This window comes from Engystomops pustulosus, chromosome 3, assembly GCF_040894005.1.
Source record: "Engystomops pustulosus chromosome 3, aEngPut4.maternal, whole genome shotgun sequence".
In the NCBI taxonomy this organism is placed as follows: domain Eukaryota; kingdom Metazoa; phylum Chordata; class Amphibia; order Anura; family Leptodactylidae; genus Engystomops; species Engystomops pustulosus.
The window spans coordinates 23,203,171-23,347,349 of NC_092413.1; the positions used below are offsets into that span (position 1 = coordinate 23,203,171).

General features: G+C 42.6%; 2 protein-coding genes across 3 annotated transcripts in view; both read right to left on the reverse strand.

Annotated features, from left to right (window-relative positions):
- Positions 1-1,230: 1,230 nt before the first annotated feature.
- EPAS1 (endothelial PAS domain protein 1) lies at positions 1,231-95,170 on the reverse strand. Of its 2 annotated transcripts, none has more exons than XM_072140292.1 (16): positions 94,724-95,170; positions 42,058-42,248; positions 28,610-28,761; positions 27,554-27,638; positions 25,044-25,162; positions 24,761-24,963; positions 19,373-19,479; positions 16,900-17,047; positions 15,907-16,112; positions 15,431-15,618; positions 12,956-13,069; positions 12,209-12,696; positions 11,459-11,582; positions 10,363-10,480; positions 10,070-10,237; positions 1,231-8,834 (listed from the first exon to the last, which is right to left on the reverse strand). In XM_072140292.1, exons 1-16 carry the CDS (start codon positions 94,747-94,749, stop codon positions 8,683-8,685), a joined length of 2,589 nt encoding a protein of 862 aa, XP_071996393.1. In that variant the 5' UTR covers positions 94,750-95,170; the 3' UTR covers positions 1,231-8,682. The 2 variants fall into 2 exon arrangements, with proteins under 2 accessions (XP_071996393.1, XP_071996392.1); XM_072140291.1 differs by lacking the exon at positions 94,724-95,170 and adding an exon at positions 53,787-53,919.
- A 42,413-nt stretch (positions 95,171-137,583) lies between these two features.
- Positions 137,584-144,179, reverse strand: part of PRKCE (protein kinase C epsilon) — a 279,710-nt gene continuing 273,114 nt past the window's right edge. Inside the window, exon 15 of the mRNA XM_072140293.1 lies at positions 137,584-144,179. This exon is cut by the window's right edge and continues 1,097 nt beyond it. The gene's annotated coding sequence lies outside the window, so the exon portion shown is untranslated.

The window sequence follows — 144,179 nt, forward strand, 5'->3', positions numbered from 1 at the left end:
ATCACTGTGTGTATTATCTCTGTACTGTGACATCACTGTGTGTATTTCCCTGTACTGTGACATCACTGTGTGTATTATCCCCGTATTGTGACATCACTGTGTGCTTTATCTCTGTACTGTGACATCACTGTGTGTATTATCCCTGTGGTGTGACATCACTGTGTGTATTATCCCTGTACTGTGACATCACTGTGTGTATTATCCCTGTAGTGTGACATCACTGTGTGTATTATCCCTGTACTGTGACATCACTGTGTGTATTATACCTGTACTGTGACATCACTGTGTGTATTATCCCTGTACTGTGACATCACTATGTGTATTATCCCTGTACTGTGACATCACTGTGTGTATTATACCTGTACTGTGACATCACTGTGTGTATTATCCCTGTACTGTGACATCACTATGTGTACTATCTCTGTACTGTGACATCACTGTGTGTATTATCCCTGTACTGTGACATCACTGTGTGTATTATCCCTGTACTGTAACATCACTGAGTACATTATATCTTTTTTGTCATGTATAATAACATAATAACTTTTTTATATCATGTATAATAACATTAACAAACTTGTGTTATAACTTGCTTCTTAATAAGGTTAAGTAGTAGTGGGGCCCTAATCCAAGTAGATGGACAGATATGTTTTAGATACATACAGACTTAGGCTGCATTCACACTACCGTAAGGGGGACGTATATACGTCTCCCATAGACGGCAATAGGCGCACGGCGCCCTGCGGAAGCGGTACGGTGCAGCACACGTGCGGCACCGTACAGCTCCGTACCCGGGAAAAAGATAGGACCTATCCTATCTTTTCCCGTAATACGGCGCCGTGCGCCATGTATCTCTATGGAGAGGGGCGGGGGTGAGCTGCGCTCACCTCCTCCTCCTCTCCCCGTGCACTGCCGTTGCCCACTATGGTACGGGCGGGCAATGGCAGTGTGAATGTAGATAGATGTTTGTCGATACGTTTTGTGATAAGATTTATTTATGCAGCTGTTAGGGATATATAAATGGAGCTATTTTCTTGTATCAGTGCACATCGGCCCCATGATGGAATATGGTCATGAATAAGCTGCAATTCCCATCATGGCCTATAGTCAGAGGTGGCGCTGTTCCTGTCCCATTCTTCATGCCTATTTTTGTACGGTTTCTTTGGTTTCATACACACATTTCATTCCAGTTAGTGACTAATATCTAGAAAGGACTCACAACCCACGATGAAAGATCAGTATACTTTAATAATGTATCAGTGTCAAAATACATTTCTGTATCAATCACTTTCCATACAGTGAAAACAGCATCAATTTCAGCCAGATAGTGTTGTATAAGAAGTCTGACGCCTGCCCCCCGATTGTCTGATGTAGCTTAGCAAACTGCTATAGATATCAATGCGCTCAATACTCCACTAGACAGACGGTAAAACAACATTATTCAAGTTTGATTAACCCTTCAAGTGCTTTACACCCATAGCCCCACAGACCTGCCAAGGACACAGAATTCATTTGGTTTAATGTCACATCAATCCTTCTGCTGGAAAGAAAGGCACCAGGACGCTTCAAGGCGCTAAAAGGTTAAAAAAAAAATCCATCACCATTTCTGGACATATGTGACGCCGAAAAACAAAAGATGACTAATTACAATATATAGTACCTGTTTCCTGCCCACAGTGGTGCTACAGTAATATTTATAAATTATTTCCATGAGGGTCAGTACATCTAAAAAAAATCACACTTAAGTCCTGGAGTAGGAAAATTAGAGTATTGGGCCCTTTCTGCTCCGGACAATTCCAAAAATAGGGTGTATCTGGCATATTCAGTGTCCACGCCCCCAATTGGGGTATCAATCATCCATGGTTTAGAGGGCGTGGCTTACGGAAGGTGTGATCAACCCCCATAAAGTGTTGTCACCAAATTTGGGGGGGGGGGGGGAGGGAATCAGTTTTATAAATCTGCTTCACAATTTTTTGTTGTCAATATTAACCAATCACAGTCCAGCTTTCATATTCATTGGGCATAATAATTAATTATTGTAAAATCGGAAATGAAAGCTGTGTTGTGATTGGTGGCTATGGGCAACAAACAAAGTTTTTTATTTATTTTTTTCAAGATGGCTTTAGGAAAATCTCCTCCTCTGTGCTTCAATATGAATTCTAAGGCTATGTTCACACAGCATGTTTTACAGGTTCTAAAATTACAATATGTATACTGTATTTAGACGCCATGTCGGACCAATCTCACCAGATAAAATTCTACGATCCAGACCCTAAATTTTGGGTTTCATTTTCTGGAACTCTGGGGTCCGTTATTATTTTTTTTGAGCTGGGGCCCACTGGAGGATCCTCTGATTCTCTGGTGGGACAGTCCAACACTGTTAAGGTCGCACAGAATATCTGTTGAAGTATCTAGTCTTCCGCAAGTTTTTATTTTTGTGATTTAGTTTGTTAAAAAAGGCTTCACTAATTTTCCCATGGGTCGATTCTGAGTTTGGGTGGCTGCCGCCATGGTGGGCAGGTAACAGGTAAATATAAAAATGAGTTGTATATATAAATCCTGTAGATAATATCGGATTTCAGGAAGTTTATTCTATTCATAGTTACCTGATCTCTGAAGCCTGGCCTGAGGATAGAGATTTAAAGGCTCAAGTCAAAAATGGCAAAGATAGGGACAATGCATTATAACTCATAACAGCCAATCAGAAGACAGCATAGCAGTGACTCAGTGATCATGTGATTGCCTGCTACAGGGAGATGCATCCTGCCTCTGCTCAATCCTTCTAAATTAGCCTTAAATTTCCTCTTGACCAGGTAGTGCATAAAACATATTGCTAGGATACCAATCTCACCGCCATCCCTTCCTCCTATAATCTGAAGGCACAAATTACAAAATTAAAAAAAAAAAAAAAAAATCTATATATAAACTTTAATTAAACATCTTTCATAAAAAATAGGTAGGTTAACGTCAAGACACAAAAAAATGGTCAAAACTTTTTCTCAGGTCTCCACAACTGTCCAAAATACACGTTAAATTGGAGTTATAGGGGTGGGCTCACGAGTTATCGGTTTCTCGATTGCTCCGCCCTAATCTGTGGGTTTGCCCCTTTTTTATTGTGGGTTATGTTCTTAAAACGTCAGCCTCGCCTGTCGGAGGCCTCTTTTTATTAAGTAATTTCCTTGGTGACGTCCGTATGATGTAATAGGAAAAGCGATTTCATTACAGTAGGCTCTTGTCTTACTTGATTTACTCCCCTTTAAAAAGAAACGGTGAAAACGGTAAAGTGAACCCTATTTTATAATAGGGATCCTATAGCATACAATTTTTTAGGGGTTTGAACAATTCTTATTTTGACCGAGGACAGTGGAAGGTAACTGATTCATACGGTCTAGTTGAGGTCAAGAACTTCGACCTATGTGTCGGCCATATTTAGAGGTCTGGACCTAGAACAGCTGAAGTAACCTAACATGCTGTACTAGGTATGGATCAGTAAATCTGGTGGACCAAACTCAACTCAAGTTTTCCAGACCAAGCTCAACCCGTTGCAGCAGTCCCTAAAAATGTGAAACAACATCTCAGGGTGTGTCATGCAGCATGACGGAACGTATTGTTCCACTGCGGTTGTAGGGTGGGAGGTTCACATGACCTGAATTACGGAAAGCAGTAGTACGCAAAAGAGAAAAAACAACAACAGTTCCAATATAAAGCAATTAAGACGTCAAAGTGCAACAATAATATTAACCAACAATCTGCACATAAGGCCATATTTTAGACAAAACTACAGAGAAGGGAAAAAAACCAATCAGGTACCAGCTCTCGTTTTCTAAACGACCTTAGAAAAAACTACTACCGGACTCTGATTGTTTTTCTTTGGGAACCTCCTGTCCTGTCTTCCAATCAGAATCCACGTTACAGTCTTGAGTGCAGTTGACGTAGTAAGAGAATTTTGATTGGTTGCTTTGGGCAACAAGGAGACAATTGCTAAAATAAAAGATTACAGGATCAGACTACACAGTGTTTGTTGTCTGTTACCATGGAGATGTATAGCTCAGAGCTCTGCAATGTAGCTGTAGCCGTATGGTAGATGCATTGATGCCATAAGAAAAAAATAGTTGACAATATGGAGGCCTGCATTGTATAAAACACTATGCAATATACATAATATATAATATAGTAGCCGGATTTACATTATTTTGAAAGTATGTAATTAAAAAAAATTATTGCAATATGTAGCAGTGACCATAATGCAAAACTATCATTGGACAGGGGCAGGAATTTAAAGGGGTTCTCTAAAATTGGGAAATAATCTGCTTATGCTTGGTATAAACCATTGATATCACATTGTTGGGAGTCTAACTTGGCTGGACAGCTCCATACATGGTACAGCCCCATACTATTGGTATTTGCCATACAGTGTATTACCATAGTTGTTAGCCAAGAGTCCTATAGTTAACGCGAACGTCTTGAAATTTACTTAGTCCTATCCAAAAATAGAGGCAAGGGTAATGCAATCTATGCCTTAATTCCACATGGACACGACTGTATTTACGGCTGTTATTCGGCTTCAAAAATGGCCCATGTGACACCTGTGTGCCACCATAAGCAACTACCGGAGCGGACAGTACGGCAAATACGGTCAAAAATAGGACATGCTCTATACTTTGCAGTGCGTTCTCATGGCTCAAATACGGCCTTCCAAATGGATCGGTGGAAAAATACTCCCATCCAAATGGACCACGGTATTTCCCATTAAAGGAGGGCCAAGAAATAAGGTCATGTGCACGGAGCCTATAGTGGGCATTCCCAAGAGTGTTGGGTTAGTTTCAGAGTAGGACATGAATTGCCCAATTTTTAACAGCTTATAGACAGTCATGAATGCCCTAACGAAATTTATTAATTGGGTGGGAATGTTCCCCCCTGGTCTAGGCACAGTCTGTCTACTTCACCCCTGATTGATTAAAAGGGATCATGTGGAACCCTGTACGGTGCCATGGACATTAGTAAATGTGCCCACTTGGCTAGTTTGCCAGTAACTAAGAGTTTTAAGGGAACAAGACAAAGGGATAGGATTTCAACCCATAAACCCACATAAAACCAAAGCCAAAGAGTAAAAAATATTTTTGTTGTCACCCAATCTACGTTAGTTATTGGTTCCCAATATTTTATAATTAAGGAAACAACCACCAATAAGGAGTGATCTCTAACTTGTGGTTCTCCAAAACTACAACCTCACCCATTGACCTGCAGCCATTGTGTTGGAGACCACTACAATAAGGGAACATTCAAGTCTACTACCTTTCAAAAGACCCCTGAGGATGATTTGGTTTTGAAATTTTTATCTTTAAAGAAACCTCTTCGAATAAGGAGTGAACTCCAACTTGTGGTTCTCCAAAAACTACAACTCCACCGAGGTGGAGACCACTAAAATAAGGCAACATTCAGGTCCATTACCCTTCGAAAGACCCCTGAGGATGAACAACCCTGAAATTTTAAACCAGGCATAGTATTGCTCTATACATTGATGCATTGACCCGGTAAGACCAAGTTATGGCCGGTTCCTGAGAATAATGGAAGTCATGATGGCGCCTCGGAACGAGTCCACGATTTGCCACGGCTTTAACGTTATACTATACTGCTAAAAATGCTGAATACAATGCCCTTGCTAAAATATTGCTGTATGACCCAACTAGTTGCACTTGAAGAGCTATCAACTGACACAGGTTAAGCTACAAAACGGTTGTGAGACCCTGAATCACGTAGGCGTATACACGGTATATAGACAGATATAGAAAAAAAACTGAGCTTGATAGCATAATGCAGTCTTTAAAGGTATTCAGTATATAGCATGAAAAAGTAAATCCATCACTTACAACAAAGCTAGTCGGCCGATCCAAGGGCTAGCCAATCACTAGTGGTCACATGGATGGGGCCTAGCCAATGGGCACCCTTGTATCGTTAATGAAGGAAGTGCTAGCGATCGCCACTATAATACAAGATTAGTAAATTCCTTTGGCTACACCGTATAATGCCTCCAATATCAGCCGAAACGATAACCGCCGCAGAAGCTACTGCTGCTACATTTTCAAAAAAAAAAACCCCATCAAAAGTAAAACCAAAAAATCTCACCAAAAATGTTGTAAATGTACAAAAAAATAAAAAAAAATTACTGTACCAATAAAAAGAAGCTTTTACCTAAAAGATTAATGGTTAAATCGCCATATATATGTTATTGTCTACACATACAGATGGTATACGGATAGCGGTGCTAAATTGTGCAATGTTACACGCCCCCTTGTAGTTCAGTGTTTACCCCCGGAAGATTAGTAACATCAATATAGTATATATGTAGTATATATATATAAAAAAAATAATATACACAACTGTAAATGTGATTCATACACAGCAAGGTGATTGGTCTTTTCTCAAATTTTGTTGAAAATAGGTGCGGATTTTGGCAAGTAAGGTCATGGGTGACTATCCTTTTACTCCACTTTGTATCATATACTACACCCCTGCCTTATAGAATTAGGGAGACCTATCAATATTATCCATATCAACCAATCATGAAGCAGCTTTCATCTTCCAAAGAGCAATCTGAAAAATAAGACCTGGAATCTGATTGGTCGCTTTCCTTTGCACTTGTTTTTGGTACATCTCTGCCCCCAACTCTTCCAATATCAGAGACACGGATACGTATATAAATTTTATTTTCCATCTACATATGATTTAGTGTTTTTATATACAGAAAACTTAAAGGTCTACAGCTGAGTTGGTTTTCTTAAAGGGACACTAAAGTTGAAATAGAAAGAAATCTGTCCGTATTGTAAAATAAGGACCAATAATTTGAACATTCGAAACTAAGTCTTTTGGTTAGGCTTTCAGTGTGGGAAACAGGAAGTTTGGGGAAAGAGGTGTGGCTTTGAATGTTCCGCCTCCTTAGTGACCAAGTTCTACCTCTATGGGTAAGCCCCGTCCCTTTAGTTATTCACAACCAAAGATGAAGGAGGCTATAAGTAGACTGGCTCGTGGTTTAGAGGGATATTTTAGACTTTTTTAGGCAAAAAGTTTTTTGACCTTTCACCATCCAAATTTAGTGTCCCTTTAATATCTTGCTCAATGTACTGAGGTAGCTAGTAAATAACCAATCCCTGGTCCCTTACCATACCTTCAGTATAAAGGCACAACCAGACTGTCTTGGATTGGTGACCTTACCTTTCCCGACTTGTCTGTTTTGGTAAATAATTGCATTCCTCTAAATTCAGGAGCATTTTTTCTTAAAACTTTTTGCCAACATTTAAAGAGGTTGTCCACTTTCAGCAAATAATTGATATGGTTTGTGTAAGGAAAAGATAGACAATTTTCCAATATTGTTTCTGCATCAATTCCTCACAGTTTTCTAGATCTCTGCTTGCTGTCCTACTATAGAAAGCTTCCAGTGGATATAAATCCTTCCATGGTCATGTGATGTCACACAGGTGCATTGCCTGTGGTTATCACAGACAGTAATCCGAGTTCTGCTTGCTGTCCTGCTATAGAAAACTTTTATGTTACTTCCAATGAATAGAAATCTGTCCATGGTCATGTGATGTCACACAGGTGCAGGAGCTATTATTATCACAGAGAGTAATCAGAGCTCGGCTTGCTGTCCTGCTATAGAAAGCTTCTATGTTTACTTCCACTGGATAGAAATCTGTCCATGGTCATGTGATGTCACACTGGTGCAAGAGCCGTTATTATCACAGAAAGTAATCATAGCCGTGTGATATACTGAGCCGTGCACCTGTGTGACCATAGTTAGATTTATTTCCACTGGAAGTAAACATAGAAGCTTCCTATAGGATGACAGCAAGCAGAGATCCAGAAAACCGTGAGAAATTGATACAGAAAGAATATTGGAAAATTGTATAACTTTTTCTTACACAAACCATATCAATTATTTGCTGAAAGTGGACAATCCCTCTAAGGACACATTGACAACTGGGTGTTAGCTGTTAGGGCAGTGTCTCGCTATAATGTGACACTGTCCGATCGGTGCTGACTATACAGGGTCACCTCCGTTTGACAAAGATCTAAATGGCCCCACCCAGTTGTCAATTTAGGGAACAAGGGAAAAATGCTGGAGACTTGTTATTTTTTAGGGAAAACCACAAACTTGGTCGCAATTATCATGGGAATGTCAGGTTTTCCATAACGGCTTTATGGCATGTGAAACACAACCACAATAAATGGCGTCGCCAACAACGTATCATAAGAATTTTCCTATATGTGACAGTCAGAAATATCTTCTCCAGCGCGACAAACACGATATATATGTGCACCATAGGGTCAATCGTGGCCACTTAAAAAAATATAAGTTAATCTTACACGGGTATAAGCGTGTGTAAAACATCGTCTATACTATACAATTTGTTATTAAAATAAAGAAAAATACAGCAGGTAAAAACATTCTATGCATGTCTTATCTTTTAATAGGATGCCGTTTTGTTTGTTTTTTTCCGGTAAGGCCACTATTTGGTAAATGTGAACAAAGTCCCATAATTTTTGTCGAGTAGATTCGGTAAAATTCGGTAAAACGGTGGTAGAAACGGTCTACTGGAAAAATAGATTCTTTTTCGCGATTTTTTTTTCCGAAAGCTTTTGTATATGAACAGTTATAAGTCGAAGAAGAAATGTGTCTGTTTTTCAGGTGGTCTGGTCCAGCGCTCGGAGGAGGTCGCTGCCTTGCAGGAGGTTGGTGTTGCCCAGTACTGGCACATTGACCTCACAGTCGTATCTCGTCAGTTCTGGCAACAGGTATGGCTCATAGGATGGCCCGATGAGGCGGTTGGTCAGAGCTGTGAACGGACATGGAAAAGAAATGGTTAATTCCGACTATGGGTTGAGTGAACGATAAGAGTGAAGGAGTACCAGGAGCGGCTTAAAGGATATCTACCATCAAAATCCATCATGATCCACAGTAACTGTGATAATCTTCTTATATTTGTTATCCCTGGCCTACTTCCTTCTAAAATCAAGTTTTACAATTATACTAATGAGCCCATCTGAAGTTGTTACACTGTCTCATCCTATCCCCTGCTCCCCCAGCACTTTCTCCCCTCTGTCTGCTGTAATCTCACTGCGGTCGGGAAGTAAGAGTTGCCAATTACAGCCCCCATTTAGGCGCGTGGAGACTTATAGCCATGACCGCTCTGCTAGAGGATTCTGGGAAAATATGCAAATACGTTTTCAAGGATTGGATAAGGAGAACCACGCGTATTTTAGTTAACTTGTAAGGTAGCTCCCTTGACATCAAGCATGACCTTCAGGAAGCCTAATAACATGATGCGGGATTAAGACCAAACCAGTATATCTATTCCAAAGGGAACAGATTCCCAACTGTAGACAGTGCTGTTTGGACCTGGTTGGGTCTCCTCAGTACAGTGTAGGGAACTGGTTTGGCTGAGTAAGAGGCTTTTTACTAGGGTTTACTAGGGGAAATAAGAGAACTCCCAATTAAGGCCGCCGTGTAGGCGTGTGCAGACTTATAGCCATGCACTCTCCACTAGAGAAATCTGGGAACATATGCAAATAAGTTCTCCGGGATGGGATAAGGAAAACCACCCCTCTTTTAGCCACCTTGTAAGGTTTTAATCCCATATCTAATCACAAGGCCTCTTGTAGGTCATGCTTGATGTCAAGGGAGCTGCCTTACAAGGTATCTAAAAGAGGTGTGGTTTTCCTTATCCCACCCTGGAAAACTTATTTGCATATTTTCCCATAACTCATTGCATGAGAGGAAATTTTGGCACACAGTTGATTGGAAGTGCTCCTGCACAGTGTAACCACCTGTGAAGCGGAGGCACGGAGGAGCTCTGATAATGCCCCCATAACTAACTGTGCATCCATTCCCCATTCATATGTCATCTACTTTTTCCAAATTGTTACCTATTGTTGCTCAGGTTCATTGATTGTACTGAAGTGCAGTACCAAACACAACCTATGGTCAAGTGTGGCGCTGTTTTAATAATCACGGACAACCCCTTTAATAATGATTGAAATTAACCAATGTAATGAAGCCTCTAGATTTTACCTTTTGCTTTCTGGGACTGTGGCATGTTGTATTCGTGGTAGTTGCAGCTGAAGAAGGAGCCCGGGTACGGGGTTTTCCTGTCGTCTCTGGTGTTTGATGCACAGTGTTGTTGTGACTGCTGGGACATATGAGGGCTCACACCCCGGTGCCTATTACAGATGTAATCGTCTGGAATCACAAAAGCATTAATATCAGATTACACATATCATAGGGCACAGCAGGGCCCAATGCGTCCAGACTATTGCGGGGTACACATCTATATTCAGATACATCTCATAGAATCTTCCGCTTACCGGTTAGAACGCTTGTACTCAGCGACTTCTTTTCGGAACCAAGGGGGCACATCCCTGGTTTGAGAGATTTCATACGTTTCCACATAAGTGAATGTATACTGTTATCAGGTAACTCCCCCTAAAAGATACAAGGTAAGATATAAGCACCATTATAGGGACATATAATACACTGGTGGTGTAACACAATATTTTCAACATATTCATACATTTCGAGATAGTGAGAAACCTAATTACCACACACACACACAGTTATTGACATTGATAGTCCTGATTGGTAGTGAGAGTCCTGATTACTCCACCCACACACAGTAATTGACAGTTAGAGTCACGATTACCTCACCCACACACAGTGATTGGCAGTGAGAGTCCTGATTACTCTGCGCACCCACAGCGATTGACAGTAAAGGCCTGATTACTTCACCCCCACACAGTAATTGACAGTGAAAGTCCTGATTACTTCACCCACACACAGTGACTGACAGTGAGAGTCCTGATTACCAAACCCACACACAGTCATTGGCAGTGAGAGTCCTGATTACTCTGCCCACACACAGAGTGATTGAAAGTGAGAGCCCTGATTACTCCGCCCACACACAGTGATTGACAGTAAAGTCCTGATTACTTCACCCACACAAAGTCATTGGCAGTGAGAGTCCTGATTACTCTGCCCACACAAAGTCATTGGCAGTGAGAGTCCTGATTACTCCGCCCACACACAGTGACTGACAGTGAGAGTCCTGGTTACCAAACCCACACACAGTCATTGGCAGTGAGAGTCCTGATTACTCCGCCCAGACACAGTGATTGACAGTGAAAGTCCTGATTACTCCACCCACACACAGTGATTGACAGTGAGAGTCCTGATTATTCCGCCCACACAAAGTGATTGGCAGTGAGAGTCCTGATTACCCCACCCACACACAGTGATTGGCAGTGAGAGTCCTGATTACTCCACCCACACACAGTGATTGACAGTGAGAGTCCTGATTACTCCACCCACACACAGTGATTGGCAGCTCTTGCTATTTTATTTCAAGAGGTTTTTATAATTTCTTTTTAAGGATTTGTTTGCCCTATTCCTTATTTTGTTCCTTACCACATTGAGCTGTGGAAATCCCTGATCTCCGTAGTCCAGCTGTCGCTTTCTCTTCATGCTGTTACAAAACGGGATTTCATTAGGGTGTAAATCTTTGCCCCGTTGACCAAAACTCTCAAGTGATCTGCAAACAAGAGTCCCAGATGTATTTACACTGCGCCTTATTACTATTTATTAACATGTTACAGCGATCAGTTGTTTAACCTTATAAATAATCATTCTGTTATACGTAGTACACAACAGAACATACATGTTATTATTATCTCCCCACAAAACATTAACATTCCCCAAATTCAGACCAAATTGGACCAAAAGTCCAAGATTACAGAGTTTGTATTTTTGGATCTGAAATGCAACCATCACAGGCAACCCCTCTATGTTCTACTTTAATTTATTTAAGAACGTTTGAGATATTGATACATTGAGATATCTCTATGATAGATCCTACATATATTGATAGGAAAAAGTGGCTAGAGAGATAACAAAGATAAATAGATACATAAATGATAGATAGATAGATAGATAGATAGATAGATAGATAGATAGATAGATAGATAGATATGAGATAGATAGATAGATAGATAGATATGAGATAGATAGATAGATAGATATGAGATAGATAGATATATAGATAGATAGAAAACAAATAGATTTAAGAGAGATATAAGAAAATAAATGTGCATACAAATGATAATAGATATATTGATAGATGTGGGATAGACATACAGATAGATATTTCTCTCTTCTTACCTTTGTTTATATAGGGGCATGCCATGTAAATGCATTGGTCGCCCTGAAACTGAATTGGTTGGCGTCTCGTTGTACTGATCCATCAATCTCCACTTTGTGTGCATATAACTGACTGGCGGATCCGGAGGCCATTGTACGTTCGGCCGCCCTCCCATAGAGGACAGGGGTGTACTAGCACCAGTTTGGTATGCGGATATTGGTGGGGATTTCCTCTCACCATTAAACATTGCGTTGGGCAGAGCCTCCTGGCTGGGGTTACTACCTTTAGCTGCCATCGGTGGACAAAAGTTCTGATGAAGGTACTGGCTCTGTGGTGGAGGAGCACTGGAATGGAAGAGGGGGTTCATGCTACTCAGGTTCTGCTGGGGGGGTTGTGCTTTGTCACTGAGGGGACACTCATCTTGACATATGGGATTCAATTGGAAATCTTCCCCGTCCATGGGAATGTATGGAGCAAGAGTTTCAAGATCCAAATCATTGAAGTCATTCTATAGGAGAAAGAATAAAATTTGTGGATATCAAATGTACAGACAGAAGGTCAGATCCCATAAATCCATTGGAAAATGTGAACAACCCCATATAGTGCCCAAATATCTGCAATACACCCACTATAGCTCCACCACTACTCCCTTACCTTTCATATTAAGCAGAACATGGGCACAATCACACATATGCCAACCTCCCTGTATGGGTCATGAGGTTCCCATAATTGCTAGGCCCAAATAATCCTTGGTTTCATGAACATACCTGGGTATTACTGCATTTATTTTGTGCCTCTGTGTCCATAGCAAATAGCTTTTCGATCAGCTCGATCTTAAGGTCCTCTTCTAAAGTAGTGTAGTATTCTCCAGGGCTGCTTGGCTGTTATAATAACGAGACTGTGATTAGTGCATGCTGGGTAACTTTCTATAGGTCCAAAACCTCAGTAGTAAAAATTCAGCAAAAACTTCAAATGTAAGTGATACATAAGTATCTATGAGGTCTTCCTAATTCATAGGGTGAACCTGTCATATACTCCATTTCTTCTCCACACTATAACCTTAATCACAAGACCCTCCTCTACTACAAGGTCGTAGAGAAGGACCTTGTCGGTACCCTTTGAATAAACTGAAGATTGACCCCGATGTTGGAGAGTGTCGTCTTTTTTTTTCGATATTATTGCATGTTCTACCGCTCATCGAGCACCCCGATGGTCAGTCTCTTATTTTTATTGCTGCATGTACCATCGGACTCCGGAGCGATTCCCGTTATCTGTTTCAACTAACGATAGTGCCGGTACTGACTTTGCATATGTGAGATGGGTTGTTCATCAAGGGATATCCCAATTGCCTTGACAATTGGGGAACTTAATGAGATTTCCATGAAAATCGGAAACACCTTGGGGGTCGGCCGTTTTTGGTCCACAAATGTAGCCGATTTCCAGGATCCAGGTTCTTCCATATGACTAGGTTTGTACCCTGCAATGTAGTATTTTATTTCTATATGTCCCTAATGATTTGTAAAGTGCTACGGCGCCATGACTACGACTAAGGACTTTCATTGTCCGAAATGTGTCAGATTCCTTTTTTTTTAAGTCACATCATAATGTTTTATATTTTTTTCTAAATAAATGTGGTTAACAGAATTAATTAGGTTGGATGCTGGAAATTTTCAACATTTTTGGACCACAATTTTACATACATCGACTTCCGTACATCGGTACTCAAAGTGGCAGAATTAGAAAATGAGCTTAAAACCTTTTTGTTCTTTTACTGCACTTCTAGTTTTGGGTCTGTACCCAACTGGAAGTTCTTGGAGGACACAATCTCCCATTCAAGCAATTAGTAGCCTCCCCAGACCAGGGGACATCACTTCCGTTTACACAGAGACTTCACCAACTAGAAATTCTAGGAGGTCACAAGCTCCACTTCAAGCAATTAGTAGCCTTCTCGGACCAGGGGACATCACTTTCGTTTGCATGGGAACTTCACCCAACTGGGGGTACTAGGAGATCACAAGCTCCACTTCAAGCAATTAGTAGCCTTCTCGGACCAGGGAACATCACTTCCGTTTGCATCAGAACTTCACTTGTTGTCTGCTGGTTGGAGGAGGCCACTTTTTGTAGCAGTTCCAATAACCGCTGGAACACCCGGTCACTCTAAAGAAGAGGTGGCGACTTGAAGACAGAATGGGGTAAGTATGTGTTTTTTTCTTACCTTACCCCTGTAATTAGCTAAATGACTAGCCAACATTTTTCGGGATTCACCTGAAACTAACTTCAAAAGCCTCGTATTAGCTGAAACTTTTAAACATTTAGAAAATTGGTTGGTGGAACTTCAGAAATTGATTTGTGGTAAACCAATATCCTCTTCTCTACATACAATACATGATGTGTTCTGTCTAGCACCTTTGTATATCAACAAAGGCCAACAGTGACAGGAAGCGCCCCGCTAGGCCGGAGGTAAATATTGCTCCATCATTACTTTTACAGCACTTTGGGCCCATAAAAAATACAATCTTGGACAACCCCTTTAAGTGTTTTACGTAGATCATTTTGTAATTGAACTATTTAATACACTTTAGACACTTGGGAGTAGTCAATTGCTCATTGTAAAATCTTACGGCCAAGTGATGACACAGATCCTTATACAAATATTGCTAATGGATCTCCATTTTTGAGGAAACAAAGCTGTGAGAAATACTTTAAAATTGTCTCCATAAATAAGTTTATCACTCTATGAAGGACACTGCGTCCATGGAATAGTGACAGGTACGTGTGCAAAGACGCCCTCATTGTCAGTTGTGGTTTTAACCTTGATCTATTTAGTTACAAGTGAAATACCTAAAGACTTTGGAATCAGGTATGCGTTTTGGGCAGCTTTCCCAGAGTGCATCAGTAGTAAAGTTTAATATATATTTGATGTATGTTTACCTCCTGTTTTGGAGACAAAATCACTGACTCACGGCAGAGCGTCCACCAGGTTGTCAGTAGGTAAACACAACCTCTCTTGCATAAGAACTGATCTTCTCGACTGCTCAAGTTACCCTAGACATTCCAAAAACATCCGATATCCATGCACATGTTTTAAAGGGATTGAGTACTGTGGTACTGTTTAGTCGTCAACTTTGTGCGGGCTACCTACAGTTTAACTTTGTGTCTGAATTTTTCACTAAAAAGTTTGGCAGAAGAAAAATGACTAAGCTTTTACAACAAAAAGAAGTTCCCAAGCAGCTATCTCTTACCGTAGAACAATCACTCTGACTGCTTGCACTTGGAGTGCTGTTTCCTGGTACCACCTGAGGTGCTGTGAAGGACGGAAGGTTGATAATATCGGACTGGGAATTGTGGCTCTTGACCTCCAGTGGCCATTTACTTGGGCTGGTTTGATCACCACTGTTATAGCTTGATAGCTCTTCATAGGGTTGAGCACCTGAAGAATACATAAAATATGTAAAATATGATGACATGCTTCTTCTCTTCTCTAAAATGGTGGAAAGGAAAGGTTTCGCATAGGCTAGATGTGTCTGATACACCTGCGGTGGAGGATTTGAGGAAGTATATGGCGGGTTTGGGCTGAAAGTTACTTGTTTTCCCTTGATGAAGACCAGAAGACCAGCCTTCTAAGTAGAAGATCCATGAACACAAAGTTAGCTTTGTGACCAGTGATCAGTGGTGGTCCCACAGAGGTTCACAAATGGACCAGGCCATAACAACTTACCAAAGTCCAAAGAGATAATCTCGTCTCCTGGGGTGGGAGCCAGTTGTGCCAGCTCTTCTGGCTCTTCTTTAAGTTTGGCAAACAAGAAGTCACTTGTCTTATCAGAAACAGCATTGCTAAAGATGGAGTTCATGGTCATATGATGCGGCTTGAACAGAGACTCTGTTTGGTCCATGGAGAAAACAACATTGTTTTTCTCAATCTCACTGCAGAGAAAGAATCAGAAGTCAGTTGAAATAAACTCAAAGACTATATTTTCTTTAAAATGACAGTTTTTACTGGAGGATATTTTTCCTAAAATAACTACTTTATCACTAAAATCAGAAATTCTCGATCGACTGGTGTCTCAGCACCTGAACCGTCACCGATCAGATCTTCCGACATGTCTCTATAACATGTTAAAGGTTTTGGTAGATCATCGGAACTCTCAATGGAGGTTTTACCTCACGTTATAGATCTTTTGACACATCTCTATAACATGTCAAAGGTTTTGGTGGATCATATAAGCCCTCAAAGAAGGTTCTAGTTTGCATTTTGAAATATGCCTAAGACTGATCCATCTCAATCTGAATAAGTTTCACCATCAATGCAGACAAATTTCTTCAAAATGTTAAAGCTGGAGACTCTACTACTCTGAAGTTATCAACTTGACCAAAAATCAAGGTCCAAGAGTAGAGTTTAGCAGTTTCATTCCAATACCCAAAGAATGACTCTATAGTAATGGGTGTATGTTGATCGTCAGAACGGAACGATGAAGACACCCAACTCTGGTTAGCTTGGTTAGGTGCAACCGAACCCTAAAGCAAAAACATGATCCACCCACATTGATGGACTTTACATAATTTCTTGTGACTTGGTTCATCTGCACTAGTAAGTTGACTCTTGTTTTTGATGCAATGGTCGGTCCATTACTGGTTCTTCAGTTGATAATTAACAGAATGACCATACATACTTCATAAGCTCTACAAAAATGATATTTTTTGACCTCCTCACCTCAGGACATAGTTCACACAGACAACGCACTGTGGCTGAGAGTTTCGTGAGTTGTAAATGACTGTGCCGTGACTCTCCACCCAGACGTAGCCACCATGCTTGGCGAGCATCCGGTACTGACCGCTGACCACTTGACCTTTTGTGCACACTAAAACATAAGAAACATTCATTACATCATCTTTTTAATTTTTAAAGAAATTTAACAGCCTCAAAAAACACACACAAAGGACTTAAGTGTGAACCAATAGTAAATCACCAATTTAATATCTGTAAACAAATCTATCTACTACCTATCTAAAGTACTGGAACAATGGGGACACATTGGGGCTCATTTACTAAGGGTCCGAATTGCGCACTTTCGCCAGGGTTCCCGACGATTACCGATTTTCGCCGAATTGCCCTGGGATTTTGACGCACGCAATCGGATTTTGGCGCATTGGCGCCGGCTTTCATGCGACAGAAATTCGGGGGGGGGGGGGGCATGGCCATCGGACAACACGACGGATTCAGAAAAAACGTGGAATTTAAACAAGAATTTGTGTTGCAAGATCAGCACATGCACCGGGACGAAGAAGGTGAACTCCAGGGGACCTCGGCGCAGCAGCGACACCTGGTGGATATCGGGTGCATGGGCCTTAGTGAATCCCGGCAGACTCGAATCAGCGTCGGAGAACGCGCCACTGGATCGCGACTGGACAGGGTAAGTAAATGTGCCCCATTAACTTTGACCCCTACTTTCATTAGAATGGAGATCTTGAGTAGTGGTCATACTTGCGAAACGGTTTTTTTTTTCGAGAAAGTCCCATTTGGTTTACAGTTGCATTGATTCAAGAAATCCTTAAGAAAAATTTTCATAAAATTCCCAAATTTTGGTGCAAAAATCGCCATGCTGAAATCTGGGACTGTTATCATACATTTTAAGCCAAAAACCTTACTATGTACCATTTGTATTACCCTTAATGGATTTTTTTCTATTGTTCTGTTTAATAGACCCTTCTTATTATCACACTTGGTTTGCTACATTTCCACACACTCCCGTCATGTCTGATAAATTCGAGTCTCGCCCATAACCTACAAATCCGATTCTAAGTAACGGCAGAAGACATTACGTGTAAAACCACAAATTAAGCCTTTGTCAGGAATGATTTCCAATCGTTTAGCTAAGTAAATGTTTAGCATTGCGCATACTATACCAATAATAAAAGATAAATTAAACACTGTCTCATGCACACAAGAAACACTATGTACCGCATCCGCTGCCAAATTAAGTACTTAACTTCCAAATGATCTCAGCCCAATTAAGGATTTAGGACGCCAGAAATCTACACTTCAACAACACATTGCCGGGACTCTTCAGGACAATAACCTCACCTCAATGTGAAACATTACAACATTGTGTAAATGAAATCAAGTGTGATGACTTTAGTCTCCATTGACTAATTACCGGGGGCCTATTGATACTCAGATCTGTATACATTACAGTTGTCAGGCCCACGCCCTTCTGAGGGTCAAGGTTGGGCTGCCAATATCTACTTAAAGGAATTGTCTACTTTGTGCAAGCCCCAACACATAATACAGGATGTCCTACTGCTTGGAACGCTGGCGATCATTTATAATTTTCTCTGCAGTGCCTCCGCAGGAGAAGCCAAGTATTACACAATACTCTTTCAAATTAAGAGGTTATCCACATGAGTCATGGACACTCTCTGTAGCCATTATTTAAACTTGACAGGGATCCTGTATTAAGAATCCTACCCTATTACCTCATTTATAGATGGTATTCAGATATCGACAAATCCTTTAAGGGCGTAGTTACATAATTTAGTAGGCAATTTGAAATTACTACAGGGGTCCTGCGTTTAGGATCATTGGCTCTCGGCTTACAAAAATTGTCTCTCACTCTGGAGGACCTGTCCTGTATTATACAGACAACCCATTGACTTGCATGGACTTTGTGTAATGCTCACTTTGTCCTGTGGAGGTGCTGTAGGAAAAATAGACAAATTTTTCCCCATCAAGTAACTCAGCAAGTGGTCACCGTGGTCAAGTGGTTACTCTCATGGAGTTCTTTGTAAGAAGTATAGATTGTAGAGAACTCCCTGATCTTCCTTGAATCCCCTCCAGGATAATAAACTTTATCTTAGATCTTATCTTAATCTTTCCTAGAGCCTCCATATTTTGATAGAGAAGTATTATTGGATACTAAATTTAGATGCCAAATGGAACAACTATGATACAAATATCAATCCATCAATCTAGAAATTTCCTTTTAACTTCTATCTTCTAATCAGATGCGTGAATGGTTCTTGGGTACCATCCACTAAGACTTTTTCATGAAGGCATCTGATCATAAGCAGGCCGAACCATCTCGCCTTGAAAATATTCATAAATCTCATTTATTGGAACTTGAAACCATGTTCCTCACATCTTGTACCCAGATAAGTCATCACAGAACATCTTGCTTAATACTTACAATTCTGGTGGCTTTTAGTCATACTTTCTGAATCCAAGGCATGGTAAAATTCATAGGCCGAGCGCCCGAGCAGCTCCTCTGGATGGTATCCAACCAATTCTGTAATTCTTCAGAGAGAAAATATTAAAATATAATGTTTAGTATGCCGGTTAGGAGAAATTTTGGCAGAAAAATGCAAGTTCTCGACCAACCTCCATAAAGGACCACTGCTCCTATGTGTAATGGCTATGAACTAACCACTGAGATAAATCCAACAACCATTACCCAACATGGAAAGGTACCCCTACAGAGCACCCTACTTGGCTATGGTCCATAAGTACCATAGAAGAGACTTGACAGTCCCACATGTGTTCTATCTGAAGCAACTGGGCACTTATTCCCCATTCTATGGATCAAGGATGCAAGTTGTGAGTAGGGATCACCATTAAGTCTAAATCTTAAAGCAGTTTTCCACTTTTGACAACTACTTTTTGTCGGGATGGTCTCAGATGATAAGCCGATCATAACACGTCAAGCTTCAGAGGTCATGAGTGCCAAACAGTCAGAAAATTAGGAATTATTCAGTTCCCGTTGAGATACAATGGGCATCATTTAGATGAAATAATAGTCTAAAATTCCACCGTCATCATAGGAAAGGACTCTCTAATGCAGCGAAACTATTCATCTCACTTATCGGAAGATCTTAAGGGGCCTGGATGTTTCTAGATTTATGGAGATTGGTCTGGAAAAGGCAGATATTGTTTGTTGCCCCCTAAACCCCTTTTCTTGACTCCTATTGGCCGGCCAGAATTGTGTACAGTGAACTACTGACCTCGTTCTCAGCTAAATATTTAATAACCAGCTAATCTGGTAAAATAACAAACATATTATGTTAGGGCAAATCCAATGTTCACATGGTGCCAAGCCACCAGATATGTTGAAACACATAGAGGCTTAGAAGCCATGTCAATTAAAAATCTCATTAAAATATCTTTTCCACATGATGCCGCCCCGCAGTAAGATGAACCCCCAGCGAGGACAAACACAACACAGATGGCTCCTGTTTGGATACAAGTGGGCACAGTATATTTTATTGTCCTATTTTCTGATATTTGGTCATAAGATGGTTTTCTTCTAGAGATTTCTCACAAGAGATTTTGATGATCACTGTGTCTTGGATGGGATCCCTGAAAAATAACCCTGTTAAAAAGGATAATGTGCAAGGAAATCAGCAGTAACCTGCCGAGGCACCAAGTTTTTCTGCAGCACCTCCACAGGAGAAATTTGGTATTACATTTCATCTATGAGTCCACAACAGGGAGATCTTCTTTGTATCTACTCTTCAATCTACTCTTTCCACTCCGCTAAGATTAGTGGGGGTTTATACAATGGATCTTCCAAAATATTTTGGAACATAGTCATACTTTCTCTCTGACCCACTCTTAATACCATGACACTAAAGAACCCTGATATGTTTATGGGAGCACCGGGTAACAAATATGTACCGGTATTGCTTTTCCTCCATGTGTTCTTCTACCCTGTCCGTCCCCTCTATTTTAAACGACAGCTCTTCTGGTTCAGGGGGCCAGTAATCAGCCAAGACCCCCTACAAAAGTAGATACTGGGCGTGTAGCGAAAAGCGTAAAATAAGCTGATGTACACATATGGTTAATATACTTTGAGAAGAATAGGATCATCATGCTGAGGCTCAATATCCACCTGTCATGGAATTGCAATATCAGTGATTTCATTGTAGGAACCTCTTTAAGGGGTTATCTGAAGCCCACAGGTATAAGGAACTACAATCCAACACCAAATCTAAGGCCTTCTTTGGTGTGCAACCAATTCTCTTTGTAAGTAGAGTTGGTCTTCACCAACGCTATGGCTCAATTTGTCTCAAGTAAGTGCAGCCTCCCGGCATTGAACAAGACATTGTACTCAAGGCTAGAAGGTGAAGAGTCTATGTCTGGAAGACCAGGACTCTCATGGAAGTTACCCTGGGGCCTAGGGCAAGAAAAAAATACTCAGCTCTTGATCCTGCATCACTCCGGGTATGTGCAGTTTTGGTACTGGCCCCGGCATGAAGTTATAGGGATTGGATCGTTACAGGATCAGCTTCACCCAATGATGGCCTCCTCGGACCCAGGGACAACACAGAAAGTCACTGAGAAGGCCAGATATTGGTTGAAGCGACCCAATAACTGATGTAGCAGAGTGACGCGGGGGAGCAGGTGCCAGGAAGAATAAGTATGTGCTCTATATTTCTTATCCTGGACCCCTTGGGGTTTTAACCTACGGGATTACAGAAGAGAAACCATCTTCACTCCACCAAACTGCCAATGAGTTATTTACATGGGACAGCTCTTTAACCTCCTTGCAAGAACAGTAAAGATTCTTACAAGAAACTAGACCAGAGGTGAAAGCAGATTATCAAGTAATTATCACACATCGACCAAAAGGCTCAATAAGGGAGAACGTAAAGATCCATTGTAAATACATTACCGATAGTAACAAAGCTCAGGTTAATGATACTGAAACCTGTAAGACTTACAGATAAGACAAGACACTTTATAATCTGTCCAATACAATAATTACCTACTCACACAATGTAATTATGAGTCTTAGCCATCCGCAGCATAGCCAAGGTCTCATTATACAGGAGCTGGATGAGGTTTTACAAATAAACAGCTCTCCGCCTTGGTTCTGAAAATGAATTTCTGCAACAGTCCATAAATCTGGAGCAGGACTTAAGTATGTTAAGTGTTGTATATATAAGACATTCCAGTACAACTCTTACAGTTCTCACAGTACAATGGCAGCAGTGCGCAAACATGTGATACTACACCAACGTAGATAGTACGGAGCGAAGTATACAAAGCACAGCCACAATCATACAACAAAGAGGTAGAAGATGGAGAAGTCTAATTATTACATAACCACTGTCCCCATAGTCATCGCCAAATTCAATGAAGATATCGAGACATAAAATGTCCCCTTGTGACTCAGAGCTTAAGTTGAATTCCGGAATTTTGAGTTGATTCGAAGATTTAGTACAAATCCGACAACAAATCAAATGACTGTTTGCTGATGTGCTTCAGATGAACCAATGTTTCTCCAATTTTATTGGAAATTGGTACATAACCCCCTCTATGCCACTGAAGCATTGCTTTTTAAAAATAAAAATCTTGTTTAGTTAATTTTCTACAAGTTTTTTTCATTAGGTTTGGGGTTAACCCTAACGCTTACCCTAACCTTAACCTTGATGCAAAAAAAATTTGTAGAAAACAAAGGAAACAAGATCAGCGTTTTAAAGGAAAGATCTCCAAATCCCCTTCACAATCACATAGATGCCAACATTTAAATTGACAAATTTTAGGTATCCAAGGCCTCCTTCTGAGACCACTCCAAAATTGGGTGGGACCTATGATTTGCAAATCCCCGGCCATTTCAAGAGAAGTCTACATGCTCTATTTACTAGAATTGTTTCTTAAAGGAAACCTACCATGAGGATTCTACCATCAGAAGTAGATGTGATGGTAGATTCCTCCTGCCTGCCTCTGCCCTAATCTGTAATGTAATAATCCTGGAACCTATTCTAATTTATTAAAATTTTTATTTTAGTAAGATGTAAATTAACTGCAGAGGCTACTGGGGCGTGTACTAGCCCGGCCGGGCACTGAGAGTTGAGGCTACTCCACGCCCCAGTTGTCTCTGCAGGTAATTTACATATTATTAAAATTAAGTTTTTAACAAGTTAGGCTCCAGAATTAATAAATTACAGATTAGGGCAGACGCAGACAGGAGGCATCTACCATCAGACCTACTTCCATTACTTATAGTAGGTTTCCTTTAAATTCTGGACAGCTTTTATAATGCTCCCATTCAACAGATTAGGGCCCTGAAAATGAAGGACGTCTCACGTAGAGCTCTTCTTGGAACAGGGGAACTAGAGTGATAATGGATGCCAACCCATATCTGCCCCATGTGGGCATCCTCAGTTCAACGCTATAGTTAAGCGGGGAACAATGTTGCCACTTGCAATGTAGTCGTGGTATGTTATGGGTGGAGGCCCAAATCTGCCTCAATTGATAGTACACCTAATGTATGGTGGAAATGGAAATCCTCAATGGGTTTAATGTAGGTTTAAGAAAGTACAATGTCACCAAAGACATGATAGACCACGCCTCCTCACATCGACCAATAACTCAACATTAGGAAACGTACAAAGTTTTATAAAGTTGGGTGATAACTCAACGCTCAGCGCGGTCATGGTGGTCATAGTGGTTGTCAAAAACATGAAACACAAAGTGAAAGTAGACTGAAAGGTAAGTTGTAGTATGAGGCGGGCGCTGAGATCACCACATCAGGTTCATAGGTCGTATTTGCTCATAGGTCGTACAAGCAGAGAACATCAGTGTGAGAAAAGTAAGCGTGTTACCCAATAAGTCATAAACCCGGGACTGATCCGTCTCTTTATTGATGGCTATAATCTTCTGTCTAGAGGCCTCGTTACCCATGCGATATCTTTATAGGGTAATTATGGTAATAAAGAATAGTGGTTGACTTTCCCTGACACTGTGCATTGTGGGTAGATTATGGAAAAGCATTACAAGTGTCATTTGATCAATGTGTGAGGAAGTTCATATCATTTTAGAATCTCGGTTTCTCTCACTAATGTCGTATGATTGAAATAAATGACCTTAGTGGGAAGATATTCAGGTCTTTTTTTTACTAGCAATAGCGCCATTCGTTTTTAGTGGTGGTTTCTGGTATTTCATCTTATTTTTATTCCCCAAAGAGCAGGAAAACACATAATTGTGGTCGCGACTTCTGAATCCAAATAATGTAGACACTTCATAGTCTTTCCCTGCACCCTAACCACATCACTTTGAAAAGAGGAATACCCCTTTAAGATTAGGTGAACAAATCCCATTACTAATTTACAAGGGCATATGGGACCATGGGGGAAATACAAGGGTAGTGGACGCTCATAGCAGTAAGTGGTCACGGTGATGTGGACTAGTGGACCAAGTTTTGCTATGAGGGCCCTATGTTAACTTGTCCTGGCAGGGGTAAACCTAAACTATCTGCTGCCTGAGGCGAGCTATACAACGATGGCCCCTCAGCCCCATCTGGTAGTAATATATAAGGTTATATTTTTAGCAAGTGTGTTTACCATGTAGTGTCTCACACTCATGCAGACATCGGATGTGAAGAGATACTATTTTCAAGAGTCATATCCTGCTTTGTAGTAGGTGACTGCGCCCCTGATGCTCCCCCCTATTTTTCTGCCAGTGATGCTGCTTGAGGCAAGAGGCTCAACTCGCCTTATGGCTGGTGAATCCCTGTCCCCTGGCCAAAGGATCTCATCATTAATCACTATGGTGGAGGCTTCCATGATAGCCTCACCTGTCATCGCAGTAGGTGAACTTCATGTCCATGCTGTGACGGCTCAGGAATGTCTTGCTATCCAGCGGGATGTCGATGTTGGACGGGTGCTGGATAGGTTGGCACATCATCACCAGGCAGTTGTGCATAGGATCCTTGTAGCCGCACAGAGCATGGGGGTTGTAGGAGCTGTACGTCTTGACATGACCAGTGCAATGCAGAACCTGGAAGATGTGAAGAGACTAATGAGATTCCTACAAGATCTCCCGAACCTTCCCAGTCTTTGACTTATTCCTAGAATCACCTTCCATGTTGCAGATTTCAGGTTGACGGTTCTGCCTCTGTTGGTAACGGTACATTTCATCCTCATGAAGAAATCCCGCTCTGTGTTGGCCTCCTTGTTCTTCTTTCCCATGCCGGCACCTTAATAGAAAGAGACAAAGGGACTTGCTTTATGACTATTCTTAAAGGGGAACCTGTAACATCAGAAATGCCATCTATTCTGCAGGAAGCATCCGAGAGCCGGATGAGCTGAGCAGACTGATACTATAGGGTGTTTTGAGAATAGAGATTAAATATTTGAACGTAGGTGTCCAGTGGGTGGAGCTACTGAGTAACTGACCGCCCACTGGACTCTATACTGGACTCTAAATATTCATACTGATAGTTATCTGGTTATTTTCCTATGAGGGGTTGGAGGAGTGAGTTGTGTGAGCACATGACTGTGTGGAAGAATGACCATAAAATATAGGTACAAGGTTAAAGGAAACCTACTATCAAAATCTATCATGATAAACAGGGACACTTACTAAAAGATCCGGACACCGTGACTGTGGTAATCTTCTTATATTTGTTACCCATGGCCTCCTTCCTTATAAAAATAAATTTGTAAAAGAAATATGCTAATGAGTCAAGTGCTCTAGGAAGGGGCTTTACCAGAGCTCCCCCATTAGACTGTACAGGATCAATTCTCCCCTTCCACTGTGTAATAACACCCCCTGCTGCTATGAGATTACAGCTAGCAGAGGAAGGGGGAAGTGCTAAGTAGAAGCAGGGGGAGAGTGAGATTTGCTCCTGCATAGTGTAGCAGCCTGTGAAGCTAAAGCATGGAGGGGCTCTGGTAATACCCCCATAGCACTTCTGATTCATTAGCATCATTTTTAAAGTTTATATTAGAAGGAAGGAGACCATGGATAACAAATTCAAGAAGATTACCACAGTCACGGTGCCTGGATATATTAGTACAGCCACATTCACATGACCGTATGGGGGCTGTGACTTGTTGGCACAATTTGCGACCAGATCACGGCCCTCATTGAGGTCCATTGTCACGTTGTGGTGAGCACATGGTGTCTCACTGTACCGCGATCGAGCTGGGGGGCTGCTCATGTTTCAATGGAGAGGGGAGGGGTGAGGAGCGCTTACTCCCCCTCCCTTCTACACCTGGCCCTGTGCTCACCGGGGATCCGGTCCGTGTGAATGTGGCTTATCATATTCGCTTCTGATGGTAGATTTCTTGTAAATCCATTTAGAAAAAAAAATCCACTCGGATGAAGTAAACTAGAAAATGATTTCACTGAAGATGTTCATGGTGCACGCAGAGCAAACAAATAATGCAAATTTTTTTACTACCAAATGGCTTAAACTGAAGGATGACATCAGAAGGAAGTCTATGGCTAGGGAAAAGGTAACCCGGCAAACACAGCAGACAATGGGCAACCGAGACTAAAAACAATCTACTGCCCTAACACTTACTGATGGGTAAAAACAAGATCACCTCTGCTTTTTTTCTCATAGAAACAGATATTTTTGGCTTCTGCATCCAAAAAAAACCCCACACTCTTAATTTCCGTGTTAACGCTCAGTCCATTTCTCAGTTTTTATTGCCAATGCCTTCTACAAGCTATAACTTTTTTATATTTTTCTGTCACTGAATTTGTATGGGGTCTTGTTTTTTTAAGGGACGAAATGTAGTTTTTAATAGCACAAGTTTGGGTTTCATATTTCCTACTGGTGAAGTTTTATCAACCTTAGGCTACATTCACACGATGTATACCCGCCGTCCCGTAGTACGGCGGGCATACATTGGCGCTGCGGAGAGGAGCAGGGGATGAGCGCTGCTCACCCCCACCTGTCTCCATAGGAAGATACAGCGCACGGCACCGTATCACGGGAAAAGATAGGACATGTCCTATCTTTTCCCGGGCTATGGAGCGGTACGGTGCCGCACGTGTGCTGCACCTTACCGCTCCCATACAGGGCCGTGAGCCCATAGAAGTGTATGGGGGACTTATATAATGGCCGTATATACGTTGGCCATATATACGTCCCCCATACATGTGTATGAATGTAGCCTTAATTTTTTAACCCTTTTTGCAGTATTATGTAGGATTGGAATATAGGCGTTTTGGGTGGTTGCCCGGGGCCCAAGCCTTCTAGGGGCCCCATGGCCAACCGAATTTGATACTGTGAAGGATCTTTACCCATGAAATCCTTCTACATCTGTTTCTGCTCTCAATACACATGTACACAAGACTTATTTCAGGACCTTTAAAGGTCCTCCAAAGGTCCTGAAACACAGGATGGAAGCAGACAGAAGGGGCACATCCTGTATTCCCCAAAGAGCTGTAGTCTGTTACCACAAATAGGCTTGTATAGGAGCTATAGACCAAGGAGTACCGAAAACCTTTAACACCGTCTTTCCTTGTCTTGGAGACAGTTGGGTATTGGAAAAATATTTGTATTGTGCACAATACAATGAACATGCAAAAATGCAAGAAAACTAAAAAATCAAGTTGAGATTTGATGTCCTACCACACTTGAGACTTAAATTCTCTCTGATTTCATCATGATCACATGGATGGGTGAAGTCAAAGATGCTGTGTCCTGTGAGTTCAACCTAAAACAAAAAAACGGGGACATCATTAGATTAGGTTAGAATACAAAACACTTCTTTGTGTTGGATCGATGACTTCAAACGGTTGAACTAGTCACATGTCCATCAAATTCGAGCACTCTCAATCAATTATACACGACTTATCGTTAGAATTATTATAACACTTGATGCCGTCTGTTACCGGATAAGCATCTCACCCTTTTTTGAAACACTTTTCATCTTCTTAGGGTGGAATATTCTACAACTTGACTTCCCTAACTGCAAAGATTCCTTTCCTATAGCATATCCTCCAGTAGGGAATCTGGCAAATATCTATTTTATTTCATACAAATAAGGCAGCACGGTGGCTCAGTGGGTAGCACTTCTGCCTTGCAGTGCTGGGGTCCTGGGTTCAAATCCAACCCAGGTCAACATCTGCAAAGAGTTTGTATGTTCTCTCCATGTTTGCGTGGGTTTCCTCCGGGTACTCCGGTTTCCTCCCACACTCCAAAACATACTAGTAGGTTATTTAGATTGTGAGCCCCATGGGGACAGTGACCAATTTGACATGCTTTGTGCAGCGCTGCGTAATCTGTAGGCGCTATATAAATGAAGAATTATTATTATTATACAAAAAAAGAAAACCAAGTCCGCACAGTGGAGAGAAACCTCAATAGAGGGGGTGCAGAGCCTCCATGGATCCTGGCAAAATCCTTCAGCGGTAAAGTTAAAAAAAAGTGTAGGCAGCACTCCAAAAATCCGAAATTCCAAAGGGTGAAGTTTATTGAAACAGTGGAGACGTTTCGGTGTGAACTACCTTCATCACATTTTATGGCCCAGAAGTTGATTAATAAGGAATTTACCAATAGGCGGTGCCAAAGCTCTCCTGCCTCCAGGGGAGAGCTAATTTGCATATTATTTCCCCATAATTCTATTCACTGGATCTCCTCCATAAAGATCTAAGGTCTGCAGATTGTGCACCACAGACATCTCACCTGCGTTAGACCCATGTACTTGTTGATGTTTTCAGACAGGAAGATCATGTCACCATCTTGAGTCACCACCGCAACAAATCCCTCCAGAGCTTTAAGATACAGATTATCTATCTGGTTTTCAGAGTCTGTGTCAAGGTCGGCTTCTGCGCATACTGTAATACAAGCAAAACACAAATAGTAACGATAAGAGGAGGTTTACATAGAATACGAGTCGCTTTTTACACAATTTACATCATAAGGTCAACACAAAAAGTGTGGACAACAAGACAAACATAAAGTTTCCCCAAGGATAATAAATGTAAAAGTGTATAAAGTATATAGAAAATCTGATGCTAAAAAATTATAATTTTATAAAGTGGCTCTTAAATGTGATTTAGCATCTTATACATTTGTTACATATCTACAATATAATCCTAATCCCCAACTATGGGCCTCCAAAGATAAGAACGGGAGTTCTCATCCACCTACCACCAGGCACACTGACATACTGGTGCGTGCCCCCCTGTCAGGTTCTGCTCCTTTTGAGCTTCTTAGGACCTTGTTTTTATAAATTTTTTTTAAATTATGAAAATAAGCCTGAGGGGCTCCGGACTCCAGAGGTGTCAATGGAGCCTTGTGCCCCTCAGGCTCATTTGCATAATTTTAAAATCCTTTATAAAAAACAAAACAGGGCATTAGAAGCTAAAAGAAGAGCAGTGCCTGCCAGAGGGGGCACAAAGATGCTGTGTAATGGAGGTTACAGGACCCCTTTTTTTGTGAGACAGGACATTAGTCTTAGACATTTTTGGTAGTTTGATATGAGGTTGTTCCATTGCAACCAATTACAAGTAACCTAGATGTTGAAGAGTTATCCAGCTCTTACATATGACGACCTAGCCTTAGGGTGCATTCACTCGTTTAGCTATTCTAATGCAGTTTTTGGTGTCCAAACCAGGAGTGGAATGAAAAAAAGAGGAGGAGCTTCTCTCAAAGATATGTTCTCACCAATTATGATCCACACCTGTTTTTGGCTTCAAAAACTGCATCTGAAAAACTGAATGTGTGAACGCGCCCTTAGGTTGGTCATATAGGTAGGTGTCATATCAGCTGAGTCTTCTAAAGCAGATCAATCCCATTTACATGGAAGGAACCGATGCGTGGATGATCATTTGACTGATGGATGAGTTTCGTTACTAAGAAGATGCGAAAGACTGTCCCTTAAACCAGCAGCCCCTTCAATTATCTGATCAATGTAGCGCCAAATATCGATATCGGTGATCTAATGACTAATGATCAAAACTTTAGACTACCCTACCAGTCAAACATTATTTTTTTACTTACAAAGATATTGGGATAGGTCTGTCAAGTAGTGTCAGCCATTTTTTGAAGAACAGGAAGTGCAGCCATTTCTACATCCAGCCATTTCCTGTTTTTACTTTCTCTTATGCTACAAATTTATCATTTTATAAAGTGGGTCTTGAATATGTTAAAGCAACTTATACATTTGGGATATATCCACAGGACATTTGAGAATCCCCAACTATGGCTCTCCAAAGATTAGAGAGAGCAGGAGTCTTCAACCCTTCTTCTACCCGGTTAATTCAATTTTGCACATTTGGAATGAAGAAGATGTTGTGTAATAGAGGTCAATGGACGCCACCTCTAACATTTATAAAAGCTTCAATTATCTGATCAATGTAGAGTCAAATGTCGTTAATTGACCAATCCTATCAAAAATGTAGACTACTATAGTCAAATATTATTTTTTACTTACAGAGATATTGAAGGAGATTTATCAGAAGTGTCTGAGGTAAAACTGTTCTAGTTGACCCTGGAAACCAATCAGAGCTCAGCTTTCATTTCATAAACAGCTGTGGGAAAATTAAAGCTGAGCTCTGATTGGTTTCCATGAGCAATCAGAACAGTTCTGCTCTCAGATACTTCTGATAAATCTCCCCCATTGGCTTTGTTCTGTTTGCACAACAGGAAGTGCAGCCATTTCCACATTCAGCCACTTCCTGTTGTCACTTTTTCTAATAACTAATAACCTATATGCAGATAGGTGTCACATTTTTGTGGAAAGTATAGCTTCCTGGTAGGGAGTGCAGAATTGGCTTCCAAGTATCTGGACTTGAATATTTACTTAAAAGCGTTATTCTGATGTCATAGAGCGTAAACCCCTGAAAAGATTGTATGGAAGCAGTTTACTAAATGCACATGGCTTTGGTCTCTTGAACTGCATGCTGGGAGATTTTTAAGTCTTGGTTATGAATGTGACCTTTTCCACTCCCAGGGGATTATTATTAATTGCTCTTACAAAACTTCAAGGACGTTTACTGTTTCCAGAAGAAAATGACAGTGCTGCTCAGCGGAGGTCAACACCATGACCTGGAATGGAGCGCTCTGCATCCTGCTTCCCATAGCACATTGAGTTATATAGTGTGAGCTACAAACAGGAACATAATACAGGCTAAGGATGAAATCCTCAGAGCACCCAAAAATGATAACAAATTTTCCATGTTCCCACCTTAAAGGATAGTAACTTCAACATCAAGTAAAAATCACTATGCAGACTTTTGCGTCTCCATAGTAACTGACAACAATCAAAACCCTGTGTAGTCAGATCCTGCCTTTATCTATCCCCTACTTCTTGGTAACATACTTATTTAAGTTACTAATAATTTGAATGAATAGAAACGAAAAAATGTACTATACAAAAAGGGCGACTATATAAAATTATGGTAAAAATTGGTGGAATTTAAGCTTTAGTAGTTCCTACATGGTGTGTGGTACTGTCGTAGCTCCTTTGCACCATTTTTTTGGGGTTATGTTTGACTCATAGTTATCCTTTACAAGCCGTATTTAATCACTTGGTTATACAACCTGCATATCATAAAAAAAAACCTATAAAAACAAACTTACCCATAAACCTCTGCACGGTGCTACACCTTCTCTATCACAAAAACAATGCACAATAATTTTTTAAATGAACTAAAATTCAAAAAGTTCTATAATCTGAATTTCGCAATTTATGGAATCTTATCTCGTGCTGCACCAGTTCTCTGGAAAGCGCTACCCCAGACAATCGGATTCGATGGCAAAATGCACAACTTAAAAAAAAATGGGGCACATTTACCTACCAGTCGCTGGCGAATTCCCCAATCCGGAATGTCCGACTGGAATGAACTGTGCCGCGATTCACTAAGATCGAGCGTCCAATTTCCTGCATGTGTCGCTTCCCCGCTCAGGTCCGTCGGAGTTCACCTTCTTCTTCCTGGTGTATGTAAGTCCATTGTATGCGACACACTTTTAAAGTTAAATCCTGCGCTTAGTCCGAATCCGTCTGATTGTACGACGGCCCGCCCCCCGATTTCTGAAAGCAGGCGCCAATGCGATGCAAAATCCGACCGCGTGCGACACAATCCCCTTCTAAGAAGCTGTCACAGCGGCGCAAATTCGGAAAATATCCAAAATCCGACAAAAGTGCGTTCAGGTCATTTACTAAGGGCCTGATTCGCGTTTTCCCGACGTGTTACCCGAATATTTCCGATTTACGCCGATTTTCCATGAATTTTGCCGCACGCGATCGGATTGTGGCACATCGGCGCCGGCGTGCACGCAACGGAAATCGGGGGCATGGCCGAATGATAACCCGACGGATTTTGAGAAACCGCCGCATTTAAAAAAAAAAAAAAAGGGTCTCGGGACACGCGCTTACCTTCACCAAGTATAGGATGGTGCACTCCGGTGGACCTCGGGGAACTTCAGCGCAGCAACGACATCTGGTGGACGTCATAGGAACTGCCGGAAGACCCGAATCCACCGCAGAGAATGCGCCGCTGGATCGCGAATGGCCGGGTAAGTAAATCTGCCCCAATATCTTTCTACCAGAACTATCTCATGTCATATCACCTCATATCCTGCTCTTTCTACATTAAATTAATTTTACAGAATCCGCACTTATTTTACAGAACTTTACAGAATCCGTACCTACATGCCGCTATACGTGTTCTGTCCTACATTTTATAAAACTCGGCTGTCCCCTTGTAGAGAGGAAGTTCTTTTCCCTTTTGTGTTACTTTGTAGTGTCTGGCTTTGTCTATACATGTACCTCTGTAGTATATGTTGGCGACATATCAATTAAGATTGGCAGATCTGCTTGGCATAGATTGTAGATTGGCAGAGGATATGTGGTCAAAATCCACCAGGTGCAACCACCAGCAAATATTATTTCAACACAGATGAATTCTACGGATTCCTGTTTCTTAGAAGCGGAGTTTACTACACGCAGTTCTCTATGTAATCGTCGTGTGTGGCAATTGTTCAGGGGTTACGTATTATTTGGTGTGAAGATATTGATCTTGCCATAATATCAGCAGATTGATAATTAGATTGTTGTATCAACAATGACTATATTTCTACGAAGCACGCTCCAAATGATAGCGCCGTAACCCCCGATAGTAATTGAGAGTCTCTTCTATGCAACACTTAGACTTAAATGCCTCTCGAGCTAAAAATACACCCGGCAAACCGAGATTTCATTAATCTTCAGTGTCAGGATGAGCGCTGCACTCGGCTCTGCCAGAGATCCATACATGTGCAATGAGTTTATTTAAAGGGGAAGGGATATCAATTTTTATAATTTTTACATATACATTTTTAGCCATTATCTTGAAATGTCTTGGAGACAACCTATATGTACTCTATATAGACGCTATATAGACGCTATATATATATGTCCAGTAGTGTCTACAGGAATCTCGAAAAAGGTCTATAGGGTAGACGTTTGTCAATGCACAACTTAATATAATAGGTTGAATCCAAGAAAAATCCTAGGAACAGGAAATACAGGACGGTCCCCTTAAAGGAACACTCCTGGCAATCATGTTACTTTGTCTTAGGCCTACTGTAAGGCCTAAGAGGTGAGACAGGACACCAAAGATTTACTCCACTCTCTATTCACGCTCCACTCCCTCAGTCCGTAATCTTTTAATCGTGTGTTCCTTTAAAGGGGTATTCACATCTGGGCATTCACATTTCATTTAATTAATCTACCATATATATATTTCTTCAACTGGATGGTATTCAAAGAAATCTTCCTGTGTGAAGATAATTTCCCATAAATAATAAATTATGTCCCTTAAAAACAAGATAGCTGTTCTTGGATACGACCACTATAAACTCTGGAAGCGGTAGTCAGACATGCACTATTGTGGCCGGACCGTTCACCTGGATTTAGTGATCATTATCATATGACGGCTGTGGGGCTTGCAGTACTTCCTGGCCATTTCATATGGGATAACTATTTATTTAGAAATCACTGCAGCAAAGGTGGTCATATCCAAGGTCAAAATATAGTTCCTAAAGGACTAATGGCTACTTTTAAGGAAATTAATTTCACACAGTTACATTTTTTTAATAACATCCAATTAAAGAAATATACATATACATATATATATATATATTTGGCAGATGAATTAAATTAAAAGTCAATGGTCAGGCGAGAATACCCCTTTAACTACCATGTTTCATTTGTAGTACTATTGTCTTCAAATAGGGTACCCCCCTTCCTAGCACCAGGGCCCAGATGCAATTTCTACCTTTGCACCCACTATAGTTATACACCTACTGTATATACTTCATTGTATTGTTTAGTATTATTCAACAAATACAAACTACTACTGTGGACTGCAAATATAGTGCACAAATAATAGCGCCATCTAGTACCTAAAGTGATTTTACAGCATAAATTTAGAAGGATTTTTTTTTAATTTACGACCTATACTTGGTAGGTAGAGGTCTGACCCTAAAAAACTCCAGTACTCGGCTGTTTAAAAGGTCCCCAATGCTTAAACAAGCTATGTGGTCTCTTCACAGTCTACACAGTGCTGCCATACATTGTATAATGGCTGAGCTCGGTGTTGCCATTCACTTGATCGGACTTTTCCATGAATATTATAAACTCCCAGGGAGCCAGGGTAGGGGTAAAGAAAAAAAAGGGAATACCTACTTAATTTGTTTCGGTTCCCGTTCCCACATCACTTCCGTACTTACTTGCTGGATGTTCCAAGTGAGTTGTTAGAGGACCTGCTTGATCCAATGAGTGGTCTCCTCGGACCACATGATATCACTAACACTTTCTGTCTTTGTATTCTGGTCCAAGGAGGCCACTCTATGAATGAAGTGGGTTCTGTGACCCCTGAAGTTCTGGTCAGGCACAGAATCTCTAACTGGAAGTACCAGAGCGATGTGGGGATCGGGAGTCGGAGCAGGGTAAGGCCTCATGCAGACGGCCATATATTTTGACCGTGAGCTGGCCGCACAAATTCTTCTCAGTTCACGGCCAACATAGACTTAAATTCTACATGGTCACAATGTGGTAAGCAAATGATAGGACAGGGCCTATAGCTGCCCAAATTTTCCCAAATTTTCAGCCGCTCAACTCCCTATGGAGAGGGTCAAGGTGAGCCACAAACCGGGCCCAGTTTTGTTTCAGTTCATTCCCTTGGGAGTTTTCCATATTCATGAACAAACCCTTTAAGGCTACATGAACAACTAAAGAGAAGGGAAGTTAGGACCCTAAATTGTGAGATTTTTATGGCTATTGACCATGCTCGGGGCTTAAAAAGTTCAAAAAGAACAAGATATCCTTAGTTTTAGTCTAAATCTAGGCTGGAAGTGAATCACAAGAGCCATCAATGTACAGTATCTTCCAGTGACCTATATTCTTAGATGTCCCTGATAACAAACACTTCTCATATGACGCTTGTCATGTGTCCTAGATGGACAATCAGTCTTGTATGACCCAAAAATTACTTTACCAAATCGATAACCAATTATGTAACACACTTTCCATGTGTTATATAGAAATATCCATAGATATTCAGTCCCTACAGATTAAAGCCATTTTGAGGATTACTAAATAAGGATGTCCTCATTTTCTAGGAACAGCGCCACATCTCCCCCAGTGACTGTGTCTGGTATTACAGCTTATAGAAGGGAAAGCAGCTGCCAGACATCTCTACGCCGCTTATCCTTCACGGCATAAAAAAGTATCTGTTATAATATAACCTAAGGGCTCTCCGAATACACAATATACGTATATAATGTTGACATGAACCCTTTTTACAGAAGTTTCTCTGGTAAATTTTACGCCATCACCAGTGTAGAATGAGGAACAGAAGATTTATTGCATAATTCCCAATTCTGCTCTCGTCTTGTTAAAAGTTTAGGAGTTTACTAGATGACAGTATTATGGAGCCATGCTGTCTGACGCACTGTAGTCAGGGACTGTCTATAATGTGCTTTATAGGCGGCTTTTATCTACCCGATCCCTGGCACCATTTACATAGGAAAGTGAATGGGGCAAATGGTTGGGAAGGAGCTGAGGACTAATACTGATAGTACCATAATCCTTGGAAGTTACTAAAAAATGCTTCTTTTCAAATGACCATCAGACAAGTTCCTGCAGAAGAACACGACCATTTTATCTCCTCCTACGGTCAAACTGTCCATATAAATCACTTCTGTAAATGCCTAAATATATCTTTATAGCACTCAGAGTCTTGATTTTCTGATATACCGTTCCAAATCCCTTACACAGACAGCTAAATGATCAAATTTTACTTTCTGTCAGCTATCACTAGGGGGCGCTTATGAGCATTTTGCATACTGCTGCCACATAGATCTCAATAACACCATGGAGCTTGCTATATACTGTATCTGGTGTTTGCAGGATAACAGACGGGAGGAGGACACAGGATGGGTTAGTATAGAGTTGAAATTTCATGCAGTTAGAGAGTGTGATAGGCTCTGCCTAAAGACATAGGTTTGAAGTCTTGGAGCGGATGCATGCGCATATCCTGAGTGTGTAGCCGCATCATCCCTAGCGCCTCCGTACGTCACATACTACACCACGGATTGATGAAGGCCTAAAGGCCCAAAACATTACGGTGATATTATTATTATGCTCATCTGCACTATGGGGGAGATTTATCATAAGTCTCTTAGAGCACAACGGTTCTAGTAGCCCATGGCAACCAATCATAGCACAGGTTTCATTTCCCCACAGCTGTTTATAAAATGTAAGCTGAGCTCTGATTGGCTTCCATGGGCAACTAGAACAGTTAGCCCTCAGAAACCTGATGATAAATCTCCCCCATATCTGCATTGTAGACACGTATTAGTGCATAAGCCAATCAAGAAAAGTTCGGCCTTCAGGACTAAATCTCGTTGACAAAAAAATGTTCCTCATCATCAGGGGTTTTACTCTCCATTCAACATATCCTGCATTAACCCCTAGATTTGCAGTAATCTGCCCCATGTGCATAGACCGCTCGGACTCGGGAAATAGCTTTTCGGCTCTCTGCCTAATACCCAAATGTTTCGTTGTCTTTGATTTGAACCACACTTTGGTCTTATCTGACAGCAAGTCCCTGGGAAGCATCAGAGATAAATAGCTGGCGGCTATCTCTGATCTAAATAGCGGCTTCTAATCTGAATCCATTATATTTACTAAACAAACCCAATTAATCTTCAGCGAAGCCGCGACTTGGAAAAGTCTGGGACAGATGATGAACCACAAAGAACATATCAGGATAATACTTTGAGAAAATAGTCATTTTACATGGTTCGTAGGCAAAGTGACTAACCACATTCACGTAGGCAGATCTTGGCTCTTGTTTCTGCTTATTTAAGAAGTTTGTTGCAAATCGGTGCAAAAAAAATCGAAATAAATGAATATTCTTAGCAGAAACCTAGAGCAGCTTTAAAGGGATCGTCTCTTCGGTCATAACCCCTTTAATAAAACGAGTTCATTGCCTGGGGTCTTGCACCTGACCACTGTGATGATATGGGTGCGTCCACACATTCAGTTTTTCAGATACAGTTTTTTTTAAGCCAAAAGCAGGTGTGGATTGGTTGATACAAATAATTGAAAGGGGCTCCTCCTACTTTTACTCCATTCCTGGTTTGGGCATCAAAAACTGCATCTGAAAAACTGAATGTGTGGTCGCACCCTTAAAGAAGAAGCAATGAGATCCCTTGTAAAGTCTACTGATTCATGGTTGGCTCAAGTCTGCCAGTTTACTGAATGGCGCTCTGTCCTGGCATGCTAGCAAGGGCTCAAAAATGTGAACCGACCCTAGCCCAAAGCAAGAGCCAGTCAGCAGACTACATATAGGGTCCCCACAATCAAAACAATCAAAGGTGAGGACTAGGCTGCGGTTTACTATCAGGAGCCCATAAAAGAAACAATCAGATAAGGAGAGATAAGGCAGCAGACTATTCACAGGCTCCACATTAAAATAAACAGTAAGATAGAAGAGACAGTCAGCAGCAGGCTACTGACAGGGCCCCTATTAAAAAAAAGGAAGATTGAAAAAACCAGACAGCAGACTACTGACAGGGCCCCTATTAAAAAAAAAGAAGATGGAAGAACCAGACAGCAGACTACTGACAGGGTCCGTATTAAAAGAAACAATTATATGGGAAAACTAGATGGCAGGATACTGAGAAGACCCCATAACAGAAGCAGTCAGAAGTAAGGGCAAGGCGAAGACCACTAGCAGGGTCCCCATTAAAAGAAAGAGTAAGACAGTAGAGCCCTGAAGGCAGGTGACTTAAAGGACCCCATAATAGAAGAAGTCAGAGACAAGGGTTATACAGCAGAATACTGAGAGGACCCTACAGCAGAAATAGTCAGAGACAAGGGCTATACAGCAGAATACTGAGAGGACCCTACAGCAGATATAGTCAGAAGTGAGGGTTATACAGCAGAATACTGAGAGGACCCCTCAGCAGATATAGTCAGAAGCGAAGGCTATACAGCAGAATACTGAGAGGACCCCACAGCAGAAATAGTCAGAAGCGAGGGCTATACAGCAGAATACTGAGAGGACCCTACAGCAGAAATAGTCAGAGACAAGGGCTATATAGCAGAATACTGAGAGGACCCTACAGCAGAAATAGTCAGAAGCGCGGGCTATACAGCAGAATACTGAGAGGACCCTACAGCAGAAATAGTCAGAAGCGAGGGCTATACAGCAGAATACTGAGAGGACCCTACAGCAGAAATAGTCAGAGACAAGGGCTATACAGCAGAATACTGAGAGGACCCTACAGCAGATATAGTCAGAAGAGAGGGTTATACAGCAGAATACTGAGAGGACCCTACAGCAGAAATAGTCAGAAGCGAGGGCTATACAGCAGAATACTGAGAGGACCCTACAGCAGAAATAGTCAGAGACAAGGGCTATATAGCAGAATACTGAGAGGACCCTACAGCAGAAATAGTCAGAAGCGAGGGTTATACAGCAGAATACTGAGAGGACCCTACAGCAGAAATAGTCAGAAGAGAGGGTTATATAGCAGAATACTGAGAGGACCCTACAGCAGAAATAGTCAGAAGCGAAGGCTATACAGCAGAATACTGAGAGGACCCTACAGCAGAAATAGTCAGAAGAGAGGGTTATACAGCAGAATACTGAGAGGACCCTACAGCAGAAATAGTCAGAAGAGAGGGTTATACAGCAGAATACTGAGAGGACCCCACAGCAGAAATAGTCAGAAGCAAGGGCTATACAGCAGAATACTGAGAGGACCCTACAGCAGAAATAGTCAGAAGCGAGGGTTATATAGCAGAATACTGAGAGGACCCTACAGCAGAAATAGTCAGAAGCGAGGGTTATACAGCAGAATACTGAGAGAACCCTATAGCAGAAATAGTCAGAAGCGAGGTTTATATAGCAGAATACTGAGAGGACCCTACAGCAGAAAAAGTCAGAAGCAAGGGCTATACAGCAGAATACTGAGAGAACCCTACAGCAGAAATAGTCAGAAGCGAGGGTTATATAGCAGAATACTGAGAGGACCCTACAGAAGAAATAGTCAGAAGCGAGGGTTATATAGCAGAATACTGAGAGGACCCTACAGCAGAAATAGTCAGAAGAGAGGGTTATACAGCAGAATACTGAGAGGACCCTACAGCAGAAATAGTCAGAAGAGAGGGTTATACAGCAGAATACTGAGAGGACCCTACAGCAGAAATAGTCAGAAGAGAGGGTTATACAGCAGAATACTGAGAGGACCCTACAGCAGAAATAGTCAGAAGAGAGGGTTATACAGCAGAATACTGAGAGGACCCCACAGCAGAAATAGTCAGAAGCAAGGGCTATACAGCAGAATACTGAGAGGACCCTACAGCAGAAATAGTCAGAAGCGAGGGTTATATAGCAGAATACTGAGAGGACCCTACAGCAGAAATAGTCAGAAGCAAGGGCTATACAGCAGAATACTGAGAGGACCCTACAGCAGAAATAGTCAGAAGCGAGGGTTATACAGCAGAATACTGAGAGGACCCTACAGCAGAAATAGTCAGAAGCAAGGGCTATACAGCAGAATACTGAGAGGACCCTACAGCAGAAATAGTCAGAAGCGAGGGTTATACAGCAGAATACTGAGAGGACCCTACAGCAGAAATAGTCAGAAGCAAGGGCTATACAGCAGAATACTGAGAGGACCCTACAGCAGAAATAGTCAGAAGCAAGGGCTATACAGCAGAATACTGAGAGGACCCTACAGCAGAAATAGTCAGAAGCGAGGGCTATACAGCAGAATACTGAGAGGACCCTACAGCAGAAATAGTCAGAGACAAGGGCTATATAGCAGAATACTGAGAGGACCCTACAGCAGAAATAGTCAGAAGCGAGGGTTATACAGCAGAATACTGAGAGGACCCTACAGCAGAAATAGTCAGAAGAGAGGGTTATATAGCAGAATACTGAGAGGACCCTACAGCAGAAATAGTCAGAAGCGAAGGCTATACAGCAGAATACTGAGAGGACCCTACAGCAGAAATAGTCAGAAGAGAGGGTTATACAGCAGAATACTGAGAGGACCCTACAGCAGAAATAGTCAGAAGAGAGGGTTATACAGCAGAATACTGAGAGAACCCTACAGCAGAAATAGTCAGAAGAGAGGGTTATACAGCAGAATACTGAGAGGACCCCACAGCAGAAATAGTCAGAAGCAAGGGCTATACAGCAGAATACTGAGAGGACCCTACAGCAGAAATAGTCAGAAGAGAGGGTTATATAGCAGAATACTGAGAGGACCCTACAGCAGAAATAGTCAGAAGAGAGGGTTATACAGCAGAATACTGAGAGGACCCCACAGCAGAAATAGTCAGAAGCAAGGGCTATACAGCAGAATACTGAGAGGACCCTACAGCAGAAATAGTCAGAAGCGAGGGTTATATAGCAGAATACTGAGAGGACCCTACAGCAGAAATAGTCAGAAGCGAGGGTTATACAGCAGAATACTGAGAGAACCCTATAGCAGAAATAGTCAGAAGCGAGGTTTATATAGCAGAATACTGAGAGGACCCTACAGCAGAAAAAGTCAGAAGCAAGGGCTATACAGCAGAATACTGAGAGAACCCTACAGCAGAAATAGTCAGAAGCGAGGGTTATATAGCAGAATACTGAGAGGACCCTACAGAAGAAATAGTCAGAAGCGAGGGTTATATAGCAGAATACTGAGAGGACCCTACAGCAGAAATAGTCAGAAGAGAGGGTTATACAGCAGAATACTGAGAGGACCCTACAGCAGAAATAGTCAGAAGAGAGGGTTATACAGCAGAATACTGAGAGGACCCTACAGCAGAAATAGTCAGAAGAGAGGGTTATACAGCAGAATACTGAGAGGACCCTACAGCAGAAATAGTCAGAAGAGAGGGTTATACAGCAGAATACTGAGAGGACCCCACAGCAGAAATAGTCAGAAGCAAGGGCTATACAGCAGAATACTGAGAGGACCCTACAGCAGAAATAGTCAGAAGCGAGGGTTATATAGCAGAATACTGAGAGGACCCTACAGCAGAAATAGTCAGAAGCAAGGGCTATACAGCAGAATACTGAGAGGACCCTACAGCAGAAATAGTCAGAAGCGAGGGTTATACAGCAGAATACTGAGAGGACCCTACAGCAGAAATAGTCAGAAGCAAGGGCTATACAGCAGAATACTGAGAGGACCCTACAGCAGAAATAGTCAGAAGCGAGGGTTATACAGCAGAATACTGAGAGGACCCTACAGCAGAAATAGTCAGAAGCAAGGGCTATACAGCAGAATACTGAGAGGACCCTACAGCAGAAATAGTCAGAAGCAAGGGCTATACAGCAGAATACTGAGAGGACCCCTCAGCAGATATAGTCAGAAGCGAGGGCTATACAGCAGAATACTGAGAGGACCCTACAGCAGAAATAGTCAGAAGCGAGGGTTATATAGCAGAATACTGAGAGGACCCTACAGCAGAAATAGTCAGAAGCGAGGGTTATATAGCAGGCTACTAACAATGGCCCCATAACAAAAACAGGCAAAAGCAACAGTACCACCTAGGTTTACATAACCATGAACAGTTCCCATAGAAGCTAAATTTAGTCAGCAATGAAAATACGAAACCATATCTATACCTGATGATAAAAGCTTCTGAGTGCGGAGGAAACTGATGGTCAGACGCATGATGGAGGCCTTGTCCAAATGTGAGCTGATGTTCTGAGGCAGAGGGAGCTGGTGCGCCAACTCGTAGAACACCTCGGTCTCCTTACTCCTCCGACACCGGGCTGCATCGCGAGACTTCTCCTTCCGTCTCTCTGAACTGCTCCTGAAAAACAAAAAATTCACGCCTGAAATTAGGAAAGGGTTAAGCTATGTTACCGCTATGGTTTTAAAGGGGTAATGGGTAGAAAAAAAAGAATGCCGTATTTATACTAAAATCATGAAATTGTGAGAATATGTCAACACTGGACTCCATTGTAGTTTATAAATGCATCCAGTCTGGACGTGCGGTCATAATTCTGCTTGATGCCATGGTAAGTGGTTAATAAGCGTAAGATTTTGCCTTGACAACTTCGGAACATCAGATACTATTGTAAAATAATATAATAAAGCCTTCTAGGGGGTCACCCAAACCACCCTCTAAATTTTATACTCAGAAGGACCTTCACCCTTGAAATAGGTGTTTGGGCGTTAGGCTGGGGCCCAAACATTCAAGGGGGCCCATGGCCACCCAAACCACCCACCAATTCTTCTGTTCCTGCTCTCAATACACATGTACACAAAAACCATTTCAGGACCTTTGAAGGTCCCCCAAAGGTCCTGTAACCGCAGATTGAAAGCAGACAGAAGGGACACATCCTCCAGTCCCCAAAAAGCTGATTCTACTACCATAAGTAGGAAGTGAATCCAAACTTGTAGGGACTATAATATCCATACAGCCCAGGACCCAGGGCAGTCTTTATTCACCCCTGGCAGTGATCAAGGAAGGAAAGTAGGAAGATTCCAGCTCTGAAGCCTAAAAAATTGTGAATGTAGCTTTGGAGTACAGGCGGTCCCCTACTTAAGGACACCCGAATTATAGACGACCCCTAGTTACAGACAGACCTCTCTGACCTCTGTGTCCTCTGGTGTAGTCTCTGGATGTTACTATAGTCCCAGACTGCAATTATCAGCTGTAAAGGTGTCTGTAATGAAGCTTTATTGATAATCCTTGGTCCAATTACAGTTAAAAAATTTTAAACTCCAATTGTCACTGGGGCAAAAAATTTTTTTGTCTGGATCTACAATTATAAAATATACAGTTTCGACTTACATACAAATTCAACTTAAGAACAAACCTATGGAACCTATCTTATATGTAACCCGGGGACTGCCTTTATAATACAGTTACACAGGATTACTGCAAACTAAGTGCTGAAATGTCAGGTCTCTAATATGTATACTGTGCACTACTTATAATATATATACTGTGCATCACATATACAGTAATAAAAATTTAAGCATTTTTGCATATACATTCTTGCAATACATTGGGAAAGATATTTGCAACTAGACCCCTATGTCTGTAGGACTTGGGGTCCTCCTATGAGAGAAAGCAGCATGTATGTGTTCAGAGGTAAAAAAATCTGAATTGCATGATATTTTGGGGTTGTTTCTCTTTGCTGATAAAATGGGGCGACCAATATGGCAGAAGTAGCCAATGGGTAGTGGCTCAAGAAGACTTAGAGAAGAAGTAGGGCCTACAAGTAAGGATCTCCTCTGAGGATTGATCTGAAGAACAAGGGTCGGGAAGTGCCTCAGAGTGCCCCATGGTTCACCCAGAGCTTCATTTTTGGAGACCTCCATCATAAAAGTTAATGGAGTGCAGCTGAACCATATGCACGCGTGCTCCATTCACACATCGCAACAGTCAGTCTTTCTACCCTGTAAAAATGACAGCCAACAACTCTGTGAAGCTTAAGACAATCCTATTATTCCTTCTGAACCAACAGACCTTACATTGTTACGGCACAATCGCAAGTTCCAGATTCCTCAGTTTTTTGTGTTTGTGTTTATCCACATATCTAGAACCAAAATAACGACTACATTCTTCAATGACATAAAATAATTCTAAAAATGGCCTGAGAAGACCTACAGGAACTCATTCTGACAAAAAGTATGAACATTCATCCTCAGGAATGCATTAGGTAACAGATAGATCAGTAATTGACAAATAGGGGCTTATTTACCGTTGGTCGCGGTTCGCACTCTCGTCGGTTTGTTTGCTTTTTTCGGGATTTGCACAGTTTTGACAGGTATGTAACAGAGGTTTGCACTGGGATTGTGTCGAACACGATCGGATTTTGGCGTAGATGCGCTACTTTGATGCCTCATGCGCGGGATTTATGTTTCAAATTGTATCGCAAGATCAATCACTTACATGCACCAGGAAGAAGAAGGTGAACTCCGGTGGACCTGAGCGGGGAAGGGACACATGCAGGATATCGGGTGCACAATCTTAGTGAATCGCGGCAGAGCGCATGATCGTCGGACAAAGCACTTTCTGTGAACTCCAAGGAACTGGTAAGTAAATGTGCCCCATTGAGTCTCTGCTTGCTGTCATTCTATACAAAGCTTCGTGTTTACTTTCAGTGGACAGAAATCTATCCATGGTCTCACAGGTGCGCAGCTCATTATAACACCCGGCTCTGATTACTCTCCATGATACTAACGAGCCGTGCACCTGTGTGACCACTTCTGTCTATTGGAATATAAACAATGAAGCTTTTTATAGAATGACAGCAAGCAGAGATGTAGAACATGGTGAGGAATTGATGCAGAAAGTATATTGGAAAATTGTACAACTTTTTATCATGACCCCTTTAAATCCACCAACCTGCATTGGACAGAAAATGCCCAACATGCTTCCATGTCAATTTAAGAAACTAAAAGACCCAAAACAAGAAGAATCAAAGTACAGCTACAGCATCTCCTTATCAATTGCCATAATTCCCCCCACAAGCCCACACTAATACTCTATAACATCTACAGTTTCATCTAACATCTCATAAACCCAGTAAATCCACCATTGCCCTCACACAAATACATATGACCCCCCCCCCCCCCTCATTAATACCGATCTCTGTATCCAAGCCATAATCTAATTTCCCCCATAACATTATATCAGAAAATACCAATAAATATAATAATGCTAATGACCTAAGACTGACTGCTCCTACTGGACAGCCTTGACTCCCGGAGTGTGGGAAACCTCCTAATGACCTCCCTCTATGACCTTTCCTCACCCCCTACTAGCACAATATAATGGTCAGGTGCAGAGGTGTCCATTGATGGAATGTTTTTGTATCAAAACTATTCGCACCCTACATGGCCGGTTTATTTAAACTCACAGCATGAAAAGACAACCAACCTCTTAACTATACAACAAGACCACCGAAGGCTCACAGACCTGCATGGCCATGGAGATGGGTGCACCATCCTTCAAGACTTGATGATCTTAATATGTAGCAGGGCTGAATTTAAAGGGTAGTTCTAGAAACTTACTGTTGAAGGATTATTCTTAGGTTAAGCAACCTATATATATTCTTTTGATATGATTGATCGCTAACACTATTAATCGCTCTCAGAAGCCAACTGAAAGAACTGCAAGCTCCTATCAAGGAGGTGCCTACCAGACACAACACCAGATACTTTGTAGTGGCTGTGCCTGGTACTTTCACTTTCACCTTCATAACAAAATGACAAACTCTAAATTTATCAAACTCGTGGTAAAGTACTTAACCCATTTGATGACTACATAATCAAGGTCATTCCCAGTTATATTAAGACATTAGAGATATTTCTTGATCCGTCCCTGTATTATAGTCCAGCTGGAAGATTCTATCTTCTATCTGTAGATGGCCTTGAACTTCTATAGCAATCATTTGGCCAATAGCTATTCCCTTTGACCCCCCCATACACATGCAGGCCTCCCCTAAACCCTTAACAAGGAGGTGACTTGACCATATGCCAATGAACTTCCCTAGTTTGCTAGTTCCCATAGTGAGAGGAAGCCCCAAGTAGTCTAACAATGGGTGGGAACACTCGGGTAGGTCACCCCTACATAGGGTTGCTACTATGGCACAAGGCGATGAAGACTAAATTCTAGCTTTCGATTCATACACTTCACAAGATGTCAACAAGGGTGTGCTAAAGAATTGTGCAACTTAGGGGACTTTTATGCAGTTTTTTTTTGGTATTAAGTTGAAGTTCATAGAGCCCAATATAAACCATGTTTACTTTATTCAAGAAGAGGAAGCAAATGTTTCTTGAGGGAGGCACAACAGGAAAAGCCTGCGACTCATTGATCTACACAGTGTGTTCTTATGAAGGCATCGCAGGGCCATGGGCTGCAGTACAATATTATATTACCAAGGGAGCAATATATTGTGGCCAAAAATAATATGCAGTGTCATGAGAACATGCCCTGGAGATGCTGCTGGCCAGTAACGGCCCATGAGCCACTGTCTTCATATCTGCACATTGTCTTCCTGTATCCTGAAGTTTGTATATTGTGCTCCACTAACACAGCCTAAAAGAACCTGGTATAGGGTGACATTAAAAAAATAACCATCGGAATTTCACATAATTGTAAAAGTTGGAGACATAATCTTAAAAAGTCATGCTAAAAACAGTAGAAACCATCTAAGAAAAGATCATGGTCAATGATGAGAAGATTGAGATATTTACTGATGTACCTCAAAGACAAGAACCAGATAATAGAAAGAAAGTGAAGATGCAGCCATCCAGTGTCAATGATGACCGACAAAAATATGAAATTAGTATAATAAGTTTTGTCCAATAAGAGGGAAGCATGGAGACCATCTAGAGAGATGTGGAGAACCATAAGGGAAGGAGGATGGAGTTAGGGGTGGACGTTGAAAAATGAGACCCAATGGCAATGATGACTTAACAAAGGATGGAAGAAGAAAGGGGCTCACAATGAGACCCTAGATGGCGACCAAGAGGGGTAGGGATTTATGGGGAACCAGAGGGGAAGGAGGATTGAGGTAGGAGTGGGTGTTGATAGATGGGACCCATGGAAAAAGGAGAGTGGAAGAAAGTCCAATGAAACCTAAGAGGGAAACAGGGTAGGACAGTGATGGCTAACCTATGACACACGTAGCCATTTTCACTGACACGCGGCTGCCTGAGAGTTAAGTTTCATCCTACATGATCAGGTGCAGTAGCCGGGAGGCTGAGAGATTGCACTGAGCTTCCAGCACTCCCCCCTCCTCCTCCTCCCCCGGGCCGGCCCCTCCCCATGTGTGAGCTGTGCCTAGTGTCTCCAGTCAGCACAGGTATCAGCACAGGGCACAGCAGGAGAGGTGACCCGGCCATACACCCAGGAGTCTCCTCTGCAGCTCCTGATAGTTGTGGTGGGGGTAGGATGGCAACACAGTCAGAGGCCACATCGCTGCTGCCTTGTGTGATGTCCCAGCAGCTGCCACCTCTACACTGACCAGCTCCAGAGCAGGGATGAGGGAGGACAACCACTCCCATCATACAGTGAGTAAGGTCAGTGCACTGTATGATAGAAGACAGTTATCAGGGCTTGTGTGTCAGTTTTGTGACGTACAAGCCCTGAAATAATTGCAACGCCTTGCAAATCGCCAGACATTGCGATTATTTTGCTCTGCACACCTTCTCCATGCCAAGAGGGCATGAAGGAAATGTGGACAGCGGCGCCTGCGCCCTCGCTATAACCTGTGCACTTTCGTGACTGAAAGTTTGCAGGTTACTAAGCAATTTCACACCTGTCTGATTGTATGGCAGTACATGGTAGGATCAATCAGACAATCCACGGTTAAAGTACCCTAGAAGTTAAATAGTATACATATTTGTTATTTAAACTATAAATATCACAAAAATATGTTTTTTTGTCAAGGTGACACACCACCCGAGTTATGCTTGGTTTTTTGGCGAATTTTGACACACCAAGCTCAAAAGGTTGCCCATCACTGGGGTAGGAATATGCGAAAAACAGAAGGGGAAGGGGGTGAAAGTAGGGATGCACGTTGACAGATAAGACCATGAGTTTTATCAAGGAGATTAGATAAAGATAGCTATAGGAAAATCAGAGGGTGTATCACAGATGGAAGAATGAGAGATGATAAGAGAGAGAGGAGGGTGAGAACTAAAGAGGGCATCGGAGAAGGCAGGGAAAAAGACAGGAATGGTAAGAGATGTGAAATGGCATAAAAGGTGTGGGGCATGATAGATGAGGTACAAGAAAGAAGAAGGGCAAGAAAGAAGAAGGGCATGAGAGATGAGGGGTAAGAAAGAAGAAGGGCATGAGAGATGAAGGGCATGAAAGAAGAAGGGTATGAGAAATGAGGGGCAAAAAACAAGAAGGGCGTGAGAGATGAGAGGGTAAAAATTCAGGGCTTGAGGGGTAAAATGTACAGAAAAATACAGGGCATGATGGATAAGAGGGCAAAACAGTTAGAGAATATGAGAGATCCACGGGAATGAAAGAATCAGAGCATGAAAGGCAACAAGCCTAAAGAATAGGAGGACCTAGAAGAAGGTAAAAAAAATATGAGAGGGCAATAAAAAAGAGGTTCTATTATAACATACATGGTTAAAAGAAAGGTTCTAGAAGATTGTGATGGCAAGTCATAATAATGCAAGTGAATGGTGAAAAGGAAAGAAACCATAATGGATGGAAGGGAAAGGAGAAGGATAGAAGGAAGGAAGAAGGACATACAAGAAAATAAGAGAAACTGGGGATCGTGCAAAGGGGCCTAGGAGGACACACACATATATGTATATAGATATATAGATATATATATATCAGCTTCTGATTCTACGAGTGCTCCGGCTTTGCTTGGTTGATGTACACATTCCACGCAGCTTTTGAGCACTTCCCCGCACATTCCTGCCTGTGCTGTGAATATAGCAGAAATGTTCTCACATCCCGATTATTATTATTTTGTAGACAGTACAAGTTATTTGTACATTCCTTGTGCTGTTTGGACGACGTACGTGTATCTGTCTGCTCTGACATTGTGCAATCTGTGCGGTGCAGAAAATGTTAGCTGATCTGTGATAAAGCAAAACGCATACACAAACACATACATACTCACCTTTCACCCAAATTGTTATTCAATTAACCCACATGGTTCCATTCCAATTACTTTGTCCATATATTTATAGAGTCATCAGAGGTCTGTCTTTCTGATACAAAGCTACAAGTCCCCTGCATTAACTTAGATTTTAAAAATTCGGCCTGCCTGCTACTGCCACTAGGTGGAGCATTGGAGCTTAGTGAATACTGTCTATTGGCTGACTAGCTGCTGCCACTAGATGGAGCATTGGAGATAGTGAATACGGTCTATTGGCTGACAAGCTGCTGCCACTAGGTGGAGCATTGGAGATAGTGAATACGGTCTATTGGCTGACAAGCTGCTGCCACTAGGTGGAGCATTGGAGATAGTGAATACTGTCTATTAGCTCACAAGCTGCTGCCACTAGATGGAACACTGGAGCTTAGTGAATACGGTCTATTGGCTGACAAGCTGCTGCCACTAGATGGAGCATTGGAGATAGTGAATACTGTCTATTGGCTGACTAGCTGCTGCCACTAGATGGAGCATTGGAACTTAGTGAATACTGTCTATTGGCTGACAAGCTGCTGCCACTAGATGGAGCATTGGATATAGTGAATACTGTCTATTGGCTGACAAGCTGCTGCCACTAGATGGAGCATTGGAGCTTAGTGAATACTGTCTATTGGCTGACTAGCTGCTGCCACTAGATGAGCCTTGGAGCTTAGTGAATACTGTCTATTGGCTGACAAGCTAAATATATTGATTTCCCATCCTAGATATAGGTCGTCAATATCAGATTGGTGCCCTCCCGCCAACGTACAGCCACATTTTCTGTATGGTGGTCAAAATATGTTACTGCAGATCAGTTCCCATTTAAGCATCAGTTAAGAGGGTGAAGCTTTGGGGCTTTATAGATTGGGAATATAGTGGGAAGGCTGCTATAGCTAGTTGTTTATCACAGGACAGAATGTAAAAGAGAGTGAGTTGAATTGTAATATGAGACAAAATAAGCTCAGAGGAAAGAAGATTTAAATTTTATTTTAAGTGAATTTTCAATATTTTGTGGTCGTTTAACTATTGCTGCCAGGTGCCATAGGTTCTAATATAGATTACAGCTGTATAGGGTGATCAGTATGGCGCAGCACAAACCTTATGGAGGGGTCATATAGGTTTTGTCAATACAAAGTATCAATTCAAGACATTAATAGAAAAATACATAGGCAATACAATAGACAATACATATTAATTACGTTACATTAGTCATCAAACTAGGAATACAAATGGATCAATGTGCATCAATATATCAATATCAAGCATATCATTTCCCTACCCCCCACCCCCACCCCAAGGAAAACTCGGAGAGAAAAACAAAACGAAAAAAGATCATATAGGTTTCGAGCAGCAGAAGCTTAGCCTTTTGTTATATACATCAAGTATTTCTCACTTTTAATGTAGTATCTGTGTCACAAAACACCGATCTCTGGCCAATCCGACACTTCATGTGCCTCCTATAATGGGGACTTGTTTCATCTGCTCAGTACATGTGAGCCAAATCATAAGACCAAAGTAAATCATGTAAATTCTGCAGACAAATCTCCTTGGAATGTCAGTATCCGATTTAAACGCGTTACACGGATCACTCCTGTACTACACAGGAAGAGTCGGGTGCTAGCACCTAGATACATGCTGGGGTATCCTCTCCTACTGCTGTGGCGTTAGGACCCTTAGTAAATATTCCCCATTGTGTTACAATCTGATGGCCATGTGTTTTAGAGAAATGTTTACTGATTTTCAATCTAAATTTATTATTTCGCCAATTTACAAGATATTCCCAGTTTAATCTTTATGCTAATGAGGCGGTTGGTGATCTCATTAGCATACTGATTAAAATGGGAATGTCTAAGAAACAGCATAATGGGGATATTTTTGAAATCTCTGTGCATTCTGCCAGCAGATTATTCTGAATGGATGAGGTGGTAAAAAATGTTTTTCTCTAGCTCCCCTAATTCATGAGCAATCAGTTGTATTAGTATTAACACACAAGGCATGTAGATTTATCAGAACTGTTCTAGTTGCTCATGGCAGCCATACAGAGCTCATCTTTCATTTTAAAAACTGCCGTGGGAAAATGAAAGCTGATCTCTGATTGGTCTCCATGGGCAACTAGAACAGCTCTGCTCTCAGACACTTCTGATAACTCTCCCCCAATTTGTTAATAGGCTCTCTACTGTCAAGTGGGTGGTGCTAGATCTTTGCTCCAGGCCAGGACTGCCCACATGATAGAAGAGAGGCTAATTTGCATTTTGTATATAAGGATACAACAATGATTGCTCAGGAATGGCTGGGGGCTAACGTTGGATTTGGTGAAGGTGGTGAGGGTCGGCTTTATCTTGAAGGGGGTTTCCTACGAAAAAGCTCAAACCCTATCCACAGGATAAGTCCTAATTTGCTGATCATGAGAACAGGGGGTCCAATGTTTTCCCTTGGGTCTACTCGTTGCTCATTTGAATAGATGAGCGGAGCAGCTGGTCACGCATGGCCGGGCTGTCCCGTTCATCTCTATGGAGCTGACCGAGATTGCTGAGTATTGACAATCTCCATTAGCTCCATAGAGATACGGTACGGCCCGGCCATGCGTGACCAGCTGCTCCGCTCATCTCGAGGAGCGACAAGAGGTCCGATAGGGGGTACATTGGACCCTCATTCTTATGATTTGTGGGGGTCTCATCACTGAGACACCCACCGAGCAGCAAGTTAAACCCTATCATGTGAAAACCACTTTAAGGCATAAGCCTACAATCACACGATGTATGCCCGCCGTACCGTAGTACCGCTCGCCCCGCCCCTCTCCATAGTTATATATGGCGCACAGCGCCGTATTCCGGCAAAAGATAGGACATGTCGTATGTTACTCCTGGCTACGTAACGGAACGGTACCGCACGTGTGCAGCACCGTACCGCTCCTGTACAGCGCTGTGTGCCCATTGCCGTGTATGAGGGACGTATATATACCATATATAAGTCAGCCGTATATATGTCCCCAATATGTTCGTGCCTAACTCAGGAGGGCAGAGGAATGGTCGGGCATGTGCACCAGCAAACAGAAGGGGGTGGTCTACATTGTCTGTGCTGTTACATACATCACTAGTACAACCTGTGGCCTATTGTCCCTCTTCTACATTTCTTGTAAAGCAGATGAGAAAATCTGAATGAAAAAACCCATGAAATGTAAAGACTGCAGCAAATCATAAATCAAGTAATTGCATCACAAGTGCACATCTTCAGAAGGCTCTTTGACCCCAGGGCATGACATAATACAGACTCCCATCTCCAGGTTAACTATTTATCTGCACAAGAGTCCTCATATTAGTGAATCCTGCAATGAATTGTAAAAATTATGTGCGTGTTCATACTACAGACTCAAAGGCAGTCAGTCTGATGTAAGGGTGAATCTGTATGAGCCCCTGACAGCAGGATCTGTTCTTCATTTAGCTGTTAATGGCTTATTTTTTATGAAAAAAAGTACTTTTACAAACATGCAAATGAGCCTCAGGGGCTCCAGTGCAAATCACAGAAGCTCCTTCTGGCTACGTCAGCTGCTAATTATTCCCATCTTCCTTTGGCGTTACTGGCCGCCTCCTCCCTCCCTAACCCTGCCAGAGATCTGGGGACACCCATTATAGCCAGAACGGGCTTATGTGACGTACAAAAGAGCCCCTGAGGCTCATTTGCATATTTTTAAAAGTCATATTTCATGAAAAATAAACCATTAACAGCTAAATGAAGAACGATACCTGCTTTAGGGGTCACAAGCCAGTGTGAAGGTATGCTTATGCTAAAACCACAAAAATCCATGTGGCTGATTTCCTTTAAAGATGCCATAAAGCGAGTGAAGCTGAGATGCAATACCCCACACAACCTGCAGACACGGTGGCGCTGTTTCCTCTAATCAAGCAACAATTTTGGCTATTACACTTAAAGGAACCCCCATGTGGCAAACAATTAGGAAATGTAGGAGAGCAACAAACAAATGGGGGTCATGGAAAGTCGTTTTCTCATCTTTTCAGGTGCCATGGGTGTAACCTGAAGCTTTTGGGGCTTACTGCAAAATCTGTACCCTATTCCCTAAATATATTGTATTATTTATGGTTCTATTGTATAGAAGTATATAGTTTCCATATACTGTATATAGAAGAGATACCTTATAGGCCCCTTATATGGGATGTCCTCAGTATTATTGTTATCCCATATACAAAGGTAAAGGAGGTAACAATTTAACTGGGACCCCACCAATCACAATATAGAACCCTCAGCCATTACAAGAACAGGTACAAAACTGAAGTAACAGGTCGAGTGTACCTACTGCCACTCTATTCAATAAAATGGGAGCGTTGGTCAGGATCCAACTCTGTGTTATCTTCCCTCAATATGCATTGAACTGAGTGTAAGGACACATGCTCGACATTGTGGGACTGGCCCTATCAGAGTACCAGAGGATCCTCCGGTGGGCGCTGGTTCAATCTAATACCTGCCGAAAACAACCAAATTTGGAGGCTGCTAAAGTCTATTTTCTGGGGATAATGAAGAGGGGGCACACTCTTTCAATGATTAGGGTACTTTCTTGTGAACGGTGGGGGTCCCAGTAGTTTGTTCCCCACTGATCAGATTATTATCCCCTATTGATATGGGATGGCTATAATAATTCTGATACGACTGATACGATACCCCCCCCCCCCCGTCTCCCCCCAAAAAATCATAAAAAGTTGCTTTACGAGTTCCATCTAGACATGCGTCTTCCCAGGGTAGGACTCATTTAGCATTTCTTGAGTGTCGGAGAGAATATGACTATATAAATCCACAGTAACTCCGAAGTATGAGCAGCGCAGAGCAGCACAAGCAGATTCTTCCAGGTCTCTGGAAACTCTCCCGAAGCTCTTATCAAGCTCTCTGTGAAAAATGCAATAGCATTCCAGCAACGCTTTACTGAAGATGTCATCCTGCAGCCAGGGAGCACTCCCGACCCATAAAGCTGCGCTACCGTATTCCCAGAGCTGTGACTATCTCACGCCAGTCAATGATTAACCTCATAGTGCGCAACTGGAATTGCATCAGAGCTGCAGGATAGAAAACAAGGAAAACAGGAAAGAGCAATAGAAGGAGCACTTTATAAGACTATACGGGTGAGGTGGCCAGTCATCTCTGCTCTGGATTACACCTAGGGTAAAAGTTTTTGGATCCAAAGCAGAAATTTGAACTCTCAAGGTTGGGCCATGTGTTGCCACCTTACATGGTAGCTTCACAGGCTGTTACACTGTGCAGGAGCACTTATCCCCTCCCATTTTGTGAGATAACAGAAGGCAGAGGGAGGAGGGAAGTGCAGAGGGAGCAGGGCGACAAGGGGCAGTGTAAAAGCCTGTGAAGTTACAGCATGGAAGGGCTCTGGTAACACACCTTTTGGCTCATTAGTATAATTTTAAAAGTTGATTTTAGAAGGAAGGAGGCCATGGATCACAAATATAAGAAGATACCACAGTCCCGGTGCCTGGATCTATGAGAAAGTGTCCTTGGTTTATCATGATGGATTTTGATGGTAGATTTCCGTTTAAAGGGAATTTGTCGACCTTGAAAAACTTCAGCATGTATTAGATAGCAGACCTGGAGATCTGTGTGATAATATCTTTATGTATGTGGTTAGTAGCAGCAACAGGACTGTGGAAAATGCATTTATATTCCATTATCATAGCTTTTCCAGGTGCTCACACTGCTGTGCTCTTAGGTCTCTGCAAAAAAACTGCCCCAAACCACTCTCCTTTGCTCTGATTGATTAAATCTCTATCATGTTTCTGGTTGAATACTGCAGCGATAAGAGCAAAAGGGACCGCTGGAGCAGTTCATTGCAGAGAGCTAAGAGCACAGCAGTGTGAGCACTTGGAAAAGCTATAATACTGGAATCTAAATGCATTTGTCACAGTCCTGCTGTGAAAATATTATTAGACAGCTCTCTGGGACTGCTAGCTAACACTTGCTGTAGTTTTCCAGGGTTAAAACGGTGCATGATGGCATTGGGAGCTTGTCCTTACACTGCTGTTCTCTTAGTTCTGTGCATTGAACAGCTCCATAACTCTGAGTAAATTTCTATCATGTTTCTGGTTGAATACTACAGCAGTCAGAGCTACAAATCAGATCAATGCACAGAGCTAAGAGAACAGCAGTGTAAGGACAAGCCCACAATGTCCCAAGTGCTTTCGCTGCTCTTAGCACTGAACTACTCCATGGTTTCTCTCGTTTACTCTGATTGACTACTGCAATATTCTGCAGTAATCAGGGAACTGCAATAGATCTGACTGGGTGCTATGTAGCAGCTCAATGTACAGAGCAAAGAGAACAGAAGTGTAAGGACACGCCCTCCCAATACCAGGGCTACAAATCTTGGAATATAACACATTTTCACAGTCCTGCTGCTACTAAGAAAGATGTGATTACACAGATCTCCTGGGCCCATACCTAACACTGCTTCCCTTGAAGTTTGATCATCAGTCAAACAAACATTCCCAAAAAAGTCCTTCCTATATCCAATTCCTTTTAAAAAACCAGACCTTGGTGTAACAAACAACCTGAAACAGCTTTATTCTGTTAAAAATAAGAAATATGTTTTTTTTTCCCACCAGAAACAGCGCCACTCTTACGTATAGGCTGTAGGTGGTACTGCAGTTTAGTCCCATCTGAATACAATACAACACATCAGCCCATGTTTTTCTAATGTAACTCTGCAAAAAGGTTTAACCTTTAAGACTTACTGAAAAGTCTTCAGCTGAATGTCAAGAGAAGAAAACATCCTCCAGGACAAGAGGAAATCCTCCAAAGTGTGTGAAGCTCTAGAGAAAAAGAAGTGTGGGGGAACCGCTGCTCAAACAATTAGGCCGCCTGCTCCGGCCACACTAACAATGACACTCGGGAGAAAAACAAGTCCACCATTGTTCCAGCATCGCCTTCATCTTCTGGACCGGCCTCACATATGAGAACATGTAGAAGGCCCCAAAATAACCATAATCTTTAGCTTTACTTTAGTGATTTTCTCGAAGTGCAGGCTGCAGAATTATGAATGCAGCTCCGGAGTATATCACCTGTTATTCTTTTATTTATACATTGTTTCTAATGATATCTATAGGCAAGTTCTACATTTTTGTTATGATGACTATAGAAGAACCTACTACAACAACAAAAAAGTTGAGGAATGCCAGATTCTTCCCATCACCTTCATCTACACATGGTTACTGTAAAAATTTAAAACACACTGCTCTGACATTTCTTTAAATCATTTTTTTATTTATGTTTTTTAAAAGTATTTAAAATCTTGGGATGAGAATAACTTTGTCCATTATGTTGATTACCTATGTGCAATAGTTTATTTGCTATCCTCCTCAGTTTAGCCTACTCTTGCACTAGATTCTCTTCTGGCTTAGCTGATTTCTCTTATGATCCGTAGAGTTGTAAACAAGATACAGACTGAAAGCGGGGAGGAAGTAGGGGATGGACATGCGACACAGCTCTTTGTGTATAGCAGAGAAATGTACAACAGAGCTGAGTGTGTTCAGTGCTGTGGTGCAAACATCTCCTACACAGAATAGTGATGTACAGGATCTACCTTGTTCCCTAGTAGTCCCTCCATCCTAGTCTGTGATTCTACAGACCTACCTCTTGCGGCATCCCCCTCCACCTACTACTCTACACCTATAGTGCTCACACAGAACATACTATCCACTTCATGTAACTGTTTTTACTGCTAGTTTACTGCTAGTTTCTACTACTTACAACATGCTCCGTGCTACTCCGTGTGATAATAGCTCACACTATTATTTGTACTTGTAGGAATCTAATTGGATTTACTACTAATTAACTGAATGAGAAAATACATGGTATCATGGGAAATGAGGGCAACTTCAATTTTACTCAGCATCAGGGCAGATACAAGAAGAGGTTAACTTTTACCCAGTTCACAAAGGGGGAATCACATGTGATGATGTAACTTTAATAATAAGGACCCTTGCTGATCAGCTACACTTGCACAATTTCATAAATAGCCCGTCCCTTTAAGAGAAAACTTATAGTGAATGGTCTCAGGAAAAACTGATAGTTTCAGATGCACACAAGAAAAATAGATTTTTTTTAATCACGCAAGAACGCAGCCATGAAACCGCATGACAATGGTAGGTTTTCAATGTTTAAAGAGCATGACAGACCTAAGAATACACACATCTCCCAAAGCTGCAGACCTACACATCTTCCGGGATTTGCATACTGCTGACTCACACTATTACACATTACACATTGCACGGATTATCTACACAACTATGGCTATAGATTGTGCGTTGTATATGATTCTTGTAAAGAAATATGGCTGACATTACCGCAATCATTAAAGCTGGTGAGATCCTGATTTCCTGATTAACCTCCAGTTAAATTGGCCATTTAAGCAGAAAAGGAAAAGTTTTATATATATTATGTAATTAAAGGAATTTTCCATTAGTGATGGAAAAAACCTAGGTAGGTAGAGTAGGGGCAAGGGAAAAAGAGATGTTACTTACTCCCCCCCCCCCCCCCCCCTCAGGCTACTAAGTCCCCTGATGGCACCTCTGGCTGTGCCGGAAGTGTTGGTGGTCACATGATTGCTATGGTCAGTAGGCTGCAGGAAGGACAATGGTCAGTTCTCCCTCCTGTGACCACTAACTGGCTGCAGTGGTCACATAAGGGCCATTGGTGTCAACAAGAGACCGGGGAGCCAGACCAAGGTAAGTAGAGATAGTCCCCAACTTAAAGACACCCGAATTACAGACAACACCTAGTTACAGACTCTGCCCCTCTGTGACCTGTGGTGAAGATCTGTAGTCCCAGACTGCAATGATCAGCTGTAACGTGTCTGTAATTAAGCTTTATTGATGATTCAATTGTTACTGGGCCAAAACAAAGTTTCTCTAGTTACAATTATACAAGATACCTATTCCAACTTACATACAAATTTATTTTAAGAACAAACCTAAAGAACCTATTTTGTACATAACGCGGGGACTGTCTGTACTAATTTTTGAGAAAGACTGGATAAACCACTTGAATTTCACATCTATTTAGTGGTGAATTTTGCCCCTAAGTCCTGCACAGTTTATGATAAGTACAATACCCTAAAAGGGTCTATAATAATTTACTTACCCTAGTAAATTTTCCCTTTGTACCCAGAAAAGCTGAAGTCACAAGACCCTTTGGTAGCTGCTTCAGTGACTTTCTGTGATAACTAGTGGACTTCAGTCAGATTGCGGGGCCATATTGTACTTCACCAGAGTAAACTTTCTTATATGTGGCCAACCCCTTTAAAATTTGATCTCCTATTAGACTAGGACTATAAAAGGACTTGTCATCAACAGTGGAGGAGGAGATTCTACAAGTATTTTTAACTTTTTTTTGTTACAACTTAGAGGGGTGTGGCTTAGAGGGAAAGTGGGCGTGGCATTATTTAACAAAAAATCATGGACAAAGCAAACCCTTCCACTTCACAAACCTTGGCAGTCACATGTAGTAATATTGTTATCCATCCAAGATAAGTACTTCCAGATATCTTGGCCTGGGCTGAGTATAAGTATAAATCACTAAAGATGTCTTATCACTATAAACTGTTGAAAACTTCTTTTATCTGGAGCTCTAGGCAGTGTTGTCGGAGGAGCTCACTAATCATTCATCTGATTTCTTGGCTGATAAAGGTTAAATGCTTTCTGACATTTATAAGCTTCGAGCTTAAAGTTACAGATAGAGGCTCCAGTCACCAGAAGATACAAGGAGGGGAAACAGATGAGCGATCTCTGAGGTTATATATGACAGAGGGAGAGATGCTGAGCTCTGCAATACACAGGGTTATGTTATTAGGAGCAGGATTTACCAGTTAAAAGCAGATTAAATCTGCACAGGACTCCTAGGAGAGACAGTGAGAGTCCTGATTACTCCGCCCACACACAGTGATTGACAGTGAGAGTCCTGATTACTCCGCCCACACACAGTGATTGATAGTGAGAGTCCTGATTACTCCGCCCACACACAGTGATTGACAGTGAGAGTCCTGATTACTCCACCCACACACACAGTGATTGACAGTAAGAGTCCTGATTACTCCGCCCACACACAGTGATTGACAGTGAGAGTCTTCAATACCCTGCCCACCCCCGGCAAAGATTAATGAGGACTTGTGCTGTCAATCACTGTGGGTGGTTTTATTAAGACTCTCACTGTCAATTACTGTGGGTTCTGTGTAAACAGGATTTTCACTGTCAATCACACTGTGTGGGTGGAGTTACCAGGTCTCTCATTGCCAATCACTGTATGTGGGTGGGGCCATCGGGACTCTCACTATCAATCATTGTGTGAGGGCAGAATAATCAGAACTCTCAGGGCGTTTTTGTTGCGTTCTTAAACACATCCAAACCACAAGTGGGAGGGGTTTGTCTAAAAGGTCATACGCATTTTGGCCAAACCCCTCCCACTTGCGTTTTGGATGTGTTTAAAAATGTGACAAAAAACGCCACATAGGAATCCTCCCTCTCTGTCAATCTCCTTGTATGGCCGGAGTCATCAGGACTCTCAATGTCAATCACTTTGTGTGGGCGGGATAATCATAACTTTCAATGCCAATCACTGTGTGTGGGCAGAGTAATCAGGACTCTCACTGTCAATCACTGTGTGTAGGAGAAGTAATCAGGACTCTCGCTATCAATCATTGTGTGTGGGCGGGGTAATCATAACTTTCACTGCCAATCCCTATCTGTGGGTGGGGTAATCAGGACTATCACTGTCAATCACTGTGTGTGGGAGGAGTAATTAGGACTCTCACTGTCCATCACAGTAATCAGGAGTCTCATTGTCAATCATTGTGTGTGGGAGGAGTAATCAGTAATTTTTAATGTCTTTCTTAGGAGTATTGTCAGGATTTCCCTTTATCTGTCTTATTCTGCTATTAGATTGGACAAAGAAGATCAATTGAAGAGTTGGTTAGATGCCTTATTAGATGGCACTCAGCTTTCTGACAAAGGTGTACTGACCACTATTGCCACTATATGGCTCTGTGCACTTGCCATGTGCATGACCCCAAGACTTAGAAGCGTCTCTTTCTGCAATGTGTTCTTTTGCTATTACCATGATGGATTGACACCTCAATGACTGCTGTCGTTACATGAAGCCTGGTATGACCACAGACAATAGATGTGTAACAGGAAACTCCACCAATTTGCTGATAATTTTAGCTATCCCTAATGTCTACTTATTCAGTCTTTTGTTCTTTGTTTCCCCATGGATATACGCAGCACCAAGATTGTCTTGTAGCCCCTTATCTTCCCAAAAAGTCGATTTTCCCAATCAATTTCAGATTGGCAGACCCCCATCTGCACCTCTAATCTCTATGTAATGCAAAACTGCTTTCTTCCAGAAACAGCGCCACCTTTGTCTATAGGTTGTCTATTGTATTGCAACTCTAGACACAGATCTAGTATTATCTCTGGGAGAAAATAAAAATGTTATTCTTATCTCAATTTAACCCCATTTTGCTATATTTTTCAATTTCTGCTTCTTTTTTTGTCAATTACCGTATATACTCGAGTATAAGCCGACCCGAGTATAAGCCGAGGCCCCTAATTTTACCACAAAATACTGGGAAAACCTATTGACTCGAGTATAAGCCGAGGGTGGGAAATGCATTGGTCACAGCCTCCCCAGTATATAGCCTGCCAGCCCCTGCCCCAGTGTATATAGCCTGCCAGCCCCTGCCCCAGTGTATATAGCCAGCCAGCCCCTGCCCCAGTGTATATAGCCTGCCAGACTCTGCCCCAGTGTATATAGCCTGCCAGACCCTGCCCCAGTGTATATAGCCAGCCAGCCCCTGCCCCAGTGTATATAGCCAGCCAGCCCCTGCCCCAGTGTATATAGCCTGCCAGACCCTGCCCCAGTGTATATAGCCTGCCAGACCTTGCCCCAGTGTATATAGCCTGCCAGACCCTGCCCCAGTGTATATAGCCTGCCAGATCCTGCCCCAGTGTATATAGCCTGCCAGACCCTGCCCCAGTGTATATAGCCTGCCGCCGCTGCCGGACAGATCGCACAGGGGTCACCGGAAAGGTTTAGATATATTTATTTTTTTGACTCGAGTATAAGCCGAGTTTGGGTTTTTCAGCACATTTTTTGTGCTGAAAAACTAGGCTTATACGCGAGTATATAAGGTATTAGTAAAATAACTAATTCCATTTAGTTTCCACAAATTTGATAATTTTATTCTATGTAATGAAAACTAAAAAAAGGAGAGAGTTGAGGCCCAGTTAACCATTAAAGTTAACAAATGTTGTAAAATTACATATATTATTTATTTAGATTTTTTTCTACAATATTCTATTATTATTATTATTACTATTTAATTATATTATTATGTTAGAACATTATTATTATTATTATTACTACTACTGCTATTTAATAATAATAATAATAATAATAGTCTAACATAATTATTATTGATATTATATATAATATACTTTTTAATATTATTTTTATATTATAAGTATAATATTGTACTTTAATATTATTATTTTCCCATTTCCCAAAAACACATTCAATACAAATAAAAAAAAAATCGAATATACAAAAAACAAAAACTATTAATGTATCTAATCATATAAATTGTATTAATTTCAACCAAAAATATAATATGTACATGAATCCATATATGGTAATTTTTATAAAATGTCTTTAATAAGAAACATGATCTTGCCTCCTTTTTTCAGTTTTTGTTCCATAAAATAAATTATTGTTATATTTTTAAAAAATTATCAAATTTGTGGAAAATGAATGGAAATTTGGAATGGAAAAATGGTAAAAAAAAAATCCCGACTTCTTCTCTAAAATAATCGTAACTTTGTAAAACACAAAGTCAAGCCCTGTAATTCCATTGGACGGTTCCTGGGTCCTTCTGGATCTTTCCGTAGATCCTTGTACGTGCCGGCCGCATGCTGCGGAGGACACAATGGTCTGGGATTTACCATCATGCAGCTGAGCAGCTCCTTTCTCCTCCTTCAATTAGAACTGGGTAGTGACCAGGCTAAATACACAATAATTCAAGGAGCAAGGAAATATTATCCAAGACCACAGGAAGTCAGAGGAGACAGTATTCTGGGCAGGCCTGGCAAACAGTCTGTGTGAACTGCAGCGAGCGAGCACAACGCGGTCACTGAGGCCAAATTCATCACAGAAATTTCTCGCTGCTGCATATGTTTTTCTCTTAGCGTACTTTCCTCCAGAACATCATGTACCTGATGGACAACAGATAATTCCAAATCCATCTGGTTTATCACCATGACGTTAACTTTTTTTTTTTTATAACTAAGGGTCAACCGTAGAAGCCAGTAGAGACAAAAGGTCAGAATTTTTTTTTAAATTTTTAACTTTTGTATCGTATTTTTTGCACACAAAAAATCCTTTGATTTTCTCAGAAATCAAAGGTGCGCCTTATAGTCCAGTGCGCCTTATACATGAACGGTTCTTACAGACAACAGCTGCCTTGAACTGTGCACAATTCTGCCACCTGCTGGTCATTCATCTTTATAATCAGGTGTGCCTTATAATCAGGTGTGCCTTATATATGAGCCTAGACATTTTAGCAGGCATTTATTCATGGTGCGCCTTTTACTCCGGTGCACCTTATAGTCCGAAAAATACTGTATATCAACCAACTAAATTGATTTCTATCATGAGTACCGTGCTCCTCAACCACATACCGCCAGAACTTCTTCCCATAAGGTGACGTCTCACAGCTAAATTACAACAAACGATAGAAAATATGGTCACGCTGTGACCCGCCTTGCAGAACAACATTCGGCAGAATTTCAAAACTCTGTATATTATAGAGATCTCCCATTATATCCACCAACACCAACTCTTTTCATCCCTTATTAGGTTTAGATCAACTGAATCCGATGCAGTTGGGATTTTTTCCCTATCCTGCCCAAGAAAGGCCATTAGATTTGGCACGTAATGTGGTAATTAGGGTTTCAACTGTCAGGTGGGTGGAGCCTAGGCACCCGCTGCAGCTCATGACCACCCAATTGACAGTAAAGAGTCGAATCAGAAAGTCTTGTACTGATTGGGAATGGTACAGACTAGAGAAAAAAATCAACCGCACAGGAATCGGTAGATTGGTACCTACAATCTGGTGGCTACGGAAAATTTTAAAGAACTTACTTAATAATAGAGCATAATTATATTTGACCATTGCAGGGGCGGTATAAGACTGCCATGGGCCCTGGACTGTATGAATATTATATACCCTACAAGTTTAGAATTCACTTCCCACATATGGTACTTGGGGAATTGAGGATGAGTCCCTTCTATCTGCTTTCACTCTGCGGTTACAGGACCATTGGAGGACCTTCAAAGGTCCTAAAATGGCTTCTATGTACATGTGTATTGAAACTAGGAACAGATGTACTAGGATTGCATGGGTGAAAATCCTTCTCATTATAAAATTTGGTGAAGGGTTAGGGTGGCCATGGGCCCCTAGAAGGCCTGGGCCCTGGGCTACCACCCAAACCATCCATATTATAATCCATTATTGGACCATAGAGTAAAAATTTATCACTTATCTGACAGGTATTACATATATAAGGCACTAACCAATAAAGAGACTTACAGTGTACAAAGATCTACTGTCTAAGGCCTGATATAAAGATAAGCTCCTCCTCTTGACAGATCACCTGACAAAAGGCAGCCATGACAGCCATAATTTGTTGCCGAATCTTAAGTGAACTCATGTGCAGCGATGCAAAGGTTTATAAATATACAATCAGAAATAGATCTCTATCTGAGGAATCTGCATATTTCAGACATTTCACATGCCGAGGACATAGCATTCTTCTAACAACTAACCGGCGATAAAACAAAGAAAAGGAAAAAAAGAGAACAAAAAAACAAGGGTTACGAAGACAATTGCATCTACATCAGTTCCGTTTCAGCTGTACGGATGTAGCCGAGGTGATTACCTCATGACTTTACCCATGAACCAGAGGACTTAGCACATGTTGGACCCTCCAGTTAAAAAAAAAGTTTGACAAGTTTTACTAAAACATGGCTGATTTCCTCCAGAAACAGCGCCACACTTGTCCACAGGTCATATGTGGTATTTCAGTTCAGCTCCATTCACTTTAATACCAGAGACCACCAGTGACAAGATAAAATTATAATGGGGGACTGCATTTCCTCAACTACTAAGAAACAGATCTTACTGGTCTGCAAATTAGTTTGTCTTTTGCTATACGTCTGAAGTCTAGTATTGGGGTAGAGCCTGGGCCCACCGGAGAACCCTCTGATCCCCTGGTGGGCCAGTCCGACACAATCAATAGAAAAGAGCTTTAAGAAGAAATACAGCAATATTTTTTGTGTGCACCTCACTACACAAGATCTTAAGAGCTGGATTCCTTTAAAGGGATTTTCTCATCCTCAAATTGACATGGAATTTAATTCATCTGCCATATACTTACATTTCTTCAATTGGAAATTACTGAAAAAAAATGTACATGTGTTAAAACAATTTTCCACAAATGTAGTTGCGTGGTCCCTTATAATTAAGATTGTTGTCCTTGGATATGACCACCACTGCTTGAGTGATTGCACAAAGAAGCAAGCAGTTTCTGCTTACAGTTGGTAGTTACTGTATGCCCCCACCGATGTTCTGTGGTAATGAACGCTGAATCCAGGTGGTTGGGCACCTCAGTAGCGTGTGTGGCCACTGCTGCCAGAGTGCAAGGGTGGTGGTATCCAAGGACAGCTATCTTGTTTCTAAGGGACAACATGGTTACATATGTGGGAAATTATCTTCACACAGGTAAAAAAAAAATTAAGAACATGGAATTGAAGAAATGTATATATGTGACAAATGAATTAAATGAAATTTGAATGCCCAGATGGGAAAACCCCTTTAGGGCCCGCATCATCTGGACCCCACATAGGAGCCCCAGGTTCTGCCACTATGTTTCTTATCCAGTTTTATCCCCTCCCCCAAACTTCCGTGGAATTTAAAGAAACAAATATCTTCCACTTCGGACACTTTTGTATGACCCTGGCGCTCTTGAGATAAATGTCTGTTGAACATTCGCCCATTTATTTTAAAGGTCAACATGTAATACTACATTTTTCCTGTAGTGGCCACTATAGGTGAAATACAAGGGTGTGAATAGAGGTATCTGGGATGTGTCTTTAAAGGATTTAAAGGATTTGTCTTTAATGTCACCACCCCTTTAAATTATTTCTTCAATTAAATATAATAAAAAAAAAATATGTCAGTGATATCTCATCCATCTCAAATAATGGGAGGATGATTATTTTTTCTTCTGTTTTCCTCTAGTCTTGCCCCTGAGACTGGAAGGGCAATCAGCTGTACTGAAAACTAGAGGAGGAAATGTCTTTTACATCCTCGATTGCCTGGCACCACCTTTTACCATCAGTAAACATCTGCCATGTAATTAGGGTTCAATCCGGTTTGGACAAATTGTTGATGTTATTTGGACCAATCCCCAAGAAGTAGAAAGGAAAAATCCTCTGACAAAGGGTTATTTGGTAGAGGGGCTTAGTCGTTACATTTCCTATTTCTGTTCCCGATGCCGTAAGATCCCTGGCACCACCCATCATAAATATTGTCCTCATAAGGTAAACATGTAACTTGTGCAGAGCGAAGATAAGATTGGCATCTTTCTCCTGTCACCAGCTCCGGCCCTGGACAGCCCCGGCATCGTCCTGTTCAAGGAAACTGCCCACTGCGTACCCTCTTCTTGTTTCTTAAATCTCAATAATATAGGAAATTAATCTGTAAACAGTACATGAAAAGGCTTGTAATAATTCTAAGTGCCAGGTTAGATGTTGGGCAGCGGGAGGCACTTGAACAGGTCAATGGAGGCCAATAAAGTCAAGGTTTTTTATCGTCTTGTACAGGTTTAAAGTGAATGACCAATCTTTATTCTGCACTGATTAATTTCCTAAAATATTTTATAACAATCAGCTCAGTTTTATCTTATACAGACTTCCAAATCCCCCCCATGAACAGATTTTGAGAAAGAGAATCTGTCAGCAGGTTTTGCCATAAAAATCTGCAGCCATTGTTAGGTTTTGTCTCTGGTAGTCTGTGGGGCACATTTACTAAGGGTCCGAATCGCGGTTTTCCACCAGGTTTTCAGAATTTTTACCGTTTTGCAACGAATTGCCCCAGGGTTTTTGGCGCACGCGATTGGATTGTGTCGCATCGGCGCCGGCTTGCATGCGACGAAAAAACGGGAGGAGGAGGGGGCGTGGCCGCAGGAAAACCCGACAGATTTGGAAAAGCCACACTATTTAAAAAAAAAAAAAGTGTCGCTTGACACACACTTACATGCACCAGGAATAGGATGGTCAACTCTGGTGGACCTCGGTGCAGCAGCGACACCTGGTGGACATCAGGCGTACGACCTTAGTGAATCGCTGGATCCCGAATCCTCGTCGGAGAATGCGCCGCTGGATCGCGACAGGACCGGGTAAGTAAATGAGCCCCTGTGTGTTTATCACTTTGTGTGTGTTAATAGCAGCAGGACTGTGAAAATTGATTTACCGTATATTTCAGAATTGTAGCGTCACCAAGCGCAACTGAACTTGTCCTCACACTGCTGTGCCCTGTACACAGAGCTTTGTCAAAGCCCCACTGGCTGCTTAGCTGTAGCTAGATCCTGGTTGGCTACTACATTAATTAATGAGGGGAGGGACTATGACATATCTCAATGAACAGAGCACAGAAGTGTGAGGACATGCCCCGCTGCACTATGGAAACCTCAAGTCCTCAATTATACTGTATAAATGATTATTTAAAATTAAGGTGTTATTTAAAACATAATAGTATGATTAATCCTCCCTCTATGGCTGCAATTTAGCTATTGACCTAATTTTGTTGGTCAAAACACCTGATACATGTTGATGGTTGATCAAAGATGACTTTGCCACCTTAAAGGACATCTACCACCAGGATGAAAAACTGTATGCAAATGAGCCTGAGGGGCTACGGGCTCCATTAACACCTATGGAGCCTGGAGCCCCTCAGTCTCATTTGCATACAGTCCTTCATCCTGGTGGTAGATGCCCTTTAAAGGGATTTTCTGAAAAACTCTTTAAGAGTGCAGAATTATCTTTCACATTTCTCAGGAATTGCGCTTTCATTTCTAAACCCTATCGGGACTTAATCATTTACCAGCAGGAATATATTTGCATATCATTATCTCCATGGAGAGATGCCTCTGTTACCACTAATGGTGTAAAATACAAGTGAAGCCCATAGAAATGTCCCTATATAAGATGATGTGTAGATAAAAAGTGATGGTTTATATATAGTTATCCTCTAGAGAACTCTGTAATCCAGGCCGCACCTCTGCAGTTTACTTAAGAATTGTCCTTAATAAGTCAATCATTTTACTGAACAATAGACATTAATTACAGGTTAAATATTTGCATAACTATTAATATAAATGATATATTATTGGGAGCGACGTGTGGGGTGCATTTCTACACTTCAGTGCAGCACACATAATCGCCTGTGAGAATCTACTGCTCTTTATGCAGGGCTAGGGTGTGTTCCCAAATTTCTGCAATTAAAAATCAGTTCCATGCATGTAAATGAGGTTGTTTTGGCTTAAAAAAAACAAAGATTTCTGCCCAAAATCTGCTGAGTCTGAATTCACCCCTTTTTAATTTTATTATATGCTGCTTGTACCTCAAAGTGGTCAAATGAAGACATGTTACATAAGATCTACCCAAAGCTTGCTTTTTAGTTAGTATTTTACTGTTAGGATGGTATTTTGATCTGTGCCCAGCTACTAGATTAACATCACCCCCTATACCACCCCACTATTGTAGCCTGAAATGTTCACACTCCCCGTATTATATAGGTTTTTGCTATAAAGCACAATAAAATAAATCTAGAAGGGTAGAAAAAGAAAGAATGGAAACCTAGGCCTCAAAACAGCCTTGTTGCCTATAGCAACTAATCACAGGGAAGCTTTCATTTACTCAAAGCACATCAGAAAATGTTAGGTGAGTTCTGATTGGTTAATATGTACAGCAAGGATTTATGTCTTTATTAATGGACAATTTATATAAAAGTTTTTCAATTCAGGTTAATTTGGAACTAGGCTTTGTATCTGGCCAAGACAGAGTAGCTTGTTTTTGCCCCCTTGCACCAAGCCCTGTCTGTGGGAACAGACCCAACAAGTCTAATAAGAATAATAATCTTTATTTATATAGCGCCATCTAATTCCATAGTGCTTTACAAATCAAGTCTACCCCTTGGTCCAATTTTCAGAATGAACTCCTACATTTTGCAATTCTAACTATGTCTATGAATGAGCTATATCATAACTCTATCAGTGTCTGTTAGGATAAGGGGACTTAATGGTGACTTTCCACCAACTCATGAAAAAAAAGTACTTGATCCATAGAAAGAAAGACAATAGACAAACAGACAATCATGGCTCACATTGTTTACGCACATAGGAAAGTTGTACAAATTATGACCATGACTTTAAAGGGAACCTGTCAGCAGAAATTGAGCGAATAAACCACTACCGGTATGTCATCAAGCAATTTAACACCTTCTAGATCATGCCTGTTTCATGGCCCAGCGTGGTGGCATTGTCCAGAAAATCAACTGTGAAGTGACATGTGATTTGGTTGTATTTAGTCAAGGAGGCGGAGAGTTTAACACTAAAGTCAAGCTCTCCTCACTTCAAAATGCCCTGTTAACTGTAATTGATAGTCCTGAATCCAGACACATCACTAAACAAATCTCCTTCACTCTGAGGTCTTGACTTGACTTCATTCTGAGAGCTTGACTTCAACCCTGAGCTCTCCACCTCCATGACTTTAAACAAGCAATTTACATCTCACTTCAAATTTCTCACTGATGCCACCATACTGGACCATGAAAGAAACATGATCTGGAAGGTTTTAAGCTGCTATACAACATACTGGTGATGGTTAATTAGGCCCATTTCTGATGACAGGTTCCCTTTAAGTTTCCCTTGTAAATGCAGAAACTGGGGCCATAATGATGACTGTGAGAAAGTGATACAACTAGAAGCAGAAGCAGTAAAGTGTCCTGATAAGCAGTCTTGTGTCTACTAGTGTATAAAGACGCTGATGTAACAGAGACACTTTGCTCTTGTACAGGGTAAAAGGCTAACACAATAAAACCAGGTTTTGCAGAATCTAAACAATGACTCAAAGTTAAAGGGGGTCCCTGGTTGTAATAGGTTCACTGTGAAATTCACTTTATTTGCAGAGTTGAGATCTAGGGAAACGCAATACATGGGGTGGGGGTTAAGGACGTTCTACATACGCCATTCTCCAGGTCTATGTACACAGCTACTCCATGGCTATGCTGACCTTACTCTAAGTACTGTGCTAGAGTAGGCTCATACATTCCCTCTATTCTTGGTTGGACCGGTTGAAAGGGCATAAAATACCCTGTAACTTTGATGGTGCAGGTTTCTGGTCATTTTATGAGACACCACCCTACATGTTGGTACACCAGGATAGATCTTGTCCTTTAGACCTTTTATTATTATTTTTAAGGGTTTTGTTTAACATTTTTCAAAGCTTGAGCCTCTCTACTGAAAGAGCAGGATAGTCCAGAAGATTACCATACAATGATACATGCAACAGGAATAACAGGTCAAGTCAGCACCATATACATGCCCTATAATTGAACCCCATTACAGAGCAAAGGCTCCCACCTCTATGAAGGACTCACATGACTATGCTTGACATTACATCTGAATGGACATAAAGTAATAGCATAACTCTTCTCCAGGAGGAATATATGGTCACTAGCCGCTTCCCTATGTACCCACAATCAGCTGATAACCAGCAGAAGCTCCCAGAGATCCAGAGAGGTCATTGAGAAAGGAGCAACCTTCAAGTATCCAAAAAAGAGTATTTTCAAATATTTTTCTAGAAAATCCATTTGAAACCATATTTTAGCAAATCCTGAGTCAATAGAGGGAGTTCTGAAATCAAATGAGTCAAAGTGGACCAAAAATACAAAAAGTAGCCCCTCTCTCTGGAGGACCTGGGACCATTGATTTAGTGAGATTGGTGTAGTTCCTTATTTCTCCTGTGGAGGCACTACAGTGAAACCTAGAATTCACCTACATATTACTGCAACAATTTCCTCTAGCTCATCCTCACAATATCGTTTTGTGAAGAGTAGAAAGAAGAAGGGAAGTTATCATTTAAAAACCTTAACTCACATTTCACATAGAGAGTTAAGTAAAAAATACTGAGAAGAAATTTTCCAAAAATAGCTTTTTTTCTCCAAGTGTACAAAAAAAAACCGAGATATTTTTAGTGTAGTCATTACATTGTTGGAATAGAGGTGATCCAGTTTTCACCAGAGAGATCCAGTATGTGGCCATTGTAGTTCACACACCTGTCAATCATCCTGTCACTTTCTGGATGGTGGAATGTAAAGCTTCTAGCGTATGAATAACATGTACTGTATGCTCGAGTACGGTCCACACAAACCTACTGAAGGAAGTCTTGGAAGAGGTTAGTCTGAGATCAAAATACAAGATTATGCAAGAGTTTATAAAGTTGGTCCAACAATTTCGGCAAACGTCTAAAACATAGAAGAGTTATTAGGCAACATTTGTTAAAGGGGTTGGTCACTTTACTTCACATTTTTTGGGATGTGTGTGTAAAGTGGGGGGCAGGATATAAGAAAATTAATCCAAAAATATATGTTAAAGAGAACCCGTCATGCAAAATAACCCCCCTAAACTAAATATATTTTCATAAACTGCCATTAGAGAGCATTGCCTCTATCCCTTCATTATCCCTCTACACGCCTGTAAACCTAAGCAATGAGGTCCTAAAGCTGTATGCAAATGACCTGTGAAATGTCCAATGAAGCATTAGCATATTCAAGCTGTCCACTCTATTCATGAGTGGGAGGCACAGCCACACCCCCAGTGCTTGACTGACAGCCTGTATAATGATGTGAGGCTGTATAATGATGTGCTTCCTGGTGCTGGCGCCCCCTGCAGCCTGTGTGTGTGTATAGGAGAGATACAGCAGCTCCAGGCTGCAGCCATGTTACAGCAGAACATGTCAGATTCATGTGTAGCTGATGTCTGTGTCTCTCACCTGTATATTAGGAGGATGCAACATGTCAGCAGATGCAGCACACACACTAGCAATGCTTTACTATACATTACACACAGACATGAGCAGGGGGAGGAGAGGGGAGGGGGAACAGGGGTGACATCACTGCCTCTGACCATGTGACCAGCCTCATTTACATGATAAAAAATAGATGATTTTACAATGATTAATGTATGAAATAACTAGATAAAAGCTGGGATGGGATCCTTGTGAGCTGCTCCAACAGGTAGAGGTGACAGGACAAGTGACACAGACCTGATGACAGGTGTCCTTTAAGTAAAATTTTGGTTCAGAAATATATTTCACTTCATCAGCTTCCATTCATGTCTATAAAATGTCCAGAGATGGAGGGTCATGTGATCTCTAACTGTCTATGAGCAATCTACCTTCCAGGACCTTATGATGGTATTCATGAATACAAGCTTAAACGACAACTGAAGAACCCCTCAAGGACTTCCCTGTTGCCTACATTTCAGGACCTTAAAGGACATCTACTATCAGATTTACTAATGGTAGATGTCCAAACTTACTTGCTTGTCCCCTCTGTCAGGAGATGAACTTGCTTTTATAAAGTCCTAGGACATTGGCATTTTTGTAAAAAGACTTTATAAAGATATTCAAATGAGCCAGAGGCGCTCAGGGCTACATCGCCTGAGCCCCTCTCAGCCCCGCCTTCTGCTAATATATGCACGCCCCCTCTGTGTTCATGGCACCTGGCCCCGCCCTCCGATTATGATGTTAGCTCTTTAGAGCTCCTTGAGGGGTTCTTCTTATTGTTACCCATAACTAGTCAGTTGAAGAATATTCACACATGGCAGGTTTCATACTGAAAAGTTTTCCAATTCATCTTTTGTTGGAAAGTTTGTAGTCTTCTGCAAAACAACTGGAAACCAATGTGTGGATTTATCTTTACCCATTTTGGACTAAATTTCTACATACACCACCGTAAATTCCAACCCACCCAGCCTCCCACCATCACTGTGTAGTATATACTGTATACAGTGAGAACCTGCATTACAATACTCTGCATAGCTTCCATATGTTCAGAACACGCTCCTGGCAACCAGACCTGTTCTTCAAGTTAATGACATGCGCATTCCTAAAAATTTCCACTTGTACACAGCTGTTTACCTTTAAAGTCCTGACCCGGGCCAGAAAAACAACTCCAATAGGATTGCCTGGAGCAACTTCTGAACTTAGTGCGTCACAGGTCATGTTAATCAGAAACTCTTAAATATTAAGATCCTTTAACAATCAAAGATCCTTTAAAATGAAATCTTGGAGAAGTTTGTTTGTTCTACAGATAATTGAATGTAGATTTCAAAGTATAAATAATTTCTTTGGTAAAATTTTTAAAACTTTCCTATTAAAAGCTACTACCCTCCAAAATAATAAGTTGTCAAGTGTCTACTTCTTTGTTATCCAGTTCTGGGAAATGAAAACCTTGTAATACTTACTTTCACCTGTGGGGGCACTGCTGTGAATTTAAAAATTTATTGCAGAGTTTACCTACACATAAGAGTTGTAGGGGTTTGTTTTAGGATTGTGATATGTAAGGGAAATAAAACACTTAGACTTATAGGTTGGTTCTATGCATTCCCAGAAATAAATATAAAAAAATTGACATAAGAACATAACATAAAAAATCCATTAAATGTCTACAATTTTGAAATAACTATTTAGACAGTTTATCTTTTCTGTTAATTAGTGGTTACCAGGCGCCTCACACCCCCTTCCCTCATACCCTTTTGTCTCCATTGGAATGTTAATTAAAGTGTCTCTACCCCTTCAGAACACCTAATCCACTGAAATACTTCATCCTACACAGTTAGTATCCAATTTTCTTACATTACTTACATCAGATATTAATGTTTCTGATACAGACAAGACATCTTGAAGACTTTTTCTAAGTCCTTATAAATTAGGACTACACAGAAGCATGAAGATGAACGTATGTTTAATTAATAATTTGTATATTCCCTAATCCCCCACTGCCTGAGCATGTGGTACATCTACCCAAAAGCGAACAATTTTAAAGTCAAACTTTGAAGAAACATTTACAGTAACAAGGATCCATGTAACAAGGAGCACAAGGTGGATCCTTGTTACTGTAAATGTTTCTTCAAAGTTTGACTTTAAAATTGTTTGTTTTTTGGGTAGATGTACCACATGCTCAGACAGTGGGGGATTAGGGAATATACAAATTATTAATTAAACATACGTTCTTCTTCATGCTCCTTGTTACTGTAAATGTTACTGTACAAATGGCAAGGGACTAATGTGACAAGACACTTAGGTCATTTCTAACACAGGATTCCAAGAAGTTGTGAACAATATTGGTGCTAAAAACAAAATGGACAACTGTTTCTGGATCGTTCTAGTGACATTGTCTTAATGACGCCCCTTCTCCATCATCACTTCCTGCTCCGCCGCTATTGGCTACACTTCCCTCACTTCCTGTTCGGTCTAAGGGCGGCACGGTGGCTGAGTGAGTAGCACTTCTGCCTTGCAGCACTGGGGTCCTGGGTTCGAATCCCACCCAGGTCAACATCTGCAAAGATTTTGTATGTTCTCTCCGTGTTTGCGTGGGTTTCCTCCGGGTACTCTGGTTTCCTCCCACACCTCAAAACATACTGTTAGGTTGTTTAGATTGTGAGCCCCATGGGGACAGGGACCAATTTGACATGCTTGTGCAGCGCTGCGTAATCTGTGTGCGCTATATAAATAAAGAGTTATAGTTACCCACCTCATTTGTAAAACCACTAATACTAGTAGTAACAATACCATTTCCTTGTCCTTTTTCAATTGAATTAGGTTTAAAGTACCCTCTCTACTGGATCATAGCAGGCTTAATGCTGTAACTGGTTGTGTATTGTGGCGTTATCTAATGGATCAGAATCTCTTCCTCACAAAGGTCAAATGAAGCTACTCCGATGACTAAAACTTTCTGATAAAAAATACAGTTTTAGACACTAATTCTTTAAACCTCCAAAGTGTTCTGAGCCCCAGCAGGGGCTAGTGGGCGGAGAACTGGGCATTTGCTCAGGGCCCCCTGAATATGGACATTTGTGGGCAGAGGATGCATTGTTCCTTTAATACCCCTTGGTTGAATGCCCAGATAAAGATCTATATATATATAAAATCTATCCATTAAGTTATTCATCTAACTTGTCTATTTCCTACAAACAAAGTTTTTCCTACTACAAAGTGTTATTATAGTGCCGCTGTAAAGGAGCCTCTTACTGACTGTGACTGTTTATAAAATAGTTTAATTTTGGGTCCCCAGTTTTAGTTTTGCCCAGGGCCCCACTTTGTCTAAATCGGACCCTGAGCTCCGGGTGCTCTCAACCTATCAGCGGTTCTACAAAAAGTATGCAATGAAACAAACACCATCCCGGTGCCCACTACTATACAAAGCCTCCTGCTCCTGGCATCACAGTGATACAATACCTATTTGTCTAAGCGATGTGCCATGGCAGATGGCATCTGGACTATTTCCATAGCTGCCGCCAGCTATATACCTACTCTGGGTAATGGAGAATATATTTGGGCAGACTTTCTTTGTTAACTTAATTGAGGCAGGTGGCATAGTAGTAAATGCCACAAGAAAAATGGAATTACAGTAGAATTATATTTGCTGAGGTGTCCTCAACACCTATGGACGTCCTAGAAGGAGATTTCTACACCATTTGTAAGGTGGTGGGTCATGGTGGATCCCCGTAACCCCCTTCAGATAATAGAGGAGATGCTTTGACCCAATTTATCCATCATAATATCACAATGTCAGGATGCATTGGAAATAATTTACACCGACGGAACCTAATGGATCCCATAATGAGGTCCAATGGGTTCCTATCAGAGATATAGACATGACCTCACACATGTCTCGCTTGCCCATCTGTCCTGCTACTAATATATCAACCTCAAGCAGTTTGGTCACATGACATAGATAATGCTCACAGTAGAGTCATCATATGTAGTGGATGGAGAGGCGCATCATTTTTTGCATAATTTTAGCAGAAATAACCCTCACATTCTATGCCAGGAACATTCGTCAAACGTCACATAACGATGCATAAGGAATTACTCACTAATAACAATATGCTCCAAAGCCTCGGTCACATAACTCAATTAACCCCGACAGACTAATGACCTCTGGAAGTTATGCAATTGCATAAAGTAAAAAAAAAAAAATCAAGTTATTGCAACCAAGAACAAAAGTACAGAGGGTCATCGAGTCTAATGTGAAAGCCTAATGCTGTGTCTGTACACTATCAGTCATGTTGTATTGCTATTTCAAGATCTCTGCTTCCAGTCAGTAAGTAGAAGCCGTGCTGTTTACATCTACATGTCCTCATCTCCATGCTGAGAGTTTGTTACACTGTGTCGGTGTAGGCGTGTGTTATCAGCTGGAGCTCAGGGCACCGGAGCCATTTGTTTTGTTGAGCATAGCTGCTGATACATTGTAGCAAACATCAGCTGTGTGACCAGGGCAGTAAACATAGAAAGCTTCCAATCCCTGATCACATTACCACATACAAAAGTGATCACATGGTGCTTTATTATAGTGCCACACATAGTACCCCAAGGTAGTGCCACACAGTGCATTATAACAGAGACACACACTGTGCCCCATAGTAGTGCCATACAGTGCTTTATTATGGTGCCACACTGTATCCCATCGTAGTGCCACACAGTGTTTTATTATGGTGCCACAGTGTGCCCCATAGAAGTGCCACACAGTGTTTTATTATGGTGTCACACACTGTGCCCCATAGTAGTGCATTACAATGCTTTATTATAGTGCCACACTGTGCCCCAAAGTATTGCCATACAGTGCTTAATTATGGTGTCACACACTGTGCCCCAGTGTAGCACCACATAGTGTATTATTATAGAGACCAGTGTTTTATTATGGTGCCATAGTAGTGCCACACAGTGTTTTATTATGGTGCCACAGTGTGCCCCATAGTAGTGCCACACAGTGTTTTATTATGGTGTCACACACTGTGCCCCATAGTAGTGCCTTACAGCGCTTTATTATAGTGCCACACTGTGCCCCAAAGTATTGCCATACAGTGCTTAATTATGGTGTCACACATAGTACCCCAGTGTAGCACCACACAGTGTATTATTATAGAGACCACAGTGTTTTATTATAGTGCCACACTGTGCCTCATAGTAGTGTCACACAGTGTTTTATTATGGTGTCACACTCTGTGCCCTATAGTAGTGCCATGTAGTGCATTTATTATAGTGCCACACACAGTGCCCCATAGTGGTGTCACAGGATGGATTTATTATCTGCCACACAGTGCCAACATTATAGCACCATATAGTGCCTCCATAATAGTGCCTCACAGTTTCTTCATTATAGTGCCACCCAATGCCTCCACAATAGTGCCACACACTTACTACATAATAGTGCACAACGCTGGTGCCTAAATATTGGCTTGTAATACATCATTATCATACAGCAATCACATAACTGCACTATATAGTGTATCCACTATACCGCCATACAGCGCCTACCTGATACCACCCCCAGTAACATTACATAGTAGCATTTAGAAAGGGAGACCAGAAAGTTTACAGTAAGGGGATCGGTGGGGACCTATTAGATGTTCTAGGACTGTAGGAAATGTACTTTTTGACTTGTTAAAGTAGTTTACATGGAGATCATTCACTCCTATCCATAGACTATGTCACATGAATTACAACATGTGTAACCAGATTTATACAGAGAGGCCCCTGAGTACAATCCTAAGTCTATACCTGAAACAACAGGTGAGATCACATTCTGTGAAGTCCCCTGGGCAAAATACACGTGAGGACTATCTGTCATTTCTTAGAAAGCACAAGCACTATTTTGTGCCTGAAAAGTTCCAAATAACAGTGTAATGCAAAGTCTATGTAATATAGTGCCTAGATTATACATATACATAGTACCGCCAACTACTATCCCCATACAATGCATAGACTGTTCATACAGTGAATACAACATATTAGTTCCATACTGTGTACACATAATAGTGCTCTACAGCAAACATATAGATCTATATAGTATACACAGTATAGTGGCCCTACAAAGAACACATAATAGTTCTACATAGTATACAGAGTATAGTGCCCTACAAAGAACACATAATAGTTCTACATAGTATACAGAGTATAGTGCCCTACAAAGAACACATAATAGTTCTACATAGTATACAGAGTATAGTGCCCTACAAAGAACACATAATAGTTCTACATAGTATACAGAGTATAGTGCCCTACAAAGAACACATAATAGTTCTACATAGTATACAGAGTATAGTGCCCTACAAAGAACACATAATAGTTCTACATAGTATACAGAGTATAGTGCCCTACAAAGAACATATAATAGTTCTACATAGTATACAGAGTATAGTGCCCTACAAAGAACACATAATAGTTCTACATAGTATACAGAGTATAGTGCCCTACAAAGAACACATAATAGTTCTACATAGTATACAGAGTATAGTGCCCTACAAAGAACACATAATAGTTCTATATAGTATACAGAGTAGAGTGCCCTACAAAGAACACATAATAGTTCTACATAGTATACAGAGTATAGTGCCCTACAAAGAACACATAATAGTGCTCTACAGTGAACATATAGCCCTTGACTAGTATTCTTGTTAAAGTTTTTTGAACCCTCGGGGAGCAATCCCTATATTTTGGGGGAATGGGGTGCCTGACGCACTGTAACAGATAGAGTAGAGACTTGGCAGCAGTTCTCTCCATTGTAGTCTATAACAGTGGAGAAACACTTGGGTGTTCCCATCATTCCCATAAACTACAGAGAACAACCTACATGAGTAATCTCATTCTCTTCGAAGCATCGAGCAGACCAATCCCTAATTTCCCAATAATGGGTGTTCTGTCCCAAAATTAAAACCTTCACCAATCAAACATTTACATGTCTCAGCAGTACCCTTTAATATTCTGCATCGTCTCTATATGTAATCAGTTTTATCACTAGCAAACAGCAAAAAAAAAATAACATTGCTATATAGTGGTATAATAGTACTGCTATATAGTGTAAAAATAATATATACTGCTAAATAACACTGCATACTAATATAATACTGTAATATACTGCTAATAATAATATATACTGCTAAAATAACACTGCAATATGGTACCAAAATAACACTGCTCCATGGTGCTAAAATAACACCACTATATGGGGCTAAATGGACACCGCTATATGGTGCTAAATTAACACCGCATTATAGTGGTATAATAACACTACAATGTGGGGCTAAAATAACCCCTCCATATACTGCTAAAATAACAATGCAATATGGTACCAAAATAACACTGCTCCCTGGTGCTAAAATAACACCACTATATGGTGCCAAATGGACATCGCTTTATGGTGGTATAATAACACTACAATATGGGGCTAAAATAAGATATTGTAGGATAATAATACCAGGGGTGTAACTTGAGGGGGTGCAGAGGGTGCGGTCGCAACTGGGCCCAAGAGGCTTAGGGGGCCCATAAGGTGTCACTTTCCCATATGAGAAGATTATTACTATAAACCATACATTGTAGTCGGGGGTCTGGGACAGACTTTGCACTGGGCCCATCAGCTTCTAGTTACGCTACTGAATAACACTACGACATGGTGTAAAATTAACACTACTATATTTTGATATTATAACACTACCATATGGTGCTAAAAATATAATACCGTGATATGGTTGTAAAATAACACTGCTACACATGTGCTAAAATAGCAGTGCTATATGGTGCTAAAATAATACCACTATATGATGCTAAAATAGTACCACTATAAGGTGCCAAAATAGTACCGTTATAATAACACCATGATTTAGCGCTTAAATAATACCCCATACATGATAAGGAGGCCCCTAAATGAAGCAAACAGTCAACAATCCAGGAGTTGGAAATGTAGAACTTTCCCAGAAAGATTCCAAACAAGTCATAAGACGAAACATTGGTGAAGAAGCCGGTCTTATCGCGGAGCGAGGTGTACAAGAATTCAGAGTACACACAGCACATAGCCAAAACATGCAAGCCGGCTCTTGTTGTCAGGATGCTGCTGTTTTCCTCCTCTTTTCTACTGGTTTAGATACTTCTATGCAAGTTTTTTCTTGACTGAAGAATGGCAAACAAAGAGGCATTAGGCCCTAGGCCGGTGTGACAATGCGGGGCGGCAGGGTACTGGCTGCTGACCAGGTTTCTGCTATCAGGCAGACTCCAATCACGTGGATATAGAGCACAGCTCACACTGCAGCCAGGGTCACCAGATTTACCAATATTAGTCAGATTTCCAGTTTTGACACTTAAAGGGCATTTTCCCGCCTCCAAAGCCCCATAGTAGTAAGAGCAGCAATGTGTAGGACACTTTGTAAGCTTTCCAGGGATACCTTTCTTGTTTCCCAGAGATTTGTCATCTTAGAGAAAATTAAGTTTTTTTTTTTATCTTTATGCAAATCAGCTTTCGGTGCAAGTGGGTGTGGCTATGACAGCTTGTGTGGGCGTCGTTTTCATCTCTCTATGCAGTTGATCACTCATCAGCACAAATCTTTATAAAATCTACCGGAGAAAGAAAATGGGTGCACTGGCAACCACAACCCCACCCATAGTGCACCAAGAACCTCATTCACATAAAGCTACAAAATGTATTTACTTTTGAAGGCCCAGTCGATGGGAAATAGGAAATAACTTATTATAAGTTTCCTATATAATGTTGCTTTTACTTGGATGGTTTGGGAGCCGGTGCATGAGCACATTGAATTCCTATGGCCAGGGGTGCCCCATCCATGAGGCCAGGTGAGCCTCTTGCCTCAGGCAGCACCAGCTTCAGCAAGATGGGGGGGCAGCATTAGGGAAGCAGAGACGCATTATAGTTATGATTATGAAGAGAGATGTTCATGTATGTTGCTTGTTTAGTGTAATGAATTGTCCTTAATGTGTGTAATTTGCCATATCTCCAAATTATTCAACACGGGTTGTCCAGGTGCTAGGCTCATCCTGGCTGTGGAAGGCTGATGTTGGATAGAAGAAAATTGTACCATGACGTGTCTTTTACTTCAATATTTTATATGTAAACTATTCGCCATGATAGTTTCATGACGGTCAGTAGTAAAGAGAGTAACCAATACTGAATCAATATCCCTACCACCAACATGTGACCACCGAGACACAATTTCAACATGACCAACGAACCTAAGCTACTACTAGTATGGTATCACCACTAAGCCAAAACCAGTATGACACATTCAGAACCACTCATACACCACCAGTATATGATATAACCAGTACTGCTAAGCCAGTATGACACATTTAGAACCACTGATACACCACCAGTATATGATATAACCAGCACTGCTAAGCCAGTATTATACATTCAGAACCACTGAGACACCACCAGTATATGATATAACCAGTACTGCTAAGCCAACCCCAAGATGACACATCCAGAACCACTGATACACCACCAGTATATTATATCACCAGAACCCTTAGCAAACTCCACTATATGACCAGCACCACTGAACCGCCAACAGTATGATATCAGCTTCATCACCAGTAGGATATAAGACTCCCCGCCAGTACGAAATCATTAGTACTAATGAGTGACCACCAGTATGATCTTATCAGCACCACCACTGAGCCAATATGATATCATCAGCACCACTGAGCCAGTATAATATTATCAGCACCACTGAGCCAGTATAATATTATCAGCACCACTGAGCCAGTATAATATTATCAGCACCACTGAGCCAGTATAATATTATCAGCACCACTGAGCCAGTATAATATTATCAGCACCACTGAGCCAATATAATATTATCAGCACCACTGAGCCAGTATAATATTATCAGCACCACTAAGCTGCCAACAATATAATATCAGCTGTATCACCAGTAGGACATAAGACTCCCTGCCAGTATGAAATCATTAGTACCAATGAGTGACCTCCAGTATGATCTTATCAGCACCACCACTGAGCCAATATAATATTATCAGCACCACTGAGCCAGTATAATATTATCAGCACCATTGAGCCAATATAATATTATCAGCACCACTAAGCCGCCAACAATATAATATCAGCTGCATCACCAGTAGGATAGAAGATTCCCTGCCAGTATGAAATCATTAGTACCAATGAGTGACCTCCAGTATGATCTTATCAGCACCACTGGTATGATATTACTAGTACCATTAAAGGGAACCTGTCAGAAGTTTGACTATACAAAGATTCAGACTGTCTTAGGTATTGTCCACGCAGATCTGTGTAGCCATAACTTTGTGTGTTGGTAGTAGCCCAGGAAAGACAAATGCATTTTTATTCCAGATCTGTAGCTGGACATGGGGCGCTCTCCTTCCTTCGCTCTGAGTCGCTCCTGTAGCAGGCTTCTGTTTGAATACTACAGCAGTAACCTATAGCAGAGGGGAGGGGCTTTGACGTGTTCAGTCCATAGACCTAATTTGCTGATCGGTAGGGGTCTCCGTCAGCTCCATACAGATAAACAGGGAAGCCCGGCCATTCGCGACTGGCTGCTCTGCTCATCTCGGGAAGTAACAGGTAGTCATCGGACCACATCAGACCCTCCCGTTTTTGTGATCTGTGGAGGTCTCAGTGATCAGCAAGTTAGGCTCTATCCACAGGATAGGACCTAACTTGTTTCGTGGGAGTTCTCGAAATCCAGCCACAATCCTGGAAAAGATATGCATCTTTCACAGTCCTGCTTCTACTATCAACATAACACAGATCACCAGCGATAATACAGTTTTACATGGTCAAAACTGATGACAGAATTTTAAAACAAAAAAATTTTTTGGATATCTCGCAATTTACAGCAGGAAAACAATACAAATTTTATAACCCTATTCGGATAACGGGTCTTGCGGACATTAACCGTTTGTATGCAGAGATGTCACGGCCGTGCAGTAGAGGGGATCTGATGCATTGCATATGACACAATGCATTATCTCTGCAGATTTTAATCCTAAAAGTTACACACGCAATTAAAACACACAACTGTTTCTAGACTTCACTAGAGGGGGGACTCCCAAAACATAATGCTGACTTCACACATTCATAGAAGCAGGGAGGGTCAAGACTGGGGCACCTCTTTGACTGAAGTTCAGACAGAAAAATTCAACTAAAGCAACTTTGCTTCTTGTCAGACAAGCCGTCTGATCGGCTTCTATAGAGGGGGGGCTCGGCACATTTGCTGTGTCATGTAACCGGCCGGCACAATGAAATCCAATCACATGACTGCTCCCATGCTTTCGATTCTGGGCCCAGCGTTACACATATTGCAGGTCCATATTCCATATAGATTTCAGGAAAACGAATAATTATGCACATAAAAATAATTATAAATTACAATATGCACTAAAATCTCATTCAAAATTTATTTTTAGTACTTTTTTTAGCAAATGTTTGCTTTAGTAATTCATCTTAAAATATTCAAAAATATTCTAAACTTCATAAAGAAAAAAAAATGTGTTGATGGTCAGAAAAAGAAGAGTTAAAGGGGTTGGGCACTTTTCTTCATGTTCTTTAAATGAGTGTTTAAGTGTGGGGTGAAAGATATTAGATAACTTACCAATATACATTATTAATAATTCTGCTCCGCTTTCTGGATATGTAAAGTGAAGCCTCCGATCTGCAGATGGAGGGTCATGAGATCTCTATCTGTCCATGAACAATTGCCCTGCCAGGACCTTAACCTTATATTCATTAACACTATCCTAAGGTCCTGGCAGGGTGTTTGCTCATGGACATATAGAGATCACATGACCCTTCATCTGCGGCCATTTTATGGTCAGGAATGTCTGGCTGATGAGTTAAAAGACAGGAGGCTTCACTTTACATATCGAGAAAGTGGAGCAGAACTTTTAATAGGTGTATATCAGTAAACACACACTTGCATACACATTACTAAAAAAAATTAGGAAAAGTGTGCAATACCTTAATGGAAAACATGAAAAAAGAGATATCACACACACCAGTGTACCAGCATGCTCTGAATCCAGTAACAATCCTAAATCCAAATAATTTTTTACAGTCCTGCTGCTACTAACTACACACACAGTTATAATTACACAGCTTTCCAGTGACAATACTTAACATGTGTAAATTAAGATTCCTTTTAAAGGGGATGGTATGTCTTCCACACCATGATGGAATTCCTTTAAAACAACAATTTCAGCTGTGAAATTTGAAAAATCCTAGTAGTATGTGTTCAATTTCACTGCAGCGCCACCATAGGTGATTAAAAGTATTACACAAGACCAAATAAAATCAATGATTTCTCTGTATAATGCAGGTCAGAACAGGTCCTCCAAAAAGTGCAGGACAGGGAACCTCAATAGTAACCAGAAAATGTAAAAGAAATCAAGTTTCCTGATTTGGACATCCAATTGAAGTTTATCGACTATACTCCTTGGGTTTATTAATTCCCATCTGGGATATTTAATGGTGTACTGTAAATGGCTAATAGATGTGGGCCCCACCATTGGGAGGTGGTGAGGAGCCTGCGGATGCATGACTCCCTCTTTTTCACTTTAATGAAGGTTTAGTTAAACCAATATATTGAAATTCTTTATTTATAGGCCTGATTTGGGCATAAGGACTTCATAGAACTGAGTTGACTGAATCAAGATGAAGAACTATCCTCCATTCATCATACAATACTGCATGTTGACTCTATAGTAAAATACACATAACCAGGGAGTAGCTACAGTGGGTAAAGAGGTTGCAATTGGACCAGACCCTGGAGTTTGAGAAGGTCTCTAACCTCATAGGAGGGGACTAGCCCTATAAATGGGTCTATTGCACTAGGTCCCAAAAGTTTTAACTTCTTTATCTTCTTTCTCTCTATTCATCCTATCTCTATTCATCCTAAATTCTATTTTTCATCCTATGAATAGGCCTAATGGAGGAGAAGCAATGACGGCTCCCGAGCAGCTGCGTTATGTCATAGGCGAGTGGCGCAGGCCAGAGTCACCTGCGCTGTGTCAAAGTGACTTCTCCACTGAAGGATCATTCTAAAATCAAACAGATTTAATTAAATATGTGTCCTGGGAAACACTTTGCCTTCCATTTTACTGCGAATGTAAATGAAACACTAAGCAGCTCCCTGTCATAAGTCAATGCAGCACAGTGTCAATTAGCTCCACAAAAGCCATTAGGGCGCGCATCAAAAGTGACAGCAGATCTTATTAATATCATCATCGTTGAAGATCATTTTGTCCTAAGATGAAAAAAAAAAGCAGTGCAAAGCATTATGAGGAAAAAAAACATGAGAAATAGGCAAATATGAGAAAATTTGGAACAAAACAAACAAACCTAAATTACCTAAAAGATATTTTAGCAAACCTTACAAGGGTACAAAGCCAGGACGATCAAAATTTTACATGCTAACCATCAAAGTGACCAAATTTTACCTCAGACCAATTTCATAGGTAATGATGCACAAACCCAGTTCCCAATATGGTGCCCTCCACTTTCCCACTATAGATATATGGGATGGGGCCAAGGTGTATATAGATCATATAATTCCTCTGAGCCTGAAATGTCGCCCTTCTTCAAGATTAAAAACATATATATGTGGTAAAAGGTGGGCACCAGGCCGTAATAATTGGACACAAATATCTCTCCTAAACACAGGCCTATGTCATGTCCCATCACCCAGGCCGTCCAGCAGAAACAATAGAAAGCATCCCGAGATAACTGGTTATACAGCCCTCACTGGTCACCGTAATCTGTATACATTGAGTACCCAGAGCAACGCAGCTCCATTTAATTCTTTGGTAAAAAGACACCACAGACTCCTCAGATGTTGTATATCAGCCAGGTGTCCACACGCTATTCCCCGAAAAGCACTTACATAACACTATCCCTAAGATTAACGGATCAGAAAGACTGAAACTAAGTGTTTTCATGTGGATTTACTAAGCAAAACAAAACTCAGTCTTGCAGGGGAGAAAAGAAGGGAAAGTTCAAAGATAGCAGAGGTTTCATATAAAATGTTTTATATAATGAACTAAAAATAGTTATAGTAACATGATAACAATGATGATGGTAGATAGGTGCTAGATATATAGATTATAGATAGAAATATAGAAATATAGGTATGAGATAGATAGATAGATAGATAGATAGATAGATAGATAGATGATTAATAGATGAGATAGATATGGAATAGATAGATAGAGGTTAAAAATATGAGAAAGATTGATTGACAGAAGATAGATGATAGATCACTTATATATTATATATAGATAAAATATATATCAATCTCAGATAGATGATAAATAGAATATTGATAGATATGATATAGTATGATATAGAAGATAGATAGATATGAAATAGATAGATAGATAGATAGATAAAATGGAAAAAGTCCGCACAGTAACGTGACTCCTGAAAAGGAGGGGTGCAATGCCTCCAAGGATTTCGGCTTGATCCTGGTTTGTAGTCAACGAATGGAAAAGGCAGGCAGCACTCCAAGGTTCAAATCAAACGTGAGTGATTTTTATTGAAACGGGTAGCGACGTTTCGGTGTTAGACAACTTTTTCAAGTGCTTGAAAAAGGTGTCTAACACCGAAACGTCGCTACCCGTTTCAATAAAAATCACTCACGTTTGATTTGAACCTTGGAGTGCTGCCTGCCTTTTCCATTCGTAGATAGATAGATAGATAGATAGATAGATATGGGATAGATAGATAGATAGATATACGAAAAGTAGGCTGTGCTATGCTGTACTCTTAACATGGAATAAAGAATAACACTTTTTTACTGGAAGCTTTGGAGTGCTGCCTACTTTTCGTATCTTTATCGTTGGAGGACTTGATGCCTGGTCCTGGTGAGCCTGCACCCACCAATTTCACCCTTTTCCTGTGTGCTGCTTGAATTTCTTGAAGTAGATAGATGATAGATAGATAGATAGATAGATAGATAGATAGATAGATAGATAGATAGATAGATAGATAGATACTAGATCCCTTTAAACCTCCTTCACCTTTCACACAAAGGCCATAATATAACAAGTCATAAGATGCAGCTTATAAAACAGAATATGTCTACTGTAAAACCATAACCTTATGGTTTTACATGACAAGGAGCTGCCATAGTCTTTACCAACAGCAAACATTTGGCCAGAGCTCTAGATTTCAAAAAAACGGAAAGGGACCAAAAGAATTGATCACACAATGGCAAACAGAGAACACTATGATTCCCAAATTAGGGTACAAGGACAGAACGGATAGAAGAACCTGGTCTTTACGACCCCCTTTCTAACCCTTTACCATGACCCTTGGGGCAATTCTTCATCTACTATTTTACTATGTCAATTGTTGTTTTAAAGAAGAAAGTGCAAAACAGTAGCTCGGGGGTGGAGACTAACTAGGCCCACCTCTTAGGATCTCATTACAGCTGCACCTATGGTACATACACTATACCTCTCCTATTACCTTGGTGGTCATATATGCAGTGATAGCATCTCTATGGGGCAGATTTACGATTCCATGGTGCGTTGTCCAACGTGGATTCAGGTCCGGCGCGATTCACTAAGATCGTGCGTTCTTACGACCGTGCGATCTTATGACACAAAACCTTTTTCAGATTCCGCGGTTTGTCCAAATCCGTCGGGTTGTACGACGGCCAGCCCCCCTCCCCCCCCCATTTCTGTCGTGTGCAAAAAATCCGATCGCGTGCACCAAAATCCCAGGGCAATTCGGCACAAAACAGAAATATTTGGGAAACCCGACGAAAGTGCGGCATTCGTTAGTAAATGAGCCCCTATGTGTTCAGTCTGAGGATGTTACTTCTTACATAACAATCAATTCATATTTTTCCACTCAAAACATAAACCCCCTTTGCCACTTATTGTATGTCTCTTAGGCCACGTGCTTATAGGAACATAACAGATGTGGCAGGGCCATGTGTTGGGACTTAAAACATGACAGCTTCTGTCTACAAGCCACCACCCAAAAATAAAAATGACAATACAAATAGTAGTTATCCGACTGATGTTATCAGATACAAAGGTGTGAGTCAGGACAACCAATGGATAAGAAGTGCCACCCTGCTCACCCGGGGGTGTAGGCTGGTTTCATCCTGACATAAAGTATTATATAATGCAAGTCAAAACAACCAGAGCCCATGTACAGCACACAGTATAGAAGCATAATGCTACATACTACAATAAAGTAGTAAAATATGACACAGTGTAGTGGAATAATAGTACATGGTATAATGACGTAGTATATGACTACATAGTATGGTGGTATTATAGTATAGTATAACAGTATAATAATACATACTACAGTAAAGTAGTAAAATATGACACAGTGTAGTGGAATAATAGTGCATGGTATAATGACGTAGTATATGACTACATAGTATGGTGGTATTATAGTATAGTATAACAGTATAATAATAATGCATACTACAGTAAAGTAGTAAAATATGACACAGTGTAGTGGAATAATAGTACCTAGTATAGTGACGTAGTATATGACCAAGTAATTATGGTGGTATTGTAGTATAGTATAACAGTATAATAATACATACTACAGTAAAGTAGTAAAATATGACACAGTGTAGTGGAATAATAGTACATGGTATAATGACATAGTATCTGACTACATAGTATGGTGGTATTATAGTATAGTATAACAGTATAATAATAATACATACTACAGTAAAGTAGTAAAATATGACACAGTGTAGTGGAATAATAGTACCTAGTATAGTGACGTAGTATATGACCAAGTAATTATGGTGGTATTGTAGTATAGTATAACAGTATAATAATACATACTACAGTAAAGTAGTAAAATATGACACAATGTAGTGGAATAATAGTACCTAGTATAGTGACGTAGTATATGACTGCATAGTATGGTGGTATTATAGTAAAGTATAACAGTATAATAATAAATACAGTAAAGTAGTAAAAAATTAGCGGGTTTAGTGGAATAACAGTACATAGTATTTTGATGTAGTATATATTACTACATAGTATGGTGGTATTATAGGATGGTATACAATACAAAACAATAAAACTTTATTGATCCCAGTCGGGCAATTGTTTATAGTATAGAATACTAGTATAATAATAGGTACTACAGTAAAGTAGTTAAATACATGTTAGTATGGTAGAATAATAGTACACAGTAGTACAAGTATAATGTAGTAGCACAGTAAAGCAGGATAATATTACATATTAGTGTTATATAACTCATGTCACCTCTAATCATTATTCTGCATTAGATTCTTCTTCTTGTTCTAGAACACTGTTCTCCAGCAGAAGGCTCTGAGAGTTGTAGTTTTGCAATAGATTAGAAACTGATATCTAGAAGATTGCACTCATAGTGCTGCTAACTTCCCCAAACACAACAATTTTAGGGGGGATACTTTTTCCCTGTGCAATGTGTTCTTAATAGGGAGAGAGGAATAGCCTCTTATCCCCCATAAGACCCAAAGGATTGGACCTGTCTATTTAGCTGTGTTAGGTGTCTCAGATGTAGCAGAGGTGACTTTGTTATGGTCAGTGGGTTCTCACACAACATCAAAAAAAACAAATGACATATTCAGCACTGCTACATCTGATTCACACTAATCATCCCCATAAATTAGATTTCCTATTTACAACCTCCAGTTCATACTGTTTATGTTCCTGGAGCCTATAATTGGGATGTAGTTCAGCTGGAACTGTCCCATCATCGCCGTCCAAGTTTTTATAAGGACATGAATTAATCACATGGTCATAGAGCAGATTCCATTAAAAGTGATCTTATCGGGGGTAGCGCTACAGGGAGGCACATATCTGTTACCATAATAGTACATAGTATAATGCTCCAGTAAATAGGACATAGTATAGGGGTATTATAGGACACATCAGATTATAATGCTGCATAGCATACCAGAGATTTACAATACTACATATCAATCTAGTATTGGACTATAATGTCATACATAGTGAAGTTATATCATTATACATAGTTTGTGGTGTAATAGGACACACTATACAGAAGTAATATAATACTGCGTAGTATAGTGGTATATAAGCACATACTGGAATTGTACAACTACATAACATTGCAGTATAACAGAACACTATACAGTGAAGACGTATCATTGAACGTAAAATACAATAACATCCTATAGTCAAGTTGTTTTATGCTACATTGTATATCAGTATAATAGTACATAGAGTAGTGATGTAGTATAAAACTACACAGTGTGTAATAGTACATATGGTAGTATAATACTACATAGTAGGGTGGTATAATAGCCCATACTATAGTGATGTAGTATAATACTACATAGTAGGGCAGTGTAATAGTACATATGGTAGTATAATACTACATAGTAGAGAGGTATAATAGTAAATACTATAGTGATGTAGTATAATACTACATAGTAGGGTGCTATAATAGTACATACTATAGTGATGTGGTATAATACAACATAGCAGGGTGGTATATTAGTACATACTAGAGTGATGCAGTATAATACTACATAGCAGGGTGGTATAATAGTACTTACTATAGTGATGTCATATAATACTAAATAGTAGGGTTGTATAATAGTAGATCCTGTGGTGATGTAGTATAATACTGCATAGTAGGTTGGTATAATAGTACATACTATAGTGATGTAGTCTTATACTACATAGAAGGGTGGTATATTACTGTATACTATAGTGAAGTAATATAATACACATAGCATAGTGGTATACTAATGCAAAGCACAGTTAAGCAGGATAATATTGCATAGTACTGTAATACAGTAGCATACCTACCTAGGTATACCTAGTACTGTGCAATAGCATAAGGGTATTGTAAGTTGTACTAGTACATGATATAGTGAAGTCGCATAATAGATAATAGAAAAAAGTACAATAGAAATGGAAATAGAAAAAAGTACAATGCAGAAACATAACACAGCACTGACTGGTATTACACTGTAGTAGTATAACAGTATATAGTACAATGATGCAGTAGAATAGTAGATAGAACTGAGTACAAGTGTAATAGTACATAAAGTAGTGCACAGTACACACACAGGAGTAGTTTTATATTAGTATATAGCACTGTTTAACAGTATAGTATAATGTAGAAGAAGAATAGTACAACATATACATAGTGTTAGGATGTAGTAGAAAAAAGGACTCAACAAGTAATTTGTGAATCTCCTTATTAGTTATAGACTCTCGTAATGAGCCCTAAATGTGGTTGTCTTTTGCTGTAACTTTGGCGCACATAACTGGTGTCAAAATCTGGACCCAACAGAGGATCATCTGGGCCCATAATATACCAGTTCTCCTCCGGCTTGTAACCTCTATGTAAGTCTACACACTACAGACAGTCCACAGTAAGAACCTTGACCCACATATATATATTCAGCAGGAGGTGAATATTGGCCAAATTTGACAATCTCTGTAGGGAAGACTAAATGATGTGCATAGGGGTAGTCCGACTCCCTAAAGGGACAGGTACATAGAATATTAGGGCAGCACAGTGGCTCAGTGGGTAGCACTTCTGCCTTGCAGCAATGGGACCTGGGTTCAAGTCCCACCCAGGTCAACATCTGCAAAGAGTTTGTATGTTCTCTCCATGTTTGCGTGGGTTTCCTCCAGGTCCCCCGGTTTCCCCCCACACTCCAAAAACATACTGGTAGATTGATTAGATTGTGAGCCCCATTGGGGACAGGGACTGATTTGGCAAACTCTGTGCAGCGCTGCATAATCTGTGTGCGCTATATAAATAAAGAATGATTATTATTGATCTTTTTGTTCACTGCCAATATAAGCTCATCAATTACACTGACATGAGTAAGGAGCTTCTGCTTTAGAGGACTTAGGGCGATCATAGCTGTGTCTCCATCTTAATGGACACAGTGTAGTACCACATTTCTCCAGCAGTGGCCACTACAGAAAAATCAGCAGCGATCACTACCGATCACCAAAGATTTCGGTAGCATCTGAAGACCACCAACTGGTACTCGAGCAATGGCTTGGTAGGAGTGTACACAACTTGACGGACGACCATCTACAACTTGACGGACCACCATCTTTGCCAACTATTAAAGGGAAATGTTTGATTATTATGGACGCCAACATATTGTTGTATAAACAGGTCAATTAATTCTCGATCCGGCCGCCTCCGCTAGATCAGGGCGGAGGGAATATTCTATTTGTGCTAAAGCGAAGGACATGGCTGCACTTTTACTAGGCTTGGCAGGTCTCAATAGAAGGAAATAAGCCATTGGACTTGCACAGCAAAGTCTTCCTGCTGTAGACTACAGTCTCTGTGAAAGAAACTGCCCCAAAGGAAAGACTCCCAATAGGCTGCTTCCTTTATTATGACTACAGGGGTGCGGGGTTCGCCCTATTCCAAAAAAGACTAAAATGAAACATTGACATTCCGTGCCTTTAGATGTAGCAGAGCCGGAGTTGTCATTTCGTAGATATGGTTAAAGATCGTGAGGAGTCAATTTAGGAAGGCGGCAGATAACACCTTGTGACGTCAAGGTCGGCTCTGCTACACCCGACAACAACCACTCAGCCCTGCTACATGGTTACGGTGACGCAAAATCATACAATGTGCTTTATTAAAGGCCTATGTAGCAGAGCTGGTTATGTGCAGCGTAAAAGCAACACGAAAAATAAAGACAAATCCCTTGAATTTTATGAAACTTGAAATTGTGGAATTGGCAGATGTAGCAGAGCTGAATTTGTTATGACATCCGTCAATAACTGAACTTTACCAACTTTATTTGCAACTTTGTGAATTATAGATTGGACTTTATTCCAACCTTATCTACAATGTGCAACCGAATGACAAACTCAGTTTAACTACGTGTTATCTACATCCAAAAGATGAGAGTACGTCCATAACATTCCCCCCTATTCCCTCTTTGGACCTGCATAGACTATAATGAGACTAAGTGATATTTTTACTCCTGACTCATCTCACCCCCATGGTAGAGGAGTCTCCCACATTTGGGTAAGTCGCCCTCATGCAAACACCATTGACATCTTTTGTCAGCCCCATCAAGAGAGAACTTGTCCGTACAGATAATAATCACTTGTGTCAGAAACAAATGAACGTGGTCAAAGCAACAAGCCAGAGCCTCATGAGCCCCTGCTGATAACAGAGAACAGACGCTCGCCCATTCGCGTGGCTTATTAATGACAATCAGCAACTTTTCTCTCCTGTTTCTTATCAGTACAATATATGTATTTCAGTCTATCAGCTGTTTTACAGACAGATGTAGCAGAGCTGAATGTGTTATTATAGCCGCCAATACCTACTACATCACAATGGATGCTAAATGACCGACTTAGCTCTGCTACATCCACAAGAAGTGTCATTTTTAATAGAGATCAAATAGAATAATACACAGCAATGACAATATCCACCACCTAAGACTCGGGGCGATACAACATGTGATGCACAGAATAACGCAATTACACAACATAAGAGACAAAAATACAGACAAACGTGGAGGTAAAAATACACGTAAACCAACGGAGAGGCCGAACAAGGCAGGTGGGGGGTGTAACACTGCACCTATGTAGCCCAATATTCACATCTATATTAGCTATGCATATTATCCATGGGGTATATACAGAGGATATAGTATATGGTGCATTATTTATGGTATATAAATAGTATATATTACATTATCCACAGTATCTACAGTATATAGGGCACGACCTATGCTGTGTATACATGTTTCATGTTTTATACCAGCACATACTGCTACAGCATTGTCCTTGAAATATACAGTATATAGCGCACGACCTATGGTGTGTATACAGTATATAGTGCATGATGTGTGCTGTATACATACAATAGAATATTAGACATTGTATATCGTATATACATTCTAACATTATATACGATGTAGGCATGTATGACGTATTAACAATACAACTATACACAGTCCCTTACCAATAATGCACAATGTATATATAGGGCATAACTAGTTTAGGGCATTTTACAGTATAAAGTGCAATATATTTAGTATATGTATAGCACTTAATATATAATGTATTACATGTGTGTAACATAGCATTATACTATACATATAATACATGTCCATAATACAAGGCATCTTATCAGAGTGATGTATACACATTATCTATGTTATTTACGGAATGTAACATATGGGACATTCTATACTGCACATTATATATGGGACATTATAGAATATTTTATACGGGACATTCTATTCTGTACATTATATATGGGAAAATCTAGAATATTATATACTGTACATTATATTCTGGACATTCTGTATTGTACATTATATATGGGGCATTATAAAATATTATATACTGTACACTATACATGAGACATTCTATACTGTACATTATATATGGGCCATTATACTGTATTATATGTTGGACATTATACAATATTATATACTTGCATTATATTTGTGACATTCTATACTGTACATTATATATGGGACATTATACTGTATTATATATGGGACATTATAGAATATTATATACTATACATTATACATGGGACATTCTATACTGTACATTATATATGGGCCATTATACTGTATTATATATGGGACATTATAGAATGTTATATACTGTACATTATACACGGGACATTCTATACTGTACATTATATATGGGACATTATAGAATATTGTATACTGTATATAATACATGCCACGTTCTATACTGTATATTATATAAGGGACATTATAAAATATTATATACTGCACATTATACATGGGGCATTATATACTGTACATTATATACGGGACATTATCGTATATTATATACAGGACATTGCAGACAACACAGTATATACCGTACATTATTCATGATGCATTATATATGGTACATTATAGCACACAACACATCCAGAGTGATGATATTTTGAGGATTATCCTTAGCACAACACAAAGTTTTAATGCTCCTTCCTCCGTTGTAGCAGAGCTGAGTTTGTCATTTTCTCACACACAGTGCAATATCAAGGGTGGTGATATTTCTTTTTATACGAACTGCAGGAAATACAATTATATTACATTAATCCCTAACACAGGATCACATAGCAAACTCAGCTCTGCTACATTATATTTATTGCATGTTACTCAATGGGTCCAAGAACTACAAGTATGGAAGTCACTGATCATATCATTGGGCCAATATAACTTTGACAATATTTGACATCTATTAATATCGATTGTACAATATGACCACATACATAGAGATATCTGGCAACAATTGGACATTTTGTATTAACCCCTCACTTGACAGGGATCATCCCTCACATCCTGATATTGTGTATACAATGATACTATAATATCATATCTGACCACCACTTCCCCTAAACCGCCCCCTCCCCAGGTAAAGAGACACAAATCCCCCCATGTCCTCTGTGGGGTCTTACCTTTTCTTCTCCTTGTCTGCAGTCATGGTGACTTGTCAGCTGCTCAGGTAGTCACAATGTTACAGATAGTTCCTGCAATGGGTGAATGGGTTGTTGTAAGCACCTGTGGTCTGGAGATAGGAAGGAGTCCAGGGAAGGGAAGGGAAGGGGTTTACCCAAAAAAAAAAAACAACAAAACAACAAAATCCTTAAAAATACAAATAATGCTAAAAAAAAGTAACAAAAATATAAAAACCAGCAAAAGTATGTGAGGTGTCACCCAGGGCTGGGGCTGGCTATACAGTCTCAGGTCACTGCTGAGGATTGTATAGGCGCCCGGGGGGCTCACAGGGGGGCGCAGGAGGAGACCCGGCGGCGGCACAGGCTCTGAGCTGGGCTTGGAGCTCCCCCTGGTCTGCGGGTGGGTGGAGGATCTCTGGATCTGCAGAGCTTCGCCCTGTTCTAGGAGAAGAAGCAACTTCACAGCGATTGCCCGCCCTGCCTAGAGCCGACACCCACCGCCCGCCCTCTCCCGGCCACCGGTTTTTCCTCAGGGTCAACCAAGTTGACCGCGGACGCAAGTGAAGCCTGCGCACCTTCCCCGGCTATTCCTGGACACAGAGGTCACAGTGCACACACAATACAACGTACAGCTAGGGAAGACAGTGTGCTCACCTGGCAGGTGACTGTATTATCATGTATATCACTGCCATTGTCACACTGAAACTGGGCTACACCTGCCCCGCAGCCTACAGTCTATCCAGTATCTATCTATACTTCTGTCTCATATAGAGGGACTCTATCCATTTATACATCTTCTATCTACTTAATTTATCAATCTAGTTCATATTTTTACTTTATTGATTTATGTATCTATACAGTATCTCCAGTCCTTATTGTGCAGATATCTATCTAGTGATCATCTATCTAACAATATTTCTGTATAAACATTTATCTAGATCTATATCTATACATCTATTTAACTATTATCTATATATTATCTATATATATACATTATATATAATGTATCACCCATTTGTTCTGTTTATGTAGTACCTATCTTTTCATCATCTATTATCTATCTATATCAAAGTTATTTTGTGTATTCATCCATTACATTTTCTAAATATCTATTCATCTTTCATCAATCTATCTATCTATCTATCTATCTATCTATCTATCTATCTATCTAAGTATCTCCACTCTTTCTATCAAAAGGCTCCATGTAGAAGCTGAAACGTTTTCAAAATATCTATTTATCTTCTTTTCTACTATCGATCTGTCATCTATCTATCTATCTATCTATCTATCTATCTATCTATCATCTATCTACCTAATATCTATCTATCTATCTATCTATCTATCTATCTATCTATCTATCTATCATCTATCTACCTAATATCTATCTATCTATCTATCTCATATCTATCTATCTATCTATCTATCTATCTATCTATCTATCTATCTCCTATCTATCTATCTATCTCCTATCTATCTATCTATCTATCTCCTATCTATCTATCTATCTATCTCCTATCTATCTATCTATCTATCTATCTCATATCTATCTATCTATCTATCTATCTATCTATATATCTATTTATCTGTCTATCCAAAGGCTTCATGTAGAAGCTGAAACTGTTTGGAATAAATCCACTTGTTTTTCTCATTCGCCACATGAAGTGCTGCTGAATTCTTTTATCTATCTATCTATCTTATAGCTATCTCATATTTTCTTTATCCTTATGAAAAGGTTTTGCATTCATCCACTCTATCATCAATCTATGTAGTATCTTTTTAGACAAAAAAATATGCGTATCTTTTTTATCTTTCTTTTTTTTCTTTCTTTGTTTCTCTATCTATCTATCTATCTATCTATCTATCTATCTATCTATCTATCTATCTATCTATCTATCTATCTTTCTTTCTAACTATCTACCTATCTATCTAGTAACAGAAAAGTGCACATCAGCACAGTGTTAATTGACCTCTAAGAAGTAGGAGTGCAATGCCCCAGAGTGCAGAATCATTGCTTGAGAAAGGTAGAAACGCTGGAACGTTGCGTATGAAATAAACACACCCTTGTTTTTACATTGGACTGAAATTGGATGTGCTGCCTTCCTTTGAAATATCTATCTATTAGAGATGAGCGAACATACTAGTCCGAGCTTGATGCTCGTTCGAGCATTAGCGTACTCGAAACTGCTCGTTGCTCGGACGAATACTTCGCCCGCTCGAGAAAATGGCAGCTCCCGCCGTTTTGCTTTTTGGCGGCCAGAAACAGAGCCAATCACAAGCCAGGAGACTCTGCACTCCACCCAGCATGACGTGCTACCCTTACACGTCGATAGCAGTGGTTGGCTGGCCAGATCAGGTGACCCTGGGATAGACTAGCCCCTGCCTGCGCTGCTCGGATCATTCTGTGTCTGGATGCCGCTAGGGAGAGAGCTGCTGCTGGTCAGGGACAGCGTTAGGGTGCTAGTAGATTACTGTTAGGCAGGAGTGATTCAACAAGAACCCAACAGCCCTTCTTAGGGCTACAATAATGATATACTTTTTTTTTTTTAATTTGCTTGTGGCTGGGCTTGCTGGCACTAGTAGTGCAGCTAGTACCATATTGTGAGGAATTTGCAGGGGGACTTGCTACCGTTGTGTTTAGCTCTTAGTGACACACATATCCACCTCAAACACCAAAGTGGGAAAATTTATTAGGGGTTTGATTTCAATTAGGCACAGTCTGCCAGTTTCTTTTTATTTTACGTTTATTTTTTCATAACTCAGCGTCATCTCATCAGTGTGCTTTCATACTTGGCTAGAAAATAGCCAAAGGAGAATCCAAACGGCTTACTTACGCCTACAATAGCGTTATATATATTTTATTTCTGGTTGATCTGCTGGTGGCTGTCCTTGCTGCGGTGCATATACTAGCCAATTGTGAGGAATTTGGAGTGAGACTTGCGACCGCTGTGTTTAGCGCTTAGTGACGCACATATCCATCGCAAAGACCGAAGTGGGAAAATTTATTAGGGGTTGGATTTCAATTAGGCACAGTCTGCCATTTCCTTTTTATTTTACGTTTATTTTTTCATAACTCAGCGTCATCTCATCTGGCATAGCAGTGTGCTTTCATACTTGGCTAGAAAATAGCCATAGCAATAGGATAGCATTGTTTGGTTTTAAAAACTAAAAAACACAAAAAAACAAAAAAAAAAGTTAAAAAAAAAATTAAACTTATATAACCCGAGGGCTAGGGGTAGAGGACGAGGACGAGGGCGGGGACGTGGGCGTCCATCTACTGCAGGGGTCAGAGGCCGTGGTCCTGGGTGGGGTGAGACACCACCTGCTGATGAGGGAGCAGGGGAACGCCGCAGAGCTACACTCCCTAGGTTCATCATGTCTCAAGTTACTGGGACTCGTGGTAGAGCACTGTTGAGGCCAGAACAGTGCGAACAGGTGATGTCGTGGATTGCTGACAATGCTTCGAGCAATTTGTCCACCAGTCAGTCTTCCACGCAGTCCACCCATGTCACCGAAATCGGCACTCCTCCAGCTCCTGCACCTCAGCCTCCTCCCCCCCAGTCTGCCCCCTCCCAGGAAAATTTGGCATTTGAACCGGCATACTCTGAGGAACTGTTTTCTGGACCCTTCCCACAGTCACAAACCACTTGTCCGGTTGCTGCTGAGCAATTTTCCGATGCCCAGGTTTTCCACCAGTCGCAGTCTGTGGGTGATGATGACCTTCTTGACGTAGTGGCAGAAGTGTGTAAAGAGGTGTCCGACGATGAGGAGACACGGTTGTCAGACAGTGGTGAAGTTGTTGTCAGGGCAGGAAGTCCGAGGGGGGAGCAGACTGAGGGATCGGAGGATGATGAGGTGACAGACCCAAGCTGGGTTGAGAGGCCGGGTGAACACAGTGCTTCTGAGACGGAGGAGAGTCCTATAGCAGAACAGGTTGGAAGAGGCAGTGGTGGGGCCAGACGGAGAGGCAGGGCCAGAGCAGGTGCATCAGCGCCAAATGTGTCACGTAGTGAAGCTCCCGTGGCGAGGGCTCCCGCGGTGAGGGCTAGATTTTCAGAAGTCTGGAGGTTCTTTAAGGAAACACCGGATGACCGACGGACTGTGGTGTGCAACCTTTGCCAAACCAGGATCAGCAGGGGTTCCACCACTACTAGCTTAACTACCACCAGTATGCGCAGGCATATGAATGCTAAACACCCGAATCAGTGGCACCAAGCCCGTTCACCTCCGGCCGTGCACACCACTGCTCCTTCCCCTGTGTCAGCTGATAGTCAGCCCCCTGCCCAGGACCCTGGCACAAAAACCCCATCGTCGCCTCCACGATCCTCCACAGCATCCACCAGCGTTCAGCTCTCCATACCCCAGACGCTGGAGCGGAAAAGAAAATATAGTGCAACCCACCCGCACGCCCAAGCCCTTAATGTCCACATCTCCAGATTGCTTAGCCTGGAGATGCTGCCCTATAGGCTAGTAGAGACCGAGGCCTTTCGCAACCTCATGGCGGCGGCCGCCCCTCGGTATTCGGTCCCCAGCCGCCACTACTTTTCCCGATGTGCCGTCCCAGCCCTGCACCAGCACGTGTCAGACAACATCATCCGTGCCCTGACCAACGCCGTTTCTGACAAGGTCCACCTGACCACGGACACGTGGACGAGTGCTGCCGGGCAGGGCCACTATATATCGCTGACGGCACATTGGGTTAACTTGGTGGAGGCTGGGACCGAGTCTGACCCTGGGGCTGGTCATATACTGCCGACGCCGAGGATTGCGGGGCCTACCTCGGTCCAGGTCTCAAAGGCCTACTATGCCTCCTCCTCCTCCCACCCCTCCTCCACTTCCTCCTCCGAACTACCATCTCTGGGCATGGCGCCGTCAGTCGCTAGCTCTAGGCACAGCAGCAGTGCCGTCGCTAAGCGACAGCAGGCGGTGCTCAAACTGCTGAGCCTAGGCGATAAAAGGCACACCGCCCAAGAACTATTACAGGGCATCACGGCGCAGACTGATCTGTGGCTGGCACCGCTGAACCTGAAGCCAGGCATGGTTGTGTGTGACAACGGCCGTAACTTGGTGGCGGCTCTGCAACTCGGCAGACTGACACATGTGCCATGCCTGGCCCATGTGTTAAATCTGATAGTTCAGCGTTTCCTCAAGACATACCCCAATCTGTCAGATTTGCTCACGAAGGTGCGCCGCATCTGTGCGCATTTCAGGAAGTCCAGCACAAATGCTGCCACTCTCAGGGCAGCGCAGCGCCGCCTCCAACTGCCCGCTCACCGACTGTTGTGCGACGTGCCCACGAGGTGGAATTCAACATTAACCATGTTATCCAGAGTTTACCAGCAGCGCAGAGCGATTGTAGACTGCCAGATGTCAACTTCCACCAGAACTGGTAGTCAGGTCAGTCAGCTTCCTCAAGTCTACAATGAGGAGTGGACGTGGATGTCTGATATCTGTCAGGTGCTGAGTAACTTTGAGGAGTCAACACAGATGGTCAGTGGCGATGCCGCCATCATCAGCCTCACCATCCCGCTGCTTGGCCTGTTGAAAAACTCTCTGATCAGCATGAAGTCGGAAGCTTTGCGCTCGTCACAAGAGACGGGGGAAGAAGATTCCCTTGTTGATAGCCAAAGCACCCTCAGGTCTGTTTCTCAGCGCATATCGGAGGAGGTGGAGGAGGATGAGGAGGAAGAGGAGGAGAATGTTGGCGAGACACAAGAGGGGAGCATTGCTCAGACCTTCACTGTTCAGCGTGTATGGGCAGAAGAAGAGGAGTTGGAGGAGGAGGAAATGGACAGTCAGGCCAGTGAGGGGAGTGAATTCTTGCGCGTTGGTACTCTGGCGCATATGGCAGATTTCATGCTAGGCTGCCTATCCCGTGACCCTCGCGTTCAAAGAATTTATTCCAGCACCGATTACTGGGTATTCACTCTCCTGGACCCACGGTACAAGCAAAATCTTTCCACTCTCATCCCTGGAGAGGAAAGGAGTGTGAGAATGCATGAATACCAGCAGGCCCTGGTGCACAAGCTGAAACAGTATTTCCCTTCTGACAGCGCTAGCGGCAGAGTGCGTAGTTCTGCGGGACAAGTAGCGAGGGAGAGTAGGCGAGCAGGCAGCTTGTCCAGCACTGGCAAGGGTACGCTTTACAAGGCTTTTGCCAGCTTTATGTCACCCCAGCAAGACACTGTCACCTGTCCCCAGTCTCGGCAGAGTAGGGCTGATCTTTACAGAAAGATGGTGAGGGAGTACGTAGCTGACCATACCATCGTCCTAAATGATCACACAGCTCCCTACAACTACTGGGTTTCAAAGCTGGACATGTGGCACGAACTGGCGCTGTACGCCTTGGAGGTTCTTGCCTGCCCTGCCGCTAGCGTGTTGTCCGAGCGGGTTTTCAGTGCAGCTGGTGGCATCATCACCGATAAGCGTACACGCCTGTCGACTGACAGCGCTGACAGGCTGACGCTTATTAAGATGAATAAAGCCTGGATTTCTCATAATTTCCAATCTCCACCAGGTGAAGGAAGCTCAACCTGAATAATTGATCCACTCCTCCTCCTCCTCATTTTCCTCCTTCTCCTCCTCTTTGTACACTAAAGCAGAGGAAACTGGCTATTTTTTGACAGGGCCCACTGGCTCTAGCTATAGTACTTTATGCATTTAATTTTTCTGGAGGGCCACCTACCCGGTCCTCTGTTTTAAACAATTTTTGGGAGTGCCACATACAGGCACTCAATCTATTCAATTTTTCTGGAGGGCCACCTACCTGCTCCTCTGGTTTGAAAACTTTTTTGGACTGCCACATACAGGCACTCAATCTATTTCATTTTTCTGGAGGGCCACCTACCTGCTCCTCTGGTTTGAAAACTTTTTTGGACTGCCACATACAGGCACTCAATCTATTTCATTTTTCTGGAGGGCCACCTACCTGCTCCTCTGGTTTGAAAACTTTTTTGGACTGCCACATACAGGCACTCAATCTATTTCATTTTTCTGGAGGGCCACCTACCTGCTCCTCTGGTTTGAAAACTTTTTTGGACTGCCACATACAGGCACTCAATCTATTCCATTTTTCTGGAGGGCCACCTACCTGCTCCTCTGGTTTGAAAACTTTTTTGGACTGCCACATACAGGCACTATCCAAATTAAATTGTCTCCATAGCAACCTCCACACGTTGTCTCCATTGCTACCTCCAAAAGTCGTCCATATAGCTGCCTCCATACATCGTCCCCTTATCAAACGAGGTGTGTCAGGCACAAATTTGGGTTGTTTTCATGGATTCCACATCAAAGTTGTTAACTTTGTCGCCACCCTGCTGTGTTATCCACAAAATATACTGGCAAACTTTTACCATTTAGGGATATTATTTCAGCGCTTCTTGCGCATCTGTTTACATTCCCCTCATCCGCCATATCCCAAACTTATAAGAACGCTACTACACTTAACTTGGTGCAGGCTGGGACCGAGTCTGACCCTGGGGCTGGTCATATACTGCCGACGCCGAGGATTGCGGGGCCTACCTCGGTCCAGGTCTCAAAGGCCTACTATACCTCCTCCCACCCCTCCTCCACCTCCTCCTCCTCCGAATTACCATCCGTGGCCATGGCGCCATCAGTCGGTAGCTCTAGGCACAGCAGCAGTGCCGTCGCTAAGCGACAGCAGGCGGTGCTCAAACTGCTGAGCCTAGGCGATAAAAGGCACACCGCCCAAGAGCTATTACAGGGCATTCCACATCAAACTTGTTAACTTTGTCGCCACCCTGCTGTGTAATCCCCAAAATATACTGGCAAACTTTTATCATTTACCGATATTATTTCAGCGCTTTTTGCGCATCTGTTTACATTCCCCTCACCCGCCATATCCCAAACTTATAAGAACGCTACTACACTTGATCTTATACAAAAGGTTCTTAGAAGTGCTGTTTGGGGAGTAGCCTAGAGACAGGGGCTTGGATTGGCGAAAGCTCGCCTGGCAGCGGAGCGCCAGCTCCATGCCAAGATCCAACTAACATAGTTTTAACTGCAGCACCTTTAATCTACTACTAGTTCACTGCCTCCATACATGGTCCCCTTATCAAACGAGCTGTGTCAGGCAGAATTTTGGGTTGTTTTCATGGCTTCCATGTTAACTTTGTCGCCACCCTGCTGTGTAATCCACAAAATATACTGGCAAACTTTTATCATGTACCGATATTATTTGAGCGCTTCTTGCTCACCTCCTTTGGTTCCTCTCTGCCACCCATTGGTTTGAAGCCTGAGTCCATTTAGGGTATGTCGCCATGCCACTCTCTAGCCTGCAGCTGCTGCCGCTGCCTCTGCATGCCGTCCCCTATAGTGTCAGGGTCAATTATTGGATGTTTTAGATGCTATCTTGCTTCATTCTGTCACTCTGTCATGGCCATGCTGTTGCCCATAATTTTGGCATAATGGTGCATTTAAGCAGCCTCAGAGGCATCCATGCATGCTGCCCCTGCTGTTTCCTGTCCATTTCCGTGGTGTTTCCATCCTTTTCTGAGGTTCCCAGGTGTTTGGCCAAGCTTCCCTGTGCAGAGCCTTGGTCCCCTTGAAAAATGCTCGAGTCTCCCATTGACTTCAATGGGGCTCGTTATTCGAGACGAGCACTCGAGCATCGGGAAAAGTTCGTCTCGAATAACGAGTACCCGAGCATTTTAGTGCTCGCTCATCTATCTATCTATCTATCTATCTATCTATCTATCTATCTATCTATCATCTATCTATCTCATATCTATCTATCTATCTCATATCTATCTATCTATCTATCTCATATCTATCTATCTATCTATCTATTATCTATCTCATATCTATCTATCTATCTATCTATCTATCTATCTATCTATCTATCTATCTATCTATCATCTATCTATCATCTATCTATCTATCTATCTATCTATCTATCCATCTATCTATCTGTCTGTCTATCTCATATCTATCTATCTCATATCTATCTATCTATCTATCTATCTATCTATCTATCTATCTATCTATCTCATATCTATCTAATATCTATGTATCTATCTATCATCTATCTATCTATCTATCTATATAAAATAGAAAAATAGGCGGCACTCCAATGTTGTAGGGATAAATCAAGTGGTTTTTATTCCCAAGTTGCTACGTTTCAGCCTCGTCCGAAGCCTTTCTCAAGCTTGAGAAAGGCTTCGGACGAGGCTGAAACGTAGCAACTTGGGAATAAAAACCACTTGATTTATCCCTACAACATTGGAGTGCCGCCTATTTTTCTATTTTATATGGACTGTGGGACCTAGCCGACCCGTTTGTGCGTGCACCCAGCCATATCAGCTAAGCAGTGCCGCTTTGAACTCTCTTTTTTTCTTATCTATCTATCTATCTATCTATCTATCTATTATCTATCTATCTATCTATCTCATATCTATCTATCTATCTATCTATTATCTATCTCATATCTATCTATCTGATTACATATACATCCCGAAGAAGAAACCAGCACCATACTACCAGCAGCTGAGTGAACTCTTCAGGACCTTCTATCAGGATATTTATTGGATACATTGAAAACACGATATCTACAGCTCAGATACTGACATGGAGATAAGACTGACACCTATGGCTGGTTTCACGTCACGTTTTATGTATACGCTAAGCATATACGTGGGGAAAGCACGTATATGCTGAGTGTATACATTGACAAATAAGGGCAGACAGAGGTATAGGTGTTGCCTGCGTCTGGCCACTAAACATTCTGTCCGCCAAAAAAAGCAGGATGGAAAGACGGCAGCCTCCGCCTGAGCGACGCATGCGCTTAGTGTAGACAATGGATGGCTATGGGGAGCGGATGCAGCGTATTGCATCTCTCCCCCAGCCCTGCAGAGCGGCAGGGGGGAGGACCCGGAAATGTCACTGTCCATATTAGGACAGTGACATGTCATCGTGATGTGAACCCAGCCTAAGCACCAGAGAAGCTCCTCCAGCTGCAAATAGGAAAATAACACTATTTTTAAATATATTTTTTTATTTTTAATAAACATTCTTAAGGCCAATTTTTACAAATTGGATAAAATTTTTACAAAACTGAATAAAAGTGAAGATCATAGGGATTTCTACATTTTTGGTGGCAATGGTACCTGGGTACCTCCTTAGGGAGGACTCAACACCTAAGCAATAACTTCAGCGCCTGAAGCAGAACAACTCCGGTCCGCGGAGCCAGCTGCAGGGTGCGCCGGTAGGTGAGTATTTATTTTTTTTAATTTTCATTTGGCTGTGCTGCATATATACTTCTGGGTGGAGCACTATATAATGGTTGGGCACATAAGGGGGCCACTATATACTGCTGGGGCACGTGTATGGACCACTATATAGTGCTGGAGCCAGGGCTGGTGCCAGGGCCCAGAGCTGCTGGGGGCCCACATTGGGCTGTACATGGAAATCAAGTTGGTGAGAGGGTCGGTATCTAATGAATCCATGGGGGTGAGTGGGCTGTATCTTATGAATCCAGAAGAGGTGAGGGGGGCTTTATATAAAATAACCATAAGGGAGCTGTTTGGTATGATAAACTAGAGAATATTTTAGGAATGTTTTAGTTTCTGAATTTTTAATGCTGGCACCTGAGGGGCAAAGGGGCCCACTGAGGCTCTGTCACCCAGGGCCCTACTGAAACATGTAGCTTACCCTGGCGGGGGCACTATATACCTTTGCAACTGGGGCATGTGTTGGGGCCACTATATGCTGCTGTGGCATGCTTGGGGGCTACCTGTAAATTGCTGGGGCACATGTGGGGGCTACCTATATGGTACTGGGGCATGTGTTGGGGCTACCTATAAGCTGCTGGGGCACGTGTGGGGGCTACCTATATGCTGCTGGGGCACGTGTGGGGGCTACCTATATGTTACTGGGGCATGTGTGGGGGTTACCTATATGCTGCTGGGGCATGTGTGGGGGCTACCTATATGCTGCTGGGGCACGTGTGGGGGCTACCTATATGTTACTGGGGCATGTGTTGGGGCTACCTATATGCTGCTGGGGCATGTGTGGGGGCTACCTATATGCTGCTGGGGCATGTGTGGGGGTTACCTATATGCTGCTGGGGCACGTGTGGGGGTTACCTATATGCTGCTGGGGCACGTGTGGGGGTTACCTATATGCTGCTGGGGCATGTGTGGGGGTTACCTATATGCTGCTGGGGCGTGTGTGGGGGTTACCTATATGCTGCTGGGGCGTGTGTGGGGGTTACCTATATGCTGCTGGGGCATGTGTGGGGGTTACCTATATGCTGCTGGGGCACGTGTGGGGGTTACCTATATGCTGCTGGGGCGTGTGTGGGGGTTACCTATATGCTGCTGGGGCATGTGTGGGGGTTACCTATATGCTGCTGGGGCATGTGTGGGGGCTACCTATATGCTGCTGGGGCATGTGTGGGGGTTACCTATATGCTGCTGGGGCATGTATGGGGGCTACCTATATGCTGCTGGGGCATGTGTGGGGGCTACCTATATGCTGCTGGGGCATGTGTGGGGGCTACCTATATGCTGCTGGGGCATGTGTGGGAGTTACTTATATGTTACTGGGGCATGTGTTGGGGCTACCTATATGCTGCTGGGGCATGTGTGGGGGCTACCTATATGCTGCTGGGGAATGTGTGGGGCTTACCTATATGCTGCTGGGGCATGTGTGGGGGCTACCTATATGCTGCTGGGGCATGTGTGGGGGTTACCTATATGCTGCTGGGGCATGTGTGGGGGCTACCTATATGCTGCTGGGGCATGTGTGGGGGTTACCTATATGTTACTGGGTCATGTGTTGGGGCTACCTATATGCTGCGGGGGCATGTGTTGGGGCTACCTATATGCTGCTGGGGCATGTGTGGGGCTTACCTATATGCTGCTGGGGCATGTGTGGGGGTTACCTATATGCTGCTGGGGCATGTGTGGGGGTTACCTATATGCTGCTGGGGCATGTGTCGGGGTTACCTATATGCTGCTGGGGCATGTGTGGGGGTTACCTATATGCTGCTGGGGCATGTGTGGTGGTTACCTATATGCTGCTGGGGCATGTGTGGGGCTTACCTATATGCTGCTGGGGCATGTGTGGGGGTTACCTATATGCTGCTGGGGAATGTGTGGGGCTTACCTATATGCTGCTGGGGCATGTGTGGGGGTTACCTATATGCTGCTGGGGCATGTGTGGGGGTTACCTATATGCTGCTGGGGCATGTTTGGGGGTTACCTATATGCTGCAGGGGCATGTGTGGGGGTTACCTGTATTCTGCTGGGGCATGTGTGGGGGCTACCTATATGCTGCTGGGGCATGTGTGGGGGTTACCTATATGCTGCAGGGGCATGTGTGGGGGTTACCTATATGCTGCTGGGGCATGTGTGGGGGTTACCTATATGCTGCTGAGGCATGTGTGGGGGCTACCTATAGACTGCTGGGGCATGTGTGGGGGCTACCTATATGCTGCTGGGGCATGTGTGGGGGTTACCTATATGCTGCAGGGGCATGTGTGGGGGTTACCTGTATTCTGCTGGGGCATGTGTGGGGGCTACCTATATGCTGCTGGGGCATGTGTGGGGGCTACCTATATGGTACTGGGGCATGTGTGGGGGTTACCTATATGCTGCTGGGGAATGTGTGGGGCTTACCTATATGCTGCTGGGGCATGTGTGGGGGCTACCTATATGCTGCAGGGGCATGTGTGGGGGTTACCTATATGCTGCTGAGGCATGTGTGGGGGTTACCTATATGCTGCTGGGGCATGTGTGGGGGCTACCTATATGGTACTGGGGCATGTGTGGGGGTTACCTATATGCTGCTGGGGCATGTGTGGGGGTTACCTATATGCTGCTGGGGCATGTGTGGGGGCTACCTATATGCTGCTGGGGCATGTGTGGGGGTTACCTATATGCTGCTGGGGCATGTGTGGGGGTTACCTATATGCTGCTGGGGCACGTGTGGGGGTTACCTATATGCTGCTAGGGCATGTGTGGGGGTTACCTATATGCTGCTGGGGCATGTGTGGGGGTTACCTATATGCTGCTGGGGCATGTGTGGGGGCTACCTATATGGTACTGGGGCATGTGTGGGAGTTACCTATATGCTGCTGGGGCATGTGTGGGGGCTACCTATATGCAGCTGAGGCATGTGTGGGGGTTACCTATATGCTGCTGGGGCATGTGTGGGGGCTACCCATATGGTACTGGGGCACATGTGGGGGTTACCTGTATTCTGCTGGGGCATGTGTGGGGGTTACCTATATGCTGCTGGGGCATGTGTGGGGGTTACCTATATGCTGCTGGGGCGTGTGTGGGGGTTACCTATATGCTGCTGGGGCGTGTGTGGGGGTTACCTATATGCTGCTGGGGCATGTGTGGGGGTTACCTATATGCTGCTGGGGCACGTGTGGGGGTTACCTATATGCTGCTGGGGCGTGTGTGGGGGTTACCTATATGCTGCTGGGGCATGTGTGGGGGTTACCTATATGCTGCTGGGGCATGTGTGGGGGCTACCTATATGCTGCTGGGGCATGTGTGGGGGTTACCTATATGCTGCTGGGGCATGTATGGGGGCTACCTATATGCTGCTGGGGCATGTGTGGGGGCTACCTATATGCTGCTGGGGCATGTGTGGGGGCTACCTATATGCTGCTGGGGCATGTGTGGGAGTTACTTATATGTTACTGGGGCATGTGTTGGGGCTACCTATATGCTGCTGGGGCATGTGTGGGGGCTACCTATATGCTGCTGGGGAATGTGTGGGGCTTACCTATATGCTGCTGGGGCATGTGTGGGGGCTACCTATATGCTGCTGGGGCATGTGTGGGGGTTACCTATATGCTGCTGGGGCATGTGTGGGGGCTACCTATATGCTGCTGGGGCATGTGTGGGGGTTACCTATATGTTACTGGGTCATGTGTTGGGGCTACCTATATGCTGCGGGGGCATGTGTTGGGGCTACCTATATGCTGCTGGGGCATGTGTGGGGCTTACCTATATGCTGCTGGGGCATGTGTGGGGGTTACCTATATGCTGCTGGGGCATGTGTGGGGGTTACCTATATGCTGCTGGGGCATGTGTCGGGGTTACCTATATGCTGCTGGGGCATGTGTGGGGGTTACCTATATGCTGCTGGGGCATGTGTGGTGGTTACCTATATGCTGCTGGGGCATGTGTGGGGCTTACCTATATGCTGCTGGGGCATGTGTGGGGGTTACCTATATGCTGCTGGGGAATGTGTGGGGCTTACCTATATGCTGCTGGGGCATGTGTGGGGGTTACCTATATGCTGCTGGGGCATGTGTGGGGGTTACCTATATGCTGCTGGGGCATGTTTGGGGGTTACCTATATGCTGCAGGGGCATGTGTGGGGGTTACCTGTATTCTGCTGGGGCATGTGTGGGGGCTACCTATATGCTGCTGGGGCATGTGTGGGGGTTACCTATATGCTGCAGGGGCATGTGTGGGGGTTACCTATATGCTGCTGGGGCATGTGTGGGGGTTACCTATATGCTGCTGAGGCATGTGTGGGGGCTACCTATAGACTGCTGGGGCATGTGTGGGGGCTACCTATATGCTGCTGGGGCATGTGTGGGGGTTACCTATATGCTGCAGGGGCATGTGTGGGGGTTACCTATATGCTGCTGAGGCATGTGTGGGGGTTACCTATATGCTGCTGGGGCATGTGTGGGGGCTACCTATATGGTACTGGGGCATGTGTGGGGGTTACCTATATGCTGCTGGGGCATGTGTGGGGGTTACCTATATGCTGCTGGGGCATGTGTGGGGGCTACCTATATGCTGCTGGGGCATGTGTGGGGGTTACCTATATGCTGCTGGGGCATGTGTGGGGGTTACCTATATGCTGCTGGGGCACGTGTGGGGGTTACCTATATGCTGCTAGGGCATGTGTGGGGGTTACCTATATGCTGCTGGGGCATGTGTGGGGGTTACCTATATGCTGCTGGGGCATGTGTGGGGGCTACCTATATGGTACTGGGGCATGTGTGGGAGTTACCTATATGCTGCTGGGGCATGTGTGGGGGCTACCTATATGCAGCTGAGGCATGTGTGGGGGTTACCTATATGCTGCTGGGGCATGTGTGGGGGCTACCCATATGGTACTGGGGCACATGTGGGGGTTACCTGTATTCTGCTGGGGCATGTGTGGGGGCTACCTATATGCTGCTGGGGCATGTGTGGGGGTTACCTATATGCTGCTGGGGCATGTGTGGGGGTTACCTATATGCTGCTGGGGCATGTGTGGGGGTTACCTATATTCTGCTGGGGCATGTGTGGGGGCTACCTATATGCTACTGGGGCATGTGTGGGGCTTACCTATATGCTGCTGGGGCATGTGTTGGGGTTACCTATATGCTGCTGGGGCATGTGTGGGGGTTACCTATATGCTGCAGGGGCATGTGTGGGGGTTACCTATATGCTGCTGGGGCATGTGTGGGGGTTACCTATATGCTGTTGGGGCATGTGTGGGGGCTACCTATATGCTGCTGGGGCATGTGTGGGGGCTACCTATATGCTGCTGAGGCATGTGTGGGGGTTACCTATATGCTGCTGGGGCATGTGTGGGGGCTACCTATATGGTACTGGGGCATGTGTGGGGGGCTACCTATATGCTGCTGGGGCATGTGTGGGGCTTACCTATATGCTGCTGAGGCATGTGTGGGGGTTACCTATATGCTGCTGGGGCATGTGTGGGGGCTACCTATATGGTACTGGGGCATGTGTGGGGGGCTACCTATATGCTGCTGGGGCATGTGTGGGGGTTACCTATATGCTGCTGGGGCATGTGTGGGGGTTACCTATATGCTGCTGGGGCATGTGTGGGGGCTACCTATATGGTACTGGGACATGTGTGGGGGTTACCTATATGCTGCTGGGGCATGTGTGGGGGTTACCTATATGCTGCTGGGGCATGTATGGGGGCTACCTATATGCTGCTGGGGCATGTGTGGGGGTTACCTATATGCTGCTGGGGCATATGTGGGGGTTACCTATATGCTGCTGGGGCACGTGTGGGGGTTACCTATATGCTGCTGGGGCATGTGTGGGGGTTACCTATATGCTGCTGAGGCATGTGTGGGGGTTACCTATATGCTGCTGGGGCATGTGTGGGGGTTACCTATATGCTGCTGGGGCATGTGTGGGGGTTACCTATATGCTGCTGGGGCATGTGTGGGGGTTACCTATATGCTGCTGGGGCATGTGTGGGGGTTACCTATATTCTGCTGGGGCATGTGTGGGGGCTACCTATATGCTACTGGGGCATGTGTGGGGCTTACCTATATGCTGCTGGGGCATGTGTTGGGGTTACCTATATGCTGCTGGGGCATGTGTGGGGGTTACCTATATGCTGCAGGGGCATGTGTGGGGGTTACCTATATGCTGCTGGGGCATGTGTGGGGGTTACCTATATGCTGTTGGGGCATGTGTGGGGGCTACCTATATGCTGCTGGGGCATGTGTGGGGGCTACCTATATGCTGCTGAGGCATGTGTGGGGGTTACCTATATGCTGCTGGGGCATGTGTGGGGGCTACCTATATGGTACTGGGGCATGTGTGGGGGGCTACCTATATGCTGCTGGGGAATGTGTGGGGCTTACCTATATGCTGCTGAGGCATGTGTGGGGGTTACCTATATGCTGCTGGGGCATGTGTGGGGGCTACCTATATGGTACTGGGGCATGTGTGGGGGGCTACCTATATGCTGCTGGGGCATGTGTGGGGGTTACCTATATGCTGCTGGGGCATGTGTGGGGGTTACCTATATGCTGCTGGGGCATGTGTGGGGGCTACCTATATGGTACTGGGGCATGTGTGGGGGTTACCTATATGCTGCTGGGGCATGTGTGGGGGTTACCTATATGCTGCTGGGGCATGTATGGGGGCTACCTATATGCTGCTGGGGAATGTGTGGGGGTTACCTATATGCTGCTGGGGCATATGTGGGGGTTACCTATATGCTGCTGGGGCACGTGTGGGGGTTACCTATATGCTGCTGGGGCATGTGTGGGGGTTACCTATATGCTGCTGAGGCATGTGTGGGGGTTACCTATATGCTGCTGGGGCATGTGTGGGGGCTACCTATATGGTACTGGGGCATGTGTGGGGGTTACCTATATGCTGCTGGGGCATGTGTGGGGGCTACCTATATGCTGCTGAGGCATGTGTGGGGGTTACCTATATGCTGCTGGGGCATGTGTGGGGGCTACCCATATGGTACTGGAGCACATGTGGGGGTTACCTGTATTCTGCTGGGGCATGTGTGGGGGCTACCTATATGCTGCTGGGGCATGTGTGGGGGTTACCTATATGCTGCTGGGGCATGTGTGGGGGTTACCTATATGCTGCTGGGGCATGTGTGGGGGTTACCTATATTCTGCTGGGGCATGTGTGGGGGCTACCTATATGCTACTGGGGCATGTGTGGGGCTTACCTATATGCTGCTGGGGCATGTGTTGGGGTTACCTATATGCTGCTGGGGCATGTGTGGGGGTTACCTATATGCTGCTGGGGCATGTGTGGGGGTTACCTATATGCTGTTGGGGCATGTGTGGGGGCTACCTATATGCTGCTGGGGCATGTGTGGGGGCTACCTATATGCTGCTGAGGCATGTGTGGGGGTTACCTATATGCTGCTGGGGCATGTGTGGGGGCTACCTATATGGTACTGGGGCATGTGTGGGGGGCTACCTATATGCTGCTGGGGAATGTGTGGGGCTTACCTATATGCTGCTGAGGCATGTGTGGGGGTTACCTATATGCTGCTGGGGCATGTGTGGGGGCTACCTATATGGTACTGGGGCATGTGTGGGGGGCTACCTATATGCTGCTGGGGCATGTGTGGGGGTTACCTATATGCTGCTGGGGCATGTGTGGGGGTTACCTATATGCTGCTGGGGCATGTGTGGGGGTTACCTATATGCTGCTGGGGCATGTGTGGGGGTTACCTATATGCTGCTAGGGCATGTGTGGGGGTTACCTATATGCTGCAGGGGCATGTGTGGGGGTTACCTATATTCTGCTGGGGCATGTGTGGGGGCTACCTATATGCTGCTGGGGCATGTGTGGGGGTTACCTATATGCTGCTGGGGCATGTGTGGGGGTTACCTATATGCTGCTGGGGCATGTGTGGGGGGTACCTATATTCTGCTGGGGCATGTGTGGGGGCTACCTATATGCTGCTGGGGCATGTGTGGGGGTTACCTATATGCTGCTGGGGCATGTGTGGAGGTTACCTATATGCTGCTGGGGCATGTGTGGGGGTTACCTATATGCTGCTGGGGCATGTGTGGGGGTTACCTTTATGCTGCTGGGGCATGTGTGGGGGTTACCTATATGCTGCTGGGGCATGTGTGGGGGTTACCTACATTCTGCTGGGGCATGTGTGGGGGTTACCTATATGCTGCTGGGGCATGTGTGGGGGTTACCTATATGCTGCTGGGGCATGTGTGGGGGTTACCTATATGCTGCTGGGGAATGTGTGGGGCTTACCTATATGCTGCTGGGGCATGTGTGGGGGCTACCTATATGCTGCTGGGGCATGTGTGGGGGTTACCTATATGCTGATGGGGCATGTGTGGGGGTTACCTATATGCTGATGGGGCATGTGTGGGGGTTACCTATATGCTGCTGGGGCTTGTGTGGGGGTTACCTATATGCTGCTGGGGCATGTGTGGGTGTTACCTATATGCTGCTGGGGCATGTGTGGGGGTTACCTATATGCTGCTGGGGCATGTGTGGGGGTTACCTATATGCTGCTGGGGCTTGTGTGGGGGTTACCTATATGCTGCTGGGGCATGTGTGGGGGTTACCTATATGCTGCTGGGGCATGTGTGGGGGTTACCTATATTCTGCTGGGGCATGTGTGGGGCTTACCTATATGCTGCTGGGCCATGTGTGGGGGTTACCTATATGCTACTGGGGCATGTGTGGGGGTTACCTTTATGCTGCTGGGGCATGTGTGGGGGTTACCTATATGCTGCTGGGGCATGTTTGGGGGTTACCTATATGCTGCAGGGGCATGTGTGGGGGTTACCTGTATTCTGCTGGGGCATGTGTGGGGGCTACCTATATGCTGCTGGGGCATGTGTGGGGGTTACCTATATGCTGCTGGGGCATGTGTGGGGGTTACATATATGCTGCAGGGGCATGTGTGGGGGTTACCTATATTCTGCTGGGGCATGTGTGGGGGCTACCTATATGCTGCTGGGGCATGTGTGGGGGTTACCTATATGCTGCTGGGGCATGTGTGGGGGTTACCTATATGCTGCTGGGGAATGTGTGGGGCTTACCTATTTGCTGCTGGGGCATGTGTGGGGGCTACCTATATGCTGCTGGGGCATGTGTGGGGGTTACCTATATGCTGATGGGGCATGTGTGGGGGCTACCTATATGCTGCTGGGGCATGTGTGGGGGTTACCTATATGCTGCTGGGGCATGTGTGGGGGTTACCTATACGCTGCTGGGGAATGTGTGGGGCTTACCTATTTGCTGCTGGGGCATGTGTGGGGGCTACCTATATGCTGCTGGGGCATGTGTGGGGGTTACCTATATGTTGATGGGGCATGTGTGGGGGCTACCTATATGCTGCTGGGGCATGTGTGGGGGTTACCTATATGCTGCTGGGGCATGTGTGGGGTTTACCTATATGCTGCTGGGGCATGTGTGGGGGTTACCTATATGCTGCTGGGGCATGTTTGGGGGTTACCTATATGCTGTAGGGGCATGTGTGGGGGTTACCTATATTCTGCAGGGGCATGTGTGGGGGCTACCTATATGCTGCTGGGGCATGTGTGGGGGTTACCTATATGCTGCTGGGGCATGTGTGGGGGTTACCTATATGCTGCTGGGGCATGTGTGGGGGTTACCTATATGCTGCTGGGGCATGTGTGGGGGTTACCTATATGCTGCTGGGGCATGTGTGGGGGTTACCTATATGCTGCTGGGGCATGTGTGGGGGTTACCTATATGCTGCTGGGGCATGTGTGGGGGTTACCTATATGCTGCTGGGGCATGTTTGGGGGTTACCTATATGCTGCTGGGGCATGTTTGGGGGTTACCTATATGCTGCTGGGGCATGTGTGGGGGTTACCTATATTCTGCTGGGGCATGTGTGGGGGCTACCTATATGCTGCTGGGGCATGTGTGGGGGTTACCTATATGCTGCAGGGGCATGTGTGGGGCTTACCTATATGCTGCTGGGGCATGTGTGGGGGTTACCTATATGCTGCTGGGGCATGTGTGGGGGTTACCTATATGCTGCTGGGGCATGTGTGGGGGTTACCTATATGCTGCTGGGGCATGTGTGGGGGTTACCTATATGCTGCTGGGGCATGTTTGGGGGTTACCTATATGCTGCAGGGGCATGTGTGGGGGTTACCTATATGCTGCAGGGGCATGTGTGGGGGTTTCCTGTATTCTGCTGGGGCATGTGTGGGGGCTACCTATATGCTGCTGGGGCATGTGTGGGGGTTACCTATATGCTGCAGGGGCATGTGTGGGGGTTACCTATATGCTGCTGGGGCATGTGTGGGGGTTACCTATATGCTGCTGAGGCATGTGTGGGGGCTACCTATATGCTGCTGGGGCATGTGTGGGGGCTACCTATATGCTGCTGGGGCATGTGTGGGGGTTACCTATATGCTGCAGGGGCATGTGTGGGGGTTACCTGCATTCTGCTGGGGCATGTGTGGGGGCTACCTATATGCTGCTGGGGCATGTGTGGGGGCTACCTATATGGTACTGGGGCATGTGTGGGGGTTACCTATATGCTGCTGGGGCATGTGTGGGGGTTACCTATATGCTGCTGGGGTATGTGTGGGGGTTACCTATATGCTGCTGGGGCATGTGTGGGGGTTACCTATATGCTGCTGGGGCATGTGTGGGGGTTACCTGTATGGTACTGGGGCATGTGTGGGGGTTACCTATATGCTGCTGGGGCATGTGTGGGGGTTACCTATATGCTGCTGGGGCATGTGTGGGGGCTACCTATATGCTGCTGGGGCATGTGTGGGGGTTACCTATATGCTGCTGGGGCATGTGTGGGGGTTACCTATATGCTGCTGGGGCACGTGTGGGGGTTACCTATATGCTGCAGGGGCATGTGTGGGGGTTACCTATATGCTGCTGGGGCATGTGTGGGGGCTACCTATATGCTGCTGGGGCATGTGTGGGGGTTACCTATATGCTGCTGGGGCATGTGTGGGGGCTACCTATATGCTGCTGGGGCATGTGTGGGGGCTACCTATATGCTGCTGGGGCATGTGTGGGGGTTACCTATATGCTGCTGGGGCATGTGTGGGGGTTACCTATATGCTGCTGGGGCACGTGTGGGGGTTACCTATATGCTGCTGGGGCACGTGTGGGGGTTACCTATATGCTGCTGGGGCAAGTGTGGGGGTTAACTATATGCTGCTGGGGCATGTGTGGGGGCTACCTATATGGTACTGGGGCATGTGTGGGGGTTACCTATATGCTGCTGGGGCATGTGTGGGGGCTACCTCTATGCTGCTGAGGCATGTGTGGGGGTTACCTATATGCTGCTGGGGCATGTGTGGGGGTTACCTATATGCTGCTGGGGCATGTGTGGGGGTTACCTATATGCTGCTAGGGCATGTGTGGGGGTTACCTATATGCTGCTGGTGCATGTGTGGGGGTTACCTATATGCTGCTGGGGCATGTGTGGGGGTTACCTATATGCTGCTGGGGCATGTGTGGGGGTTACCTATATGCTGCTGGGGCATGTGTGGGGGTTACCTATATGCTGCTGGGGCATGTGTGCGGGTTACCTATATGCTGCTGGGGAATGTGTGGGGCTTACCTATATGCTGCTGGGGCATGTGTGGGGGCTGCCTATATCATGCTTCTAGGGCATGTGTGGGGGTTACCTATATGCTGCTGGGGAATGTGTGGGGCTTACCTTTATGCTGCTGGGGCATGTGTGGGGGCTACCTATATGCTGCTGGGGCATGTGTGGGGGTTACCTATATGCTGCTGGGGCATGTGTGGGGGTTACCTATATGCTGCTGGGGCTTGTGTGGGGGTTACCTATATGCTGCTGGGGAATGTGTGGGGCTTACCTATATGCTGCTGGGGCATGTGTGGGGGTTACCTATATGCTGCTGGGGCATGTGTGGGGGTTACCTATATGCTGCTGGGGCATGTGTGGGGGTTACCTATATGCTGCTGGGGCATGTGTGGGGGTTACCTATATGCTGCTGGGGCATGTGGGGGGCTACCTATATGCTGCTGGGGAATGTGTGGGGCTTACCTATATGCTGCTGGGGCATGTGTGGGGGCTACCTATATGCTGCTGGGGCATGTGTGGGGGTTACCTATATGCTGCTGGGGCTTGTGTGGGGGTTACCTATATGCTGCTGGGGCATGTGTGGGGGCTACCTATATGCTGCTGTGGCATGTGTGGGGGTTACCTATATGCTGCTGGGGCATGTGTGGGGGTTACCTATATGCTGCTGGGGCTTGTGTGGGGGTTACCTATATGCTGCTGGGGAATGTGTGGGGCTTACCTATATGCTGCTGGGGCATGTGTTGGGGCTACCTATATGCTGCTGGGGCATGTGTTGGGGTTACCTATATGCTGCTGGGGCATGTGTGGGGGTTACCTATATGCTGCTGGGGCATGTGTGGGGGTTACCTATATGCTGCTGGGGCATGTGTGGGGGTTACCTATATGCTGCTGGGGCATGTGTGGGGGTTACCTATATGCTGCTGGGGCACGTGTGGGGGCTACCTATATGCTGCTGGGGCATGTGTGGGGGCTACTTTTGTATGTAAAGAAGTGGAACAGAGAAATCAAGGCTTTCAAGCTCTGCTGCTAAACTAAGAGGTGGGATCTGATCCGGGACCCAGGTTCTGGGTTCTTCCCGGTTGAATCCCACCTCTTTAAAAGTGTTCGGGGAGAGATGGGTGGTGGAACACCAGAACTCTGGTTGGGCCCGGCCCCCTCTCCTGTGCGGGCCCCTGAACGGAGCCTTACAGCCCCTCCCCCCCATGTCTGATTTATCATGTATGATTCTTTTGTGTGAACAGCAATGTGAGGACACAGCCACAGTTCTACAATCCTGGAATATAAATCCATTTTTTTTTTAAGTAAACCAAGTAGACATTACACATGTGAGCGGTGGGGTATTCTCCTGGGTGATCACAAAGCCATTCTACCTTACCCACCGATCTCCTCACAATACAGACTTTTCCTATTTTTCTTACAATGAGACTTTTCTTTGTAATCTATATAAAGTTTGATTTCCTGCATCTATTTCCTGCTTCACCATGATGAGAAAAGTCCAAATCGCTTTCACATACACGAAGAATTTTGCTCCCTATTATATTTGGCATTGGCTGAAAACTTGACCTTCCTGTCAGTCATTCCCTGTGTTGACTGTGTCCATGGGGTTCACGGACATTTACTCATTTACCTAAAACGGCCCCATCTGAGAAGGAGTTTCCTTCAGATATATTGGAATTGTATATAATAAGGAAGTACGCCAAATCTTCTTTTGTGTCTATGGGTCAAATTTTGTATACAAAATCCTTTCTGTAGTAACTTTCTAAATTTTTTAGAATGTTATAGTCCTGGGACTAGCCTTGTCAGCAACCTGCTGACAGGCTCTTACCTTATACTTTATCCCTCTTAACTTTGAAACCTAGGAATACATACATAGCAGTAGGCCTTTGCTGTGCAGTGCTCATGCATGGGCTGGGGGTCCATGTAACTCTGGGGCCAGTGGTTGGATACACCTGTTGGGAATAGGCAACATGTAATATATTAGGATCCATCTGATGCACCCACTACCAGTGTCTTAGTAGGACCTGGTGCCTAGAGGGTCATGGTAGGTAGCCCTGATGACCAGTGGAACATATATTTATGGATGGTTTCCATTGTTAAAGATAAGAAAGATTTATTTTTTAGTGCTCACGGATCTAATTCATAGTTGGAACCATCATCATTTATACTAAACCCAACTAGGACCAATATAGAACCTTTGAGGTTCTAAAATGTGGCAATGAATAGAGAGCAACTCCACATTCACAACCTTCCCTGATAGTACTCTAAAGGGAAAAGTGGCCTCTTCTTAAGATATGGGGGGGTCCCAATAGATGACAGGGGTATTCCCATTAAGATAAGATTCTTAAATATTCTCAGGATAACAAAATAACACATTCTCTAATCCACTGTTATTAACAAAAATACAGAATTTCACAGATATAATTCCAACCTGTTTCTATCCGTGCTGGTGTATACAATTTTAGTTTGCCCAGGATCCAACCATAATCTATGGTCCAGCAGGGCAGATTCTTCTCATGAATAGCTTCTACTGTCTGCACGATGCAGTGTGCGGAGACTTACTCTACAAACTACAGATAAGATTAAGGTGAAGGTGGCATGGCAGTGCTCACTCTGTGTGTCTGTTATAGCTGAGATATAGCAGAGCTTGAGTGTGTCATTGGGTTTTAAATCCATCTCATGGATCTCATCATCTCTTATCTCTGATCTATCTCTTCTCTTTCTTAGAAGCTTAGAAGAATGTTTAGACGCTAAATGAAAGTGTAGATAAACCCTGGACCCTGATAATATAAGCACATTGTCAGCACACAACATCTCATAGCAGTAGCGGGATTATGAAGTGTCTGCTTAAAGAGTCCTCGCTCACAGCCTGGGATTTTACACTAAGGGGTTAAAATTATCTTTATTTTATCACTAGGGGGTTCAAATTTGAAGAAGGACTTCAGTAATTTTAAGCACACTCCTTTCAATTGGGTCATGTGATCTTGCTAAGCTCTGATATGAGTTGAGCCATGTGATCCCACTATGGACCTATATCGAGTCATGTGATCTCTCTATGATCTGTAATAATTTGAGTCATGTGATCTCACTACAGCATAATATCATGTGGATCATGGAGCTAATATTCTGTTCAAATGAATCAGACTCTCACTTCCAGTATTTACTTTACCACACAGGCTCTCCATGGGGGACGAAGGAGGTTTACAAACTTCTATTACTAACTCCTGATGATGAATGTGCATCTTGTCTATACGATCCTATGCTGAGACAGTATGGGATTGATAGCTTAGCTTAGATAAATCTTAATGTTAAAGGAAATCTACCACCAATGAATCAGGTCTGTAAACCAAGTACACTGACATACCGGTGTGTGCCCGCTCTTCTTTTAGTATCTTATGCCATTGATTTGACAAAAAAGACGTACAAATTATGCAAATGAGCGCCTGAGGGGGCTCCGGGCTTAATTAACCCTTATACTTATTCGCATAATTTTAAAGACTTTTTTTTTGTAAAAACAAGGGAATAAAATGCTAAGAAGAGCAGTGCCAGAGGGGGTGCACACCAGTATGACAGTGTACTTGGTTTACAATCCTTCATCCTGGTGGTAGATTTCCTTAAAAATAGTAAAGAACAACTAGGGGCATTGTATACTGGATCTTCCCTAGCACCCCTCTTATGTGATGGTATCTAATTTTGTCCATAGTCTTTTTGTCACTCTTGGATCCTTTAACGGGATGTCCTAAATTTAAAAGTTATATCATGAATCCTGGAAGGGGGGAGGAGAGTTTTGTCTAGACGGATCACCAGGTCATGGACACTTATTTTCACTTAATTCACTAGAGAATCCCTTATGCTGTACGTAGATATCTTAGCAGAATGAATGGAGCAGCAGTTCCTATATCACATATGTAGCAGTTCACACTGTGCATAGCAGTCACCTCCTGTCCTGTGCTCATTTTGCAGTGTGTTTGACAGGTAATTAATAGGATAATGAAGGCTTTCCTATTCCAGGGTCATGCGATGCTATTCATCTGTGCAGTAGATTATAGGATCTGGATCTGAGCCTTTGTACAGACAAACCTGTATGTCCTGATAGACCACCAGGCTGCACGTGGGGGAGATCGAGTTGTCCTTCTGGTCTGTAGCAAAGATCTCTGGTCTTCTTTAAAAAATAAAATGCAGAATGTTGAAAAACAGCGTATAATTCCAACATTCACAATAAAATTACCATAAAACACAAAAAAATTGATACAATTTAAATTTTAATAAAATGTTAATATAGTATCAAGCCAATAAATAATGGGGGGTGTTTATCATACGCCGATCCTTGTGCGCAGATGTATGATAGTCCCGCCTCTGGTACAACCGGATACAGTAAGAGGCGGAGGCTTCGTGATGTATCCGGCATTGGTCCACACCGGACCATTCCCGCACTGGCCACGCCCCCTTCAAACCCCCTTCCAATCCCTCTTGGCGTGGAGTTGTCCGAAAGAGTGACAAAAAGAGAAACGCTGTGGCATACCGGAATGTAAATGTAATAGCCAATCACTGGCTTCAGCCTGGTTTAATTGCCCAGCATCATCATTGGCAGGCTGGTGTCTTAACTTCTATTATGTCTTAAACTTTGGTCAGAGCACCAGATGGGCTCTACCAGAGCCCCTCCACGCCCTGTCTTCATAGACAGTAACATTGTCTCCCCCTCCCTCTATCTGATTAGCAGCAGAGGATGTTGGAGCACACAGTGGGAGGGGGAAGTATAACAGCCTGTGAATCTGCAACAAAAAGGGGCTCTAATAACGCCTTCCAGAACCTTCCAGGCTCATTAGCATATTCATAACAGTTGATATTAGAAGGAAGGAGGCCATGGATAACAGATATAAGAAGATTACCACAGTCACGGTGCCTGGATCTATGAGTAATGTCCCTGGTTTATCATGATGGATTGTGATGGAAGATTTCCTTTAGAGACTTCATGTGTCTTCATGTGCTTTGTTGAAATTTTGGATACAAATCCATTCTACCCATGTTGCTTTGATTGTCCCGGAAATTGGTATACCACCGCCTGTAGTCTTCAGAAACATAGATTTTTCTTGTTTCCAAATTTTTTCACTTTTCTTTTTCATTAAAACGCTAATAACAGAAGACTTACAGACGTGGTGCAAAAAGAAACTAATGAAAACCAGGCGGTCCCCTACTTAAGGACACCCGACTTACAGACAACCCCTAGTTAAAGATGGACCCCTGTGCCCACTGTGACCTCTGATGACCTCTCTGGATGTTACTATAGTCCCAGACTGCAATGATCAGCTGTAAGGTGTCTGTAATGAAGCTTTATTGATAATCCTCGGTCCCATTACAGCAAAAAATTTTGATACACCGATTGTCACTGGGGCAAAACCAAAAAAAAATTGTCTGGATCTACAATTATACAATATACAGTTTTGACTTCCATACAAATTCAACTTAAGAACAAACCTATGGAGCCTGTCTTGTACGTAAAGCGGGTATATACTGCCTGCATAGGGTAACACAGGGGACTTGTCATCTCCCGCGCTTCTGTATGCTGCTGACGCACTCCCCACCATCAGGTACTTAGCCCCTAGCCTGAAGATAGGGGACTGATGTCTTAAAAAAAACTTTTTTTCTGTAATTTAGATCCCATTCACCCATAATTCTACCTTTGTTTTCTTAACCCGTCCAACAAGTAGTGACCACTTTTTTTCTCCACTTTTGTATTTTTTTTTTTATTATTGTGTTCATTGTAAATGGAATGGATCTACCCATAATGAATGTAACAAGTTCTGGATACAGGGTAATACGACTCCAAGGTGACGGCCCGGTTCCTTTTCCACGGCCCTTTCCATGTTACGATCCATGTGAGACAATGTTGGCACTACACAGACATAGACATTATAGAATATCTTCATCCATATAATATAAAGGCCAACTCCAGAAAATTGGAAATCGGAGATTAATCTCAATTATAAAATGGCGCTTTTATACAAGAATAGCAATGCTCTCCTTATTTCTTCACCACCATATTCCTACATCCTTAATCCAACAAAAGACTGCTAAATTATTACCCTAATATGTGCCATAGGAATGTCGGAAGTGTACGATCTGGGAACATGCTTGTCTATCAAAGCATGCTTTTCCATAGGAAATCATAGAAACCCAGGCGATTGGTTCCAAAATTACCAAATACCTTGGATTACCAGCAGAATTTGTGCTCAAAATCCAAATCGCTCAAATTCCTAAGCAAGTTTTCCAATAGGAAATCATTGAAATGGAGATGATTTGTTCCACATCCCAAACATATTTAATCACGTTTAATCACAATTTTGTGAGAGAGGGAGGTGCAGTACTGAAGAGGGGGGTGAGGGGGCTCACATAATGCTTGGATTATCACATTTTGCTTGTAAACCAGGCTACAATTTGCAGACTTGTCTAGCAAAACGCTTGTAAACCAAGTTACTTGTAATCCAAGGTTCCACTGCGATGAGCATCCAAAACAATCTCTATAGCGCTACTTTCTGATTCACTTAAATTACAGAACCATCTCTGAAGGATATACTTTGAGCATAGACACCATACATATAAAATACGAGCATTTCTCTTTCTAAAGACCCCATCCCACTCATGGACTTTGCCATTGTGCAATACTGGAGTTCTCCTGCGGAGGCACTGCAGGAAAATTAATAACCCCCATTCCTAGCAGATCACCAATCTTTACTCTCATCTTATTTTATGTAAACCCTTTAAACCAAGGGGATATCCCAAAAACAAACACCTCGTTTTGTCTTTGTTATTGGTGATCTGTCACTGTGCTCTTTTATTTGCCCTATTTGCTGGTGTTTGGGGAGACACCACAGAGCACATTCACACCTTCCTCTCGCTATTTACATATGAAGCAAATTGTTTTAATTCCCTTCCCTATATAAAAGAGTGAGGTTTCCAGGAGTTGATTTACCATCTGGTAACATGACCCTAAAAGACCTTTTGTAAACACTCTTGGAGGTGCCAAGTTTTTGAGTGTTGGTCCATTGCACTGTAAAGTGGCGCGGTAACTGAAGCCCCGGCGCCTCCTGATTTAGTTTCACGTGCTGGAGGTGATGACACCAATAGATTAACGGGACTATTGTCAGAAATACTTTTCATGGCTTTACAGCTACTGAATTGTGATTTATGGCTCCTTCATTCCCGCTAGGACTGACTGTGCCTTAAAGGGACATTCCATCAAAACTATCATTTCCCATTTGCTCCATTATAGTATTCCACACGTCAACTGTTCTTCTCCTTCCTGCCACTGGTAACATGCATTCTATCGCTGAGTTTATAGATTTCCTAAATGAAAAATTATCTCTATGCAACATGGAAAATACTTCAGAGCAGTTTTAAAATGTAAAATTTCTTCATCATTTTCTATAGGATCATCTCTGTGAGTGATTATTGTACAGATCTGAAAATATTATCAGACTCCATTTCCTGTACATTATAATAAAAAGGGAAGGACTCATTTGAGCAAGATTTTTTTGTTATTTTGTTTACATATCTGTAACTTTTAGTCCCTGCATTTGCATCACAATGTAGTCCGGACCTTGTATAAGCTGAGACTTTGGGCCACATGTATCACTAGTTTTTTCTGTTATTTTTGCGCCTTTTTATACTGGCGCACCGTTTTTGCACCATTTTTGCGATTAAACGCCAAACTAGTTGCGCAGCAAAAATAACCAGCTTTCCCTCATTTATCCTAGGAATCCAGATGTTTGCGCCTAATGATATTCATCACTTGTGACTTTTCATTTAGGCGCAAAAACGGGTGCAAAAACACTCCAGCCCGAAGGTGGCGTTATCTGATAAGAAAGCACTGAGCCCCTGTGCAGAACAGCTCATTTCTAGCAGCAGAGCTCAGCCAGACACTAGAACATATAATACAGACATGAGATACTCTGCAGACAGCAGCTGCAGACTCTATTTACAGTTCATCACCTTCTATTTACAAAACATTCTGCAAAATCCTGAGCTCAAAGCAAGAGCAAGAGAAGTTTGCAGGATTTTGCAGATAGTACTGACAAGTGTCCCCCATGTAAGGGTCCATTCACACGCGGTATGCCCGCCGTGCGAGCATACCACCGTGTGCTGGAGAGGAGGAGGAGGTGACCCCTCCTCCCTCCATAGAGAATAGCGGCGCACAGCCGCACACACGCCAAAAGATAGAGCATGCTCTATCCTTTTGCGGTGTGCGGGCCGGATCGTATCTGCACCGCGCCGCTATTGCCGTCTATGGGGACGTACATGCGGCCGCAAATTTGCGGCTGCATGTACATCCGCTCAGACGGCCATGTGAATGTGCCCTAATGCTGCACAGTATCACCAGTGTTTCTGAGGGGGATACTGTGCAGAGTTACAGGGGTGCAGCAGGAGATCAGCACTGGGGGATCCCCTCCAGGAGAAGCCACTGCTGAGGAGATCACTGGGTGCAGGGTGTCACACACCTGGGTGCTGCTGTGAGTGTTATCTTCATTCTGGGCTGTGGGAGAAGCAGAGAGGAGCTTGTAGCAGGATCACATGTAAGTGCCCGAATCTAACATTGTGCCGAAACTGCGCCAAAATTGCGCCTAAACTGTGATAACGGTGATAATTCTGGCAAAACAGTGCGCCAGAATTTAGGCACAACTACTACACTTAGGCGCACAAAAGTGATAAATGTGGCCCTTTATGTGCAGAGATGAAGCCCTGAACGTTCTGCCACCTTTTTTCAATCTCGTTCCAGTATTAGTCACAAATGAGATCTACTTTGTAGGGTAAAAAGTAGAGACAAATTTGGTGCAAATTAATCTAACCTGCGACAATTCAAAAATTTACTAAGGCAGAACCAGATCCATCATAAATCACAAGCCAAAAAAAAAAAAGAACAAAATCTGAAACCTGCTGAATGACCATGATGGATGAGGCATTATGGGATTGATAGCAAAGCATAGAAGCCATAAAAACTGTGCAATTATAATATGCTATAACATAAAAGGATATGAATCAACCATAATATGGGATAAATAATCCTTAGACAATCTCAAATCCAATCTTATGGTACTGCCCCCTTCAGAATGGGACATCTACAAAAAGGTTCCTGCCCTTTATTTTTGTAGGATTATGACATTGTTCCTATACTTTTCAGCCTCTGATAATCTCATTAGAACACAAATCTATTTGACCCACACGTCCACATTTTTATCCAGAACCCAGTCCAGCTGTGGAGCAAACCTTGGAGATTTTCCAAATGTCAGTATCCCACATTAACTAATGATCTCCCATTTCCTGCGGAGCTTACTGGGAGCAGACCACATACATACATGGAAGGCAGGAATCTGCATCTTACATATACAACATGGGCTTTGGTTTATATTCCATCATAAATGTCACCTCAGATTCTCTTGTTTGTTAGTTTTTCTTTCGGGTGATGTTTATTGAAGAGTTGTGAGGAGCGGTGGGAGTCCCTCATGGGTTGTGTTCTCCTTACATTGTTTCATAACATGTTATGAACTTTTATATTTAGGCGCCATGTTTGGTGGGTAATACATACAGCCCAAGTTGGGTTGTTCCATCACAAGATCCTCCAGTGGGCCCAAGCCCTGACATAATAATACAGTAGGGCCCTGAAGATCCAGCCAAAGACAACCTATTTGGAGGTGACTAGAACAATCACCTGATAGTAAATCTATAAATTATAGGGCTATAGGGGATGTTGATTAGATCTGACATGGAGATGCACAGGCAATGTTGGACTGGCCCACCAGAGTACCAGAGGATCCTCCGGTGGGCCCAGGCTCTAAACCAGTACTGGACCCCAAAGGTACAGCAGAATACCACTAATTTGGAGTCTGTTTCTAGAAGCTGATGGAGGGTTGGCCCCCAGCATAGTTTATCTGGTGGGCCCAAGGAACCCCAGTCTGACACTGTGCACAGGTCTACAATGGATGATGGATCGGCCCTCAGCATTAACACCTATAGTGGACCAATGGTGCCGCAATCTGGCATAGCATGGAGAGAAAAATAGGAACACGTGCCAAACTGGTTGAGACTTTCTCAGATATTGCTTCCTGAACAAATATCTTGAAGCTTCCTGGGACTATGGACAGTAAGAGGATTTGAATGACTTAGAAGGTCCTAAGCGTGCGGTAGCGGTCCATTTAGAAACGCAAACCAAAATGTAAGGAGACGGGCCACAGGCTATGGCATATGCATTTCTATGGAAAAGCATGCGATCGGTAACCAGCAACCGGTGTCTACATTTAGACAGTACCAGTCACCAGTTGCTGGTTGCCGATCGCATGAGTTTGGATAGAAACACATATGTGTCATCAGCTGTGGCCCATCCCCATGTGCTTTGATTCCATTTCTAAGTGGAATCAAATCGCTAACATGTGAACGCACCCTCACAGTATCTGCCAGAGATTTGAGTAGCTGGATCTACTAATAGGGACAATATAGAGGAGCAATTTGGCCAGTTGGGTGTCTACCGGCTTCATTGCCTCATTGACAAGGAATCAGCAAAATAAAACCTGCAGAAAATATTGGAAGCCATTTAAGGAGACTTGTGCTATCAGATATCACTTGTCAATCCCACATGGCTCACCACTTAGATGACTAGGTTTGCCCCTACCACCAGGGTTGCTGCACCTACTTTTAGTAAGAAAATTATTAAAAAGTTCTCCAAGTCACCAAATGGTCTCCATTATCGTGAACTCTGTCAGGTACACAAGTCTAAGTCTGAAGCAAACAGAAACAAAGTGGATGACCAGCACAATTTGAGTTGCTCAGGAATAAATTGATGAACCGGACTTCTATATTGTAGTGTTTAATTCATACAGCAGGTAAAGTGCAATACAATGATCAACGCGTTTCGATGACGTGCGTCTTAGTCATGACATTCAATGCGTCGAAATGATGCGTCAATCATTGTATTTGTGCCTAAAGTTATCAAACATTGTCTTCTTGTGCCTCACTTGATCATAAACCTAGATTTTACCGGCTCTGGTAAACTTCTCCTTTTGGCGGCAGCTACATTTCCAGCCATCCTTCTATCCATCTATCATTATGGAAATGATCGCATAAGAACAATTTTCTGAAATTCCGAAAAGCTGAACTTTCTCTTTTTTTCTAGTCTTTACTGTGTTTGACCAAGGATTTACAGCATCGAGAGTTTGTTCTCCTCCACTGAACATCACATTTGTAAAGTCTAGTTTGTACAGAAGAATGCACTGTCATACTCCAAATAGTAGAGAGTCATGCGTGGCCGCTGTAAAGCCGAGCATGACAGTAGATCAGCTATCACCGTGTATAATCACCATGACTTACAACCCTCCGTTATTACCCATTATTACCGGTGCAGCGTGGTGAAAGGTCAGCACTTACTGGAATGGTTTCGAATTTGCATACCTAGTTATAGGAATATCTTACATAAATATCATGTTACATTGTACATCCTATATTTGCCGATGCACAGGGGCCATATGGGCCAACAAAAATGGCAGCTCTCCATGATGTCTACTACATTGCCTTTACAATGGATTATTCTCATTTACTCAAACATCCCCTATTGGCCGGGGTCGGACTTATGGGGCAGCCACTCATCCTGAGATCAAAGGGGTGACTATAATAATTTTGGGTGGCTTCCCCTTAATTTTTGCCCTAGGGCCTAGTCTCTCCTGCTCACACATAATGCAAGGAACTATAGTACAGGCTCATTGAAGGCCAGGCTGGAATTTAAGTTTTAAAAACTAATTCTTAAATTAATTAATAAAAATGTATTACCGAGATGTAATTCGGTGATAAACCTCTCTTCGTAGAGGCCACTAGTTTACGGGATTTTGTAAGTCAGACATTCAGATGTTATAATAGTTGAGTTGGAGATGTGGAATATGCACAGGTCCCCGTTTATCTCGGTGCCTACAGGTCCACCTTTGGTGTGTTCTAAGAACCTGCTGTGTTCAGTCCCAACTCCTTATGATAATTGACCTCCCCAGGAAGCAGGCTTAGACAGTAGAGGAAGGACGGGTATGCACATACTTGATGAAGACGAAACTCTCCCATGCCGTTGTATTGTATCCTCGAGCATATTACCCTCTGCCCAGTTTCTGTTATGACTTTCATGTTTTCCCAGTTGGGTTGTATCTTGTCAGACAATCCTAGGAGACAATCCTATCTGAATTTGGCTTTGGAGAAGATCACTTACACCTAGGTTTAGATATGCACCTGTACTGTATGGCTGGAGGCCAGGAGGAAAGTGCCCTTATCTGATTGTGATGTCCTCAGATATGCAGATGTTAAGGACCTCCAGAAAATCGTGTTACACCCATGAAGATAGCTTGAAAATTTAACAAGATTTGTTGCATTATATTATCATTAGTCCAACCTGCAAGCAGGACTGGCTCCACAATTAATGTGTATGGGGACCTCCTTCTTACCAATTATGGGAGGGTAGAAGGGTTTGGGCAGGGACAGGTCAACCATTGATTGTACAAGGAGGTCGTAATGTCACTGGGAGAACTGGTCATCTAATGTGACTGCCCTCAATGTCCTGATTCTTCAGTCCCACACACTTGTGACCAAAACTAACAGAAGAAAAGAAGACCCCCTACCTTCTTACCGATGATGAGGAGGGCAAGAAGGGTTTGGGCAGGGACAGGTTTGGCGTTGACTGTACAAGGAGGTTGAACTGTCAATGGGAGAACCGGTCACCTAATGTGATTGCTCGCAATGTCCTGATTCTTCAGTCCCAAGCTCTTGTCACCAGAACTAACAGAAGAAAAGAAGGTTCCCAACCGTCTTAGCGATGATAAGGAAGGCGAGAAGGGTTTGGGCAGGAACAGTTAACCGTTGATTGTACAAGGAGGTCTAAATGTCCATGGGAGATCTGGTGATCTAATGTGTTTTTCGCCAATGTCCTGATTCTTCAGTCCCAAGCTCTTGTGACCAAAAGTAAGAAGACCCCAACCGGTAACATGGTTAGGCCCCGCCCACAACATATTCTTCCATGGGGGCCATGTTTATTTTTTGCAACATCTGTAATAATTTTTATTTCAAATAATTATTCATTGGAAAGTGTTATAGTTACCTTTAAAATGATTTTTTTTCTGATTTTCAATCTTTTTGTGGGAGGGGCTACTCCCTTGTATACCTGTGGAAAATAGCAGAACTCTTTTTAAATCTAGTGCCTCTACCAAGTTATAATCTGCTGGCAGCATGAAAAATGCGATTCCCAACATCTCTTTATTATTTCTGTCCATGATGGTGCTGTTTGTGAGAAATTTCCACTTCAATCCCTATGCTAATGAGGCAGTTGGTGTAACCAAAATGTATCCTAAGTACCTGGATCACTGTTATTCCTGTCAGGACCACTACCATGTCCATCAAATCTCTCATGAGATGCATAGGGTGAACCTGGAAGGAGAGGGAAGGGGTATAGTCAGGAATAACAGTGCTCCGGCTGCTGAGAACACAACTTTGGTGCACCAACCACCTCATTAGCATACGGATTAAACTGGAAATATCTCAGAAACAGCAGAATAGAGACTCCTAGTGCCATTCTCTACCACTTGATTGGTGGATGTGGTAGACTACCTTTAACTAGCGTGTGTCCTTTACTTTGCATAGTCATACCCTTAGTAGGTTTCCTAAATACTTACTGTGACATCCTTTCCACTTTCTCTTCCTGAGTCATTGTTTTTCTGACACTTCATTATTTTTCCATCATCCTTGAGGACACCGAGAATTTCCCAGAGGCTAAAAGTCACTTGCGGCACGGTGCGCTTCTTAACAATAACCTGTTCAGCCGCTACAACCAGATCTATGTTTTCCAATAGACACAAGTCATTGTTCTTCATAAACAATGTGCAGAGCCTTTCCGAAGGGAGAAAATTACATAATGCTCCTTCCTTATCATCCATATCCATCTATTATCAATCTATCTACAGTACCCAATCCTGAAGACACATATGATGTTTTTCTCACTATCTGCTCCAAAACACTGGGGCACATTTACTAAGGGTCCGAATCGCGTTTTTCTGCCTGTTTTCCCGAATTTTTCCAATTTTGCACCAAATTGCCCCCTGATTTTGGTGCATCGATCGCATTGTGGCACATCAGGGGGCGTGGCCGTCGGAAAACCCGACGGATTCGGAAAAACTGAATTTTAAAAAAATTGTGTCGCAAAAATACCACTCACATACACCGAGATGGAGGAAGTGAATTCCGGCGGACTTCAGCGCAGCAGCGACACAACCTTAGGGAATCAGCTTCCTGGTGTCTTGAGATGTTGCTTTTGTATTTGCCACAAAGCGTTCATTCATTACGATGCATCTTTTGTGGGAAATGCCCCAATCCTTCCACAACATGACGCTGCCCCCATGTCTCACAGTTGGGACGGTGTCCTCAGGTTTCCAAGATTCTCCCTTTTTCCTCCAAATGTAACCCTGGTCATTATGGCCAAACAGTTCTGTTTTAGTCCCATCAGACCACAGAAAATGAGGGTCTTTGTTCCCGTTTGCATTCACAAACATTAATTTGGTAATATAGAGGAGTAATAACATACATATTACTAAGCAAGATTACTATTATTATTACTAAGCAAGATTGTGTATAGCTAGGAAATGGAAGTCTATAGAAATCCCAAATATTATAGAGGTGAAAGAAAGGGTCAATATGAAAATGCACTATGAGATAACCCTGGCAAACGGATTAAAACAATGTAAAGTTAGGAAAAAGATCTGGTACCCATGGCAGATGAATACTGATGCTACCCCAATTATTTAGGGGGTGGAGTAATTGATATTAGAATAAGAAATTCCAGGATTGGACCTTATACGCTGCCAGTTCTGCACCACGAGAGAATGTATATGTTACGAGCGAATGTAAGGTTGGAATTTATGTTTTGTAACATGTAAGGATAATGTGATCCTACACTGAACTGTAAATATGTTTTAAAAAAACCCCAGAAGTTATGGCTTCTTCCTGGAAGAGTAGCCTTGGGTTGATTTGCACATATCGGACCAAAGAACATGCCTCCTTTCTGGGTGGTATAATGGCTGGAAATTTCCATTTTGTTTGTACTTATGTATAATTGCACAGATGAACAAGGTACCATCAGTTATCTGGAAATTGCACCCAAGGATGAACCGGATTTATGCAAGTCCACAATTCTCTTTCTGATATCCTGGCTGATTTTTTAAACTTTCCCTTGATGTTACACCAAGAAGTAGAGTGGGGGAGGATGGGGGGTTATCACAGCTTGTACAACCAAAAACAGATGTATTCCAGTGTATGATACATACCTCTCCCCCCCGTATGTTAGAAGGTGTGTCTTAAAATACATCCACAGGTGTGTCTCTCATTAATTCAGAAGCTTCCAAAACATGACATCATCATAGAAGCTGTCCCAAATTGATCAAAGCCATAGTACCTTAGTGTATGTAAACTTCTGACTTTGCAGAAAGTCATCACCATAGCTTGAGATGAATAGAGTAGTCGGTTGCACATAGTAATGTCGGAGCTTGCAGCTTAGCCTCCCTGACTGTATACTTATGGTATGGAAAATATAGATAATCAAAGTGCACTCCAGATAACAGAAATAGTTCTATAGTGTGTTAAGTTTATGTTTTTTTTATGGCAAGCCACAGGTGATGAGCAAAATCTCCATATATCATGGATGGACCTCATTTATTATGGATTTAATATGCTTTTTTGCTAAAGTTTCATGCAATTGCACCATAAGAAAGACTCAGGTTGGACAGCGTCACTGCAGTTTAGCTCACATTAAAAAGAATAGGAGATAATCTGCAGTAACCTGGTCTGACCACTGCACTGAGGGTGGCGCCGTATGCTTGGTGCTTTGTAATCTGCTGCTGAGAACAGCTGATCTATGGGAGTGCTGGGTTAGTTGAACCAACAACAATCTCGGTGATTATATGGTTACATTATCAATGAGAACAACCAACAAAATGCCATCGAAATCAAGTATGATAAACCAGGGGCACTTACTCATTGATCCAGGCACCGTGCATTTTAAAATGATGATGATAATGAGGCAGAAGGGCTCTGGAGGGCGTTAACAAAGCCCCTCTGTTCTATTGCTTCACAGGCTGTAACACTGTAAAGGAGCTGGGTAGATTGGGAGGCGGTGTACCAGCCTGTGGAGCTTCAGTATGGAGGGCTCTGATAACACCCCTCAGAGCCCTTTGGCTCATTAGTATAATTATCAAAGTTGATTTGAAGGAATGAGGCCATGGCTAATAAATATAAGAAGATTACCATAATCACGATGCCTGGATCTATGAGTAATGTCCCTGGTTTATCATGATACATTTTCATGGTAGATTTCCTTTATTCCAAGCACCCCTTCCCCGGTATGTTCATTCTTAGCTCTGCCCAACCCCCAATCACAAAAATATAAACCGCTTAGAAATCCAAAATGAATCTTAGAAATAAATTTAGATTTAGCGGATATTCCTTTTCCTTTCCAGCTTATAAATGCAGCAGTCCATAAGAATTTCTAGCTGTGGACAGGAAACAGTCTCTTCAGAAAGTTCCTCCCGGCATTTTTTCGGATACTTACGGAATGACTTATAGAAAATAATAACATGGATACTAAATATAACTTTTTATGAAGTAGTTGGTCACCGCCTGGAGGAAACCTGGATTTAGAAAACAGAAGTTTTCTTGAGTCTGGAGGAGGAAACTATAGTATATTATAGTATATTATTTATATCTAATGACTGGCCTGTACCGGGGCGTCCCCGATCCTACAGGGTGCCTGAAAACTTTAAAGAAAAAATACTTCAATTACCCATAAAATAATTATGGATTGTCTATTCGTAAAACACTTAATGTTTGGGGATATGTATACATTAATTGTCAACTGGGTGTTACCCTTCATAGTCAAAGGGGCGTGATCTAATATCTTATACTGCATTATGATCTCATTATGTTCTCACCTGGTTTTGCTCTGAAGAATCATATCCCACAATCGGCAGACTCACATTAATATTGTGATTCCCATCATTGCTTAAAGTGAAATTTTCACCAATCCCACCAACTCCATCTATTTGCACCCATTAACAGGCCCCACTCCTCTGATTCTAGGGCAATTGGAATTTTTTCTCTAGTCCCCACCATTCCCAAGTAACCAATTCCATCATTTTCAGATCTCTCCTGTCATATGGGAGGAGTCAGGCTATCTGTTCCAGTCTAGGACTACCCACCTGACAGTAGAGACCCCAAATATTTGAAACTACCATTAAACTATGCTTATTGGGTTCTCTATTGTCAGATGCGGGTCCTGGGCAGCAGCAGAGAGCCTGATCCTGCCCATTTGACAGTAGCAATAATGATATTCATTGATATTGTGTTGGGTGAAATCATCCCCTGAAATATAAGTGAGTGAAATGCAGTTTCCCGGGATTTCATGGTGCTCCACTTCCATTTCTTTTCTCCACTGTTCTTGTGGAAAAGTTATCCAGCGTGAATGGATTATTATAGAGATGAGCAGACCCAATGTTCGGGATCAGGGTTCGGTCACTCAACCCAGACATATTCCCAGGTTGGCGGCCGAACAGCCAATCCGGCAAATTGACACCCCTTGCAACTAGCCATGGCTACGGTTATCACCCAGGGCGTCCTCTGGCCAATCATAGACATGGCTAGTTCTAGTGGTGTCAAATTGCCGGATTGGCTGTTTGGCCGCCAATCCTGGAATATGTCCGAGTTGAGTGGCCGAAACCCGAACGTGAATTATTTTTAGTAATTTTTTTGCCTTTGATTTTAGTGTGCAGCAATGTTGCATAGAAAACCTAACAATACACATTAAAAAATCCCATGTAAAGACTTAAATTCTGAGTGTACTCCTTAATATACCACATGACATCAGTAGTGGATTCACAACAGTATTGGATTATAATATGGGCGGTATGAAGGGCTGCCCGAGGTCCAAGTCTCCGGCGGGCTCATGGAAGCCCACCCCACTGATCAAGTTTAATACTGTCCTATAGAGATATTATATAGATGGGCCTTGACCACAGCACTTCTTATTCATGTATTCCAGCTCCTATCTCACAAGAACCCTTCCAGGACCTTTAAAGGCCCTCAATCTTGCGATGCTGAGAGCCAACAAAAGGGACAGACTACTGCCCATTCTTAAAAAGCTTAGTTCTTGTACTGTATATACACACTAAGGGGGTCATTTATCGCGCGCTGGCGTATGATAGCCCCGCCACTGCTCTTGTGCAGCCCGATACATAAAGAGGCTTCGGCCTTTTGAGGTATCCGTCGGGGTCCTGTGCAGCGTTTATCTCTACGTCAGGCCCTGCCTAGTATAGAAATAAATGCAGCCAGCAACTTTTCACATGTGAAAACTCTCCGACTACAGCGAGTGCTCAGGCGTGGGGGTGACAACACCCCACGCCGTCCCACTCCTGGCTGGCCGCACCCCCCATTCACGCCCTTTCACACCCCACTGACGCGAAGGTGGTGGATTGGGGAAAATAATCGCAAGTGCCAGCAATAAGCTAGTATTTGGGATTACTTCACGTGATGTGGTGCAGAGGCCCTGATAAATATCCCCCTAAGTATCAAATCAGTAAAAAAATAAATGAGACTGGTGAGGGGCCGGGATTTTCATGGAGCCCTGGAGCATAAATTCAGCACAATAGGAAATAAGCAAATCATATAGGGGGACATTTATCAGGGCTTATACGCCAGTTTCCTAGCGCCCTGAAATAATCGCAGTTCCTTGCAAACTACCAGGGATTCTGGTTAATCCCACTTTAAGACACCTCTACGACAAGTGGGTGAGGGGGTGTTTAAAGGGGGGCGTGTCTGGTGGCCTGCAACTATTCAGACCCGAACGGTTGCAGGTAATAGGGCAGTTCTGTACCAGGCAAGGCCTGACGTAGAATGGCCGATTGGCGCAGGCACCTGGATACATCAGGAAGGAGGGGAGGGGCTTATATCATAGGCCGGGCCCATTGTGGTTATTCACCTCTGGGAAAATATGCCAATTAGGTCAGAGGTCACCTCGTATTTCCACACGTAGATTACTCCATCTTCTTTATTTCATATGTCCAATTATAGGAGTCTCTAGGGTCATAAAACCAGTTTTTTTTTCTGGACACTGGTGACCAAGGTGACATTGAGTCTCATTAAAATTCCTGACACCTCGATGGTGGAAGTGGTCACAATGTCTTAACCTATGGCTTTAGGGGATGCTGTGGGCTGTGGACATATCATACTTCTACCCAGCTTGTTGTCTCCTAGGTAGAATCTGCTGACCATGTGGAAAGCATATGGGGTATTTTTTGAAAAAAGTTTTTTTTTTTTTTTTGTATTATGTTTTTATCCAATTATAGAAATTTTTGTAGTAAGCCACAGATTTGAGAGGGGCCCATCAATGGACTGAGAGAAACAGAAGGAGGCTCCTTTGTACAATCTGCCTTCCATCTTGGCTGTTTTAACTTACGAGCTGTTTTGGATCCCAGTAGTAACCTGGTCTTCAACAATAAAAGCCCACCTGGAAGTATCAACAAAGTGAACAGATGATGTTACCCATTTAACAGTGACCAGTCTAAATATCATTCAGTAGTCTTGCCCAAACTTGTGTGGGGTTGGATTAAGACCAAGTAGGGGTAGGAATATATTTTGTGTATACCAGGGTGTATGACTATGGGCTACTGTGGGTCACTGAGGACCCTACGACTATTGGCTAGTGGAGGCACTGTGACTATATCGGCTACCGTGGTGGCACTGTCACTATATTGGCTATTGTAGTTGCATTGTCACCATTGGCTACTGAGGCAGCACCAATACCATATTTGCTACAGTGGAGCCGTAATAGTGATCACCGGTCAGAGGTGGGTGGGGGGGAGATACTTTGTGTTAAGTAGATGGAGGAGATTTTGATAAAGTAAAAACCTCATATATTTATGTTTCTAAATCTGTAGAGACAAGTCGTGGCTGGAAGAAGCTGACATGTCGGCCAGGTAGAAGAAGAAAATGAAAGAGAAAACCTCTAATCGAGTATGTCATGTGTGAGTAACCAAATTTACACTAAGTACTTGTATTCTTCATAAATCTGCAGCATCTCCTCTGTGCTCTTTGATATCTTCTCCTGTAAGGAGGAGCGACATGAAGACAGTCTTATACTATGAGATTTATCACACAGCATCATACACTTTGATACATCTAGTGGAGTATAAGTTGTCTCACTCTGCTAGGTTCTAGTTCTATATCTATATAGATTATCTTGATTCTGGTTCCAGTTCTGTTTCTGTGTAATAGGTTTGGTTCTGGTCCTGTATCTATTCCATAATCCATAATCGGAGCAGCGTATAACACTTGTATTTTATTTCGGGGACAATAAATTATTATCAATCTTGGTTCTAGTAATGTATCTATGTAGTAATCTTGGTTATGGTAGTGTACGAATGTATTACCTCAGTGCTGGTGCTGTATCTATGTAGTAATTTAGGTTGTGTTCTTTCAGATGTGTAGTAAACTTGGTTCCGGTGCTATTTCCATGTAGTAATTTTGGTTACTACCAATTCTGGTAATGCTTTAAAATAGTAATCTTGGCTCTGGTACTGTATCTATGTAGTAAGCTTGTTTCTGGTTCTTTATCTACTTAGATATATGTTCCCATAACTTTTGTTTACTTATTTTGTAGTTTCGATAACAAGTGTATTATGTACTAAACATCAGATCATTTAAAACCTATAAACCTATTGGGGGGGCCACAATCTCTTTAGTACCCGGGCGTTTTGGACATTTGGGTGCTATTTTCCATTATGGGGTTCAATGCCGGGAATAACCGTTACTATATTTTGATAGACTGGACATGTAGGAACGTGCCGATACCTAACATGTTTATGATTTAACTTATATATTTATTTTTAGATCAGTTCTAGGTAAAGGGGGTTGATTTGAACTTTTAGGTTTTATTAATTTTTTCAACCAGCCCCGGTATAACAGAACGTTCTGTATACAAAGAGACCACAGTCCAAAGATAATCCATATAATATTGTTGTATTTATTGGGTTCTGAAACAAATACACATTCACATCCTCTCGAGTACAGTACATTTGGCACAGTAATAATGTTTACAATGAAGTAACACAAATGAATGGCAATAGATTTAAAACACATCGATAAGAAAAAAAAAAAAAGTGTCCTGTACAAATAAAGCTTCACAATACAAAAACGGAATACCTTTTCTATTTATATATTTATAGATCTCCAGAACTATTTGCACGTAGTTTATTAGAGGTAATTCTCAGCTTTCTCTGGATAGGTCCTGGATTTTTTCTTATGACACGAGTTTCCACCCTAAATCTCTAGTAACACAGTTGACAGGGTACAGATCTTTTATCTCATTATTTTTTGGCAGTATACATGGCAGGTATAAGGAAGGTACAGATTAGGTAATGTGTAACAGCACGTCCATCACAGCCATGGTAAACACGTGTCCACATATACAGTATGTGGGGATAGAAAATTCCTTTAATCCGGCATTCAAGGACCTACTAATTCTTATGTTTCAGCACTTAAAGGGGTTGAAAAACACTTCCAAAAACAGCGCTATGGTTAGTGCCAATACTAGATGTCTATATTAGGCATCCTATGTAGATGTGGTGACTGGAGGTAGATATAGACTATCTAATGGCAGGAGGACAACTTGGGTCATACCAAAGTTCACGGGGCCATACCCATCCCATCCTACGTGATCACCGACCTGGAATACCCCCTTTGGTGGTAGTTTTACTGTCCGGAAGACCCTATGAACATTGGATTTGGTTGGGTTTTGGGCCTACATAAGATAAGACTGTCTGTACTTCTAGAGAAGGATCAGAGTCTAATCGAGCATGGATAGAGGTCTACAGCTACAAGTCTGTAATATGTACAGGACTTGATAGTACAGCTACACACCCCAGCCCTTGTGTCATTGGAAAGACAACTTACACATCCCAAAATCTAGAAACAAAATAAATATTGTGCTGAAGCGGCAGATCCAAAAATAAATGGTGGATTAAAGGAATTGTAGGTAGAATTTCTATATAAATAATGGCCCGACCTACTAAAAGCTGTTTGGCAAATCTAATAATAAGAGACCTTGTAAACCTGTAACAATAATTATATGCATATAATGCGACATCCGCCCATATGTAACGTTAGGCTTGTCCTGAAGAAGTAACTAATCCTATGGAAACGAATGATGGAGGCAAGGAAGAGCGCCCTCTAGAGGCCATGCTATCTGTAGGGTATCAAATCCTGCAACGTTAGGAATGACACATCCAGGCATGTGGTTTAAATACAATATTAGTGCACCATGCCAATCTACTACAGGAAGGGGCACTAGGCATCAGATGGTGGCTCCGAAGACCAACTTCCTAAACGGGAATACAGAGCCAGTAAATACGGATTAGTATTTCAAATTTTGGAGGGGATGTCCAGTTTTAACAACATTGGATATCCCCAATGGAGGAGTGGGTCGTCCCACTGAGAAGAAGCTACGACTACCGGAGGAACTACTAGGTAATGCCCGACGGGCGCCCATTGATTTCCATGAATATCAGCCGCCCTACGGAGAAGAGGAGTCTCTTTTCTCCTTCTTTATGAGATGATACAATTTAGTTGATCTTTCTAAGAATATCTCTTTTAAGGTTTTATAAATTTAATATTTAACTCACCACTAACCCATCTATCTGCCCGATGAGTATGGAGACTTAGAAATATATTCAAGATCTAAAACCATAATATAATTACACCTGAGTTATAAAACAAATTCTAAATATTAAATAAAATGGAAAATTGAACTTCTATTCTATTGGCCCAAAGTGTGGTCCAGGTGGGCATTTACCATCGTAATGTGGCTCCGCCTAGAAGAATCTTAGCTCCATAATCTGGTGATTGCCCTTGTGTGGGCACTTAATAGTTGACTGTGAACTGTCCAAAAAGTTTGCCCAAATTATTTGGCATTTACCACAAACTCCTAGGGGGTTAGTTCTGTCTCTAATCCAATTGCTGGTGGGATTATTCACGTGGCCAATGTCATGGACGGCAGCAATACGGCCGATTATTATATTCCATGGCTGCCTTTAGACAGGAGGGGATTTTAAGGCCACAAGGAGGTTGTAGACCATTTTGTAGACTATACAGACCGGTAGATGGGGGTGAAATGATCTAGTGCCAATCTCTAGTGCTAATACTAATATCGCCCAGGTACTGTCACCCTACAGGAGGCGGTAACCCTCCTTATAGAAAACAGGGAGAAAATGGGCTAATGTCCCACCCAAGCAGCAGTGCTAGCAAAATACTCGTCTTACTCAGTAAACCTGTACAATTGTACCATTAATGTGCAATAATGAAGCTTCACAATTACTACATAAATGAGGGGCAGATTTAGGAAACCGTCTAAAAGAAGAATCCATAACAACTAGTGATGAGCGGGCCCCGCAGGGTTCGGCTAAACCTGGAACAAAAGTACGGTTCTGATAACGGAACATGAACCGGAATACACTACTAACACCCGTAATCGGTGGTGGCATCAATCATGGATCTTAACTCTATAAATGCCACCGGCAAAAGCCACCTGTAAAAGGGGTAACAATCGGGATCGGTGCCATTCTCAATCAGCAGCCCATCAACCAACTTATACCGATTGAGCCGGAATACTGAACCCGAACTTCTGCAAGAAGTCCAAATTCGGGACTCTTAAATGAAAGCTGTGACATAGAGTTTGTTAATTGAACATAGCCCTAAAGATTTTCTACAAATCTGCCCCTAACATATATTCTCCTAGGCTCAGGATACTGCAGCACAGTCATGGGGACATCTCGAGGAGACTCAAGGGAGAGAACATATGGACAACAGTTATACTAATACTACAACCCCTTAAGTTTGCACTACATTGCCTGCCCCATACTTCTTACAGTCCCAAATTTGCAGAGATTTTCTTAATTTTCAGTAGCAATCCTAGCAAATTTAGCCTGCACCTGTCTGAAAAGGGGAACATTGTTGCAAACCTAGCCCATAAGAGGGTGTTTCACCCTTGGTTTTTGGCTTCCTTGCCTCATTACCGACTTAGACTGACCAATGACCTTTGTATTACCCGAACTTGTATGTGGGTCAGACACATTAGGAATTTGCTGGTGGGAGATCAAAAATTCTGTGCTGATTAATCCTTTATTGTATCTTTTTAGGAATTAGAATTTTATCTTAATTCTGATATAAAATTCTATATCATTAATGAAATGAATTATCTTCAGTCTCCACTAGAGGGAGCTTACTGTATCCACTGAATACATTACAATTTACTATAAAGCTGTATGCAGTGAAATCTTGAGCTCCCCCTAGTGGAGGGCGGATGCAAATAAAATGTTATCAATTAATAATGGCCAAAGGGTGAGTGAAGGATCATTTCCTATAGGAAATAGACCTGAGCAAGTGTAATATAATGGAAGATATTCTATAACACTACATGTTTTATTTTATGCCCTGGGATTTCTGGCTATTGAGAAAGTAAAGTTGGGATTATAGTTGCATGGACTTGGATATGCCATCACTATATCATCAGTAAGGGTCTGACCACCACTGATCCTGAAAATAAAGGGGGCGCTACAATTGGGTGAATGCTATCACTTTTAGGGTCTGCAAAGCCAGTTCAGTGCGGTGGCCCCTTCATTCTCAGGATCAGTAAGGGTCCCAGAAGTGAGATCATATAGTGGGGATGGGAGTGCCCCTTTAACCCTAACCATTCATCAATAAGCAACAGATGGAAATTTCTAATCTACAAAACCCTAAAAAGTCATATAAATAAGCCCCACGAGGGGAATTTAGATAAAATACAAAGTAACAAAACCGATGCTGTGTGTGTGTTCTAGAACTGTTGCTTCAAGCCAATGTTCCTTCCTATCTCTTTAGTTACAAAGTTCTGAAATACTATACAATAGATCTAGTAGAGCGTAATATCTGTGTACATCTCTGAAAAAAAAACAAAACAAAAAAAAAACCCAATAATAATATTAATAATTATAAAAAAAATAATAATCTCTCACAGAAACTTGAACCAATACACATACAGAGTATTGCACATTGACCTTATTATAATAAATTCTTTATGGACTAGCATTTTATAAGTTTTTTTTGTTTTTTTTTTTGTTTTTTTTTTCCCTCCCCGGTACATGCAGCAGTTGATACCTTTTATAATGAATAAGACTCCACAGGCTTTTGCCGCAAAACACTATTTACAAAAAAAAATCTCACCTGTACAAAAGGCAAATAAAGCTTCCTTAGTGCCACTTTGTCACTCACAAGTATTTTTGATTTTTTTTTTATAATATATATATATATAGAATTTTTTTTCCAAGAAGCAGCGGATTCACATCTGTCGCTGCTTTAAAAAAAAAAAACAAAAAAAAATTCAGTCCAGTAAAATACATGAGAAATCGCAATACAGGTATACACACATACACAGGGTACTCTGCAAAGAAAAAAACGGAAGTAACACTGTCAGCACGTCTACAACAAGGTAACCCAACTATGGCCGTACGGTTCTGCCGCACTTTTTTTGAATTTTTTGATTACCCCCCCACAGTAATGGTCAGTTTTGATCATCGGCGCACACTTCTTCCCCAGTGTGATACGCCGGATGTCGTCACATTGTGATAGTAGACAAATCAAAGAATAAACCGGACAGTAGTGTTCTCGTCTCATCGACGTGTGCAAGGGCAAGAGGGGTGCAGGAGGGAGAGGGGTCAGGGGGTCAATACAACAAAATAGGGTTAGATGATAACGTTAATAATACTGCTAAGATGGAGAAAATTGAACGTTAAAAGGGAAGTCCTAGATAAAGCCTCGTGTGCTCGGTTATAATATGGCGCCATGTTGGAGGCGTTCTCATTGAAGGCTATTATTGCAGAATTTCGGTAATGAGGCTGTGTCTCACTGGGTGCCATATTATGGAAGCACTACACCACTATAGGTAAAGGTAGCTCCCTAATATGGCACCATATCTCGGGAGTACTAGAGATCGACTCACTCGTGTAAATAACAAAGAGGCTTAAAGGGGTGGCCTCAACAGAAACTTAATGAACATCTACCACCAGGATGAAGGACTGTAAACCAAGCACAAGCACACTGACTAATGTGTGCTCACTCTGCCAGGATCTGATCTTCTTTTAGCTTCTTATGCCCTGTTTTTTTCTTTTTTAAGGCTTTTAAAATTATGCAAATGAGCCTTTGGGGCTCTGGGCTCTATAGGTTTTAATGGAACCTGGAGCCCCTCAGGCTCATTTGTATACTATTTAGAGCCTTTTATTCTTAAAAACAATGGCATACGAAGCTTAAAGAAGAGAGGATCCTGCCAGAGGGGGCTCACACCAGGATGTCAGTGTGCTTGGTTTACAATCCATTATCCTGGAGGGACATTACTCATAGATACAGGCACCGGGATTGTGCTATTCGTCTTATATTTGTTATCCATGGCCTCCTGCCTTCTAAAATCAAGTGTTAAAACTATGCTAATGAGTCAGAAGTACAATGAGGGTGTTACCGTGCAGTAGCTTCACCGGTGAAGCTACAGCACTGAAGGATCTGGTACCACCCCCAGGAGTCCTTCAGGGTTATTAGCATAAATTTAAAAGTTGATATTAGAAGGCAGGAGGCCATGGATAACAGATATAAGAAGATAACACAGTCCCGGTGCCTGGGTCTAGGAGTAAGTGTCCCTGGTTTATCATGATGGATTTTGATGGTAGATTTCCTTTGAAGGGGTTGTCCAAACTGCTAATGTATTCCCTGTTTTTTTTTCCTTGCAATGTTATATTACATGGTGGTCATTCAAATGAACAGAGGACACGGTAAATATATTGTCAAATCTTCCAGAACGGGAGACGCTCTAGTAAAGCAGGTCCTAGGGGGTTGTCCTACATAGAGGACCGCCTCCTATGATGAGGCCCCTCCTTAATTTTTTAGATTTCCCCATGGCAACACTTTTTTTTTCTTTTGTACCAGTCCTGGCTGTTAGAGGAACCTTGTCTGAATCCAAATCATCCTTAAACAAATTCTACATTCTCATAGACGTCATCGGGGTGACGGACATTCACATGGATGGATTTTGTATCCATTGTTTAAACTAGAGAGTTGTACAAGAACGGAAGTGTTATCATGGGGGCACAGAGACAGCCTATACTATAAGACAAGTCTACATTCTTTTATGCTTAGATGTTGTAGGAGTGGTCAGTGGGATCTGGTAAGGAGTGGTGTTGGGGGCGGTGCTTATGATGCATGCTGGGAGATGGATACGAAACTACTGAGTCCAGCTTTCCAATACATTCCTTTAAGTTAAGATCCTGGGGTTGGATCTTTTCTAGATACTTTTGTGCAGTAGAGGATTTATTTTTTTGGAATCAGACGACGATGTAATAAGGAAGAGTCATAAATTAACACTTAAAACTTAGCCAACTGCTAAAATAATTTAGCCCTTAAAACATAGTTGACTACGAGACAAGAGCCACATCTAATACACGTGGCACTGATATTTACACCTTTATATGCATCCTCCTTAATGTACAGCCCCCTACTTCTATATCTGCATCATAGAGGG

What these genes read in the sequence shown, in the direction of transcription:
- EPAS1 (XM_072140291.1), bottom strand. Translation starts at nt 53,827, where the DNA reads ATGAGTCCTACCCTGGGAAGACGCATGTCTAGATGGAACTC. An exon ending in TCAGAAGCTTTTATCATCAG is followed by an intron (nt 28,762 to 42,057) that starts GTATAGATATGG and finishes CTTGTATTACAG; the next exon opens with TATGCGCAGAAGCCGACCTT. An exon ending in TGTGTGAACTATGTCCTGAG is followed by an intron (nt 16,113 to 16,899) that starts GTGAGGAGGTCA and finishes CTTTCTCTGCAG; the next exon opens with TGAGATTGAGAAAAACAATG.